Here is a 144179-nt window from a genome sequence, read left to right as displayed (position 1 = left end):
ATTTTTTATTCTGTGGAGTTCAATGTGTACATATTACTATTAAAAGGCAAATGACTAACTCATATCAAAATATTAAAAAACTCATTGGATTATGTGCTAAGGTTGTATAAAAAGTTTTCATGTAATATATATTCCTGCTTATTGTAAATTAATAAAAACCAAAAGGAATAAGAATATATGAATGAAGAAACAACAGTCAATCTACAATTCCTCAAAATAGTGACTATCAGATAGATTATCGTAATAGAAGATTTAGGGAAAATAATATCCATGATGTACAAAACACATTTTCATTCATGTACATATATGTATATATATACATATAACTTTTATTGTATTTTTCCATTACTATTTAGTCCCCTTATGCCTCCCTCCCCCCAGTAATCACCACACTGTTGGCCATGTCCATAAGCCCTTTTTCCTTTCTGTTCCATCCCTCCACTCCCTAACCCCCATAATAACTGTCATCCTATTCTCCATCTATGAGTCTGTCCCCATTTTATAAAGTATTTTAAATGTTTTACACCCATCTCTAACTTCCTGAACAATCTTTTTTCAAAGAATTTATTTATTTATTTTTAGACAGAGGGGAAGGGAGGAAGAAAGAGAAGGAGAAAAACATCAGTGTGTGGTTTCCTCTTGTGCACCCCCTTTTGAGGATCTGGCTGGCAACTCAGGCATGTCCCCTGAGTGGGAATTAAACTGTCAACTCTTTGGTTTACAGTCCAGTACTCAATCCACTGAGCCACACCAGCCAGGGCTCTAAGTTCTTGCACAATGTTAATTACCTCTTACAAATTTCATTTTCTTAAAATTACTTTCAAGTAAATCATTGTTTATTTACTTCCATTTGGAGATCATTTTAGATTGTGGTTTAACCAGATTCTTTATCTAGGATAATATTACAAAATATTTGAAATTTTAGACTGCTTTGGAATATTGATTTTAATAGAAAATCGATAACAGTCAAGAATTAACAGTTAATTCTATTCCATACTGTGTAATATAAATATTGAAAATGCATGCAAGTTTAAACTCTAGAATGGTTATAGGTTGTTAAGTGTTGGTTTTTTTTCATTCCCATTCCTTCAGTTTCACACAGAAAATGTGAAGTCCTTGATTGGTTGAAGTCCTTATAATCAAATCCTTTTGATTTATACAGAAGCTACCTTTCTGATTTATCTTTTAATACTCTGTTGGTCACTCTCTACCTAAGCTATAGCAGTTTCCTCACTGTTCCTTAAGCAGGTCATGTACTCAAATGCCTTAAAGCCTCAGACTGTCTGTTCCTTAAGTCACTCCTCCTTTGTTATATTCATGACCAAATTCTTTACTACTTTTATGCCTTTGCTTTAATATCATGTTCTAATCAGGATCACCTAGTATACACTCCCACCCCCCAAACACATAATTCTGACTCCTGGTAGCTTGCTTTTCTTTTTCTATACCACATTTCTCCTTGTGTCCTATGATAAATATTTTTGGTAAATTATTTTTTTTAATTGTTTATTGTCATCTCAAAGCACAAGAATGGAAGTTTCATATGGGCCATGACCATTGTTTTGTTCTGTGATCAATTCCATGTACCTGAAACATAATCAGTTCTCAATAAATATCTGATGTCCACTGAAAATGGATGGATATAGTAAATGTATAAATAATAAGTATTGACAACTTTTCAGTTTGAATACATAAGCACTTCTGTAAAGTAACTACATTAAGTGATCAATCACAATTGTAAAGCAGCTTGTGTATATGTGCTAGTCCCATACTATTCCCCCAGTACACAATAATTTATGTATTTATATTGGGAAATCAATATACTTCTGTATTTTAAGGAGGCATGTTTTATTAAATGGGATTGTTTTCAGTCTTGCACAATATTTAGGACTTTTAAAGAGTTCATTTATTTAAAGTGCCTGAGTTATTTAGATATATGGTACACAAATCACAAGATTCTTCATGAAAACAGAAATGATCTGAGTCAAGATTGTGTCCTAATTATCTAGTTTGTGCTTTCTAGTTCTTTATTTTATTTTTTTTCATTTTATGTTTCACTCATGACAGTTTTCAGGTCATCCTGAATCAGGAGTAATCTTGTACAAACTAGAAATGTTTTCTTCAGATAAAAAGAGGGATATTATTATAAAAGTCAAATTGAAGTGTCATATGCATAGTGTGTTCAAGAGTTAGTATAGTAAATGTACTTATCATCTATCTATATTTATCATCTATTTAATATGTCATGTGTTTCATCTGCATAGATCTAAAATCTATTGATGTATAAGATATGCATACACACAGAACATGTACTGTAGCAAGTGCAGTATTAAGGATAGAAAGATATGCATGACTCTCTCTCTATATATATACAAAATATATTTATGTATATAAATATGTATATATAATTACATATACATACATGGGTGTACACACATACATATATAGGGTCCAGCACAATTAACACACCTTTTTTATTACAAAATCTTTTATTATAAAATCATATGCATGTAATTTTATAACATAACAATATCATACTCAAGCACACCCTATGACATGTTAGGTGAAATGTTCAAATTGAAACTATAAATTATCGCATCCACATTACTACCCTACCAACCACACTCAAGCAGGCCTTACTTCTGGCAGACCCTGTATATACAGTTAGGTAGTGGTTAGGTAATTTTTTGATAGATAAACAAAATCTGTTCAATTCTTTTCATAAAGCTGGAACAGAATGCTCTGAATGAGTAAAAACACTCAAATCATTTGATTCTATCAAGGTTAAAATTGAAAAATTGATTGAGTGCTTGTATTAAAATGACCTATGCTTGATTTTGCTCTCTTGGAGATAGAGCCTTTGATAAATGAAATAGTTTAAGACATCAATAGTGCTGAGAAGCAGGGCAAAGGATTCTGTGAACATTCAAACATCAGTACAAAATTGAGTTATGCCAGTAAATGTCAAGTTTGTTCAGACAACTCTTGGTTTCAGCTCAACATAAAGTCTTTTAGTCAGTCCTAAAGCCAAACTGCACACATTCAGGTCGCACTGAATGATTGCACTGCCACCAAGCGAAAACGAGCCGAGATTCATTGGGATTGCACTGGGCAGGGCATTCCACAGGTCTCTGGGACAGGGTGATTTCAACGGAAATTTTACGAAAGCTCTATAACAGATAGAACAATCCAATCTGCCCTGAGAAAATTTGGAAATTGAAGCCCCTCAGGAATTCTCAGCCATCTTATATGATCTATTAAGGCTTTTTTTCTTTAGAAAGTTATCCCTAGATAGCCTGCCCCAGAATAGCCCGAGTCCTCATTTAAAAAGTACATTAATGGACTCCATCATGATCTTATTAAACTCTGTTTTATTCAAGGGCCTAGTTATCTGCATGTAAACAAATATTGCAAGTAACATGTGTACACTGCATTCCAGGGTCACTGAACTAAACCATGAACTCTCTTGAGGATAGTTATCAAGATATTTTTCCTTTGTTTCTTTTTATCTTCAGTATTAGTTACTTTGTGGTGAACAGTTCCATTTTTGAGGAAATTAATTGTTTTGTCTTTTATTACAAACTTTGACTCCTATGAATAGTTTTTTATAAAGAAGAAAATAAAAAGGATTCTGTCCTTAAAAAGTGAACCATGTTAGATGAAATCCATTTTTATGTTTTCTGACTTTTCCCTAAAGGCAGTCTCTTGGCCACAGCAAATAGAGCTCAAACAGAAAACAGCAGTGTTGTTGGGCTGAGGAATAGAAATCAAACTGCAGCGAGGCCAGAGCAGCAGGAAATTGAAGGTAGCATCACAGAATGAAGGGAACCACAAAGGGCATGCTCCAAAAGTCTGGCTATATACTCACTTGAAAACGTGGACTTTGCCAAGAAGAAAAAATATGTACACTTAAAAACTACTAAATTACATTAGGCTAAGAATTCAAGAAAAAGAGTAGACTGCATTTCTTGATGACTGAAAGAGATGAATGAAATTTCAAGAGCTTCTTTGGGCTAAAAAGAGGGGCTAGGTAGATCTTTCTTTTTTTTTTAATTTAAACCCTAGATTTGCCACTTCCTGGCCCATGCTGAGTTCACCTTAGTACTAGAGAAAAAAAAATGACAAAGCACAGTAACCACTACAGAATAAAGCCTAAAACCAAGATTGTGTACGATCAAGTTATTCATCCATAATTTAATAGTTTATTAGAGCAAAATTCCACACTCTTCACATGATAATGTAATCTAAATAATTAGAGACTATACAACTTATAAATCACAATGTCAAAAGCATATTGAAAACTTTCTGGACATGTGTAGAAACTAGAAAACTTGGCATACAATCAAGAAAAATATCAGTTATTAGAAATGAACATCCAGAACTGTTGGAATTAGCAGAACAAGAACTGTAGAACAACTGATCCTTATTTTAAAGCATCAGTGAAATTAATGCATATAATGAATATAAATATGTATTTTAAAAACACTGGTGAAAATGAACTTTGGTTGGTGGGCATACAATGCAATATGAAGATCATATATCATAGAAATGTACACTTACAACTTCTATAATCTTATTAACAAATTTTACCCCAATAAATTTAATAAAAATTAAAAATGAAGACAATTAAAGAACCAGTAGAGCTCCATAGAGCCACTGGTTCCTATGCCCTAAGGGCTTTCAAGGGTGGGGATTTTAGGGGAGGTCCCAGGAGAGGGTCTCAATAGAATATTCATTAGCTTTCCAGGTATGGCCTTTCAGAGTTACGGCCTCCTCTGATTGGTCCGTACCAGGGGAGCAGGACATGCAGGTGGTCCTGGTGTCAGCCCTGACATTGCTTTGCCTTGTTTTGCTACTCTTTTGGGCCAGAAGCTAAAACACAACTGAGACCTAGATATTTTGTCTAGGGCTTAATGTTTAAGGGAGTGTTTGTTCCAGGGAATCCTAAGAGGCTATTCTCCTGCCCCTTTTTCCTCTTCTAAAAGGGTTTACCTCATGACTAGCAGTATGCCAGGGGAGAAAAGGTCAGGGGGTGATCGGAACTGCATGACCAGTGAAATGAAAGGTCAGGGGGTCTAAACTGCATGACCTGTGGTATGTTGGGGAGGAAAGGTCATTTGGGGCCCCAGTTCTTGTTTCCCAGTTTTGCCCTTCACTAGGCTTCCAGTCTTTCCGCCCTGGTGACTTCCATACCTGGCCCGCTGTCCTTGCTCTGCTCACGTCTGACTGCCTCCCACAACTGGGGGGAATCCAGGCCCTGGCGCTTGTTAGTAAGATATTGATTCAATTAGCAATGTTTCCCCTCTAACTTAATAATCAGAGAATATCAAAATCATTTTCACCTGACCACCTGGCCAAAGCAGCAATATGCTATTACCTCTTACTGCTTCAGAGTATTTTTAACTCTCTGATTCTGTATTAATTTATTTAGCAGCATTATTAACCAGTTTTTTCACCCTACAGAACATCATACTGGAAGACACTCAGGAGTAGAAAAACAGGTATTTTATATAATCTCCATGAATAATACAGTGTAAGAAATAAACCTCAAGAAGAACAAGAACCTTTTTATTTAATGATTTTTTTGAAATTCTAGTGGTCAATGGCATGAGGACTCTCCCTTTTAAAATTAATTTGCATTGCTTCCCTTTTGCACACTTTCATTTAGAATGAAGTGTAGTTCTTCCTGAATGTCATTGAAACTTTAAAAAACATATGTCTAATCCAGGTGTATAACTCATTCATTTTCCAGGTAACACAGAACAGATGGAAGTCTCCCAATCTGTCCAGGCTACAGTCCAAGCATTTTTGTCATGTGAACTTATGACCTGGAAAAAAAATCAGCTGTTCCAAATGTGTCCCTGGAATTTCAGGAGGTAGTATGCGGCCTGTCCCAGATCACAAGGAGAAAATCACTATGACATCTCTAGGATTTTAGGATATCAGTCATTTGCTGCATAATAGCATTTAGATCACTGCTGAACCGCATATGGGAAGGTCATCCCATGAGATTATAAAGGAGCTGAAAAATTTCTATCTCCTAGTGACATTGTAGCCATTCTAAAGTTGTACTGCAGTGCATTACACAGATACTGTAAACATGCCCACAATATTCAGTAAAATAACATGTTTAAAGGATTGAAGCCTAGGAGCTGTAGGGGAACAGAATTTGTCCTCCGAAATATGTCTCTTATTTCAGACAGGTTAATTTTAAGAGACAGCATACAGAAGAGAATCATTGAAAGTAGAAGTTACCCTTAATGAAAGACATTAAAGTTTGTTAGGGAAACAACCATTTGTAAAGGTGTCTTCCTTGCCCTACCAGAAAGAAGGGGAAGACCTTAATCTAGAAACTTTTAACAATATGAAAGAGAAGGACTGAAATCTGCATAGCTGTCTTGTCTTTTCTTTTTTACCATGTTTTCCTATTAACCTTCCCACAACTGACTATCCCCAAACCCAATACTGTCTTTTGTTTGCAGCTAAAGATGGTCTTTAAGGTAAAAAGTTTCAGCCATTTCGGGGAATTCTTCATTTCTCCTACATTTCTCTCCTGTGTATAGGATATATGCATGTTATTAAACTTTTGTTTGCTTGTTTTCTGTTAATCTGTACTTTGTTTCAGGGAGTTCTCAGCCAGCAACCCAGAAATGTAAAGGGAAAACTATTTTTCCTTGCCTACAAAACAATAGACTCTACTATGTAGCCTGGGTGGGTAGTACTCTTCACCATCCAAGTTTTTGTGAGCACACTTTATAATGGTGCTCCCAACAATACATTTCTCAGAAAGTATCCCATCTGTAAAGCAGCGCATGACTGTAAATTTTTGACTTTTGTTTACCAAAAGTTTGAAACAGAGAGAAATGCATGGTCTCTCTGACTCCATTTGTTCAAGCCTGGTTTGTTCTCATAGCCTTCAGACTAACAGATTCTGATTCTTCCTTAGAGACATGATAATTATTAGATAAATTTTACCTGCAGCTTGAGGACAAAAGGGAATTATGTATTATTTATCAAAGATTTACAGGGACCTCATCACTGGACTCACTAGCCCAATCTTCCTCAGACCCCTACTGCTGCCCAGCTTTCTGGGGTGGCTACTGGCCTCTTGTCCTTCTCATTTCTCCTTCAGTTAACATGTAAGAAGCCTGAAATCTGTGTTTTATTAAGGTGGATTTGAGACACCACTAAGGTTCCCATCTTTTTGCTTGGGACCTTTCAGGTCAACCAAACTTTTCTTATTTCAAACTTTGATGTTGTAAGTTTTGGCCTTCAGAAACACAGGGCCCACAAACTTTAGGCCAGCAACAGTTTCATTGTGAGAAAGAACTCCTGGCTTGCTTATGGGCCCCAGTATAGCCTGAATATTTTAATATAAGCCTAATGTCTGACCCATGGTGCTCATCACATGGTCTAGGATTCTTCTTCAGTTTTGTTGTATAATCTGTTATCCTGAGGAGCAAAGCCTTCATTCCCTCACTAAGTAAAGGTGTCACATAGGAAACTTGGCTTGGTTTTGAATGCATAGTCATTTACATAAGAAAGTGTTCGTTTTTCTACATGCCTTTACTGACTCCATTGCCAAATTTCTTTCCATACACACTCATAACTTCCTTAGAATACCCAATGATTGATTGGGTACCCAATGAGAAGGAACTTGCTTTAAGGATAACTCTTCCAGATGCTTTACTAGCTAGAAACGGATGCTGGTGATAGTCATTTCTATATTCCAACTAATTTCTTCTTTGCCTTCTCTCTCTTACAATAGGTGCTATTTTAGGTCTTCCAAAAAGTAGACATTAATATGTTAGACATTCATATGATTTATTAGGGGAAATTCTGAAATGGAAAGAAGAAATAGATAAATAGACAGGGAGAGTCTGTATATGTTGAAAAAAGTTTGAAATCTGTAAGTGAGAGAGAGAAAAAAGAAAAGGACTGTCTAGGAAGACATTACTTTTAAACTGCAGTATAGATGAGTTCCTACCACTGCTTGAAAAAAGTATATGGTTGCATAACCCAAATTTTTTCATAATAGGAAATCTCTATCAGGTAAAAAGGGGCTGACCCTAGCAGCTGCAGCATGTTCAAAAATTGGGTCTGGGTAAAGAGTGGCTTCTGTGTGCATAGGGTGCTGGATCCAGAAGGTCAGCAGTTGAGTTAGTCAGTCATATCTGCTCATCATTTCTTGAAGGAGGTCTGAGCTGTGTGCTTCCAAACCAAGCATGTATATGCTCTTCTCAGCAATGGTGTCATGCTGGCTTTCATAAATGTGCCCTGAGCTGACAGATAGTGAACCTGGTATGTTTATTTTCTAGGGTTTTTATTGTATAGAATAGTCCATTTATTCTACAATGCTTTACTGCCCTCATATCTTCAAAGTGTTAAAGACATTGCATAACTCAGTACATCCCAATACACCTGAAACTGATTCCTATTTGCTACAGGTGACAGTTTTTGTAACTGTGATGATGCAGCAAATGGATGTATCAATACCCCACTTACTTATCAGCAATGGTTATTAGTTGCCATTTGACGAATTGTCTAATTTCAGAATATTTCTCAGAATCTTTGCTTCCTCAGGCTGCTTTGGATACCAACTATAACACTTCTTTTTGTTTAGATTCCCACAGAAACAGGGCCTGAGTCAATAATTCAATTTAAGGTGGGTCATCTGGGAAGTTTTCCCAAGAAATACACGTAGGAGCGGAAAAGAGACAGAGGGGGAATAAAGATGTTAAGGAAGTGTGTATTTTCAAAGTGGTTACCCAACTGGGGAGCTGGGTCTTATTCTTCCTGGGACACTAGGTCACCACAAGGCACACGGGCCTTTTAGTTTTTGCACCATAAGGATGAGGAAGCTGAAGTATTCATCTACCAATTCCCTCCTGTCATTGTGTGCGAGGTGCTACCACTGTCAACACCCCTCAGCAATCACTACTTGTCCTGTAAGTATAAGGGGCACAGTTCTGTGAAAACTCTCTCAGGTAAAAAGCCAAAAATGGAAAATATGGAAATGCATGCACATCATCATGTGACTGGATCTATTACCTTTGGTTCATTCAAGCACTGAAATACTTTAAAGCTGTTAAAGTGAATAAACTTTGTGGATAAATCTTAAAAACAAATTTGGTAAAATTAGTCAGATGCATAATGATGAAAATCATATTATAAATTCTGAAAAAAATAAAAATATATAGAAAACAATATAATATATTGATAACTATGCTCATATACAAAAATTAAAAATGGCCATAATCATTAATAGGATACAATAATGATTAATGTTAGTAAATAAAAAAACAAAGGTACAATGTGGTTGCTTGTATTTATAAATGCTCATTTAAAAAATGAAGGATACAGATAAAATACAGTTACATGTTAAAATTTATTTAATCTAAATAATGGCTAGTGGAGTTTTACTATACACTGCAGGATTTTTGGAATATTTAATATAATTATATAAAAAGCTATATCCATTATAGGCTTTACTTTTCATCTTTTCACCTGAATTAACAATCTTTTTTCCTAATTAGGGTATCATGACAAGTTATACTGTTTATTTAGCATAATCTTATTTTTAACTTTTCTTTCATTACTTTATAATTTATAAATAACATGGCATTGTAAAATTATGACTTGAAAGTCTCCTTTAATAGGATAATTTAAAGGGTTTTTTCTCACACTTTACATATTTATTCTTATTTCCATCATATGGTATCCTATTTTTAGTTTGTTTTATATTTTTCACATACCTTCTGTTTGTAAGACAGATTTGTTCATTTTGAAAATTTTGTGTCAGTTAACAAGGATCAAATTCTGTTTATTTCTAATATATTTTTAAAGATTTTATTTATTCATTTTAGACAGAGGGAAAGAGAGGGAGAAAGTAAAGGATAGAAACACCAATACATGCTTGGCTTTTGCACGCCCCATACTGGGGACTTGTCCCACAACCCAAGCAGGTGCCTCACTAGGAATTGAACTTGTGATCCTTTGGTTTGCAGGTCAACACTCAACCCACTGCACCACACCAGCCAGGGATATTTCCAATATTTTATACTTTTTAAATTATTATAATCCCAACTCTGAATAAGTAAAAGTGTCTACTTCTGCAGCTGATTTCTAAACTGCAAGTCATCTTTTTTATCTAATTCCCATACCACTCACTGTAGATTTCCCTACTTTCATCTAACACTTAATTGAAGCTAATTCACTTGCAAGGTGGGATGATCCAGATCTTCATGCCTGTTTTCAATGGTCTCTTCAATGCTCCTGTCATTTAGCCCTGGCCTGGTAGCTCAGTTGCACATAGTGTGGTCCTCATATGCCAAGGTTGCAGGTTTGATCCACAGTCAGGGCACATACAAGAATCAGCCAATGAATGCATAAATAAATGGAACAACAAATCAATGTTTCCCTCTCCTCTCTCTCTTTTTATCTCTCTCCACTTCTTTTTCTAAAAATAAATAAAACAATGGCCCTGCCATTCTTAACATCCTAAATGGAAGTAATGAAGAAACTCTCTGGGTAATAACATAGGTTTCAAATGCACTCCTCCCTACCTGCATTCTGCATCATCAGTGCTAGCTCCTCATGATGCCCAGGTTGACCCCTTCCATTGCCAAAGTAACTCTTTTTTCCCTCTAGGTACAACAGCATGAGGATTCCATGTGGGAATCATTGCTTTACCCCGAATGATCACTAATGTAACTGAGCAGACTTCATTCACCTAGCGCTGCAGATAGCCAATTGCACTGGCACTGGGGTACAGTGAAAGGAAGTGGCTTTTATTGTATAGCACTACTCATCAGAGAATGGGCAGCTCGCACTGGAGAAAACTGAACTCCTCCATGATTTACAGATAAGAGGCATTTTAGAACAAAAATTGTAATTTATCATGAGTAAGGGATTGTTGGTGAAATGGCTTGGTTATGAGTGAGGTAAGAGCAGTAAATCAAAATTTCAGGTCCTGAGGTCAGCTTTGGTGTCCCTCAGTCTGGTTTCATGAAGATGTGGCTGGAGGTCCACTTTAGGGCTTAGGAACTTAAACACAGCTTTGGTCACAATGTTATATTTAATTTAATAGAAACCCATACCTTGTGGCCCTTACTCAGTGCATGGTCATTGCTTCTGGCTGCCTCTGGTAGTTAATGAATAGTAAAGGAAAGGGTTAAAGCTTCCAGAATATGCTGTGAGGAAACTGAATAGAGAGCTAGGGCTACATGTTAAATCAAAATAATACCTTAAACATAACCCTTGGTTTCTGTTCATTGTTTGCTTCCTGAGCTGAAGAAACAAATCTTAAGAATGCATGTGACTAGGTTACCTTGATGGGTAGAGTTAGAAACTATACATCTTGTGACTCTTACTCATTTCATCCTATTACTGTTTATTTTTTGTTTGCTTTTTAAAATTTTATTTATTTATTTTTAGAGAGAGGGGAAGGGAAGGGGAGAAAGAGGGAATGAAACATCAATTTCTGGTTTCCTCTTGTGCTCCCCTACTAGGGACCTGGCTCCACAATCCAGGCATGAGCCCTAGACTGGGAATTGAACCAGTGACCCTTTGGTTCACAGGCTTGCGCTCAATTCACTGAGCTACACCAGCCAGGGCACATCCTATTATTATTTCTGTTGTCTTGGGTATTTGTTTTTCTTGCAGTCTAACAAGCCCAAGGCTAAGCAATTTCTATAATAGTTAACAATGCTAAGTGACTGACTTCTTGTGTTTGTTAGTTCAAAGTAGCATGCAAACCTATTTTTTAAAAATTAAAGATATTTTCTAAGGGGTATTAACTCCTTGACTTCACCAATTCCCCAGGAATTAGATACTGTAACTTAGCAGAGCCTAAATCTGTGAAATATAAAGCATAAATTCTGTAAGTAGGTCAGTAAAACACTGTAAGAAAAGCCCATTCTACTCCCCCCACCCAGTTTTCAGACTTCTGTAATTTAGCTCTGTGGGACACAGCAACACTTAGTGACCCTTGATTCAATGTAGAGTGCTGCCTCTGAGCTGATGCCTTCCATGAGCATTCCAGTAGTCTACTGAGACAACCCTTTCCAATGATAGAATATTTGGTACTGCAAACTACCTTTTATTCATTTTTTAATCTAATTTGCTATGAAACAGATTCTTTATTCTGAGGCAATATATTCAGGGTTCCATATTGGAGATCATTGCATTAGTCAAAATACAATTTTCAGATAGCGATGATGGCAAGGAAAACTATTTACAGATTAGGCATCAGTTCCGGTAAGGATGAATCACTAAACAATGCAGGATACAAAAATTGAATATAATCAGTTAGTGCTGAGAGACTAGTGTGTCTTCTTGAGATTTGGGCTCAGAATCATTCTGTACTACCAACATTTTTGTGAGAGACTACATTTTGGTAAGTTGTCTTAGTCAGTTCAAATTGCTATACCATTAACAGTATAGACTGGGTAGTGTCCACAGAAAATGTCCAAACCTGTAGGGAATTTTTATAAGGGTATTTGAGTCAAAATGAAGACATATGCCCAGGAGCAAGATCTCAAATGCTCCAGAGAATAACAGTTTTACAGGTTTTAAAATATTTATTTATTTATCTATCTATCTATCTATCTATCTATCTATTTATTTGTTGGTACAGGGGAAGGGAGGGAGAAAGAGAAGGAGAGAAACATCAATGTGTAGTTACTTCTCGTGTGCCCCATCAGGGACCTGGTCCACAACCTAGACATTCACCCTGACTTGGAATTGAAGCCATGACCCTTTGGTTCACAGGTCAGCACTCAATCCACTGAACCACACCAGCAAGGGAAGTTTTACAGTTTTTACACATTTGAAATTAAGGAAGAGATGAAAAGATTGCATGTAAGCAGGAGTTAGCAAGCAGAGACTAAATTACAAATTAGTTAACAAGATAATGCTATAATACTCCCTTCCAGCATTATTACTTATGGTATTTCAAAGGTGTGTTAACCTAAATGCACCACAATAATGATAGGGTTGGGTTAAAATCACTCACTGAAGAAGTTATAGGCTTTGGGCATGACAACCCACCGTGGCCTTTCCAGTTGGGAATTTATGATTATATCACCCTGTGAGAATACTTAAAAAACAAACAAACAAACAAACAAACAAACTATTTTTGTTCACAGTAGCTTAAACAACAAATATTTATTTCCCATAGTCTGAAAGCTGTGGATTCTGATGAGGGTCCTCCTTCTGGTTTCATCTCATGGCAGAAAGAAGAGAGAGAGGGAGAGTTGTAATCTCTCTATCCCTTATAAAGTTGCCAATCCCATCAAGAAAGCTTCCCTCCTATATCATTATGTCTCAAAAACTCAACCTTGGAGTACTATCATATTGAAGATTAAGTGTACTATACATCAATTTGGGGGTAACAAGAACATTCAGTTCATAGCAGAAGCCTGCTCCATCAGGTCTATGCCTAATTCTCTTAGCATTAGCAATAACACTCTTTTCATAAGCCCAGAGAACAAGCTTGAAATATCTGAGGACAGAGATTATTTTGGGGAGGCCCACTGATTTGAGACACATCTCTGTGCCTGATTGATTATGTCCAGCCACATATTTTCCCCCAGGCTTCCATATATCTGATTTCTAACCTTGCTTTTTTCAAAACTCTATTCAACCACCCAAGTGATTGGTAGTGTACAGTTGTCTATGTACGTATACTCCCTGAGTCACTTTTCACTACATATTAAGTGGACAAGAAAGAGTAATACTTACAACATTGCCTGCTGAGATGTCCCTCATTACCGTAACACAGACAACCATTTCTGATTAATGTATCATTACATTTACAGTCTATTTCCATCTCATTCTAACATATCAAGTGGACCCATATGTACACCAGACACTATATAACTCTTCTCTTCTATGAAGTGATTGTAATGAATTCTCTGGTAAGGTCATAACTGTGAGCTCAGGAAAAAGTCTGGGAAAAATAGGCGTATGGATCTATACCACCAGTTCATGTGAGAAGGACCTGTTTGACTCTGATCTCAAATTGTCATATTGATTATTTGATTGATTTGTACTTCAGTTGACTTAAATTGAATAAATATAACAATACTAATAGGTAATTCCAGTCACATCATCACTTAATTTCTGTGATCAGGTACTCAATCTCTACTAGGATCATGTGGTGGGCAGAATTCTAAGATGGCCCCCAAGATTCTTATGGCTAACAATGTACATACACTGTATAATCTCCTTCCCTTGATTGTGTGCATGATCTATAAAAATAAAGAAACTTTATAGCTATGATTAGGCTACAATACATGGAGAATATGAAGGGATTTTGCATGTGCAATTAAAGTCCCACATCAGAATGAGCTAATTAAAAGAAAGATTATCCTGGTTAGTTCAGAATTAATTGAGTAAAAGACCTTGAAAGAGGGCCTGAGGGTCTTACTAATTCTTTTGCTGTCTTTGAAGGTACTAGTTTCCACTTTATGAGAGGGCTATTTGGATAGGATTTGAGGGTTGCCCCTTGAGCAACCTCCAACCCACAATCAGAAAGCAGAGATTTCAATTCTATAATCACAAAGAACTAAATTATGTCAATAACCTCATGAGTTCAGAAGAGAATCCAGAACTCCAAATGAAAATGTAGTCCAGTTAAAGTCTTGATTTTTACTTTGTGAGACCCTGAGCTGAGAAACTAACTATATTGTGTCTAGAAGAAATCAAATAATAAATGGGTGCTATTTGAACCTAGTAATTTGGTGCATAGCATATGAAACTAACACAGATCATTAGCACACAAGGAGCTTCTTTTCATGTATCAAGCAGTTTGTTCTCTATTGAAGAAGATGCTGCCCAAGGGTTGAAGAATCTTTTTTTTTGGATTTTTTTTTTATTATTATATCTTCAGAGATTTGCTTTGCCTGATTCTCTATTTTCTCCCTTTGGATACTGTTCTATATATTTCTTATACCTTTCCTTTATCTTTCCTTTTCCCTTGATTAAGATACACTTAAATTGATTTATCATTCAACTCACTAAGTGTTGTTTTCCCATCTCACGTATTTGGTAGGACTCACGAGGTACCAGAGGGTCACACAAGTGAGCCTTTTATTTAAAGTGAAGTACATGGTACAGTAAGAAAAAAGAGAATGTAGCCAAGCATTGGAGATCTGAAGGCTGTCCACAGAATGAGTCTCCCCTTGGGCTCAATCTTTCCAAGCTGGACTATAATTAGTCTGTGACTTGAATTCTCAAGATCTGTGCAAAGAATCTTGACTTTAGAAAGCTCACTTAAAAAGCTCTCTGACCCCTTCAGTTGTTAAACCAGGCCTATCAAACTGGTGAGGGTGGCTGCAACAGAAAAACTTCAGATATTGAAAATTATCATAAATGCCGCTGCCCTTATCTAGGCCAATAGTAAATACAAATCAGTCCTATTATCTAGGAAAATTGTCCCAGGTCACAAATTGCTGTGTATAGTCTTTTGCTAAAAACATTTAATAACTGTATCATGCATTTCTACCATTGATCATTTTTATAATTTCAAACCTTTGTTAAAACTTTCTGGATTTTTCCCTTTTACTTCATGTTCCCTTTTTTTCTTCACCATATTAATAATAGCAATTAAAATTTGTTGTCAAATCTAAACCATTCAATCTCTAGCATATTGGTTGTATTAATTATTATTTATTTTATTCTGGTCACTAGAACATTTTAATTTCTCATAAATTTTGAGTAAGTACTTAACAGTGTAGTTGAAAAATATAGAACAATTGGGGATGTGATATTTCTGACAAAAGAGAGTTTATTTTTTCAAACAGATACTGGTGTTTTGTTGTTGTTGTTTGTTGTTTAAATTCCATGAAGGGTTGGCATTGGAGTTTGTAAAGTCTGTTACTTTCTTATTCCAATCTTTATATTTTTCCTTAAATTCTTAACTATAGGTATTTCAAGCTTTGGTAAAAAAATTGTAGCTCTATTTTTTTTCTTGGTTTTCAGTAATGTGCTCTACACTTTTGATACCTTTGTCATTTTCATGTGAAGGTCAAGTAATAGCATGAGAAAATAAAAAGAAAATTTGAGGCCCTGGTTAATGGTAACTTTCTCCAATGTTGATTTTCTAACTTTAGGGAAACAGTTAAAGATGAAAATCCTGAAGACAATCTGTAATTAAAATAAATGTGAACACAGGTCATTTCAGGTCTACTTTTTACAAGATGTATCCTTGAAGAAGCCTACTTGAAAATCAGGTTTTATGTAGGTCTTTTCTTTTTTACTGGGCAGTGCGTCTAATTTTTGCATTCTTTTCAAGTCTCATAAGAAACCTGATAGCTCTGTTCTCTTTCTTAACATCTCTGATACTATTTTCAAATGGTCATAAATCAAAAGGGGAAAAAGGACAAAGTTCATTTCTCTGGTATTCCTTTTCTTCTTATATTTTAGCTTCACAAATCCTTGTTTTATTAGCTCACCAATTCCTTTATACACATTTAAAATATTTTGCATGGATTTTCTATTTATGTTGAATGAGTGTTTCTCTGATATTAGCTAGACTTCCTTTCACAGTCATGTGAGAAGATACATAGACTGTCGATTAGCTAAAATTATTACATGTAATTTATGATATACATAGATGTATATATCATGATAAGTATGATACACATGCACACAAAATTGAAGCTCCACAAATAGTGGGAAGGGAGAGGGACACGTATACATTGGAAAAACAATGACCAAAATTTTCCAGAATTTGTTTTAATAGAATAACTTACAAGCCAAAAGTCAACATGAATAACAATGAGTATACAAAATCCTTCTAATGTGAACAATTAAGAAGTGCCGAACAAAAAGTATAGAGTATCTTGACAGTTACCAAATTATTGTCAGAATGGCATTTTATATAGAGGACAAATCATGATGAGCAACTAATAAGAAATCATTTAGGCCAGAAGAAAATTATATAACATATATACTTCGAACACTCTTAAAGAATCAAAAGGAAATGTCAAAGCAATATTTCATGTAAAGAAAAAATATCTTTCAGTTATGAAGATAAAATAATGCCATTTTAATTGAATTAAATTGAGATAATTTATTGACAGTAAACCTACAAGACATAATAACAAAAATTCTTCATGCTGAAAAGAACTGACACAAATAAAAACTTGTCAATAGAAAAGAATAATATAAATAATAAATGTGTAGGCATACATAAAATATTATATATATTTTCTTTAAAAGATATATGACCATTTAACACAAAAACTCTAAGATTATATTTTGCTATTTATACAAACATAATTTAAATCTAAATAGACCAAAAGTAGGGATGCAAATTTTAATCAATTAAACTACCACTAAAATGTAATTCATAATTTATAGTTCAAAAATCAACAAAAAATTTTTAAAAATTTTGGATTGAGCCAAATAAATCTCAGAAATGGTGATAAGATGATTTAAGACAAACAGATGGGTCAAATATAAACAAATAAGAAAATATTTTAAATGTAATTACATTATATTTTACATACAAATAGATTAACCTCTGCAAAGAAAAACTGGATGTTCTTAAGGTTAGGAGTAATTATCAAAGTTAGGTGTAGCTCTGTCTATATAAGACACACTTAAAAAATTAACAAAGTGTTATAGATAATATGATTGAGAGAAATATTTAGATATGTTAACATTCCCTTTCATCCACTAATTAAAAAATAACAGGGGTAATAAATAAATAAATGCACACATACATAAACAATGTGAACACTCTTAAATAACTTTACTTAATACATATCCTGGACACTAAATCCAAGAACTAGAGTATAATCTTTTCAAGTCCATTTGATATGCTCATTGAGTTAGACCACATACTGTCATAAAATTAGTTACATTATATTAAAAATTAAAATCTTATAGAATACATTCTCTGTTTATACCATAAACAAATCAGAAGACAATAACAGTAAGAGACTTAGAAAATATCTACTTGATTTTAAATTAAATGACACTTGCAAATAATATCTAGTCAAAAATAATAATTACAAGGGAAATTAGAAAATGTGTCAAATTAAATTATAACAAAATCACCACATAAAATATAAATGCATGGTACACTGTCAGCACTGTGCTTAGAAATTTATTTTTAGGTATAAACATACTTAGTCATTGAATTCAGTTGCTTCTCTCATTTTACATCTCCTAAACATGTACCTTATGATTCATTGCAAAAGCTCATTTTTGTTAAAATCTTTACTAAATAATGCAACCTCGAACATCTGTATTTGTTTTATAGTGACACAATATAGGCCTTTTCATTATTAAACTGGTTTTTAATGACTTCTGACTATTTATAACTCAAGCTGGTGCTGAGAAGAGAAGATAAGAAGAGTCTCTCTAGTAAACACAGAAGAAAGAATGAGTGTTGTTCCTGGTTTTGCTGATCATGGCTCCTCCAGTATCTTCATATCATATAAGCCAGATCAGGGATTTGGGGCCAAGAGATTTGTTCAGCACAATTACCTCTAGTAGATAGACTACATAACTGTGCTGAGCTGTAATTTGCAATAAATAATAAATAACAGACCAAGCCTCAAAACAGCTGAGCAGCTGTCCCCACAGCTAACAGTGGAGCAAATCTTGAGGTCAGACACGTAATATAACTGGGGAGCATACACACACCCAGCTGCCAGGACTAACAGAACACATATCTTAACATCTGTGAGGCTGTAGCTGCCAAACATTTCTCACAAACAGCTTTGTGTATTGACTTTAAGCCTGGTAGGAATAAAATTTTGCATAATCAACACTTAGAAATAGAACGAGGAACATATCAAATTAATGTTGAAATTGTTAATGAATGAATACTGATTTTATTTTTACCAAAGAAGAAATATATTTTTAAAATCTTAATTATTTTGACCAAGGACTATGTTTATTTATTTTCTGTTAATTTTATTTTTACCATCTAAACATTTAGGATAATCATTTAATATTATTTAAAGTGTCAAACTCCCATTTTGCTCAACTGTTCAATTATATTTTCACCTAGAGGCTAAACTATTTCATATATAAATACATATTATTGAAAAATTATTCATTAAAAACAACAGAAAATTATTTACTCAATTGAGAGGATTTCATACATTTTTATTCTCTATCAAATCTATAGTCTAACTAAACAATATTATTTTTTATCTTATTATTTGTCATTATTGGCATAACCTGTTATTTTGCTAAGTAAAAATACATTAACTACATGGTTGGTACAAGTGTAAATTTGTTACACACAAAAAAATCACAAACCCAAGTGAAACATAAAATTTTGTTAAAGTATTTGATGTTCTTCAACATATCAGATTGTAGTAGCTTACACTTTTTTTGATGTATTTTCTAACCTTCAAGTGTCTGGGTCAAACAGATATCAAAGAGATACTATGATTAAGGTGGTGACCCTGTAGGCAATTCAAAGAGCTCCTACTTTGCCATTTCAAGGGACTTTCATAAACTCTTGATCATACATGACAGTTCTAGACACTGGCTATGTGCCTGTATATCTAAATGGGCAAATACAGTCATTAGGGCAAAGCCGTGCACTTGCAGTTGTGGTTAGGGTCTGCAGTGCACTGACAATCAAACAGCTGGCCTCAAACAGGCCTGAGATTTTTGTCCTACAGGCCTCTTTCTTCTCATGAAAAGACATACTCACATTCATACAGTGAATGCAAACATAGATTTTGAAAATTCTAGAATTATAAGCTGTTTTGAGGTGCTCCCAACTGCCATGAACATTGATGTTCTTATTATGGAGATAGGTACTCTGAACCATTTCCTGTTTTTTGAAAGCCAGTTGAATCACATAACTGTCTTGTTATGTTCTGATCAAGTATCTCTGTTTATGGTATGAATCATTATGTAACTCGTCCTAGAAAAAATATGTTACTTCTTTAAAAATCATATTTTATTTTAAATGACTATATCAACATTTTGTTTAATATATCAGTTTCTTATGAATTATTTACCAGCCATTTTCTTTATTGTGTTCTCTAAAATGACTTGTGTGACTGAAAACACTGCATATCTATGCTTAAATATTAGATATAGTGAAAATCAAACTGAGAAGTCTATTCTTTCTTATTTATCTGATTACCAATTTCCCTCACTTTTTTGCATGAACTTTCTGTGATGCTTAACTTACTGGATTAATATACTGAAGCTAGTTGGTAGGCAATAGTAATGAGTTAAAAAGATGTCAACTAGAAGATAGTACTTATTGGAATGGAAAGACTTGTAAAGGGAATAATAACTACCTAAGTATTAGAAAGGAAAACTCACAGAAGAATGTTTATAAAAAGTGTAAACACATAAATAATGTGATATTCACTACTGTCCCAATTTATTCTATTACAATATCATAGGAAAGAATCTATTATGTCTTTGAAGACATATGTCTGTGGTAATGATCAATGAATTATGTTGTTTTATTAATTTTATAAACTTTGTTGTGCATATGCTGCTCTTTCTGTGCTGTTTTATTTTGAGAAAATAAAAATTCCCTCTTGCAGAATTTCTGAAAAATATTTTTTCCTACTTTTCCTCGTGTTTCTATATTTCATTGATATCTCTATTTACATATAGTGTGTGCACCCATATCATGAGTTCCATTTTCAGTATATATTACATATAGCCCTGGCTGGTGTGGTTAAGTGGATTGAACACTGGCCTGCAAACCAAAGGGTCACCACTTTGATTTCCAGCCAGGGCACATGCCTGGGTTGCGGGTCAGGTCCCCAGTAAGGGGTATGCGAGAGGCAACCACGCATTGATATTTTGCTTCTGCTCTTTTTCCTTCATTTCCTCTCTCTCTAAAAATATATAAATAAAATCTTTAAAAAGTAAAAAGAAAATATATCATATATATATATTTCATGAGTGTTATGTCGTTATATATAAATACTACTTCCTATCTTTTGTTTTTTTCAGTTTCTTAATTACTCATGTCTAGGAGAGAAGTATTATTGTTTTTATTTTAATGTACTTACTGTAATTTACAACTTTTCAATTTTTATTGCATTTTTTTCCTTTTAAAATATCATCACATATTCCAAGGTATTGAAATAATTTCATTTTTGAATTGAAGTAACCTGCTTTTTCAGGTGTTTTAATATTTTCCTTTCAATTTATATCTCTAATCCACAAGGAATGGATTTTTGTTTATAGTATGATGTTGTGGTAAAGATTGTTTTCCATATATATACATATATAGTCAATTATGATATTATATGGAAAAAGTATAATTTAGCTTTTACTGAACAAATTGTGTTTTAGTCATCACCTGCCACATTTCTACATGATTCCTGAAGTATAAGAGCAAAGTATAATCAGAAATACCTACTGACAGAGTAAAATTCAAGTTTTAATAAGCTCAGTAACAGATTGGATAAAGGTGATCTTTCAAAACTTATAAAGCTGTGAGCTGGTCATCTATAGCCTTTATTATGTTGAGGTATGTTCCTTCTGAAACCAGTTTGTTGAGATATTTTATTATAAAAGGATGTCAGATTTTGTCAAAAGCTTTATCTACATCTATTGAAATGATCACGTGATTTTTATCTTTCATTAATGTGATATATCAAAAGTATTGATTTATGTATATTGACTCATCCTTGCATCCCAGGGATAAATCCTTACCATGGTGTGATGTTGATGTGGGATGGCTAATATTTTGTTGACTATTTTTAAGTCTATATTTATGAGGAATTTTGGCCTGTATTTTTTTTCTTGCAGTGTCATTATATCTTTTTGTATCAGAATATGCTGACCTCATAAATTAGTTTCGGAGTGTTCTCTCTGCTTCAATATTTTTTTGAAAAAGCTTAACAAGGATTAACATTATTTCTTCTTTATGTCTTTGTCAGTAATCAGCAAAACCACCTGGTCCTCAGATTTTCTTTTTGGGGAGACTTTTGAATACTAATTCAATCTCCCTACTCATAATTTTCTGTTCAAATATTTTATTTCTTTATAATTAAGTTTTACTACATTATATGTTTCTAGGAATTTATCCATTTGGGGGGTTATTCCATTTGTTGGTATGTAATTATTCACAGCAGTCACTTATGATCTTTTGTACTTGTATGGTCTCAAATGTATCCTTTCATTTTTTATTTTATTTGAGTTTTCTCACTTTTTTTCTTAGTTTATCTAAAGATTTGTCAATTTTGTTTATCTGTTCAAAGAACCAGGTCTTAGTTTTGTTAATATTTTCTTTTTTTGTGATTTCTATCATATTAATTTCTGCTGTAATATTTATTTTTTTCTTTTTCTTTTCTTTTTTCTTTTTTTTCTAGTTTGGACTTCATTTTTCTTTTTCTATTTCCTAGGAGTTTAAAGTTAGGTTGTATATTTTTTTATCATTTTTTTCTTAATATAAGCATTTATCAGCATAAACTGCCCTATTATAATTGCTTTTGCTGTGTCCTATAAGTTTTGTCATGCAGTTTTCCATTTTTTTTTGTTTTAATACATTTTAAATTTTTAAATTAATGATTGCTCGGGAGTGCATTTAATTTCCATACATTAGTGAATTTTTCAGTTTTCCTAGTGCTATTGTTTTCTAGTTCTATACATTGTGACCTAACATGACATATCTTAAAAAATGTCCCATGTGTACTTGAGAAGAATGTCTAACTTGTTGCTATTAAGTGGGATGCTCTGTTTACATCTATTAGTTTTATTTGGCCTGAAATACAGTTCAAGTCAATGTTTCCTTATTGATTTTCTATCTGGATGATTTATCCACTATTGGAAGTGGGGTATTGACATACCCTGCTATTACTGAACTGCTGTCTGTTTAGTTGCTCCAATATTAGGTACATACATATTTATAATTTTTATATCTTCTTGACTAATTAACCCTTTATCATTCTATAATGATCATCTTTGTCTTTTGTTACATTTTTTGGCTTAAAATCTATTTTGTCTGGTGTAAATATAGATACCCCTGCTCTCTTTTTATGTACTTTTTCCCCAAATTTCATTCAACTGTTTATATGTAGTTTACTGAATTACTAATAAGATTATAGGTATCCATTTCCTTAGGGCCAGTCATTGGAGTTTTATTAGTTTTCTTTGTTGGTGTCATGTTTCTTTGATTCATCATGATCCTTGCTGTCTGCGTTGGTATCTGCACTTTTCAGGAAGTAGGCACCTCTTCCTGACTTTCTAGACTGGGTTTAGCAGGTAAACTCCTTAGTAGTCAGCTCATCCAGAGAACCTGGGTGGGCTGTCTTTTGGTGCCCATGGGTGGGCTTGTTGCTGGAGTTTGTGAGTAGATAGGTCTGGTGCCTGGACAGCAAGCAGATGGGAAGCCCTGGTACTTGAATGCACTGCAACAAGGCTGCTGCCTGGGTTTCCAGGTGTGGAACTGGTTTCTGGAGCCAGAGGACAACAACTAGGCCCTTAAGACCACTGGGAAGGGCTTGGCCTCTGGGTCCATAGAGGCAGTTTTGTACTGGAAACGGTTGAGAGCCTGGTTTCAAGGAACCTCCTGGGATTGTGGGAACTGGCAAATACAAGGGCATGCCAAGGTCCTAGATTCATGGGAGCCTGCTGGATGCCTGGTGCATGGAATTATCAGGGGCATACTAGGGCTCATGGTGTATATGGTACTTGTTACTTACTCCCATGGGGTAAATGTCTCTCTTCTTAGGCTCTGGACCCCTGGGCTGAGAGAGGGGTGATGGAAATAATGTGAATCTATTTATTTTACCTTCCTCAATGTGTCTTTTCTTTTTTTTTTGCTTCATTCACGTGTTGTAATCTCACACTTTAAGTTCTAGCTTTTATAAAGATTTTTTTGAGTTGGATATTTGTTCAAATTGATATTTCTAAGAAGGACAGGCAACTAGAAATTTCTATATTACTATGTTTCTCACTTTAATTAAACTAATAATTTCAATATATATATATATTTTAAATTTTATTTTAGTCATTGTTCAAGTACAGTTTTCTCCCACTTACTCCCATTCCAGCCCACCCACCGAACCCTCCCCTCTTCCCCCCTGTTACCCCAGACCCCTAGTTTTTGTCCATGTGTCCCCCAAATTTGTTCCTGTAAACCCTACCCATTCCCCCCTGAAATTCCCTCTTCTCTCCCCTCTGGTCACTGTCAGTCTGTCCCCTATTTCAGTGGCTTCAGTTATATTTTGCTTGTTTCTTTGTTTTGTTGTTTAGGTTCCTGTTAAAGGTAATATCATGTGGTATTTGTCTTTCACTGCCTGGCTTGTTTTGCTTAGCATAATGCTTTCCAGCTCCATCCATGCTGTTGCAAAGGGTAGGAGTGCCTTCTTTCTTTCTGCTGCATAGAATTCCATTGTGTAAATGTACCATAGTTTTTTGATCCATTCATTTACTGATGGGAATCTAGGTTGCTTCCAGCACCTAGCTATTGTAAATTGTGCTGCTATGAACATCGGGGTGTGAAGGTTCTTTTGTATTGGTGTTTCAGGGCTCTTATGGTATAATCCCAGGAGTGGAATCACAGGGTCAAAAGGCAGATCCATTTTTAGTTTTCTGAGGAAGTTCCATACTGCTTTCCATAGTGGCTGTACCAGTCTGCAGTCCCACCAACAGTGCACTAGGGACCCCTTTTCTCCACAGCCTCTCCAACACTTGTTGTTTGTTGCTTTGTTTATGATGGCCATTCTGACTGGTGTGAAGTGGTATCTCATTGTGGTTTTAATTTGCATCTCTCTGATAGCTAGCGATATTGAACATCGTTTCATGTGTCTTTGGATTTTCTGTATGTCCTCCTTGGAGAAGTGTCTGTTCAAGTCCTTTGCCCATTTTTTAATTGGGTTACTTGTCTTCTTAGAGTGGAGTCGTGTAAGTTCTTTATATATTTTGGAGATTAAACCCTTGTCTGAGGTATCATTGGCAAATATGTTTTCCCATACAGTTGGTTCTGTTTTAATTTTGATACAGTTTTCTGTAGCTGTGCAGAAGCTTTTAAGGTTGAAAATATTTCTTAATATTACAGACTTACCATTTCATGTTGTCCAGGTTTATTCTCTTTGCCCATTAAATATATATATTTATTTATATATATACATATACATATATGTATATATAGACAGAGAGAGGGGGGGGAGAGAGAGAGAGAGAGAGGAAGGGAGGGAGAAAGATAGGAAGAGAATCATCAATGTGAGAGAGAAAAAATTTATTGTTGCCCTTCTGTATGCATTCCAACTAAGGAGTAAAGCCACAACCCAAGAATGTGCCCTGACCTGGAATTGAACCTGAGACCTTTCCGTTTTCAGGAAGACAGCCAACCAAATCAGCACTATGGCCAGGACCCATTAAATAAATATTTATTTAATGTCCTTGAATACTCTAAAGGAACTAAATTAAGTGTAAATTCCTTATGAAACATTTTTGTCAAAATGGCCTTTTATTAAAAGCATGACCCTTATTATAATGTGAACACTGTGAAGATTTTGAAAAAAACATGCAGAAAGTTTCAAAAATTTTTCTATTTTTATTACTATGTTTAAAAATTCATGCTACCTTTTTCTTTCTTTGTACTTTTCAAATCTATAAGGTCTTGGAATTATAGCATGACATGAGGAAAATAAAATATATATTTATTTAGTAATAAGACTGATCCTTATGGGCAAGGACAATGGGGAGGATTGAATTTGGGAGAAGGGATGGGCAGGACAGGGGAAAGTAATGGGGGAAAAATAGGGACAACTGCAACTGAACAACAATAATAATTTTTATAAAGGAAGACTGATCCTTGAAATCTTTTACCAAATTAATTTTGTTGTTTACACTAAAAAAATGCCATGAACCATTGTGGAAGACATTGTTTTGAGAGTAACTTACAGAAACACCTTCTAATTAAGTTGTTGTGTCTTGTCCTGGCTGGAGTGGCTCAGAGGATTGAGCACCAGCCTGTGAACCAAAGGGCTGCCATGTTTGATTCCCAGTCAGGGCACATGCCTGGGTTGCAGGCCAGGTCCCTTGTTGGGGGCACATGAGAGGCAACCACACATTGATGTTTCTCTCCCTCTCTGTTTCCCTCCTTTCCCCCTCTCTAAAAGTAAATAAAATCTTTTTAAAAATTGTTATGTTACACAAATAACTGTTTTCATTGAATTCTCATATATAGGCATCATACAAAACAGTTTAGGTTCAAAATAGATTAACAGAAAATAGATAAAATAGATATAGAGAGAATTGGAAGTTTTTAAAACAAGAGGGAAGGAGAAAAAGGAGGAAAATATTAGAGTTATAGATAATCTAAGTAAAGAATGTAAACCAGCAGCTTTGTTTTACTGTGCCAGCAATAGCTGACAGATGCATCAGAAACAGAGCCGTTAGTACTTGACAAGCCTACTTACTGACTGATCGTGTTCCAAAGTAGGGTTGAGCGGCTAGTTGTAAGTTCAATGAAGAGTATCATATATAAAATAAAAAATTAAATGGCCTATATAATATAAATAATAATAATATAATAATCTATAACTATCTAAAAAGCAGACAGTTATTTAAGAAATTCTGATTTCTCTGAATTTCTCTGAATGAAAAAGGGAGAGTAAAGAATAACACTGATAAGCAGTAGCACAAACAAAGGCAAGACAAAACATGATTTTACTGTTTCACTGGGAACAAGAACAATGAGGTTGCTATGGTTTTGATATTATTTTAACATATTCATTATATGTAAAATAAAATACCTAAACATATAAGAAATATCACTGATTTTCAATATCTGTAAATGATATAAGACTTTCAGATGATTCTTAGTTTTCTTTCCTAAAATACAAGTGGTATGATTTTAGATAAATGATGAAGCCTCAGACTTTAGATACACTCTTTAGTGGTGGTGATTAGTTTCAAGATTTAGACTGCTTAAAATATATATCTAGGAAGTCTATTTAAAGTAAAAGTAACATAGTTTTTCTATATAATACTTACAGTTTCAAGAACATTTTGAGGTAAATACTGTTTGCCTTTAGGGCCTGCATCTGAATACAAGGATACACTTGCATTTGCATTATATTTTATACTATGCATTAACATGAATAACATATATTTCCTGAATTATGTTAGTGAGATGTGATTTATTTATTTATTTTTTATTAAATCATTTTTATTGTTATCCAAAGGTTTTCTTTTCAATGGTACATTATGTGAGCCTTGTGAAGTTCAGTTGCTAAAAGAGAAATACAGTTTCAGTGTTCATACGAAGAACTTTTGCAGGGCTTCAATCTCAATATCAAATATTCAACAACCTCTTAGCCCTTATGATGTAGCAAGTCATCTCACCATGAATTTCAATTCCTGTGTGTCCCGCAGTTCCCATTGCAACTGAAGCTCTCAGGCAAGCAAGATTCAAGAGTGTAGTGTTCAGTTTCAAGGAGGCAAATTTTTCACCTCCTTTGTGTCTTAAACTATTAGAAGAATATCAGAAGAGTGCTATGTGTTCCTCCAATGTCCTGCTGTGGTTTGCTGAAATATATCCTCCCATGTTGATTTATTGGCACTCTGTTCCAAATTTTCCCAAAAAGTCTTCTAACAAATACTATACTGAGTGATGGATACGTGTGAGTAATTAAAAGCTAGAGTCACGCTAGGAAGGAGAATTCATCATAAAGTCTGTGACTGTGGAAGCTAATACCCCCCAAATTGCCAAAGAGAAGGAAAGAGACGACACAGTAATTTAATTCTCTCTCTATTCCCCTACATTATCTCCTTCTGCTGCCTCTAGTTTGTCAAACTGAACTTGAATTCAGCTGCAAATTAAGCATAGGAGAGGAGATCTGCAGAGACCAACATCTGGGCAGAGAAGAGTGGATCGTGCATGGGAGAGGCAGGGGAATAGAAGCAGACAAATCACTCCTCTCTTCAGACAACTAAGAATTTTTACATTATTTTGACAAACTCATTCTTCAAAGAGGAGTTCTTTTCCAAGAAACTATTTAGTTGTATCAATAGTCCTGTGTGCCAGATATCATTCAAAATGTTGAAACCACAGTTTAGAAATAAGATGCAAGGCCCATAGCAAAACAACCCTAACACCCAATGAAAAGCATTATTACTGAGTCAAGGATATAAATGGGAGAAACACCCAATTCTACCTCATGGAGTCAAGGAAAGTTTTCTAAAGTTTTGGAGACTTAAAGGATTAGTGAGGCTTAGATAAAGTGTGAGAGTGTGAGAAAGTATGATAAATCCAAAAAACTATAGAAGGGTTTTAATCAGACCTAAATGTATGCTACCTGGAAAAGACTCCTAAAACAATGGCAGCATTAGTTAAGCCAAAGAAAAATCATGGTGAGCTATATACACTGAGGCAAGGGTTGCGATTTCGCTTTATAGGCATTGCTTCCAGGTTCTGGAGTTAACATAGTAGTATACAGGAGGTGATACATGTTTAAATTCAGGTGGTAGAGTGAGCATGAAAACAAGAGGCATATTTTATGTAGCATAGGCTTGAATTGTATCAGTCATTTCTAAGGGCACTACTTCTACATTTATTGACTAATATGCACACAATATTTTGTTCTCAGACATGCTAATGAATCTCTGTAGTAATCTGTAAGAGTGTTGGCAACATTCAAGGAAGTTTAGGATAACTGTTGGTGAGAGTGCATTCATTTGTGAGGCTGTGTTTTCAGTTGACAACCTGTGTGAATTGTTTATTGGGGCAAAAATCATCAGAACTGTGAAAAGTTGAAGACTATAGCTAACACCCATCAGGATTGTTACAAGTTGAATGCAAGATGTGGAAAACTTTCTCTTGGCAACTAGTTTAAAGCAGGCACTTGAGGCAGGCAATGGTGGTGGTGGGGTGGATGAGGACATCTGTAATAGTGTCAACAATACAAACAGACAAATAAATAAATAGACTGACCCTAGAAACATAAAAAAACACATTGAAAAATGTGTTTCTTTCTATCCTTGTTTTTTTTCTATTACTCTTACTTGTGTCTTCAAATGCCAAAGTAAATTGTGTCACATTAAAAGGAAATGATGCTTAAATTGCAAAGAACAATTTATGAGTTAGAAAGCTATTTTGTTTAATTTAAGCGCAAGAACACAAAGCAATCCAAAGTTATTAATATCCATTATATTGTGTGATATGTGTATATGTAGATAGAGAGATGGGTATGTAAATAGGTAGGTAGGAAGGTAGGTAGAAAAAATAGAGATAAAAATCAATAATTATTCTCCACAATGTAAACATTGTATTATAAAGACAGGATTATTTGTTTTAGTTGAACAAATGAAGGCACTTATATCTACTTGATCATCAATACAATGTTCCATTGTCATACTTGCCAAAAATATATCTTCAGAATATCAGCTATCCCTTTCACTAACCTATTTTATAGAAGCTCTTTCATTAATCTCCTTATTCACAGGTAGAAATATTAAGAAACTTTTTTAAACCTCTTCCTTTAAAAAAAAGGTTTTCTTTAGATCAATGTATTGGAAAATTGCTTAGTAATTCTTACATAAGCAGATAACACTGTAAAAATAACACTCTTACTACAAATACATTGTTTAAGGAGAAAACAACTATTGCATAAGTTTTTACCTTCTTCATTAAAAAAAAAAACAAAGCAGCACCTGTTTAAGAAGGGATAAATGGATTTTCTGCTCAAAGGACTTTTCAACAAAAACAACAAGGAGACCTTTCATTTATGATCTACATAAGAAACAACACTTCTCTTAGTAAAAAAAGATTGTCTTCTTCTAAGGAACTGGTGTCTAACAAATAAGGACTGAAATGTTGTTCAGACCAATTATACTGAAGAGAAACATAAGTAAAGGCTGTGGCTTTGTGTCATTTTCAGACACATCACTTGGACCAGCATTGCTATGAAGCCTCAACAAAGGAATGTAAGATGCTTTAAAAAACAGAATGCTAACTTATTTTTTATGTTCTATTTTAAATTTAAAGATTCATAATAAGTCACAGCAGTTTGATAAACTTAAAATGATATATTCTTTGCTTGAAAATGCCAAAATCTTATCAGCATCATAACCACATAAGATGAGATGAAATGTCTTTATGTGTATTACTGTGATTGCATAAAATAATTTGAGTAAGCCATTTTCTTTGTCATTTGTCATCTACCATTATTGTAATGTAATACATAAGACATTTCATTCTTAAATCAGTCATTTATTTTCTCTGTGTCTCTCTTCATACCTATCTAATCTTTATTTGGGCAGGAAGTTGATTCTTTTCATTTTCATTGATAATTTTAGATGCTGTATCAATAAAACCTAGATATTGATTCTCTGCTAGGCATGTCAGAGGGAAAGAAGTCAGTATTGATGTCTCAGTTTGTGATGTTGTTAGTGGATCTGTTATGAAACAGTACTTGGGGTTCTGCTGCCCATCACAGCCCTCTAGGCAAAAACTCCACAGGCTAAGGTTTGGTGATAAAGGAAGGGAATCTTTATTCACATGCAGTTACTTAAACTTATCAAGTCACAGCTGTAGTTGCTTAAGCCTATCAATTAAGGCTGAAAACTCGAACACTCGAGTTCTCCTTTTCCCCTGTTAGTTCTGAGTTACCTTGTTTCCATAGGGTTAGCTTACAAAGTAAAAGCAACATAATATACAAAAAATATACAATTTTAGAAGAATGGCAGGCTTCTGCCTTAAAGCCTTTTCCTTCTAGAACACCCAAAGAATAAACCTGCCACCCCCTGCCAGTCCATCCTGATCCTAGGCTTTGCCTGGAGTTCCTTCCCACAAAAAATACCCTCAGTTGGGAAACAGGCAGTTGCAGTACAAGATCCAGGCATCCTGAAGGCAGAAGAGCCTGAGAGCCAGAGCCAGAGCCAGAGCCAGAGCCAGAGCCAGAGAAGAGAGCCAGTTCAGGAGCTAGAAAACTCTGAGCCAGAGAGCCAGCCCTCTTTTTATTTCCCTTGGCTCTGAAGGCACTCAGCTTCTCAGCCAATCCCATCCTAGGCTGCCCTCAACTGCCTTGGCAAACTCCTCCTACAAACCCTCGCTACTTCTCCCCAGTGATCTGAGTTATTTATTATTATTATTGTTGTTGTTGTTATTGTTGTTCAGTTACAGTTGTTCAGCCTTTCCCCCCATGATCTGAGCTATCTTAATCAGATTTCTCTGTATCAGGTCTGTTACCTGGGAAAGACCTGCTCCCCTAACCCCCAAGCTTGTTCTTCAGTTTTTGTCTCACTTGCAAGAGATTAATTTAAGTAAGAGACAAACACATACAGTGGAATTAAGATAGCAAATTTATTCATGAAACACATACGATCATGAAGCTGCACGCAGGCACCCAGCTAGTCTGGATGCCCCACGTGTAGAGGAAATAAAGTTGTCAGTAAATTTGTTAATAAGTGTGTCCTATACACTTGAGCACCTGGCTGCTACAAGTGCGCACTGAGCTAATCTGAGTGTAGCAACTGTTGGAGTTCAGGGGTTATATACTTCAGTCAGCTTTTTTGTGCCCTTCTCTCCGTTCTGAACCTTGGGAGTAATGTACAGCTACAAGGCTTTTTTTATCTGCTAGTAAGGGCTCTTAGTTTTAGTGAAATTGCTACAGAGGTTCCATTTCCCAGCACAGAGTCTCAAGGACTCCCTTCCTCATATGCTATCTTTGCTTGTGATATTTGGAAAACCTGGAGGTCTTATCAGACCAGGCTCAGGACTGCTGAGTTAATTAATTAGACATAACTTCCTTGTGTTTCCAGCCTCCTGTTTTAAGTTTTTTGTTAGATTGTAATGGTAAGGGCCCTGCTCTATTCCCAGCTGCCCCCGCCACTCATTTCCAGTTGCTGCGTACAGTAACAGGTGTGTTTAGTGTGCCCTTAGAACAACAAAGAAGGAACAGGTTTTCTTGTGAACTTCTTCGGAAACTTTGAGTCTGTGGTTCATGTGGCTCTTCTAATTGCAAATGTCTAATAAACAGGTTAGGAAATAATTTTTGTAATAATTATCATTCAAAAAAGTTTAAATAGTTATTACCCCGTAAAGAACATTTAGTATAGGTACAGGATTTAGTGTGAAAGTAAATTAATACATTTAAAAATAAATTATAGTAATACATCTAAATATTATTTTTTTAAATTTTTTAATTTTTATTTATTTATTTATTTTTAGAGAGGGAAGAGAGGGAGAGAGAGAGAGAGAGAGAGAGAGAGAGAGAGAGAGAGAGAGAGAGAGAAACAGCAATGTGCGGTTGCTGGGGGTTATGGCCTGCAACCCAGGAATGTACCCTGGCTGGGAATCGAACCTGGGACACTTTGGTTCCCAGCCCCCGCTCAATCCACTGAGCTACGCCAGCCAGGGCCCACATCTAAATATTATTTAATAAAGTTACTGAGTCTACATGTGTGATCTATTCCATGAAGAATTGATTATATTATGTTTACATTTATTTCCCTGTTGTCTCATGTAATATATTACATAGCTACAATAATTAAAACAGTATGGTGCTGGCATAAAGGCAGGCATATAGGAGCAGTGGAATAGAGCAGAGAAACCAGGCCCTAGCTGGTGTGGCTCATTGGATTGTAGCGCCAGCCTGTGAACCACAGGTTCACTGGTTCAATTCCCAGTAAGGGCACATGCCTGGGTTGTGGGCCAGGTCCCCAGTAGGGGGTGCAAGAAAGGCAGCCACGTGTTGAAGTTTTTCTCCCTCTCTCCCTCTCTTCCCTTCTCTCTAGAAATAAATAAATAAATCTTTTAAAAGAAGTTTAGAACAGAGAGCCCAGAATTAAACCCCACCTATATGACAACATGATATTTAAAAAGGTGCAAAGAATACACAATAGGGACATGACAGCTTCTTTCTAACCAACAGTGTTAGAAAACTGGGTATTCACATGCAAAACAATGTAATTAGCCCTCAATTTACACCCTGAACAAAAATATACTGAAATAAATAAAAGTGTTAAAAATAAGACCTTAAACTGTAAAGCATAGTTGTACAGCCATTATAGAAAAAATAAGGAGGTTCCTCAGAAATTAAATATAGAATAAAGGTAGAACTACCATATGCTCTTGCGATTTCTTTTGGGTATGTATCCAAACAATTAAAATCAGAGACTCGAAGAGATATGAAAATTCTCATATTCATTGCAGCATTAATCACAATAACTAATATATGGAAACAGACTAAGTGACCATTGACAGATAAATGAGAAAATAAAATGTGGTTTATACATTTTATTTGACAAATGGAATATTTGTAAAACTTAAAAAGAAGATAATCCTACCATTTACTACATAAATGAAATGCTAGAAGACATTATTTTAAGGAAAATAATCCACAGGATGACAAATATTTCATGATTCCACATATATGAAGTACCTAAAATATTAAAGCTCATAGAAGCAGAAAATAAGACTATATTTAGAATAGAATAGAGCAGAACAAAACCATATTATAGTTAACAAATTATGGGACTGGGGAAAAGGGGGCATGGAAATCTGTGTAACTGGTATAACGTTTCAGTTATGAAAGATGAATTAGTTCTAGAGATATGCTATACAGCTTAATACCTAATGTATTTAAATTTTTTTGAGGGCACATCTCATTTTAAGTGTTCTTACCACACACAAAATAAAGGACAAGGAAAAATTTTGGAAGTAATGAATATCTTTATTACCTTAATTATGGTGATGGTTTCATGGGTGTATAAAGTGTCCAAACTCATTAAATTAACCACTAAATATATCCAAATTTTAAAATATTAATTATATTTCAATACAGCTATTTAAACTTTTTTTAATTGATAAATATATGTGCTGACTAATCAATAGGTTAGGAACTGAGTACCAAAGCTAAAATCTAGAAGTGAGTTATGGTGTAAGAAATAATATTACCCTTCATCACCTAATGCTTGTCTTGCTGTATATGAGACATAGATCTGACTGAATATTAGCAATTTTCATATTCATGCACTGAATATTTTTTGTATTAATCTTTGTAAGTTCAGAAGATACATAGTATTCCCTGTGGCTACCCAATACCAGCCCAGTGTCAGAATATATTTGTTGCTGTTGCTCCTACTTGCTGAACCTAGAGAAACTTTTTTTTTCTTATAATATTATACTGGGGTAGACAAAAGTAGATTTACAGTTGTGAGTATGTAAAAGAGTTTATTCTTGTGTTATTATTTATGTATTAGTTATTGTATTCATTATTACTTTTAACTTTTGCCCATCCCTGTAGTAGAAAGAAATTTATATATATTGACACATATTTGAGAACTTTTGTCTGGACTATAACAAAAAATAAATAAAATATATATTAAAAAGTAATAAATATAGACATTAATCAGGATGTATCCTTTTATTTCTTGTATTAAGTCCTTCTACAGACTGAAAATTAAAATGAAATTGTAGAGAAAACATTTGCCATCAGATAAAAATTCCTATGATGGAAATGAAAATACATGTACAAGTTTGTGATCTGACTTGGGGAACAATTGCTTACCTCTCCTTGAATACGTACTAAAAGGAAGCCTAGAGGAGTAATACTGTAGGTAACTTTTTATCTGTAACATACCTTTGGATCTTCTTCTATGACTACTAAGAGTGTTTATGCCAATTGTGGGGATTTGTTTTATGATTTCACAATTTCTGCCTTAAGAATTTGACTTTAAAAATCAGTTTCCTTTACATATGCCAATAAAAACTCATCAGTTCTAACGACATGTTAAATAGGGTTTTCAAACCTTTTCTAATGCAATTCTCTTAATTCTAGGTTAACAGCACAACAATTTTTTTCGATGAATTATCACCTATTATTTGTAGTTCTTTCAGGACTTTTACCACTGTCTTCCTGATAGAAGAGAGTATTATTATTCACTTGAGGCATCATTGTATAGAAGAGTAGAAAAAAATAACAAAGAACAGAATTTAAATCACTATAAAATTAATTTATAAACAGAAAAAATTAAATTCACTATGGATAAGTGCACTTGAATCAGGAAAAAAGTATAAATAAAATTTCCTAGAGTAATATCTGAGCTTATAATTTGTCATAACATCATGAATATATAACATATTTCTATGTTTAGTAGGCCTATAAATATTATGCTATGTTGGTATGGTATAATACTGTGCTTAACTACCAATCCAGAATTAAAGTTATATATAATTAACCATGTCTTTTGACCTTGGAGATATCATTAAATTTATAGGTTTAATTTCTTTCTCTACACAATAGTTTAATCACACCTATCCTAATTACCTTGCAAGAATTTTGTGAGAAGAGTAACATTTCTGCTAATTCAAGGTAAAGACAAGTGATATTAAATATCTCATGTTTCAACAGATATTTTATGTACTATTCAAATATTATATATTGGAGGATGCATTAAAGCAGGAGTGTCAAACTCATTTTCACCAGGGCCACATCAGCCTCGTGGTTGCCTTCAAAGGACTGAATGTAATTTTGGGACTATATAAAGGTAACTACTCCTTAACAGTTAAGCAAGAGCTCAGTACTGCTGCCACGTAGAAACAAGGTGCTAGGCTGGATAAAACACGGTGGAGGGCCGGATTTGGCCCAAGGGCCTTGTGTTTGCCACCTGTGACTTAAAGGTAAATAGCTCTCATTAGTTGTGACCTAAAAACTAATTGTAAATAACATTGCAATAAACATAGGGGTGCTTATGTCCTTTAGAATTAGTGTTCTGTGTGCCTTTGGATATATTCCCAGAAGTGGAATTGCTGGTTCAAAAGGCCGTTCCACTTTTTGTTTTCTGAGGTGTCTCCATACTGCTTTCCACAGTGGTTGCAACTTTCTGCATTCCAACCAATAATGCAAAAGCATTCTCCTTCCTCAACATCCTTGCCAGCACTTGATTGTTGATTTATTGAAGATAGCCTTTCTGACAGGTGTGAAGTAATATCTCATTGTGGTTTTAATTTGCATTTCTCTATGCTTAGTGACAAGCATCTTTTCAAATGCCTATTGTTCCTCTGCATGTTTTCTGGAGAAGTATCTATTCAGGTTCTTTGCCTATTTTTTAATTGAGTCTTTTTTTAAAATTTACAATCACCAAGATATGGAAGCAGGCTAAGTGTCCATCAGTAGACAAGTGGATAAAACAAATGGGGCATTTACACAGTGGAATACTACTTGGCCATAAAGAAAGAAGAAAATTTTACTTTTTGCCACAGAATAGATGGACCTGGAGAACATTATGCTAAGTGAAATAAGCCAGTCAGAGAAAGACAAATACCATATGATTTCATTCATATGTAGAATCTAATGAACAAACTGAAATAACAAGCAAAATAGAAACAGACTCATAGATTGAAAGCAGGATGAAAGCTATTGAGGGGGTAAGTTAGGGAGTGGAGGGTTCAAGGAAGCAAAAAGGAATAAGGATTTATGGACATGGACAACAGTGTGGTGATTTCAGTGGTGAGGAGGATATAAGGGAGTTAAATGGTAATGGCAAAATACAATAAAGTGTTATAAAAAATCGAATTGATATTTTACCTAGGAATAGAGGATTATCTGAAAGAACCAAAGAAACTCCCAAAATAGACTAGTGAGGTACATATACCGTGGACATCAAAAAAAGAGTTGTTTAATTGGCTATGTAGGATTGAGAAAGTTTTCTGCAAATATAGACTTCAAACTGGACTTTTAAAAATTAGTAACATTGCAGTTAAGAAGAGTGGAGATGAATAGTGCTATTTTAATAAAATATACTGAGCTAAATGGTTTTGGACTTGTGGTTTGCAATGAGTATCATAGAAGATAACATGAATATATCATGTTGGCTTGATGAAACTTTTTCTGTAGGCAATATAAGATTCTATAGGAAACATACTTTTTACTTTCTCATACAATACTGACCACTTAGGAGTGGCAGAGTAAAAAACAAACAAATGAAAAAATGGGGTTGCCATAATTCTTGCTGCAAAGTTTTCATTGTAATTGTGATAGCTTTTCTTTGTGCTTCTGAAAATCATGTCCTCTAAATGTAATCTCAGGAACATAATGTACAGTGCAACTGCTACAGATAGTATGCACTCACAACATCCATAATTAATCACACTTTAACTTGCTTTGCTCCATAATGAATGTTTATGTAAATATAGGTAAAAAACTTTCCAAATCAATAAGAATCTGGGACAGCATATTAGGGTGAATAAGAAAACATGTGAACATAGATTTTGGCTCAAACAAACCAGAGCACACCTGAGTTTTAATCCTAAACATTGCTTCCAATTGCCAATGTCACCTTGTACAAATCACTGCTGTTTTAAGTCTTCTTTCCTCAAATATAAATTTAATTGAATAAAGCAGAGCAGAGATGTTGGTAGAAATAAATTAAATGAGATATTCCATGTAAAGTGTCTATGATAAAATACTTTTTATTAAATTATTTCTATGATTGTGAGCCCATGAAATGTCTTTAATAGCGAGGGTAAATATGATTCTCACATTTATTGTTGTATGTAGTGCAATTAGAGGCCAGTGGTATTACTCAGTTTCAGGAAACATTAACAAAATCCTGAAAATAAACTAATAAGATTTCTGAAAATGTTCAAAATCAAATTTGACAATTTTTGTCATAATTTTTCATGTTACTTACTTTTTTCTATTATAGTTTATATTCAATATTGTTTTGTTAATATGAGTTTTTATACCCAAGGTTTGTCAAATGAATAACCTGACTATAAAATTGATGAGAAAATGCAACTGAAATTATATTAAAAGATTAGAAAAAAGTGCTCATTAATACAATGAGTAATAACCTGCTAATATTAAGGAGAGAAATATGAAATGTAATTAAAAAATATTTTACTTTTTTGAACAAAACTTTTTGGTTAAATACATATTCTTATAGCTGTGAATTTCCCTTTTAACTTGAGCCTCTCTTTCTAAACTTGTCTATTTCAGTTTGTTCACTGATTTCAAGAAACAGCCAGTAGATTGTTTCTTGGTTGGAATCACCTTATTGTATTTAAAGAAAATACTTATTTTAAAATAGTTGTAATTGAAAAGAATATTTTAGTAAATATTGTTGAAAAGCTTCCATGCTGAGTTTTTTAAAATCCATCCTTCAAATGTTTACTCAACATAGATGTATTCCAGAAATAATTTAAAATTATGTCATAAGACAATAATTTATGTTTATATGTTTTCAGGGAAGGAGATTTTAAAACATATATAGATTATAAAACTGAGTCTTTCATTTTTGTTCTTCGAGAATATATATTCTCGAGAGAGAAGCCAGACAGACATGTGTAGCCTAAGTTCTTTTATAAAAGACTTTGGCAATTATAAATCACTTTATTTCCTTTTACCTATTATAGAGAAAAATGAATAAAATGATGCTTACTTTAAAATCATACAATTCAATTTTACCAACTTCTTCCTTTCTGTAATCTCATCATCTTTGAAACTCACAACCAGTACCCCTTAAACATTTAAAACTTCAGTAACAGGACTGCAGACATACTCTCTACTCCATTCTGTCATTATTCTTGTTGACAGCTTCTAGACGATTATATGTCCAATACATTTTTCACTTCCTGAACTTATTTCCAATGACTACTTCCCATGACTTCAGACACCCATTCCATGTATGCATTTTTTATTACCTATAACTAACTTAATTAGAAAATTAATCATGGAATATTTCATTTCATAACTACCCCATATACCACTGTACAGCTCATTTGTTCCACTCCACTTACGCTCTGATTTTTTATCAGAAGCCCAAATTCATTAGAGCCCTTACACTACTTTCCATTTTCAAAAATTCTCTTCTCTATTAGTGTGTCTGTTTCCCCAGTAATATTCCATCACTCATAGTTCATTAAGATTCTTTCGTTATTTTAAAGCCCCGTGCTCCCCCCCTTTTTATTACACTCATCTGGAGAAATAAGCTACATGATTTGTCTATGTAACATATTAGCACACATTATTCCCAGTGTGAAATTATCATCATAAATTTAAAACAATCCCTCCTCACTTCAATTTTATGCAAGATATCTCTTCAATTCATCCCCATCCTACTTGAACTCTTTCAAAAATTGTACATGCACTTCAAAATCTATTTCCATATTTTCTATTAGGCACATATTCACTGTCTCCAAAAATAAAAAAAAATATACATGTACTTTTACAAATTGTGAATGCAATGCATCCTGCCATAACAAAGTGGCCATTTCTTCTGCTATCTAATCTTTAGAATTACATTTTCCTTGTCTCAGGAAAATTATTCTATAAATTTTTCCCTATATCTCTCATTCTTATGCTCCTCCATCTCTGTTTAGTTTTTACTTGGAAGTTTCCTAAGGCATTTATGTATATTTGACCATGTCTGCATCCCCAGTCTGCAATAAAGCCCTCAGTTATAGGTAGATAAACACTGTTTTATTTAAAGATAGTTTTATAAATTATTTCAAAGAAGATATTGTATCACCATAAATTAAGAATGTTTAAGAATGTTGTATGCTAACTCTGTGGTTAAATATAATTCGTTACAATTGATTCTTGCTGTTCCTTAAACATCAACTATTTTGAATTTTACTTAGATATATTTTAGAATTTTCTATTTTAATTTTTTGTGCTTAAACATATGTAAAATTAAACTTTCCATTTTCATCACTTTTAAATATATATTCACAGGCATTAATAACATTTACAATTGTGTGCAATCATTACCACTATTTACAAAATTTTTTAATTTCCAAAACTTTTTTAATCACTGCAAACAGAAACCCTAACAACTGAGCAGTCATATGATACTTGTCCACTTTGTCTTATTTCATTTATGATCACATTTTTAAGGTTTAGTCATTATGTAGCATAAATCTGTATTATGGTCAAACAATATGCATCATCTGGGTTGTTTCTACCTTATGGCTTTTGTGAATAATGCCACAATGAGCAGGGCCATACAAGTATGTCTTTGAGTTTCTGTTTTCAATTCTTTGGTGTATGTATTTTTGGAGGAGAAATGGTGGTCCATTTGATAATTCTATCTTTAGCTCTTTGAGGAACTGTGACACATTTCTCTACAGTGGCTTCACCACTTTACTTTCCTACCAACGATACACAGGTTCCTAGTCAAATTTTCCACATTCATATCAACACTTATTTTCCTTTATTTATTTATTTTTAATTTTCATCATTCTACTATATATAGAGTGATATTCTAGTCTGGCTTTGATTTGCACTTCACAATTTACTAATGGTGTTGAATGTCTTTTTTTTAAGATTTTATTTATTTATTTATTTTTAGATAGGGAAGGGAGGGAGAAAGAGAGAGAGAGAGAGAAACATCAATGTGCGGTTGCTGGGGGCCGTGGCCTGCAACCCAGGCACGTGCCCTGACTGGGAATAGAAGCTGCGATACTTTGGTTCGCAGCCCACACTCAGTTCACTGAGCTATGCCAGCCAGGGCCTGGATGTCTTTTATATGATTTTTTGACATTTGTGTATCTCCTTTGGAGAAAGTTTTGTTCAAGTCCTTTGATCAATTTGAATTGGGTAGTTTGTTTTTTATTGTTAAGTTTTAGGAGTTCTTAATATGTCCTAGATAGTGTGTTCTTATGATATATATGATTTATAAATATTTTATCCCATTTGTAGGATTTTTAAAGTAATTTTCTTAATAATATCCTCTCATGCATAAGACATTTTAATTTTCATGAAGTCATTTTTATATGTTTTTCTTTTGCTGATCATGCTTTTGTTGTCATATCTAAATCTGCCAAATCTAAGGCCATAAATATTTACCCTTACATTTTGTTCTAAAAGTTTTATAATAGTAGACCTTATATTTATGTCACTGATTTGTTTTGAATTATTTTGTATATGGTTGCAAAGTGAAAGTCCAAGTTAATTTCATTCACTTGCTTGTTGAATTCACCTGTCTTAATATCATTCACTAAAGGGACTGCATTTTCTCAGTGAATGGACATGTCATCCTTTTCAAAAATCAGCTGGCCATATAGACCCATGGGTTTATTTCTAGATTCTCAATTCAATTCAGTTAATCTATTTATCTGTCTTTAGGTTAGATCAGTACAAATGTTTTGACTAGTGCAACTTTGTAGTTATTTTGAAATGGGGAAGTGACTCCTCTGTGTTTTTATTTTTTAGGAATTTAGCTACTTGAGTCCCCATGCAATTCCATATAATTTTGTGGTTAGCTTTTTCTATTTCTGCAAAAAAAAAAACCTGTTTAAATTTTGATATAGATTGTGTTGAATCTGTAGTCTTTTGTGGGGTAGTGCTGCCCTCTTAAAATATGTCCTTTCTATCCATTAACATGAGGTTCATTCTCATTTATTTGGGTCTTTAATTTCTTTCAGCAGTAATTTTCACTTATTTGATTAAATTTTTTCCTAAATATGTTAATCTTCTCGATGTCACTGTAAAGGGAATTGCTTTCTTACTTTCATTTCCAGGTTGTTCTTTACTGATGTATAGAAATACATCTGAATTTTGTGTGTAGATCTTATGCACTGCAATGCTACTGTGTTTGTTTCTAATATCCAATAGCTTTCCTGCAGATTTTTTAGAGGACTGTCCACATATCAGGTCATGTCATCTGTAAATATATGTAGCTAAACTTTCTTTCCAGTTGGGGTGCTTTTATTTTTCTTTCCTAATTGCTCTAACTAGCACTTTTAGTATAACATTGAGCAGCAGTTGTTAAAGGGGCATCCCTGTCTAATTAGTGGCCCTAATAAAAAATTTTCTTTTTGACGTTTTGCTACTATACATAGAGAGAGGGAGAGAGAAGAGAGAGAGAAAGAGAGTGTGCATAACATTTTTTCTATTGAAACAAATTGGAATAAATATTTAATAACTGTTCATTTTAAAAAGAAACAAAAATATGTTGATTTTACATTAGGTAGATGCAGGAACAAGTTACTCAAATGTTGACATTTTTAAAAACATTGGAAAAGTAGCCTGGAACCAAGCTTACCCAACATACAACTTTTCAATTGTATGAACATCAGAAGCTTAAAATCCCTCTGCTTTGTCCCTTATCTGGTAAGAGCTTATGTATCTCATTGGAAATTTTTTCAATTAATATCCTTACCAGGTTCTCAACAGTTTTAGTTGTTGAGTGGTTCTTAACAGATGTTTCAAATTTCATTGCCTTATCACTGAGTTTATAATCATATACAAAGTTATTTTCACTTCATTGCTAAAGATTAAAATAACTTTTAAATTATATCTAAGTCCTTAGAGAGCACGTGAAATCTACATACAATGCAATTAAATTAACATTAAAAAATAAAAATATTTAGATAAAATGATGACATAATAAGGGTGTTTTAGAAATCCAGCTGTTCCAAACAATACAAAATATAGACGAGAGTGGTTTTAATTCTTTGAGTGCATGATAGAAATATTTCATTGGCCTTTAAACTGCAAAATAGGTAGGAAAAAACAAAAGCTTTGGAAGTTTTAGACAACTGAAATATTCAAGGATATCAAATTTTGAATCTTTGGGGATTAGTTTGTACTTATAATGGATAAATTAAAAATAATTTAGTTCTTGTTCACAGTGAAAACATTCAAAGTATTATGATAATCAATTCTTAAATGAAATAGAAATGTAGTTATAGCCAAAAAGTCTGTGTTTGAAATTATTGCTTAAAATAGCCTAAGTTCTTCCTCAGAATTTATTTTGCTTTCTTTTTTGTTGTTGTTTTATTTTTTCATTAATTTATTTTTTATTGCTTTTCAAGTGTAGTTATCTCCATGTTTCCCCCTCCACCCCACTCATCCCTCCCTCCCATCCTCCATCATATGCCCTTTGGCTTTGTCCATGGATCCTTTATACATGTTCCTTGATGACTCTTCCCCTGCTTTCCCCATTACCCCTCTCCTGCCTCCCTCTGGTTACCATCAGTCTGTTCTTCATTTCAATGTCTTTGTTTATATTTTGCTTGCTTTTTTGTTTTGTTGATATGTTCTGCTTATACGTGAAATCATATGGTGTTCGTCTTTCATTGCCTGGCTTATTTCCCTTAGCATAATGCTCTCCAGTTCCATCCATGTTGTCACAATGGTAGGAGCTCTTTCTTTCTTCCTGCTAATATTAGAGCATATGTTTCATATTACTGATATTTAAAGGCTTTGACTATCTTTGTGGCATAATGTTCCAAATTGCTTTTATTCAGGATCTCCAAGTTGTCTATCTCTACTTTAATAAAATGATATAAACAGTTGATTCACTGGTATAATAAGAATAAAGATGACTTTGTTTACAAGTCAGTTATTAAAAAACCTACAAGCAAATCTCCATGGCACTTGTTAACATTATAATTTCTTAAAAATATATGTGATTTTAAACAAAGATATTTTATAAGATCGATATTGATTCATTTTGTCTTAAGATACAACTAGTTTTGTCATCCAGTAGGCCTTTACACCTAGGATATATAGTAAAGGAGCTGACTTCCATCTGCTGATTGGATTTAACCAATTTCTGCATATTAACAACTAAATAATAAATCCTAAATCATTTGACTTGTTCTTCTTGAATATATTACAAGAAGATTATTAACCATATTTTAACATGCTAATTTCATTAACTTTACAGATAATGCTATGTCTTTTTAGTTACCTTATGTAACCATTTCTTATATTACCTACTTAATTAAAAAACATCCCAATGTGCAGTATAACAAGAAACTTAATTACATACCTGACCTTCACAGAGGAGACCTGCATTGGGAATCACATACTTTTCATCCCCAATAATAGATACAAGATGCTGTATGGTAAAAAACTCATAGAAGAATTATTTAGCATATTGCATATTATTACCATGGAAAGACAATCTCTTAAAATGCTTAAAGAATGTCAAAAGGGCCCTGGCTGGTGTGGCTCAGTGGGCTGAGTGCTGGACTGCGAACCAAAAGGTCACCCGTTAGGTTTCCTGTCAGAGCACATGGCTGAACTGGGGGGCTTGTGAGAAACAGCCTGTTGATGCTTCTCTCCCTCTTTATCCCTCCCTTCTCCTCTCTCTAAAAAATAAAATCTTTAAAAAATATGAAAGGGTTTTCAAAAGGAAGACAATTTCATTTACATTTTATTATTTAATAATTAAATATAAATAAGAGAACTTTTGGGTAATTCCAGTGAGAATGCAATGGATTTGAATATACAATCATTCAAACCTTTCAGATTCAGGTAAGTTTATTGTATTCTCAAAAAATTATCAGTAATGAGTTAATCCATTATATAACTCACTTAATTCTTAAATGAATTTTTTTATTTTATTTTAATTTTCCTGGTATGTGTGTGTGATTTTACATATAAAAAATAACCTTTCCTTTAATAATATGATTTAATACAAGAATTTAAAAATGATTATTATGGTTAATTTAGCAATTATATTACCTATGGATAGTGATTCAATGATAATAATAATGATAACATATTCATTGAGAATTATAAGTTCTAGGTACCATGCTACACACTTTGCAAATATCATCCTCAAAAAACCTTATGGTGTGGCTAGTATGAAGGACAAATTTTGCATATCATGACACAGATTTAGTATAAAGTACATGTTTTAAAAGTTACAAAGCTATCAGGTATGGGAGCAGAGATGCAAATATAAAGTCCAAATCAGTACCTCATACAGTAAATACAAGAAACAAAAAATGTATGTCAATATGTTTTTCAAAATGCAGCCTATTAATAGTTTATGAAGATGATTATGGTTCATCACCAAGTATTGTCTAATATAAATAAAAGATAAGTTATAAATATCAGGACATACTAAAATAGTAATAATATAAAATCCTTGTGTATTTATTTTTAGTTATACAATGTTAATTAAATAAACACTCTAAGAGATAAAAATTTTAACAATGTTGAATCTGTTAACTTAGTAGAAAACTATACACATACCATCAATAAATATTAGTGAATGGTCTGTAGAAGGTCAAAAGTTGTTTTTTTAAGTACTAGAAAACTAGAGCTAGTGATGGTTGTGGGAACTAATTATTAAAATTTGGTATTCTGGAGGGGATAAAATAAGTCCACTGATCGGTACATACTTGAATAAAATGAGTTCCATTGTCATTGTTCAAGACACAGTATTTGCTTTGTATCAAGCAAGGGCTCCTAATCCCTGAGTTCTTCTGTAGGCATGGTTCTTCACAAGTTCCAGCTGATTAATTCCAGAGGCACTGAAACAAGGCAGTCAATGCTGCTGTTTGTTTTCTGCCCAAATTAAGCAAAATTATCCCCTATTTTGTTAATGTTTCCTGGACTGAGACAACAGAATAATGACACAAATGACAGATACATAAAATTTTTTTAACTCACAGTTTATCTCAGCTTTAGATTTTAATGGACAAAGTTGTATTTATCTAGTAAATTCTGTCTTTAATGCACAATCTGATGTATAAATTTACAACATACTACAACAGATAAAAGTCTGAAAAGAATATACTTGATAAACAACAATGATTATGAATACCCTTTCATTTAGTAATTATTATTCAGTAAAATCTTACCTGAGTCTTTGAAGTTTATTTATATTTCTTCCAGAAGATTCAATAATGTGAGGTTTATCACAGAGACTATTAGCCAAGAGTAAAGGAGTGAACAAACAAAACAAAAATATCAGAAACTTGCTAAAGTTGTTAAAACCCAAAGTGGTTTAGAAAACTTGCCATAGTTATACATAGTAATAGAGTGGAGGATGTTAGAAATGTCTTTAGAAATCATTTATAAGAATTTGCTCAATAATCATCTCAGGGTAATAACTGGACAACAGAAGCACTGACAAATCTTTAGTGCTTCTAATTTATAGCATGAGCTACATAACAATGTTTTGTTCAACAAGTGACGTATCTGAGCTGAAAAATCCCTGCTGTCGTGGTGGTTGGAACATTGCAGCACGACACGTTAAGGTACAGTTGTGATGTTCCAGGCCTTCAGCTTCACTCATCACTCACCTGGAGCAGCTTCCAGTCCTGCACAGCCATCCATAGAAGGTAGCCTAAATAGGTGTAACGTTTTTGAAAATCTTTTATACCATATTTTTGCCATGCCTTTTCTATGTTTAGATCCACAAACAAGCACCACTGTATTACAGTGGTCTACAGTATTTAATACAGTAACATGCTGTGTAGGATTGTAACTGGGAAGAGGCTATACCGCCTAGGTTTCTGTGACTCTTTAATGCCCTCACACAACAAAATTGCCTAATGTCACATTTCTCAGAACATAAACATGCCATTAAGTGACACATGACTGTATACTATAAGTTATTGTTTATTTCAGTTAACAAGGACTTTTAAACCTAGAAAACCAATCTATCCCAGACAAATCAACTTGTAGACATTAATTATATTGGTGATTTTTACAAGCATGTAAGTATGGTTTTCTCAACATGAAAAGAAAGCATTCATTGGAACACAGTTATATGACCAACAAGTCACCTTTATATAATCCAGCTAGAAGGAAAAACTTTCCTTTAGATTTGTCAGGTTTATTGCTACCCTTAGTTTGGTCCAATAATGAAAAAAAATGACTTGTTACAATAATTTCAAATTAATTAAGGTATGGAGAATGCTGACCAAAACCAATAAATTTAATATTTCTCCTTTGATCAAGAAAAAGAGCAAAACTTCAGATTTATCAGGGAACTGTTCAGAAAATGTCAAAAATAATTTGATGAAAACACATTTTATCAATTTCAGCATGGGACATAAATTTAGTAAAAGCAATATCAAAATAAGTTATCAATTCACATTGATAAAAAATCAACAAAAAGTCATTGTATTGGGTGACAGAGTACACATACAATTAAAATAATATTTTTGAAAATAATAATAACCATTAAGGATTTTTGAATTTTCTGCAGTAAGAGATCCTTTCAATTATATGTCAGTGATTTAGGAACACAAAAAGAAGTAGACATTAAGAACACAATATGTACTCCAAATTCATAATTTCCATTTAGCTGTCAGCCCTCTAATTTCTGTCAAAATATTGTATGTACTTAAACATATAGAAGAGTCATCTTGGACAATTTCGGAATAAAATATTCTTGGGAGATTTTAATTTTGATCTTAAATAGAATTAACTTTATTAGGTAGTATGCAAATATTACATGAATTATACCATTTTGATTAAACCTTTATATACAATAAATACACTCATGTAATATTTAATTACATTATCATTCTTAATTACATTAAGAATATTATCAGAGTATGACTAAAAGTATAAGTAAAATCTGAAGAAATATATAAAATTAACATAACTAACAATAATTGTATAATTTGTTCTGATTCTTGGAGGAATCTGATGTTCTTACAATTACTTTAAAAATAAGAATGCTTTAAAAACTTTCAAAATTCTGATGTCTTTACAATATATTTTGGAAATAAAAATTGTCTTAGAACTTTTAAAATTTGAAATAAATTAAAAACTTTAGAAATTAAACTACCCTAAATAATAATATAATCATTGGCATTTGTCATTTATTATTATAATTGAGTATAGTTGAACATATTTGTTTCCATTTTTATAATCTCAAGCATTTATTAAAACAATATTTTCTTTCAAGATAAAAATTATGATACTAATTTTATTTATGTTTTCTATGGGAAATTAAACTGAGTATGTCATAAACTAGAATACTAAGCTGACATTTTTACACTATGATAGTGTCATGGAGAAGTCAGAATATTAATTTTTAAAGATTCACCTGGATTAGATGATTTCATAATTTTTTACATAATACAACAGTTTCTAATCCCTAAGTGAACTTCATCTCTTACTATTTCTTAGTCAAGAGATAAGTAACCTTATCTACAGCTATTTTTGTTTTAGATTTTTTCCATAGTTGAAGATTCAAGCAGAGTTTTTCTTGGAAGCCAAACACTTTAAATTGTAATTAATTAAAATTATTTAGAAATATTTATGTTTCATTATAAAAGTATGTATTTATAACTTTCTATAAACTTATAATTAATATCAGAGCAACCATGAAATTTAAGAGGTTTTATAATTAGTATAGTAATTCTTTTCTACTTAGTATTGCATAGACCTGGACTAGATATTTCTAGAGTGTTGAAATATAATGACAGATTTTTAAAACCAATCCAAGAGGTGGATTGTTATGGAACTGAAATATTCCTCATGGAAAGGGTGGAGACTGTGATAAATGATTTGACATCATGGTGCCTATGTTCACCACACAACATATCAAGAAATGATTCCTTTGTCAGGGAAAAGACAAACTTAAGAATGCCCCCCAAAAGAGAGTAATAGATTCTATTTCCAAAACAATTACAGAAAAAAAGGAAAGAAAATAAGACTGAAAGCTCAGTGGCAGATGATTGATGGTTAAAATTATAAAATAAGTCATGAGCTACAGTCTCTCAGAATACCTCAAACGATTTCAGCGAATGAAATAAACTTATGGAGGGCTCGAGAATGAATGAGATCTCAGTCAGTCACTGCTGCAGTTTTCACTCACATCACAAACTCACTGAAGACACAAACTGGGCACCAAAAGGCATATGTAAGCATATTGTTTCTGTCCAAAAGTCAGACAACACTGGTACCAGTAAATGAGGCCAACAAAATAATTTTGGTGGGACTCTTAGAATATCTAAGAATAAAACAAAGATCTGAGCTGAAGAATTACTTCCATGATTACTACCACTACAACAATAATAATTTCATAGCAGAGTTTTTTAACTTTCAAAGCAAGGTAAAATACACCAGTTAAGAAATTTACTAAGTTGCTGAGGTGGGTTATAAGGGTTTTTTAAGTAATTTAAAAGGGGGAGTTCATGGTGATTGTTCTAAATAAGATTTGAAAGTAGCACATTGAATAAAAGGAAATGAGTTCATATGACTGTACTATCATTTAGCCAGGAAAGTGTCTTGAGTTTGGTTTAGGAAGTGAATGTGTGTTCATTCACACCATTCAAATCCACAGCATTTTAGTGGCATCAGGTGTTTAGGGCCAGTTATAACTAAATACAGCAGTCAGTTTTGTAATATTTTAGGGAAGTGCTATTTTATATATTTAAGTATGAAATTGATTTCTTAGTATGCATCACTAGCAAAAAAAAAATGAAACTGAGCACCACTGTTTTAGATATAGGCAAATGATGCGTTGGTTACATACACACTGACTCTTCTCTAGACCCTGAATGCTCAGAAAATTTGCTATTTAAAAATCCCAGGCTTTTTAAAGATAAAAAGAAGGACTGTTTTTGTGGAATCATTTGCTAAAATGAAGTTAATGTAAATGCAATATTTTCTTTCTCTTTTGACCTGTTTGCATTAATGTAGAGAGACACAAGAAAATGAGTTTCTCATAAATTATTTCATGAGCACAGTAAAGGAGAATGGACAGATAACAGCTATCACTGCTGCACATTGTTAAAAGAAGCTTTACTAATCTTAGGGTAAAAAAGAGATGTCCCAGGTGCTTATCAGCAAATTCAATTACAAATGCAAAGCCAAGAAGTTTATAAATGCAAAGCTAAAATCGGGTTTAGTTGATTCTGAGGAATATGGGTTGCTTTTTCATGAGTCTATACCTAATCTTGATGAGACAGGAGTAAAATGGAAATCATGTATTCATAGGCAAGGGTACATATATTAAAAATAATGAAATTGGTCTGCATGGAGTAGCTTAGCTGGCAGATTGTCACAGCATGTTCCCTCATTAGTATATCTCCTTGAAGCTTAAGATTGTTAGCATAAGCAAGGCTGAAATATCCAGGTGATAGTGGCTAGACATAGGTATTCATCTTTAAACTAAACTGTTCTTTGAAGAATGATACGGTCCACAAAAATTTTAATACTTATATATCAGTTCCAATAAAAATTACCACAAACTTCAAATGAGCACAGTTTGCTCCAGCTTACTTACACTGGGCATTTGAGACTAGTTTTCTTTTACATGTAGATATTTGAATAAGCTATATCTAAAGTAAGTTTTACTTGTGAAAATTATTTTTGCTTTACTTTGAGCTAGTTTAGCTTTGCAGTCAGTAGATATTTATACCAGTATCATAGTTGAAAACAGATCTTAAAATTCTTTATACTTTTGACTATTTTGGCATTTTTGCATGTTTTAGAAATACTTCAGTGGAATTTGAATAATTCTTATCATTTCACTTTGCAAAATATTATTTTCCAATATTATTATTCTTTCATATATATCCAGGAAAAGTTTTACCACTGTCATCAATTGTAGAAAATTTGATTTTAATTGTTTTATGCATTAGCTCCTTTAAAAGTTCTTTACATTTTAACATAATAAAATCTCATGTTAAATAATACACTTCTATTGATATAAATGCTTTGTCTCATCCTTCTAAAAAATACAATTTACATGTTGAAAATCTGATACATACTTGCTCTATTTCCTTCTCGAGCTGTTATTTTGATTTTAATTATATTTTATAACTTTTATTATTTACATATAACTTACTGATGACAATATATTTATTTGTAACCTTCATGAGATCTAATTGTGATTACTTGTTCTGTTCTAATGTTTATTTTTCACTCCTCTTACATTAATTAAACCTATTTTTTCTTGGCCTCTACTAAAAAATGGCATTCATATGTTTTTCTAACATATGTTTATTAAAACATTTGTATGCTTTAATAAAATAGTTGTCACAGTTAAATTCTGTGTATTGTTTACTGTTCAAAGTATTTTGAAATATATTTTTATTTAATAAATGAATGGCATTGAATATTATTAAATGAAATATTCTAATGAAATTGATGTTTATGCTTTGAAAAAATATACTCAAAGGAATGAATAATAATGAAGGAACTACTTTTTCTTCTTTAGAGTTGTATAACTCTAAAGAAGTTGTGGCTTGGGAAGGATAATAAAGTTGCAGAAGTGAGCAAGTGAGAGGCTCTGTGAAATCAGAATTATGTTATCTGTAGACTATAACATCCCAAACAAGAAAGAATAAGTAAACATTTGCAAATGGAATACATATATAAATATACATACATGTATACATTTGTGTATGTGTATATACACAAATATATGATTAAATGACTTGACTGTCAGTGACTCAGGCAGGTCAATATGTAGAAATGAACAGCATGGGAGAGAATGATAGTGTCCAATGTTGCCATAGCAGTGCAGAAGCTAAACTCCTCACCACATTGTGCTCCATGTAGAATCAGCCACAAAAATGAAGAGAAAGTTGAAAAATTTTAACTGTCAGAGGCTAAATTTGAAATTGCTAAGAAGAAATGTGATGTAATAAAGAACACTTACAATAGGATAGAATAAATTCTTGTAACTTGAAAAAATGTGGGCTAGAGACAGAAACTAAGTTTTATAATGGAGAATAAGAAAAGTTGAAATTTTTTCACATTTGAGCTCTGGAATTTTAATATATCATATTTGTTGTATATGGTGCTCATTTCTCATTTCAAAAATTCTATAATTTTGGATATTTATACATGAACAGATTTAAAAACCCAGGGCTAACTAACATTAAAGAGTTATTGAGAGAATAGCTGTCTCCCTCTCTCTCTCTCTCTCTCCACACACACACACACACACACACACACACACACACACAGAGGTAACTATATAAAGGTGATGATGTTATTTAACTTGATTGCAGTGATCTTCAAAAAATGTACACATGTATCTAAATATCAAGTTCTATACCTTAAATATTTACAACTGTCATATGTCAAAGGCATCCCAATAAATTTTGTAAGTGAGTGATTATGAATTCTTGTGAGAATTGAGACTACTTGGTGGTATTGCTGTGTAGAGAGGTGTCTGGCTCAGAATTTATTGTACATTTCAGGGGAAAGTATTCTTATAATAATGACTCTAAAAGTCTAGTGACTCTGGACTGACTGCTTTAAATTCTTCTATCAAGATAAGCTGCAAAAGGAAAGGAAAATAATACACTGATTTAGTATGTATTGATGAATCTAAATGTTTTAAAAGATTTTATTTACTTATTTTGAGAGAAAAGGGAAAGGAAGGAGAAAGAGAGGGAGAGAAATATCAGTGTGTGTTTGCCTCTTGTGCACCCCTACTGGGGACCTGCCCCACAACCCCGGCATATGCCCTGACTGGGAATCAAGCCAGCAACCCTTTAGTTCTCAGGTTGGCACTCGGTCCACTGTGCCACACCAGCCAGGTTTGATGAACCTAAATTTTTAAGTCCCAATGAAATTAGACACATAAAAATCTATGAAAGAGGCACATTTCTAGCTGTAAAAAGCCAAAATTTGATCCTTAATTTCTATACCAAATAAACAATGGTAACACAATTACGGCAATAGGCACAGCCTAGAAAACTTTATTCAAAGCTGTTGCAATACAAAGCTGCAATACAGGGCCAGGACTTTGAATTCAGCTCACTGAAACAAGGAATGGAGAGTTTTTAAAAGTGGGTTAGGGTGATCATAGGTCATCCATATTTCCTAACTGGCTTTACTCAAAAGAAAAATAAATCTTCTCATGTCTTCATTATAGTGGGTAGGTAGTTTTACAGCTGGACTCAAGGAAGCCTAGCTAAAGTTAGGTTCCTATCCTCCCACAGAAACTGGAAGATAGAGGCACTAAGCCTTATATTCCAAGGGGCTCCTGGGTTGTAAAACTGGCAAGAAGATGGGAGAAGATTTACATTTCAAAGGGCAGAGAAACAATTTACAATTGTAAAAATGTATTAAGAAATTATCTCAGGAAAGGGAGATCTGATGTCGTTCAAGTATAGATTACAATGTCACCCAGCCATAAGAAAAGATGAAATACTGAACATTTGTGACAATGTGGATGGGTCTTGAAAATGTCATGCTAAGCAAAGTCAGTCAGACAGAAAAAGTAAAGAACCTTATGATTTCGCTCACATGTGGGATGTAAAACTGAAAGCAACTAATGGACAAAAAAAGAAAAACAAAAATTCATAGACACAGACAGTAGTGTGGTGATTACCAGAGGGAAGGGGTGATAGGTTTAGCAAAGAGTAGAGAGGGTGTCAACACATTCTCACTGAAGAAGACTTGATTTTGGTTGGTGGGCCTACAATGCAGTATAAAGATGATGTAAATAGAATTGTTCACTTGATATCTATTTAATTTTACAAGCCAACATCTCCCCAATAAAATTAATTAGAGAATGAAGATCAGGGGTTTAGAATTTAGGGAGAAGTCTGTCTAAAGTTTAGTCAATATGGGTGGATCTTGAGCACATTATGCTAAGTGAGACAATTCAGAGAATGAGAGTTCTATATGATACTACTTAATGTATGAAAGTTAAAGTGTCAAACTCATTAAAAAAAATAAAATGGTAGCTACCAGGTAATGAGAGTATAAGATTGACGTAGTTTAAGGGTAAAGATTTTCAAGGAGTGGCAAATGAGTCATAGACATCCAGTTCCTAGTGTAAAAAATATAGACAACAATAATGTATTATAATTATGTAATGTGATAAAGGTGTTAAATATCACTTTAATAATAATCATACCATAATATATAAATGTATCCTTGAAGTTGCATTTGAGAAAAACATGTCAAATACTGAGTTAAACTAATGCCTAGAAATAATAATTAAGTTATACTGTTTATTATATACTAGGCATTAAATAAATTTATTTTTTCTTCATAACACTAAGGACAACATAATTATTATTTTTAAATGGAGAGATAAGGTACAGCATATTAAGTAAAATCATACACTGAGTATTTAACAAATTTAAATTTTGATACCAACTTGTTGATTTTTATAATCAAAGTTCATAGCTTATTCTTCATCTAAAATAGAATTTCTAAGAATACTGTCCGTGAAGTTGCATTGTGAGTATGATTTGGTTTATGTCATTTTCCTGAGTGTTTAAGTCATATCTAATATTTAATACCAAATTGAATATGTTTTGATTTTACTTAATAACATTTTTTTTTAGTCACAGAGGGTGAAAGAGACTGAGATAGTAAAGATTGTACGCATTTCATCATAACCCCAAACATTTTACCATTGAACGTGTTAGTTAATACTATGCGGAATGCAATTAGTAAGACTTTATTTTGTTTTAAATGAAGTTATAGAAAACGTTTATGAAACTCAAATATTCATTTTACATTTATATGTTTTTATCCCAGTTGACTTAATTTGGGGGAAAACCAATATGTTTGTATCAAAACATGAAATTTCTATCATTAGTGGATGCCCAAATTCATATTTGAATATTGATATTTTATTTTAAAAATATAATGAAAGTAAGATAAAACACATTAAAACAATGAGCAATATTTTCTCATTAATTTGAATGTAAATAGGAAAGCTATATTTTAAATCCTTATGATTTATGACATGGTTCTTTTAATTTTATTTTTATTTGATCAAAATCCATATATGTATCTTTTATAGTATAATTTTACATATTGTAAAAAATTGCATTTATTTCTAAAAGTAGTTTGTGATCTGCAGTTTCTTTCTCTAGTTATTTTTTTATCTGATACACATTTCTCGATGCTTCATTTATTAGTACATCATGTGTACGTGTCTACCCATATAAAGGTGTCACATTGTTTCTCCACTTTAGGCTTTTTAGATTAATGGGAAAACCAAGTAGACTGGAATTTAAGGGTCAGAGTTTTCTGGTGTGTCTCTTAACACTTGCCTAAGGGATTATTCTTACTGCAGAAATTTTGCATTCAATCACAGCATACTCTGGGGGCATTTGTCAAGATCTTGACAACTTAGATTAATGGTTAGTTAAAACCATGGGTGAAGGTCAATAAGGACAAGTCTAAGGTAGCTAAATTAAAAACAAAATACCAGTTATAACTCTACTTGTTATGGACAGTGTAGCTAAGTTCAAATAGAGCAGAATTACTAATGACAAGTTATAGATTTACTAAAGTAACTTTCGGCTCTACAGTAACAGGCAATTAAAATAAAAACTTTACTTTTGTGCAGGGTTTTATTACAGAACCTGTTGTCATCCTCACATCATATTTATGGTAGATTTAACAGGATTAATAAATCAAAGGAATTAAAAAGGAACAAAGTAAGAAAGAAAATTGAATTCGATAAATAAATTCTGAGTGAATTCAAGGTGATTTTTTAACCTTGTAAGTACAAAAGTGTTACTCTTTTATTTCTGATTTGCAAGTTTTAGCAACAAGTACAATGCAATTTATCCTTTATTTTACATTGATACATGTATGCATATATATGTGTATATATGCATATATGTGTGTGTGTGTGTGTGTGTGTTTTAAGAGAATATAATAGTCCCTACATTTAGAATGTGTAACCTACTGGGATACACATTAACTCATTCATTTATTGAGAAAAACATTTTTTTGAAAATTGCTTTTTTAAATTTTAATTGTTTTTATTTTAATTGTTGTTCAAGTACAGTTTTCTGTCTTTCACTCCCATCCCAGCTCACCCTCCCAACCTCCCTCCCATTTCCACTCCCCCCTAGTTTTTGTCCATGTGTCTTTTATACTTGTTCCTGAAAATTGCTTTTAAAGGGGAATGGACAACAATTATTCATAAATATACAATAAATCTCTACATTTATTTAATATAATAATGTATTTAAGTGGATTTACACATGACGATATCATTTGCAGAGACTGATGGAACAGGTAGCATTGGGTATAGCTCTAGCAAGGGTCTTTCTGAGGAGACAAACTTTATCTAGGGCAAAGATTCTAATGCAACAATAAATTAATAAAAAGTAAAGATGAAAGAACCATGTGGAGTAGGAGTGTGAAAGTTGTCTGTCTAATGGTATGAAATAGGATTCAGAAATGTAGGCAAAAAACAGTTAATCAAGAGTCATATAAACAATGGGAAAGTGTTTAGTTTTTACTCTAAGTCTGATAGAATGTTCAAAAGATACATGAATCATAAATGGCAAATATAATAATTGTTCTTAGAGTTACTAATTTTTTGGAACTGAGTGGGAATCTAGATACAGTTTTCCTAATAAGAATATCTTGATTGATAATTTATGACAAACAATAAATAACAAAGAAAGGTATGTGTATATATACCTTTCTTTGTTATATATATATTCTGTCCAGGAAAAATCCAACCATTGTTAATATAATGGGAATGGTTAGCATGACATTGATGTAACCTGGTAGCCAAGGAGAGTAGACTGGAATTTGCATGCATGAACAATGATAATTTCTCTGTACTAGTCAGTATGAGCAGTAGTACTAGTTGAGTGAGCATGTGTACTGTGTGGCCATAGCATTCAAAATGACTGAGAATAGAGCAATTAATTTGCATCAGATTGTGTGTAAGCTTAAACATTCTTCAGCAGAAACTATTCAGATGATTCAGAAAGCCATAGCTATGGGCAACTGTTGATTGGCAGCTTCATCATGACAACATGCTGCTCATGCATCACGTCTCATGCAGCTTTGGTGAAATATTAAATCACTCAGGTGACTTAGCCTCCTACAGCCCAGCTGGTGCACCTCAACTTCTGGCTTTTCCCAAAACTAAAATCACCTTTGAAAGGGAAGAGATTTGAGATCATTTATGAGATTCAGGAAAATGCGATGGGCCAGCTGATGTGAATGGGAGAACTGTATGAGATCCCAAGGTGCCTATTTTGAAGGGGACTGAGGCATCATTGTCCTATGTACAATGTTCTTGTATCTTCTTCAATAAATGTCTCCATTTTTCATATTACATGGCTGGATACTTTATAGACAGATCTTGTTTTCTTTTTAAAATTTTTTTTTATTTAATCTTTACTGTATTTTTTTTTCCATTACCATTTAGTCCTTTTATTCTACCTGCTATCTGCAGTCACAACTCTGTTTGGAGCAAAATTGAGGATATGTTATAGATGTTTATATAATGAACACATTTCCACAAGTGTTTGTTGACCAAAAACAAAACATAATAATAATCGTATATACTTGTTCAGTAGCAGAGGTCTTCTAATAAGAACAATGGGGTTTTTATCAAGAGTATTATTTTACCTAAATGAATTTCAAAGTTTGTTTAACCTATCATTGAAATGGATTGCAACTACTCATCTGTTAATACTTATCTGTATGAGAGTTTGTCTTTTAATAAAGTGAGATACTGCCAAATTGTGATATTATTCCAAACCATAGTACTTCAATTTAGCATATTTAACACTTGGAAGACATTTACAATGTTCTATTAAATTCTTCTCTTAATATTTGCCTTTCAGCACATCATTTTATTGCAGAATAATCACTCTCAAATTAATGGTAAGTAGAATATCCTCAATTGTGCACTCAAATGTATTTGGATATATGGAAATTTCCTTTACACTTACATAAAGCTTTAAAAAATAATATAAATGCTGAATGCCATGTGAGAATGGCTGATGTGCTGTTGAACACGAGACAGCAGAGGAAATGTATCAGCAGCTTGATATTATATAAATGTTTCAAAATTTAGTTTTAGAAATAACATTATAGCAGTAAAGTTTTGCATATTAGTACTTTTTTCTATGTGATTTTCAGATGAATTATTTAGAAATATTATGTGCAAAAGTCAGTAACAAAAGCTAATTTCAAAGCTATTCATTTCAGTCACTGGAGAGGGTCCTCATTCAGAATAATTTTAATATTTGCTATCAGCTCAGATAACTGCTATAAAACTTTAGTGCAGTTAAGTAAACTAACCGTTGTGTCAGGATATACAGCTTCTGTATCTGACAAAAATTCACTCTCAAAAGTTCATGACAGTGAATGAAATTTACCATTCATATTACTGATTCAAAAACATACAATGTAACAGAGAGAGGTCTGTCCAGATTGTTGAACATGGAGGAGGGATGCCTGAGAGGGGTCTGGAAGTACAAAAGGTGGTCCACTGAGATTGCATGCAGAACGGTGTGACAGGCCTGCATATCCCCACAGAAAGGTAAACAACTAAGGAAGTTCATGACGCAGAAGAAGGAAGTTTGCACAGAGTATACAGAAGGCTAGGGAAATGTTTGGACAGAGGAAGAGACCCTCCGACTTGCTTTCATAGGATTTTAGGCAGGGTCTTTAAAACCAGAATGTGTTCAGAAACCCTATCTTTCCTTCTCCTCACTAGCAAGGTCAGAGGTCCAGAGCTAAGGATTCTGGGCCAGGGGTTCCCTGGAGACCTTATAGGCAGGCAATGTGCCCCACACCTCTCCCTTTGTGAGGAGTAGCAGTGCTGTGACTGGTACTTCTTTGTGTGACCTTGTGGGCCTAGTGCATACAGACTCCAGAGAGATGCCTGAAGCCAGACTGTGAAAAGGAACCGGTTCAGCCACCTGGATGATCATGCTGCAGCCACTGGCATATTGCAAAGGATGACATTTTAAATGGAGACAGAATTCCAGGCATAGTCTTGACTGAGCTGGCAAGGAGTAAGAGGGGTTATTTGACTTTGGGTGAGGGGTTATTTGCCTTTGGCTTTGAGGCAGAAGACTGTAATTCTTCCAAAATTATGTAGTTTTTAAATAAACACCGCTTTTCTTTTATAATTAAACCTAGAGCGTTTATGGATGGAGGGCAGCAGAACCCTATGTGGCTGTATAGTAACAATTACAGGTTCAAATATTTTCTGCAAATATATGCTGATAAACAGCACAATTAAAAACAGCAGACTTTAAACACCTTGCATTTTCAAAAAAATTAAAATTTTGTCCAATTAAGCCCTCCTCTACTGTACATTTTGACTACCATCATTTGTAATGTGTAGCAAATTCCAATTCTAGATGCACTGAGGTTTTTTTACTTATTTGAATATATTCTCAAATGTAGTTTTTCTTGAAAACTACACAGGGAGGCTAACTGATCACTGGCTTATTGAAAAAATCAGTTGTAAGTGAGCAGTAATAATACCTCTCAACTCACCTAGTGTGTTTGTTTCACTTTTACTTAAAAATAATTTTATAATATGGTAGCCAAATATTAATCTTTTACAAATTTGATAGCTATTCTTTATTATTATTATTTTTTTCCTTTTCTCCCAAATTTCCCCCCTTTATCCCCCCTCCACCCAGCACCCCCAACCCTCCAGCATTCCCCACCCCCTTATTTCATGTCCATGGGTTGTACGTATAAGTTCTTTGAGTTATCTGTTCCCTATATCACTTTTTGTCTCTCCCTGTCTATTTTATGCCTACTAATTATGCTTCTTCTTCTCTGTACCTTTCCCCTGCATCTCTCCCTTCCCCCTCCCCACTGAAATCCCTCCATGTGATGTCCATTTCTCTGATTCTGTTGCTGTTCTAGTTGTTTGGTTAGTTTCTTTTTTTCCTTGTTTTTCTTTTCTTTTAGGTTCATTTGTTGATAGTTGTGAGGTTGTTGTTATTTTACTCTTCATATTTTTTATCTTCTTTTTCTTAGATAATTCTCTTTAACTTTTCATATAACAAGGGCTTGGTGATAATGAACTCCTTTAATTTGACCTTATCCAGGAAGCACTTTATCTGACCTTCCATTCTAAATGAAAGTTTTGTTGGATAGACTAATCTTGGATGTAAGTCCTTGCCTTTCATGACTTCAAATAGTTCTTTCCAGCCCCTTCTTGCCTACAAGGTTTCTTCTGAGAAATCAGCTGATAGCCTAATGGGCACTCCTTTGTAGGTAACTCTTTCCTTTCCCCTTGCTGCTTTTAAGATCCTCTTGTTATCTTTAATCTTGGGTAACTTAATGATGATGTGCCTTGGTGTGTTCCTCTTTGGGTCCAACTTCTGTGGGACTCTCTGGGCTTCCTGGAAGTCTATTTCCTTTGCCAGTTGGGGAAGTTCTCCTTCATTATTTGTTCAAATAAGTTTTCAATTTCTTGATCTTGTTTTTCTCCTTCTGGAACCCTTATGATTTGGATATTGGAAAGTTTAAAGTTGTCCCAGAGATTCCTAAGTCTCTCTTCACTTTCTTGAATTCTTGTTTCTTCATTCTGTTCTGGCTGGATGTTTATTTTTTTCTTTTGTTACAAATTGCTGTTCTGAGTCCTGGTTTCCTTCCTGTCATTGTTGGTTCCCTGAGTATTTTGCTCTGTTTCATTTTGAGTATCTTTCATTTGTTTTGTTTTGTTTTTCATTTTTTGACCAAGCTCAATCAGTTCTGTGAGCATTTTGATTATGAAGGCTTTAAATTCTCCATCAGATAGGTCAGCTATTCCCTCATCACTTAGCCCCCTTTCTCTGTTTTGAGTTTTGCTTTGTTTTTCATTTGAGCCATATTTGTCTCTGCACCCCGGTCTGGTTGTTCTGGTTGACTTTTTCTTTAATTCCTTGGTTGTTGGAGTTCTGTGCAGTTTGATTTTCTGGCACTTCTGGTTGTTTATTGATTGTAGATGGGTTGTTATCCTCCTTTTGGTTGTGCGAGGAACTGAAGAATTTCTACCTACACCTCCATCCTGGCTCAAACTCTAGGTTTCAGGTTCGCTGCCTGGTCTGGCGTGGATGGAAAGCAGTTCATGGATGTTGCTTTCTCCCTTCTTCTATCTCTTTGCTCCAACTGCTCACTGTTCTGGGACCACTCTCTCCCAGACAGACACTTGGCTAACCCCTCATGAAGTTCAAGTCTTTGTTCAGATCTCACTTCCCATTAAACATAACCCTGACCATTGTGTTTATATCACAACTGTTGAGGCCCAAGGTAGGCCAGTGTAAAATATTCCACAATGGTAATTGACTATTTTGAATTAAAATCACTTTAGGAGCAGTAGGAGCTGATAGCTATTTCTCTACACAGAAAATTTATTGCTTCTCTTAATTTCTCAGCACTGAAATTACAGTGATATCTGGGAAATATTAGGCACGTCATTTTAGGTAGCAGAACTATTCTTCATACATTGGGAGTCAAGAAAGCCAAATATTTTTCTTCTATTTTCTTAAAATCCAGGGGGGGCGGAAAGCCTTTGACTTAAATTTGACCATTTTTCTTAATATACAACTTTGTATTGGGAATGGTTTGAATTTTAGACAAGATCTTTGTATTGGGCGTGTTCAGGGTGATATGGCAGTAGACGTGAATTTTATTAGAGTGACTGTAAACCATGGACATTAAATTTCTGAGAAAATACTTCTTCTCTTTTAGTCACAACCATTATCTTTTTTTTTATAAACAATGCTTGCTCTTGATGGAATATATCCCATGGTAAATAGAACATTATCTGTTCCATATAGTATAAAGTAAGGTATTTCTAATAGCCTTCCATCATCAAATTTGTTTAGAAAATTCTACCTTATTTTTTTCTAAACAAGTTCATCATGTCTGCTTGAATGTAAAGGAAATAGTCCTGGCATGATATATATATATATATTGCTCTTCAGGCTAAGTTTGTCCCATAAAGGAGTATCTCTGAAGTTCATGAGGAAAGAAATTTTTTTTCAAGCAGAGAGACTTTGAAAACATCTTTATTACTCATTTTGCCTAGAAGTGATTGTGTCAGGGTAGTAAAAGTTAAGAAATTTCTGGGAAAAGTGTAATAGGGAAACTAACACAAGGAAGTTAAACAAGGCCAAACAATTTGAGCAGCTTACAAATAGCTAGTTAATTGCAAGACCTTGTATTACCTAACCAAGGACCCTTGTGAGCAAATGGTTTATACCTCCCCTCCCTAACCAGAGAATACATAGCTTAAATCACCCTGGTCTGGGAAACAGAAAACAGAGACCCAATTTGTGTTATTTCTGCCAGCTCAACCCAGGATAGCCCTTGCTTGTTTGACTCAGTTGCTTGGGTCATTGTTCCATAACCAAAAAACTGCGGGTGCAATGCTTAGTCAGGGCCCATACCTGAGTTTTGAGTTCAGTCTCTGGTCTGGGTACATTCAAGAGAAGGGATGTCAAACTCATTTTCACTGGGGGCCACATCTGCCTTGCGGTTGCCTTCAGAGGGCCTAATGTAATTTTAGGACTATATAAATGTAACTACTCCTTAACAGTTAAGTGAGAGTTCAGTACTGCCACCAGGTAGAAACAAGGTGTCAGACTGGATAAAATAAGGTGGAGGGCTGGATTTGGCTCATGGGGCTTGTGTTTGCCACCTGTGTTCAAGAGACAATCAATCAACGCTTCTCTTCTTGCATAGATGTTGCTCTTTCTCCCTTTCTCTCTCTTCTCTCTCTATAAAAAGCACTGAGAAAATGTCCTCGTGTGAGGATTAAATAACTAACTAACTAAATAAATAAATGAACAAACAAACCAAAGGACAGATGAAGTCAGGGGAACAAATAACAAAAAACCCACTAGAGTCAGAAAGACCCAAGAAAAAAATAAAACAATAAAGCAGACCAAAGAAACCCAAGCTCCCTTATACACTCATTTTGATGCATCAGCATATTAAAAATGCACAAGGAAAGCTAATGAATATTCTGCTGAAACCCTCCCCTAAAACTCTCACCCTCAGAAAAGAGATAAAAACCCACATGACAAAGACCAGTTGCGAGCTCACTCTAGGACACACCGATGTCCTTTCTCAAGCATGAACTTTTTACTTCCTCCTAAAATCTACAGGCCCTCATAAGACTTGCAACTGGGGAGCAGCAAACAGTGGCAGCTTGACCTGGGCTTACCCCTGATCCTGTCTCTAAGGTCCCCGTTTCTCTGAATTCCCAGTGAGCTAGGGACAGCTCTGCTTTGGCTAACTTCTTTTCTATAGCGTTTCTTATGAACCAAAGTAAAGCACCCCCTAGACTCTCTCTTGTTTCTTCTATTCTAAGCCCTTCATTTGTTTTACTGTCCCCAGCATTAATAAACATATATTCAAAATCTTTCCTACATAAAGTCAAGAACCCACACACTACAGGCTGGTCTGAGGCAGACACCCTTCAAGCTGGGCTTGGTCCAGAAACATGATGACACAAAATAAGGATCTATATGAATATATATGTAACATGACTGATGAGCACACTAGACCTATGTGGCATCTTTAGGTTATGCCTTAATGCCTTAATATGATTCTTCTTCACTAGAAAAGAACCTTAACTTTTTAAAAAAGATAGTAACATCCAACTTAAAAATTATACCTCTTGTAACAGGACATAACTGAGCGATAGCCATTCCCAAATAGCAGTCATCTCAAGGTTGCCCACCAGCCTCCGCACTCTGCCTCTGGTCTCAAGGTCACGCGCTAACTTCTGCATTCTGCTTCTGTAAGTCCGCTTCCCCCAAGAGACTGCGCCCCACCCCTCTCTTGCTTCCGCCTTTGCAGCAAGAATATAAGCAAGCCCCTGCCTGAGCTCCGGGCCCAGAATTTGGAGACTGCCTCCTCTGGGTCTACATGCATGAATAAAACTCCCTTTCATAAACCCCGAAGCAGTTTGAGTCGCCTTTTCTGTAACACTCTCAGCTCCTTTGCAGCTAAGGTGACAGTTTTGTTATGAAATATAAGTAAAACTCACTGGAAGAAACTTTTGAGAATCTTCTCTTAAACATCAGACAATTGACTGGTATGTACCATTTTGAATATTCCACTGTCTGGAAGAGACAGTGTTGAAGTGGACACGTCTATTTATTATGGGAAACAACAACTATAGGCAAAAAATGGCTGCATCTAATTTTATAGAAGCCTCAGATTTGTGTAGTAAAGGGGCTGCTCTTAATACTTTGGCTAGCTTTCACCTAAGAAAAATAAAATACCTTATTTATTTAAACCTTGTTTCATTCAGATTTGCTTCTGCTCAGAATACTTTTAATCAGGTGGAGGATAAGATAGACCTAACTAAAAATAATAAAGAGTTTGAATATGAATTTATTTTCCTGCCTCATATTCTGTCAACACCACCAAAATATAGCTTTGGATCAATAAATTCAGTTTATAATGTAATATTCAAAGCTATTAAATCATTTACAAGAGGAAAGACTCTCAGAATTTGTAACTTACACAACAATTAGGAAGCAGCTGGACCTACAGAAGAAAAAAATGTGTCTAAAGAAGACCTGATTGCTAAAATATTTGCAAGCAAAAGTGGGAGTGTTCATAAATGTGTGACTATTCACATTTTTTCTTGGAAATGGCAGTATTTCATCTTTTCTTATGACTGAGTGGTACTTCATTGTGTGTATGCACCACATCTTCTTAATCTAATCACCAATTGAAGGACACTGGTTGTTTTCACATGTTGGCCACTGTGAATAAAGCTTCTAGGAACATAGGAGTGCATATACCTTTGTAAATAAGTATTTTCTTTTTTTAAATAAGTATTTTCAAAATTTTTTAGTAGATGCCTAGAAGTGGGGCTGCTAGGTCATATGGTAACTCTATTCTTAATTTATTTTATTTTATTTTAATTATTGTTCAAGTACAGTTTTCTCCCATTTACTCCCATTCCAGCCCTATTCTTAATTTTTGAGAAGGCTTTATATTATTTTCCATGGTGGATGAACCAGTTTACATCCCCACCAGCAGTGAATTTGGGTGGCAGGCACACAATCCAATATGCAGATGGTGTGTCATAGAATTATACACTGGAAACCTATAAAATCTTATCAACCAATGCCACCATAATAAATTTAACTTTTAAAAAAGTGCCAGTATGGCCTAAACAATCCTTGTGAAGATGGAACCCTTGTGTATCTTGCCTGCTCTAAGGCCAATGCCCTTGATGTAATGTTGTACCATAATTCTACAAGATGTTACTGCTGGGGAAACTGGGTTAAGGGGACATGGGAACTCTCTGTTATTTTTAAAATTATCTCCAAGTTATAATTTGATTTTAAAATGAGAGCTTGGAAATACTCTACAAATGATAAAATGCTTCCGTTAGGAGACAGTGGTTTCTGTGTCATGATGAAGGCAAATATGCACAAATCTTTGACTTTGAATAATACCACAGTACTTGGCTTGAGAAAAATCTTGCAAACTGTTTTCACCTTAAAAACAAAAAGAAAGCCAGAAAAAGGTTTAACCTCTCAGGCAATTTTCAAAGAACAATGACTTCCTAATTGAATGCTTATTTTTTCCTTTTTTTCTACCAGTGAATATTATACTTTTATATTTCCCAATATAGTAAAAATATAAATAAATCTTTATTTGTGTAGAGATGTATATTTTCAACTGTATTGTATTTAAAACATTATCTTTATATATCTGGCTTAAATAATAATCATATAAAGCATATCTTTACTTAGTCTCATATTTTATAATATTATATATCCATGCATGTATTAGGAATAATCTTAATTATAATATTACATAACTAAGTACATCTTGATAAACAGACAATAGACTCTACTTTTAAATACTTGAATTCATTGAATTCCAGTTTTCATAACAACTTTCATGCACAGTTCCACCCTGAAAATATTTTATATTTTGTCCTTTTACTCTCAATTTTAATTCTAAGAATATTTGAACTATTTTATCAGATCCTTACTATAGCCTTACTTATTTTATTAGAATATGTGTGTTTCCTTATTAAATTAAGTTAATAAGCTTTACAGAATTGTTTAACTTTCTGGTAGCTATATAGAAAAATAGATTGTCTTCACCTTTTTGTCAGAAGGCTGTGTTGAAACATTGATAATTGTAGCATATTTTCATAAAAATGCTTATATTGTTAAATGAGTAACCTAGTAAATGAAAGCTCTTCAAATAACTACAATCATTCTCATAATTCTTACCAGAGAACAATATCTCAGATTATGATTTTAATTCTGATTTATTTATTCATTAACTTTGCTGACAATGCACTTTAAATTTTGCTATAACTGGTCAATGTACACTACATAATTTACTCATAAAATTGTTGTTTTATGTAATTTTTTTCTGTTCTCTCTTGGCTTCCTTCTCATTACCAGTCAGGAGATGAAATATTGATATAACAGATGAACGTCAAGACTATTTAAAGAATCCTATCCACAATACATATCAACTTCTGGATTCTTTTATGACTAATTGATTTTTTTTCCCTTAGCATTTAAAATGTTATGTAGTTGAGCTGTTTCTTACTGGAAAATCATACCTTTCTTTATCAGGTCAAGATAAAGAATCTAAGGTAAGTGTTGTTCTAGGCCTTTCAGAGTATATAAATCTATTTTTTGCAGACTTATACTTTTCTTTTGTTTTGTCATTCCTCAATATGAAATGCTAAAATTTTGAGGACAGGGATTCAGTTGTAGGCTTAAAGGATAATAGTAGAAAAAAAGGAGCATAATATAGACCATAACTTTTCTACTCAAGCAAAAGAAGTCTTTAAATAATTTTTTAAAGTTTTAATTATAGTTGACATATAAAATTATATTAGTTTCAGGTATGCAACATAGCAATTAGAAATCTATATCACTGATAAGTTATCACCTGCTAAGTCCAGTACCCATCAGACAACATGCTTAGTCATTACAATGTTATTGACTGTATTTCCTATGTTGTCCTTTACATCCGAATGACCAATCTTGTAACTGCCAATTTGTATCACTTAATCTCTTTATATTTTCATCTCTCTCTCAATGTCCCTACCATCAATTTGTTCTCTGTATCTATGAGTGTGATGAACCATACTTTTAACATACCTGGCCATATTAAGTTTATCTATGTGGTTCTTTTGTTTCTGTGATCACCTTAATACTTCCTAAAGATGCTTACATTTCAGAGTGGCCAAGTCACTTAATCACAATCTTGCACACAAGAAATGTGAAAATAATAAGGAAAAAATGGGCATATTGCCAAAGAGTAAGATAAAATCTCCTATGGATAATATGTACAATGCTGAGTGTAATAAAAATCCAAGAAAGAAGCCATGCTGGAGAAGACATTTGCTGTGCTGCTCTCACTAAGAGGAAATGATCAGGGATTTTAAAGTGGAGTTTGTGGTGGTTATGTTCTTTATGCATTTAATGCTGGAACTCTGCACAGACCAAAAATACTCCAAAAATACATGCACCAAAGAATACAAATAACTTAGTAACATAAATAATTTCCATATAAATTGTTTTCTTCTAGCTTTGTATAACATTCAACAAATGGCTGTGCTAGCATGTCATGTTTGCCCATGACAACAGCATCCACACACTCATTAAAACTACTTTAATGACACCATCTTAAGTAATTCCAAAAGAATACCTATTGTTTATGTAATTAATGTACTTAATGAATCTATTTAGTGCTTAATTTTTATAATAAATAACCAATTTTGAAACATTTGTTCATAGTGTAAATTATTCCCTTGAGTTTACAACTTCCTGTTGAAGGTAAACAAATCTCTTTAATTCATTTTCTGAGGAGAGTAAGCACTAAATCTCTGTGGAGACTCTCCTGCTCTTATGGTGAATTGCTTGTATTGACACAATCCTATTTCTAAGCACTATTGTTCTATAAATTCTCATTTGTGATTTTTATTAACCATGATAAAGTGTTCACTGCAAGACAGTACATTTAATACATTTAGTTTAAGACATAGCCATGATGAAAACCAAGCTACACAAAATATCAAAACAGATCTAAATTTGATGCACTGTTAAATGTCACTTATTTCATGCTAGTAAATTTTATTCTATTGTATATTTATTTTGCTTTTATTTTTACAGCCACAATTTCCTGTTGAGCCAAGATCACTTTAAACATCTATTCAACTATGAAAAATGCACTCGAATTATAGTTCTTCGTATTACAAAGAAACAGTGGGTTTGTATCCCTAATATACAGACTATACTATCAATCATATTATATCCTTTTATTTAAAATATCAAACATTTAAAAAAGTGCCAATTCCTGGATATGGCTATTTAATTTATGCATTTAAAATGTCTGACAGTTGTAATTCTATACCAGTTATTCTGGGTCAATTTGCTCATTAATTCATATCAAAAATGTGAGTAATACAGTAAAAAACTATGAGACTTGGCCAAAGTGGCCATTTATACTCAAAAAGTTGTTTATATAAAATTTTTTCTAGTCTTTATTTGCAAACTATAGAATATTATTTTTTCTACAATTCTCTTAGATTTTGCCACAGAGAGTTAGTTTCATTTTATAATTGTCAATTGGAACTGGAGAAGGCTGAAAAATCAAAATATAGGTAAGAAATTAATAAAATTATGTAGCAACTTATGAGAATATATAAAATGATTGACAGCATATAAGCAGATACATAAAAAGACAAATTGATGGATATTTTCAAAATACATTTTCTATTTTCAATGTGATTAACACTTTGAGAAGTATAGTTTTTTTGTGTCAGTTTTATGTGAAATGAAAATGATTTATGACTTCTAACCCACCTAAGAGGGGTTTTTTAGATACTAGAGGTGTTGAAAACGTTGTTCACTCATCTATAGTACTTTTTCTTAGAGAACAAGCTTTACTTACTCTCAGTAGTGGAACAGGAGAACTGAAACAGCTTTGAGTCCTACAACTCATGGAAACCTGGTGGGATATGTGGTACAATGCAGAACAATCGCAGTCAGTATCATAAATGTTTTAAATGTGTGCACAAAGACAGGTAACTGTGCAGCATTGAGCAAGAGGATAATTAGGTTCCAATGACTGAGGTTTTCTCTTTGTTGTGATCATAATAGACTTTGTTTAAGCCATTAAATGAGCAGTTAAACCAGTCTTTAGAGAAAGAAGATGAAATGTTAGCACTTCAAAGTAGGCAAGAGGCTAAGGAGAGGAAGATACTGCAAAGACAGAGAAGGGCTTCACAGTTACTCTCCAGCTCAGAATGGATTCAAATATATTTTCTTCTACCTCTAAGGAATTCCCATTTTATTCTTACATAAACTCACATTTTTATTTCAGCTTTAATTAGTATGTTCTGTGTACTGCAAATGAATGATTCAGTTTGTTTTTAAATTTTTCCTGAAGATACTAGATACATTAATGGATTTTCTTTGTCACGTCTCTCTCCTTCCTCTCTCCCCGCCCCTCTCTCATTCTAAAATTACCAAAAACCAGCTAGGTTGATTGAGCAGTAGCAAAGTTTTACCTTTTCACATGGTTGAAAGTTATAGTTCTATATTTTTATTTGCATGGTGTGATAAATAAAAAGTTATGAATTATAATACAGAATATCCCTTTAACTTATAATTTATTATTTATAATTTTAATATTGGAATTCATTTAGAAATTAGAAGTACAGATTAGAGAAGGACCACCTCAAAATAAATTTCCATTTCTACTTATTAATAATTACTGGGGTTTGTAAAATTAATACAAAAGCATAAAATATTCATGCAAATTTAAAATGAATGAATTAACAAGTGTGGTGATTTTACAATTTTTTAAAGCTATATGAAACTTTGCAAATGAAATAAGTAGAAAGAAATTCACATTTGCAAATGTAGACATTATGGACGTCAATGTTATGTTTTGGACTTTTCATGTTGGTTCCATTAAACTTATGCTATGACCAGATGGTAGTTACAGAATCTCATAACGACTACTAGGTTGGTAGATGGATTTTATCTAAAAGACCCTGCACATTCCAGATACTATCATTTTATTCTCTGATTTTGGTCTCTAATAATATAAAGCCTTAACACTAGTTTTTAATGCGCTTTGGAATTCTTATGAGAACATTATAAAGAATAAATTTGTCCTTTACTAATTATCTTTTTTTATATGATAAGCTATTCAGCATTCACACAGGGAAAAAAAACTACTTCCAAACAGAATGCTTATAATATTTCTATAGTGCCTTTAGAAATTTTGTTTTTAAATAATTTGAACTAAAAGTAGCAAACTAGTTTCTCTTTGTTTCCAAAAATATTATTTTCTAAGTTTGTAGTTTTTTATTAAGATAATAATGTTTTTCATTTTGTCTACTTTACCTAAAATATATATTGAACAATTTTTATTACAAAGGTGTATCATCCTAAAGTTTAATCTTAACTATCATATTTTTTGTACTATAAGATGCACTCCCCCCCACATATGGGAGGAAAAGGGGGTGCATATTATAGACCAAATGTAGCTTCATTTACATTAGTGAAATATTATATTATTTAGGCTATTTAATATTTTACCACATTTTTGCTTCAAATATTTTTTTTCCTATTTTCCTCTAAAACCTAGTTGCATCTTATGGTCCAAAAAATGCATTAGTTATTTTGATATGACGAAATACTTGTATTTTATAAGAGCTATTTTTTGCCGTTCCAGTCATTCAGAGAAAATATTCATTAGCAGTACACAGCCCAGTACAAAGCAAGTAAAAAATATGTGGTCTTTTTTTTTCCCCCTGAAATGTAAAGTTCATATTAAGAAGGGAAATAGACAAAAGAGAGGTTTTGTTATTTAAAACTTAGATATATTAATACTAAAATCCTTCAGTTGCAAGTTACTTCATATTAAACACAAAACAATGTTTTCAAAGAATATGTTCACATAAAAAAGAAAAAAATCTTGCATAATTATACTAGAATGACACCATTCATTCATTCATTTATTTATTCCTTATTCATATACATGTTCACTCAGTAAGTTTTTATTGAATAACTACCATGTCCGGTAAATACAGGAGATGGGGTAAGCATGAAATTATATTGAGACATTATTCTGATCACGGTCTGGATAAATAGATCAGCTTTCCAAGTTCATATGTGATTGAAACTTTTTTTTTACAAGATTGGTCTTTATTTTTGTTTATTGTTATTCAAGTACAGTTGTCTCCACTTTTACCCCCACTGCTTCCCTCAGGCCCAACCCCTCCCCACCTCCCATCCTCCATTCTACCCCCATTTGGTTTTGTCCATGTCTCCTTTATACATGTTCCTTAATGACCCTTCCCCTACCCACCCCCATTTTCACTTCACCCCTCCCCTGTCAAGTAAGTTACTGTCAGTATGTTCTGTGTTTCAATGTCTCTGGTTATATTTTGCTTACTTTTTTCTTGTGTTGATTATGTTCCAGTTAAAGGTGAGATCATATGGTATTTGTCTTCCACCACCTGGCTTATTTCATTTAGTGTAAAGCTCTCCAGTTCTATCCAGGTGCTCACCAAGGGTAGGAGTTCCTTCCTTCTTTCTGCTGTGTAGTATTCCATTGTGTAAATCTACCATAGTTTTTTGATCCACTCATTCACTAATGGGCAATTAGGGGGCTTTCAGCACTTAGCTATTGTAAATTGTGCTGCTATGGACATTGGGGTGCATAGGTTCTTTTGAATTGATGTTGCAGGATGGTGTTTTAGGGTATACCAGCAGTGGAATTACTGGGTCAAAAGGCAGTTCCATGTTTAGTTTTGTGAGGAAATTCCATACTGTTTTCCACAGCGGCTATACCAGTCTACATTCCCAACAACAGTGCACTAGGGTTCCCTTTTCTCCACATCCTCTCCAACACTTGTTTGTTGATTTGTTTATGATGGCCATTCTGACCAGTGTGAAGTGGTATCTCACTGTGGTTTTAATTTGCATCTCTCTGATGGCTAGTGATGCTGAGCATCCTTTCATATGTCTCTGGGCCCTCTGTATGTCCTCCTTGGAGAAGTGTCTGCATTCAGGTCCTTTGCCCATTCCTTTATTGGGTTGCTTGTCTTCTTAGAGTAAAGTCATGTGAGTTCTTTATATATTTTGGAGATCAGACCCTTGTCTGAGGTATCATTGGCAAATATATTTTCCTATGTGGTTGGCTCCCTTTTTTGCTGATGTTTCTTTAGCTGTGCAGAAGCTTTTTATTTTTATGAGATCCCATTTGTTTATTCTTTCCTTTATGACTTTTGCTCAGAGGACATATCAGTCAAAATATTGATGCATGGAATATCTGAGATTTTGCCCTGCCTGGCATAGCTCAGTGGACTGAGCGTGGGCTGCAAACCAAAGTGTGGCAGGTTTGATTCCCAGTCATGGCACATGCCTGCATTGCAGGCCATGATCCCAGCAACCGCACATTGATGTTTCGCTCTCTCTCTATCTCCCTCCCCTCCCTCTCTAAAAATAAATAAAAATAAAATCTTTTTAAAAAATAATGATGAGCAATTAAAAAAACATAATTTTAAAAAAATATCTGAGATTTCCTGTGTATATTCTCCTCTAGGGCTTTTATGGTATCACCACTTTTATTTAAGTCTTTAATCCATCTTGAGTTTATTTTTGTGTATGGTTTAAGTTGGTGGTTGAGTTTCATTTTTTTGCATGTAGCTGTCCAGATCTCCCAATGCTATTTTTTGAAGAGGCAATTTTAACTCCATTTTATGCTTCTGCCTCTTCATCGAATATTAATTGACCATAAAGACATAGGTTTATTTCTGGGCTCTCTATTCTGTTCCATTGATCTATATGCCTGTTCTTATGCTAGTACCAGACTCTTAATTATAGCGGCCTTGTAATACAGTTTTATATCAGGTATTGTGATCCCTCCTACTTTGTTCTTCTTTCTCAAAATTGCAGCAGCCCTTTAGGGTCATTTATGGTTCCATATAAATTTCTGAAATGTTTGTTCTATAGTTCTGAAATATGTCATTGGGATTTTAATAGGGAATTCATTGAATTTATAAGTTGCTTTAGGTAGTGTGGACATTTTGATGATGTTCATTCTTCAAAACCATGAACACTACATATGCTTCCATTTATTTGTGTCCTCCTCAGTTTCTTTCTTCAGTGTTGTGTAGTATTCTGAGTACAGGTCTTTTATCTCCTTGGTTAGGTTTCTTTCTAGGTACTTTATTTTTCTTGTTGCTGTAGCAAGTGGGATTTCCTGACTTCTGTGTCTAATATTTCATTGTCGGTGTACAGAATTGCTTTTGATTTCTTAGTATTGACTTTGTATCCTGCTGTTTTGCTGAACTCACTTATTAGTTTGAGTAGTTTTTTGGTGGAGTCTATAGAGTTTTTTATGTACACTATCATGCCACGTACAAACAGTGACAGTTTTATTCCTCCTTTCCAATTTGGATGTCTTCTACTTCTTTTTCTTATCTGATCAGTGTGGCTAGGACTTCCAATACTATGTTGAATAGAAATGGTAAGAGCAGGCATCCTTCTCTTGTTCCTGATCTTAGTGAGAAAGCTTTTAGTTTTTGCTCGTGGAGTATGATGTTGGCTCTAGCTTTCTTGTATATGGGCTTTATTATGCTGAGATATGCACCCTCTACTCCCACTTTGCTGAGTATGTTTATCATACATGGGTGCTGTACCTTATCAAATGCTTTTTCCACATCTATTGATATGAGCATGTGATTTTTGTCTTTCCTTTGTTTATGTGGTGTATTACATTTATTGTGGAGGATTCTTTGTAGGGGTTGGGAGAATTCAGCCATGAGGCTTTTATATTTGATAGGTTTTTGATTACTGATTCAGTCTCCTTACTGATTATGGATCTGTACAGGGTCTATTTCTCCATAATTCAGCCTTGGTATGCTGTGTCTTTCTGGGATTTCATACTTTTTTTTTCTAAGTTGTCCAATTTGTTGGCTTATTAGTCTCATTGGTTTGTAGAAGTCTCCTTTGATCCTTTATTTCTGCAGCATCATTTGTCATGTCTCATCTTTTATTTCTGATATCAATTATTTGAGTCTTCATTCTTTATTCCCCAGTTAGATTAGCAAAAGTGTTGTCCATTTTGTTTATTGTTTCAAAAAAACTTAACTTAGCTTGATTTTTCTATTGCTTTTCTTTTCTCTATTTTGTTTATACCTGCTCCAATTTTTATATTTTCCTCTCCTGTGTTAACTTTGAGCTTATTTTGTTCTTTTTCAAGACCCCTGAACTATAAGGTTAAGTTGCTTATTTGAGATTTTTTAATGTGAGTATTTATTGCCATAAATGTCCTTCTATGTACTAGTTTAACTTCATCACATGTTTTGGTATGCATTTTTTTATTTGTCTCAAGATATCTCCTAATTTCCCTGTGATTTCTTCTCTACCTATTGGTTGTTTAACAGTGTGTGATTTAATTTTCTCATGTGTGAACTTGTAAGTTTTCCTGTAGGGAGTCATTTTGTGTGGTGTGGAAATGTAGCTCAGCTCCCACTCAGAAAGGCCAGTGGGAAGTGAGTTGGCACACAGGGCCATGCCCAAAGAGAGGCTTTCCCATGGGGAATCAGGCCTGCATTGTACCTAGACTTGTATCAGACTTGCTTTTGCTAAAACTCCCTCACCCTGAATTGAGGCAGCAAGTGTTTACTGTAACTTCCTAAAGCCTGTGCTAAACCTCCCCAGTATGGAGTGTAACTGGTTCAACCACTTTTCCCCTTGGCCTGGAACATTTTTTTAAGTAATTAGCAACATTCTTTCCTACATTATCTGTAAAAGGTAATCACCTGTAGCAAACCTGTGCATAGTAAATGAGGCCCATCCTTAATATAATGTACCCATAAAAGCAATGAAAGCCTGTCTAGGCAGGAGCCAGGGCCCTCTATCTCTCTCAGAGAGTGGCCATGCTGTCCCCTTTTCCCTACAGGACTTCTGTTGTCCATGTGACTAGCAGCCACAACACACACAAATCCTGCAGACCAGGATCCACATCATTTTTCTTTCAATATTAATTATTAGTTCATGTCATGGTGGCTGGAAAAGATTCTTGCTATGGTTTTAAACTTCTTAATGCTGCTATAACTTTTTTCAAACCTAACATGCGATCTATATTTAAAAATGTTTTCTGTGTTTTTCAAAGGAATGCATATTACCTGACCATTAGGTTAAATATTCTGAATATGTCTAGTTAAGTCATTTGGTTTATAATGTTAAGTCCAGTATTTCCTTATTGATTTTCTGTCTGGATCGTGTATGCATTATTGAAAAGTAGTGTATAAGTGTCCTACATAATTGTGTTGTTTTTCTCTCCTCAGGTCTAGCAATATCTACTTTATATATTTAAATGTTTTAAGGTTGTGTACATATATATATGTATTTATAGCTTATACGTTCCTGGTTAACTGATTTACGTGTGTGTGTGTATATGTGCACACTGTATATATATACACAGACGCACATACATACATACATACATATATATTTAGTTTTATTTTATTGTTTATGCTATACAGTTGTTCCCACTTTTTCTCCCTTTCCCTGCCTCCACCAAGCCCCACCCTCTCCCCACCCCAAGACAATCCCCACATTGTTGTCCTTGTCCATGGTTAGTGCATGCATGTTCTTTGGTTTATCCCTTCACCATCTTTCATCCTGTCCTTCCCCCTCATTCCCAGCTGCTGTCAGTCTGTTTTAAATATCAAAGCTATTGTTACTATTTTGTTCATTGGTTTATTGCATTCATTAGATTCCACATATAAGTGAGATCATGTGGTATTTTTTTCATTGATTGGCTTAATTCATTTAGCATAATTTTTTTCCAGATTCATCCATGCTGTAGCAAAATGTAAGAGTTTTTATTTTTACTGCTGCATAGTATTCCATGTGTAAAGGTACCAGAACTTTTTATCCATTCATCTACTTATGGGCCCTTAGGCTGCTTCCAAATCTTGACTATTTAAATAGCATTGTTATAAACAGAGGGGTGTATATATATTTTTGAATTGGTGTCTCAGGATTTTTGGGATATATTCCAAGAAGTGGCATTGTGGGATCAATAGGAAGTTCCATTTTTAATTTTTAAAGGATACCCTATATTGTTTTCCACAATGTCTGTGCCAGACTGCATCCCCACTAACAAACAGTGAACTAGAGTTCCCATATTTATTTACATAATTTTTTGCCTCTTGTAGTTTTTGACTTAATTTTTTTTTCTGGTAGAAATATAGCCAGCATTACTCAAATTTGTTTACAGTATTGGTAGTATTATTTTTAAGTGTTGGATTTAACATATGTCTACCCTTGGCTTTTGGAAAATGTCAGACTAAGACCAAAATCAACACAAGAAAAATGATAAATTAAATAGTTGAGACAATATGATAGATTAAGGGTTAGAAAAATATCAAGTTGAATGTGGACAGGCAAAATAAGTATGATGGAAGAGATCATTGGTAGAATGCAAGATAAAAATACTACTACTTTATAGAAGAAGGGGTAAAACAGCTCAATGGAAAATACATTAAAATTCTATTATCATTTTGATTAAAAAGCATGTCTATTTATCATTTCTTTGATGATTTACCTTGGCATTTAATTTAGCATAAGTGATTAAAAAATAATGTCAGAATGGAAAATGACAGCTACTTTGTTGCCCATGTTGTCAGAATCCAAAAAGCCCTGTTGTGAAATATTACGTAGTATTCCCTTGGAGAATTCTGTCTTCATGTGGTTTATTTATGTTTGTGCGTGTCTTGAGCAACAAATGCTCAGTATACATACATGCTGAATATATGCATTATCATAGAAAAGAAAAACTGTTCTCATTCACAAATAGACTTGACTGCTTATTGTAACTGACTTCAAACTAGACACTATACAACTATTTATAATGGCCCTTTTGATAATTTTGTAAATTTTCTTATTTGTGGACATTTCTGTTTCCCACTACCATACCAGAACTATACAATACTATATTTTTCTGAATGGAAAAGGCTCATCATCATTGTTTTCTTAAAGACAGTCAGAATATCGGACTTCTGTCCAATATGGAGGTGTAGGTAGACACACCGTGTACAACCAAAAGAAGGACAACAACATTTTAAAAACAAAAAACAACCAGAACTGACAGAAAATCTAATTGTATGGAAGTCCGACAACCAAGGAGTTAAAGAAGACACATTCATCCAAACCAGTAGGAGGGGCGGAGATGGGCGGCGGGCAGAGAGGGCTCACAGCAAGGCAGTGGCTGGAGGACCCAGTGAGGTGGCAGATTGTGGAGCAGGGCACACAAGGCTGCAGCTGGCCTGCAAGGCAGCAGCAGGTGGACCTGGCAAGGCAGCAGAGTGAGACTGGGTGGTCCCACATTTGTGCAGATAAACTGGGAGAAACAACTGGGGAACAGGATGGACTGTGCAACCCAGGGTCCCAGTGTGGGGAAATAAAGTCTCAAACCACTGACTGAAAACACCTGTGGGGGTTGAGGAAGTGGGAGAAACTCCCAGCCTCACAGGAGAGTTCATTGGATAGACCCACAGGGTCCTAGAACATACACAAGCCCACCCACAGGAATCAGCACCAGAAGAGCCAAATTTGCTTGTGGGAAGCGGGGGAAGGGACTGAAATCTGGCAGAGAGTCGAGCAAGCGCCATTGATCCCTCTTAGACCCCTCTCCCACATACAGCATTGCAACCCAGTGATGAGGGTTGCCCTGCTTGGGTGAATACTTAAGGCTCTGCCCCTCACTACATAACAGGTGCATGAAGACAAAAAAAGGCCCCCCAAAAATAACAGATCAAAGCTCCAGAAAAAATACAACTAAACAATGAAGAGATAGCCAACCTATCAGATGCACAGTTCAAAACACTGTAATCAGGATTCTTACAGAATTGGTTGAATTTGGTTGCAAATTAGATGAAGAAATGAAGGGTATGCTAAGTGAAATAAAGGAAAATGTACAGGGAATCAACAGTGATGGAAAGGAAACTGGGACTTAAATCAACAGCATGGACCAGAAGGAAGAAAGAAACATCCAACCCAAAAAGAATGAAGAAGTAAGAATTCAAAAAAATGAGGAGAGGCCTAGTAACCTCCAGGACATCTTTAAATGTTCCAACATCCGAATTATAGGGGTACCAGAAGGAGAAGAGGAAGAAGAACAAGTAGAAAAGTTATTTGAACAAATAATAAAGGAGAACTTCCCCAATCTGGCAAAGGAAATAGACTTCCAGGAAGTTTAGGAAGTTCAGGAAGTTCAGAGAGTCACAAAGAAGTTGGATCCAAGGAAGAACACACCAAGGCACATCATAATTGCATTACCCAAGATTAAAATTAAGGAGAGACTCCTAGGAGCAGCAAGAGAGAAGGAGATAGTTACCTACAAAGGAGGTCCCATAAGACTTGTCAGCTGATTTCTCAAAAGAGATCCTATAGGCAAGAAGGAGCTGGAAAGAACTATACCAAGTAATGAAATGCAAGGACCTTAAGTCCAAGATTGCTCTATCCAGCAAAGCTTTCATTTAGAATAGAAGGACAGGTAAAGTGCTTCTTGGATAAGGTCAAGTTCAAGGAGTTCATCATCACCAAGCCCTTATTATATGAAATGTTAAAGGGATTTAGCTAAGAAAAAGGAGATAAAAAATATGAACAATAAAATGATAGCAAACTCACAATGATTAACAATCACACCTAAAACAAAAACAAAAACAAAATAAGCAAACAGCTAGAACAGGAACAAAACCACAGAAATGGAGATCACATAGAGGTTTATCAACAGGGGAGTGGGAGGAGGAGAGGGGGGTAAAGGTACAGAGAATAAGTAGCATAGATGGTAGGTAGAAAATAGAAAGAGGGAGGACAAGAATAGTATAGGAAATGTAGAAGCCAAAGAACTTTTATGTACAACCCATGGACATGAGCTAAAGGGGGGGGGGGGATGTGGGTGGGAGGGGGTGTGCAGGGCAGAGGGAAGTGAAGGGGGGGGAAATGGGACAAGTGTAATAGCATAATCAATAAAATATATTTAAAAAAGAGAGAAAAAAAGAATACTGCTAAGTCAATTAGTCTTTACTAAATGAATCAAAAAGTGGAAAAATTCAGCTGTGACAAAGCATTGCCTTTTGTAATTTTTCTTAACTAGTAATAAGGCATGATTGTTTTAAATGGGTTTCATACAACAGTGACATCATTTACCCTGGGCTAAAACAATATAAGACTATATTCAAACATAGATGGAAATAAATATTCATTCACAGCAATAACATTAGTTTCCAGATAGTCTGTGTTACAGTCAAAGTGTACAAAAGGCAAAATTACCTTAAATATTCTCCAAAATATGTACACTGTTCTAACTTGTTTTTCTACTCTTTTTTCCCCTATATAAGCTAGAGCAACATATTTTTGTTGGCTGACTTGATATTTATATATTTGAATAATTTAGGAGACAAAGAGATGGTCTATATACATTTTAAGAGAATTCTGTATCATATTTCCAAGAATGAAAGAGAAAATCAAATTATGGAACTGGCAGAGAAACTAAAACTTTTCAGCTATATTCAGATTCTCATATAAGCTTACATTTTTAGAAAAGAGAAGTGAATTTTTATGTTAAAATTTCATGAGTTAAAATAAAAGAGCAATACTATTATAATATCACTTGAAATACACCAGATGCTTATTTTGTTGGTTTTATTTAAACTTGACTATTCATGGACAGTATCACTTGTTAATTTAGCTTTCTATCTCATGGGATTTTAAAAAATGAACTGCACAGTTTTGATAGAGATATTGTAGATTGCCAAGAGTCAGCTTCTCTCTAGAGATCTTGCCCTATCACAGCATATCCACTGAAAGCACAGATGCATTAATCCCTCTACAACAACAGCTTATGCAGTACTTGCTAGAGAACAGATTGTGAGAAGAATGGAGGAAGAATTTGGAGAATTGGAATGGGATATCTATTGGCCTGGGCCAAGACATTCAATTCTTTCAAATATTATTAAAAATATATTTATCCCTGGCTAGTGTGGCAAAGTGGAGTGAGTGCTGGCCTGCAAACCAAGGGGTTGCCGGTTCAATTCCTAGTCAGAGCATATGCCTGGGTTGCAGGTCAGGTCCCCAGTGGGGCACATGTGAGTCAATCATACACTAATGTTTCTCTACCTCTTTTTCTACCTCTCTTTCCTGCTCTCTAAAAATAAATAAATAAAATCTTAATAATATACATTCAACAATAGATGTAATATAAGATACATAGGTTTTATAATGCCAAATGCCTGGCAACTTAAAATGTATTTTTAAATTTTTCTTGATTATTTAATTACTATTCAATTTTTCAATATATACACTTTAAATCCACTCTATGTATATGAGGACTATCTGGAAAAACTCTAGCCATCATTAAAAACAACAACAGTTTGTGTGACATAGATATAACCTGGCAGCCCAGGAGAGTAGACTGGAACAATGATGTGTGAACAATGACAACTTTACGGTACTAGTCAGTGGGGGTGGTAGATGCTGTTGAATGAGCATGTGTTGAATTGCACTCAAAATGACTGAGTGAGTAGAGCAATGAATCAGTATCAAATTTTGTGTTAAGCTTGAACATTCCTCCATGGAAACTATTGTGATGATTCAAAAGGCCACAGCTATGAGCACCTGGTGATTGGCAGTTTCATCACGATGCGCCCACTCATGCATCACATCTTGTGTTGTTTTTTTTTTTTAGTGAAATATATCTCCCAGGTGATTCAGCCCTGCTGCAGCCCAGATTTGGCATACTGAGACTTCTGGCTTTTCCCTAAACTACAATCACCTTTCAAAGGGATGAGATTTCAGACTGTCAAAGACATTCAGGAAAATGCCTAAAAGGCCGCTGTCTGTTGATTTTCTATCTGGAATATCTATCCATTGAAATCAATGGGGTGTTAAAATATCTGACTATGACTGTATTTCTGTTGCTCCCTCCTTTTGTGTCCATCAAGATTTGCTTTATATATTTAGGCGCTGCTATATTGGGTGCACTAATGAATATTAAGGTTGTATTCTCTTCTTGGATTGTTCCCTTTATCATTATGTATTGTCCTTCTTTGTCTCTTACTATAGCCTTGGTTTTAAAATCTATTTTGTCAGATACAGATATTGCTGCCCTAGCTTTTTTTCCCTTTCCATTTGCATGAAATATCTTTTTCCATCCCTTTACTTTTAGTCTGTGTGTCTCTTTCAATTGAGGTGGGTCTCTTGGAGGCAGCATACATATGGGTTTTGTTTTCTCATCCATTCAGCTACCCTAGGCCTTTTGGTTGGAGCATTTAAGTCATTTTCATTTAAGGTGGTTATTGATAGATAAGCCTGTAGTGCCATTTTATTGTTAGAATGTTTTCCTCTGCTGTGTTTTTTTTTTCTTTATCTTCTTCTTAAAGCATGCCCTTTGACATTTGTTGCAGTATGGCTTGGTGTTAACAAACTCATTTTGCTTTTTCTTTTCTGGGAAATGCCTTATTTCTCTTTTGATTTTAAATGATAAGCCTTGTGGATAAAGTAGCCTTGGTTTCAGGTCCTTGCTTATCAGCTTGAATAGTTTATGTCACTTCCTTCTGGCCTGAAACGTTTCTGTTGAGTAATAATGTGCTAGTCTAGTTAGTCTAGTTGGTGCTCACTTGTAAGTAACTACCTACTATTCTCTTGCTACTTTTAAGATTCTCTATTTTCTTTCATCCTTGTCATTTTAATTCGATGTGTATCTGTGTTAGATTGTTTGGGTCCAACTTGTTTGTGACTGAACTTTTTTGACTTGTGTGTCTTTTTCCTTCATTAGATTAATGAAGTTTACTTCAAATAGGTTCTCAACTCCTTGCTCGCTCTTCTCCTTCTTGTATTCTCACGATATGGATGTTGTTACACTTCATGTTGTCCAACATGTTGCTTAAGCTATCTTCATTTTTTTTAATTCTGTTTTCTTTTTGCTGCTCTGTCTGGATGTTTTTTTCTATCTTGTCTTCCAAATCACTGATTCAATCTGCTGCTTCTTCTAACCTACCTTTTATTCCTTCCAGTGTATTATTACTTTCAGATACTACATTATTTATTTCTGACTGGTCCTTTTTTATGGTTTCTATGTTTTTTTCTCATCCTGTTGTGTATCTTTATAATTATTACTCTAAACTCTCTATCTGATAAATTGCTTGCCTCCATTCATCCAGTTCCTCTGCAGAATTCTCTTCTTCTTTCATCTGGGGTCTGTTTCTTTGTCTTCTCATTTTGGCTGCTTCTTTTTATTTTCTTTATTTTTTAAGATTTTATTTATTTTTAGACAGAAGGGAAGGGAGGAAGTAAGAGAAGGAGAGAAAAAAATCAATGTGTGGTTGCCTCTCATGCATCCCCTACGCAGCCTGGCTCGCAACCCAGGCATGAGCCCTGATTGGGAATCAAACAAGTGACGCTTTCTTTTGCAGGCCAGTGCTCAATCCACTGAGCCACTCCAGCCAGGGTATGCTTCTCTGTATTTTCCACCTTAGTTGTTAAACTAACCATCTGCTAAACTGATCAGCTGTTAATTTATTCAAGCAGCCAGGTTTAAGTACCACAGGGTAGGGCAGAATAGTTCCTTGGTGGGGCTATTGCTTACCCTCAGGCTTATGCTACTGGGAAAGGAGTATTCTGCCTGAGAAAGATGGCTTCTGCTCTATGGACAATGAGTCAGCACAGGGATCCTGATAACTGTTCCTTCAGTTATCTCCCCAGAGCCACCAGCCTCAGATTCTCTCCAAGCATCTGTAGTCCACTCGGCCCTCATTTGGCCAGAGCCCAGGGTAAGTGGTTGAAAATGAAATATTTTGTGTTGGCCCTTTAAGAGGTTCTCTGCATCTCTAGCTGTCTCTCCTGGAAGACAGAAACCCTTCTGTTCTACACAGCTGAATGTTATCTGAGTTTTTTCTGGCTCTGGTGCTGAAGGCTCAGAGCCCAGCTTGGGGTTTAGACCCCACATTTCTTAGGGGGAACTCCCCCAGCCAGTGAAACATCTCTCTGGAACTTTAGCTGCCGCCTGTGGGAGTCCAACCAGCCTTCTGGTGTCTCCTCTGCACTGCCTACCAGTCTCATTGTAGTGAAGTGGTTTCTCCTATATGTCTTTGGTTATAAGGCTTCTCTTCAGCTAGTGTTCAGTTACTTACTCTTGATGATTTCTCTGCAAGTTAGTAGTAATTCCAGATTGGTCCTAGAAGGAGATTAGTGTAGCTTCCACTTACTTTTCCTCCGTTTCATGTCATCTTGGTAGGTAAGCGTTTTTTAATGTGTTGCTTGCCTTGAAGATAAAATCTTTGGAAAGTATCCGTTCATTTTTAATTTTTTTTTACTTATTTTGGATATTCAGACACATGACTTGCAGTGAAAACACTTCACTACATGTAAGACATTAGTTTTGGTACCTTTACCAGATGTCATTTAGCAGGAAGAGACACTCACTTTGCAGCAATAGCAGGAACTGGCTGTTAGCAGTCACATGCACATCCTTCTCTGGAGGATTGCCCTTGACTGATGTGAACTATCTTGCTCAGAATGCTTGGGAGGTTAGGCTCCCAAGCAAAACCACAGAGGTCATGGTCTACAGCTGTTGACCAACACAAAGACTAAAGCAACCCCAACCACTATTTTCTAGGTATTAAATTTTATGTCATAATTTACACAGCAGAGTTCTCCCTGGGATTTGGGATTAGATGTCTCCCAAAATCACATTTTTGTTTCATTCAGGACAGAGGTAAACATTTTCTGTACAGGGATCAATAGTGCATATTTTAGCCTCTGCAAACCATATGCTCTCTAATGCAACTCCTCAATCCTATATGTATAAGAAGAAAGCAAACATAAAGCTACATTAATTATAAAGGTGTGTCACTGGCATAAAACCAAATAATAGACCAATGTAACAGAGCAGAGAGCTCAGGAATTAATAAAATGCATGCATATATGATCAACTAATTTTCAATAAGGCTGCAAAACCATAACATTGGACCCTTATCTAACATCATACACAAAAATCAACTAAAATGGATTAAAGACCTAAGTAAAAGACTTGAAACTATAAAACTCCTGGAAGAATACAAAAGCTAAAGCTTTATGACAATAGTCTTGGCAATGATTTTCTTGTGTATTGCACTAAAGTCAAGAGCAGCAGAAGCAAAACAGACGAGTAGGACGACATCCAACTAAAAAGTTTCTGCACAGAAAAAGAGTAAAAGACAACCTATAGAAATGGAAAAAATTGATAAGGAGTTAATTTCTTAAAGATGTAAGTTTAAAGAAGTCTTTCAACTAAGTAACAAAAACAAACAAACACACATTAAAAAATTGACAGAGGACTCGAATAGACATTTTTCTAAAGACATATACATGGCCAACAAGCATACAAAGTTTGGTTCCAAACCAAAGTGAAATGCCATTTTACATCTATTAGAACAACTACTATCAAAACAGTAAATATAAGTGCTGGTGAGTGTGTGAAGAAATAGAAACCCAACCTATGTATACCATTGCTGAGAATGTAAAATGGTGTGGTTTCTATGGAAGGCAGTATGGAAAAATTAAAAACAGAATTAACATATGATCTAGTAATTTTATTTTGAGGTATACATTAAGATATATAATATCTAAATATATAGGATCTAGAGATGTATAAGATCTAGAGATCTATGTAGTGTATGGTATGCGTATTCTTTATTGTGCATTAAACTTTGTTAAGAGGATAGATCTCATATTAAGTGTTCTCACCACAAGATAAAAAGGACTTGGCTGTGTTTCAATACAGTTTTATTTATGGCACTAAAATATCCTGCACACCAGAAATACTATTCTTTTGTTTTATATCAGCCATTTAAAATCATTTTTAAGGTGTGCAACATGTTGATTTGATATATTTAGTGCAATAGGATTATCAACTTTGTGTTAGTCAATACATCCATCACAGTACATAATTACCAAGTTTTTGTGGTGAGGCCAGTTGAGTCTACTGTATTAACAACTTGGAAGTTTATAATACAGAATTATTTACAAAAATTACTATGCCATTTTTGTAATTTCAGAAGTTATTTGTCTATTAATTATAAGTTTATATGTCTATTAATAGCACATATGTAATTACTTTTGGAAAAAAATACATTTGCAGTTGTGATAAAAATGACCTATTTTCATAAAATTTTAACAAGTGAAAAACAATGATCTTTATCTCCCCATAAATGCATATATATGTATATGTTTGTTCACATGGATGTATTAGTACATACATATACATACTTTATAACCATATTTTCCAATAATTATAAAGAAACAACACTTTGAACAGAGGTGGAGGAAATTTTTATGTATATTTGATTTATAAATCCCTTATTTTATCATCCGAATAATCATTTTTATGTGTGACTAGGTTGTCCTGGATTTGTGTCTTTAAAATATGTTCATGTGCTTTTTCTCTGCTATATTGATTCATGTCATGAGATGAAAATTACTATTTAAAGGAGATATAGACTTAAGTCCGTAATGACATTTTTACCTCTTCTTAAATTTCTGACATGGTATGGGAATGTTCACGCAGACCAATTCAGTGAAATGCTATTTTGCCTATGTTGCATGCGCTATATGTGCATATATTTTTGTGAGATTATTTTCACTCAGTAAATTAATACTTTTTCATTCAAAGAAATGTTGAATATAGTTGCTAATATAATGTTCTTCACTAGTTACAAGATTGGAACTCCAAGCACCAAATAACAGAATGACATCCAAAAGGGGATATAGACAAAAATGACTTTTCTTTTTTTATGTAAGACTAGTCTTTTTTCCCCATGTGTTTTATCTTGAATAAAATCTTTTCCAGAATTTCTTAAGACTCATTCACCTTGGTCACAAATACTCTGTCATGAGTGAATAAAATATATCAAAAGATAATGGCCTAATAAGATGAATTCAGACTAATAATGTCTCTTTCTCATTTAGAAGAAAAGGTTAACATGTTATTTAAAATATTAAGTTGAAAATGGAGAGAATAGAATAAAATTGAAAGTCATTTTATAGTTAATAAATTATGAATCCAGAGACTTAATCATTCTTCCTATCTACATCCACCTGAAGACTTTAATCTTGGTGGCAGGTAAATGTAAATAGTTAACTGGATATTTAGAGCTTTCAGAAATTTTTCTATTTAATAACACAATTTGTGCAGGGGGAGAGAGGATTTTGAAGTCACTTTTTCCATGTGGCAGCATATCAAATTGTAAAATGAAGAATATTCCAACTTCAACATTACTGAAAATTGGGGAATAAGGCATGGACTGTAATTCCTTAACATAATCCTACATAATAAAATAAAGCTCAACATGGTTTTCAGAGGCAGGCATTAGTTCATTAAAGTATTATTATTTATTTATTTATTTTTAAATGCCATTGAAATTTTTTTTTAATATTTTATTTTTATTTATTTATTTTTAGAGAGGGAAAGGAGGGAGATGGAGAGAGAGAGAGAAACATCAATGTGCGGTTGCTGGGGGTTATGGCCTGCAACCCAGGCATGTACCCTGGCTGGGAATTGAACCTGGGACACTTTAGTTCCCAGCCCGCGCTCAATCCACTGAGCTACGCCAGCCAGGGCTTAAAGTATTATTTTTAAAAGTAGCATCTGTGCCAAGGCATGTGTCAGGGATTAGTTTTAGTTAAAGCAATTTTCCAAATAGATACTTGCATTTATTTACAATATTATATTGGTATAATTTAATAAAGCCATGTTGCAGATAGGGACTGAGTCAGAGAAATTATAGTACTTTATTAAATGTCACAAAGTCTATCATAGCTTGAGCTGATATAGAAATCTAGGCATGATCCATTCTTTTCTAATTTTGAATTAGAATCCATTTTCATTAGTACGCTAACAATATAATTGTATCTATTATCTTTTCGATCACTATTTTCCATGTAAAACCTGTTCAAAACCTTCAAAGAATGCTTGGAGTTTTAAAACAGTGGTTTTCAAAGTATGTTCCTACATTCATGTTATTAACCTACATTCATGGACCCCACCTTGACCTGTGCAACTTGAATATCTGGAGGTGCATCACAGCATTATTTTAGCAGTTTCTCTATAAGATTTTTGGGGCATAGTAGAGTCTCTGAGAACCACCACTTGAATGCATACATTTTTAAGTAAATTTAATACTGAATCCACAATGTTTTTAAATTAATTTCAATTCTTATTCTTTAATTAAATTTATGAATATTTAGTTGGATTTTATCTTCAGTATAGATTTAATATAGGGTGAAATGATTTACCATGAGACTATTAAATTGTTATTTTTATTGTAGTTTAGAGAATCAAATAAAATATATGGGGATTCCAAAAAATTCAATTAATATGAGAACTGCTAGGGCTTGCAGTTATGTTCACATATTATGAAAAGTAATTTATACCATTATTATAAGAATATATGTGCAAATATAATATAAAATATATATATTGTTTTGCATATATAATACTTAATAAAGTGTAGTTTTCACTTATCTAAAATTTTATTTTTGCAAATGATTCTGCTTTGGTTACAATGTATTGAAAGTTAACATTTTACTTTTATTAGCTTTTGTGGCTTGATTAGATACATTTTCTTTGTTTCAATATTTATTTTTATTAGTTTTTTGTTTTGATATTTCTTACATAATTGAAATGATAAAATATGCAAAGTTAATGTTCTCTTACATGTCTGCTAACAAAGATTTTTGTACATGTTACAGTGAGTAGCAAAGCATGAGGAAACAGGAGAATCTACTCTACCTTTGTGATTTACAAGTAATGTACTCAGCTTCAGTTAACTTATTTTCCCATATGCCTTTAAAAGTTTAATAATGTTGAATACATTATAACTCTTCTCTTTATCCATTCATCCACTGGTACCCATGTGTGTTTCCATATTTTTGCTATTGTGTATATTGCTTCAACACACATGGGCAATGTAGATATACCTTAGAGACCAATATGTATCTAAATATGTATCCTTCTGATATATATCTAGAAATGGGAGGCTGTATTATATGATAATTCTGTTTTTAATTTCTTGCAGAATTTCAATACTGTTTTTCATAGTGGCTTCACCAATGGACATTTTCACCAAAGGTGTATAAGGGTTTTCCTTTCTCTATATCTTTGCCCATATTTATCAATACCACATTAACAGGCTTAAGTAATATCTGATCATGGCTTTGATATGCATGTCCCTGATGATTAGTGATGTTGAGCATCTTTTCAGGTATCCATTAACCATTTGAATGTCTTATTTGGAAAAATATCTATTCTGGTCCTCTGCCCATTGTATTAGTTGGATTGTTTTTGTTGTTGTTGTTGTTGTCATTGAGTTGTATATATACCTTATATATTTTGGATATTAAGGCCTTATCAAATACATGGTTTACAAATATTGTCTAACATTCAGTAGGTTGCCTTTACATTTTCTTGAATATTTCTTTTGCTGCGAAGAGACATTTTAGTTTGATTTATTTCCATTAGTTTTTTCTGTTTGCTTGTTCTTTTTTGTCATGTCCTAAAAACTGTTGCCAAGACCAACTTCAAAGTTTTTTTCCCTGTGTTTTCTTATAGGAGCTGTATTGTTTCAGCCCTTTCATTTAGTCTTTAATCCTTTTTGAGTTAACTCTGTGAGTGGTGTAAGGTAGAAATTCCTTTTTCATTCTTTTGCATTTGAATATCCAATTTTCACAGCACCATTTTTGGGGAAGAATATCTTCTTTCCACTGAGTATTTTTGGCACCCTTGTTAAATATTAGTTGACTGTAGATGCATGGGTTTATTTCTGAACTCTGAGTTCTGTTCCATTGCTCTGTGTGTCTGTTATTATGCCATCGCTGTACTGTTTTGGTTATTACAGTTTTGCAATATTCAATAAAATCAGGAAGTGTAATTCCTCCAGGTTTGTTTTTATTTTTCAGGATTGCTTTAGCTACTGTGGGTCTTTTGTGGTTCCACACGAATTTTTGGATTGTTTTGCTATTTCTTGAAAATGTCGTTGGAATTTTGATGGAAAATTCATTCACTCTGTAGATGTCTTTGGGTCATTTTAACAGTATTAATTCTTCTGATCCATGGCAATGGCATATCTTTTCATTTATCTGTGTCTTCAGTTTCTTTCATCAATGTTTTATTGTTTCCCCTTTTTTGTGTAAGTTTTCTTCACCTTTTAAGAACATTTATTATAAGTATTTTATTGATTTTGATGCCATTATAATTGTAATTATTTTCTTTATTTCTTTTACAAATGTGCCATTGTGTATGGAAACATAACTGATTTTTATTTATTGACTTTGTATTCTGCAACTTTACTGGATTCATTTATTCTCACAATTTTTTGGTGGTGTCTTCAGAGTTTTTTCTGTATATAAGATCACATCATCTGAAAACACAGTTTTACTTCTTCCACTTAGACAAGCTTTATTTCTTGTTTGCTTAATTGCTCTGGCTAGGACATCCTGTCCTATATTGAGTGGTATTGGTGAGATGGGGCACCTTTGTCATATCTTCATCTTAAAGGAAAAGCTTTAAAGTTTTTACCATTGTTTATAAAGTTATTTGTGAGTTTATCATACATGGCTTTTACCATATGTTGATACATTACTTCTATACTCATTTTTTTTTAATTTTAAGCATGAAAAGATGTTGAATTATGTCAAATGCTTTTTCTGCATCCATACAAATTATATGAATTTTACCCTTTATTCTATTAATGTAGTGTGTCAGATTGATTTGTGCTATGTACAATATTCTTGCATCTCAGGAATAAATCTGTCTAGATCATGGTTTGTGATTCATTTATTGTGCCATTGAATTTGATCTGCTAATATTTTGTGAGAATTTTTGCATCTATATTCATCAGGGATATTGGCCTGTGGATTTTTCTTTTTTAGTTTCCTTATCTAGTTTAGTATCAGCATAATGATGATCTTATAAAATGAGCTTGGGAATGTTCTCATCTCTTTATTTTTTGGGAGAAGAGTTTGAGAAGGATCAACATTAGTTTTTATTTAACTGTGTGGTAGAATTTACCAATGAAACTATTTGGTTTGGGACTTTTCTTTGCTGGAAGAGTTTTTAATTATTATTTCAAGCTTCATATTCACAATAGGTCTGTACAAATTTTTAATTTCTTCATTATTTAGTCTTAGTGGATGAATGGAGAGAAAAACAAGACCTAAGTATTTTGTATTTCAATCATTGCTCTCTTCAACGCCAGAATTTCTGTTTTCTTATTGTTTTATTATTTTTCTTTCTATTAATTAATTTCAATTTGTTTGTGTGTTGTTTTCTTGATTTTATTAAAATGTCTTTCTGTGTTTTCTGTTGCTTACTGAACTGCCTGAAAACAACAAGTCTGGATTGTTTTTCAGGCAAACTGCCGATCTCTATTTCTTTGTGTCAGTTACTTTCAAGTTGTTGTTTTTGTTGTTTTGGTGGTGTCTGTGTTTCCATGATTTTCCGTGTTCTTTGAAGCCCTACATTGCTGTCTATGTCAACCAAATAGTTGCCTCCACTAGTCTTCCCTGACTGACTCCAGGAGCTTAGTCAGTGAGTGATTCTGAGGCATTCTCAGACCTTTTCTATTGACATGCTTCCTCCACACTGTATAACCCTCTTGAAAGGTAATTCTTAAGATTGTATGCTTGCAAAGCTAGGTTTATTACTGCCAGTAAAACTCTTATTTACTTTCCATAGGGTAGTGCTTAATGCTCAGATCTGTGTACTTTCTCCCAACCCTGCACAGCTGGGCGGGCTTTCTGTGGTTGCCCTATAGCCTTCCGCAAAGGCTCACTTTTGCTTCTATTGGGGAAGTGCACATGGAACAGGTGATGGGGTGGGGTGTGAGTGGGTGAAGCATGGGGAACACTAGGGGTGCCTGTGGACCAACTGGAGTATCTGCAGAAGAAGCATGCCAGTGGCTCATTTGCTGGCTTCCTGATAGAGTCTGTGAAGTGGTTAATAGGAATCTGTCTTTTGATACTTTCCATGTGAAGCACAAGAAGCTGAACTTTGAGCTGCTCATCAACCCCAGGTCATGCAATCATGAACTATTATTCTGGATGGGGCAAGAAAAAAATCTGTCTTTCTCTCAGCTTTCTGCACAGCTGTAGAAGTTGAGTACTCACTCATGTGCTCTCACTTTCCCCAAGGGAAAAAGCGGGCTGAGATGGTCACTCTGGGCAGTGAGCTGTGCCACCCTCAGAGAGGAATGGATGCTGCAGGCAAAGTGAAATTCTTTCTCTTACCCTCTTTAAAGCATCCAACCTCATATTTTTTTTTTCTTTCTGTACCTGTAGCCTAGAAATTTTCCATTCCCAAACTTCCACAAAGGCTTTCTTTCATCAGTGGGTGACTGTAAAAATTGCTGTAACTTGGGAGGAAGAAAGTGGAAAAACTCCTATACCACCTCAAACAAGGAGAAATGTTATCGGATGTTTTTTCCAGAACATTGCCTTTAGCCAAATTAAGGGTTATAGCAAATACTTCATTAAGGAGAGTCAGAAACTGATTTGAAACTAATTCATAAAAAATAGTTTTATTGATGTATAGAAAATGTATATAATTTTAATTCATAATAAACATTTCTGTCACATTCTTATGCTATTCTGTAGTTCATGTATACATTATGATAGCATATTTCCAACATCCATTGCTTTCTTGCGGTTTATGTAAAAATATTAAATTAAATTTAAAATTTTAAGTAATTTATACATTTTGACTAGGAATAGTTTAATTAATATCTGGGATTTATTTTGATTAAATATTATTTTAAATTAATAATAAATATTATGTGCAATACAGTTGTGGGTTCCAACACAATTGCCTGAGATTCTGTAGTTTCGCTCTTCAGATAAATGCAAGGATCAGTAACCAATGTATATCACAGTCAAATTCCAAAGTCTTTTGCTGCTACTTCAGAACACTTTGATCTCTTGGCCTGAACAAAAGAACAGATCAAAATTCCAGGAAAGGAGCTAAATGACAATGTCATACCTATTTGTCTGATGCAGAGTTCAAAACACTGGTAATCAAGATGCTCACAGAGTGAACTGAGCTTGGTTACAAAATGAAGGAACAAATGGAGGCCATCTGAAGTGAAATAAAGCAAAATATTCAGGGAACCAACAGTGACAGGAAGAAAACCAGTACTCAAAGCAACAATTTGGAACAGAAAGAAGAAATAAACATCTAACAGAACAGAATAAAGAAACAAGAATTCAAAAAAATGAGGAGAGGCTTAGGAACCTCTGGGACAACTTTAAACTTTCCAATATCCGAATCATAGGGGTGACAGAAGGAGAAGAACAAAAGCAAGAAATTGAAAACTTATTTGAACAGATAATGAAGGAGAACTTCCCAAAACCGGTAAAGGAAATAGACTTCCAGGAAGTCCAGGAAGCCCAGAGAGTCCCAAAGAAGTTGGACCCAAAGAGGAACACACCAAAGCACATCATAATTAAGTTACCCAAAATGAAAGATAAAGAGAGAATCCTAAAATCAGCAAGAAGAAGGGAAAGAGTTACCTACAAAGGAGTGCCTATTAGGTTATCAGCTGATTTCTCAATAGCAATCTTGTGGGCAAGAAGGGGCTGGAAAGAAGAATTTCAAGTTACGAAAGGCGAGGCCCCACATCCAAGATTAATCTATCCAGCAAAGCTTCCATTTAGAATGGAAGGGCAGATACAGTGCTTCCCAGGTAAGGTGAAGTTAAAGGAGTACATCATCACCAGCCCCTTATTATATGATTTGTTAAAGGGACTTATCTAAGAAATTGAAGATCAAAAACTATGAACAGTGAAATGAAAACAAACTCACAACCAGCAACAACTAAACCTAAAAAAAAAAAAAAGAAATAAAGAAAGATAAACAACAAAAGCAAAAACTAAGCCAACAACTAGAACAGGAACAAAATCATAGAAATGGACATCACATGGAGGGTTTTCAGTGGGGAAGGGGAGGGGAAGAATAGGAGGGGAAAGGTACAGGTAATAAGAAGCATAATTTGTAGGCATAAAATAGATGGGGAGAGGTTAAGAATGGTATAGGAAATAGAGAATTCAAAGAATTTATATGCACAACCCATGGACATGACTAAGGCGGGCAGAATGATGGAGGGTTGGAGGAGCAGGGTGGAGGGGGGATAAAGGGGGCAAAGTTGGGAAGAAAAAAAATAATACTATAGTCTAAAAGCCCCACTCTGCTAATTAATAAAAACTCTAGAAAGTATACAATAAAAATAAAAAATATTTATATTATTTACATTGAACAGTGATAGAAAACTATAACCAGTTACAATGTTATGCATTAGTCCCCCTGGAACATTCTTAAAGCATAATAAAAGTTTAAATTTCTGTTAAAAGCTACTATATTTTGCCTTCTTATTACTTATGTGTTTTTCAAATTGTTAACCTTGCTTTCAAAAGCTGTAAATCATTTTTCTAACAGAACAATTGATTGAAGCAGCATGCCTACAGATATTGCAGTTATTCTGTGAGAAATAACCAAATAGTTTTCCAACTTTAAGAATCCATAAAATACAGAAGTCATTATTATTGGCATCATAACTTGATTGTTGATTCATTTATCACACTATTTCATGCCATGCAGTTACTCTGATATTTGTGCCAAATCAGTTGCTGTCAATCTTAGTAATAAGATCTGCTACAATCATTTAATTTTTGGTAGTAAATTGTCTTATTCAGAAGAAGTGTCAGTCTATAATGTAAACTTTTTTTTAAATTAAATTTATTGGAGTGGCAATGGTTAAAGGATTATATATGTTTCAAATGTGCAGTTCTATGACATGTCATCTGTATAGTGTGTTGTAAGTCAAATCATCTTCCATCACCACACATTTGATCCCTTTTACCCTTTCCTATGCTCCACCCCCTTTCCATTGGTAACAACAATATTGTTGTCTGCATCCATGAGTTTTTGCTTGTTTTTCTCCTCCATTTGTTGCTTTCAGTTTTATATACCACATATGAGTGAGAGCATGCTATTCTCAAGTTCCATCCATGTTTTTATAAATGGCAGTACTTGGTCTTTTCTTATGGCTGAGTAATATTCCATTATATGCATGCACCAAATTGGAAAGCCACATGCAAGAGAATGAAACCAAACAACTATTTGCCTCCATATACAAAAAACTAACTCATAATAATCAGAGACCTAAATTAAGATCTGAAACAATAAATTACTAAACTTATGGACTTTGGTCTTAGAGAGGATTTTATGAATGTGACCCCAAGGCAAGACAAGTGAAGGCAAAAATAACTGAATGGGAATATATCAAACTGAAAAATCTTCTGCACAACAAAAAAACACCACCACCACCAACAACAACAACAAAAAAGGCAATCAACTGAATGGGAGAAGATATTTGCAAGCAACAGCTCTGACAAGGGATAGATATTGAATTAAAATAGTTTTGAAAATACATTTAGAACTACTAAAGGTAGGTGTGTTGCAGCCAGTTGAGTCCAGACAGATCCATTGTAGCTTCAGGAGATGGAAGAAAACTCACAGAGCTGTGGGAGTGCTTGACATGCCTTTATTTAGGGGTGGGTGAGCCACACACACTGAAAGCTGTGTGTCTGTCTAGTGAGAAGCTCCTACTTGTTTAAGTGCTAGAAGTGAACAAAGCCAGCAAAATGCCAGAAAATTACGTAACGTAAATCTGTGAATGTGAGGCCTGTTATGGGAACAGTTCATCAGCCCAGTCTCAAGGCTATGAGAACACTAGTTATTGGGCCTCTCCAAGGCTATGGAACACTGCTTCCCTTAGTTTCCCAGACACCTGGGTGAGGAAGCCAGACTGCCTGCATTTACTTACCCTACAGTAGCTAATAAATATTGTGCATTTACTATAATCAAATGATTTTTATTAAATATGAAATTATTTGCAAAACATGTATAATCAGTAAGGATGGTAGAAGAATATTAAATAAACAACCATGAGGTTTAAATTGTAGGGAAGAGCTCATCAGATATTCTGGTTTTTAGGGTTAAAATCTTTTAAGAGTATATTTTGTAAATGCTGGTTATTCTACCTAAGGTCAAAGTAGATGAAACATAATAAATCATTCTCCTTTGTTTTCTGAAAACACTTTAAAACTATCATCTCTGCTATTTTTTAATATATTTCACTAGTAGTACAAATAAAATAGAATTTTCTCTCTGATAGCACCTTGATCATTTTAAGAGACTAGTACTACTGCACTTTTATTTCTTGTTATCCTTTTTTCCTTTATTCAAATGAACAGCTAATTAATAGCCTCATCTGTATTTGAAAGGGGAACTCATTAACCGAAGTATTTCTCTCTAAAATATTGATCTTTGAAAGTATCCACTTTGATCACATTCTTCAAATTATTAGGCACTTCCTTTTCTCCTCTACTTTCCTTCCCTACTCAGGTGTACACATGTGTGTTACAAACTCACATGCACACACATACAGTTCTGCCTTTATACCTTTATATCTTCAATACCATCAAAAACTCCCCAGTGCCATCTGCTTTATTATTCCTTCAGGGAATATCATGCTTTAGAATCTCACTAATGTTCCTATTTCTTGTCCTAGTCATGCTTGGAAATGGTACAGAAAGTCTATTTGTGACTGGAAGGAAAAAGACACACACAGAGAATGCATTTATTTTCTTCCCCATAAAGAAGACACAGAGACCCTACCCAAAGTCCCATTTTTACCACCTGTCTTCACTCAGGGAAATTTTCCATCTGTGTTAATAAAACAACCTCCTAACTAGTTCTTCTCCAACACTCCCTGTTGGAGGTTGCATGTGTCCCCCAAAGGATGACAGGTGCAGCAGCAACCCCAGGCATGCATGCATGTAGACATGACCTTGGATGTACACAGTACCTTTATAGATGTACTCAAGTTAAGATGAGGTCATGCTGGAGTAGTTTAGCACCTACTTAATGATCAGTATTCTTAAAAAAGAAGGACATTTGAACACAGAGGTAGACAGGGATACTGCCACATGAAGAGTGAGGCAGAACCTGGAGTGATGCATCAACAAAATCCAGGAACATCAAGGATTGCCAGCAACTACCAGAAGCCAGGAAAAAGCAAGGAAACTTCCTCCCCTTAGATTTTCAAAGAGAACACATTCCTGCCAACACCTTAACTTCAGACTGTGAAATTATAAACCTCAGTTATTTTAAGGTGGCCAGTTTGTGGTGGTTTGTTACGGCAGCTCTGACAAATTGATACACTCACTTTCATTTCAGTCCCAACAGAATAGCAGAAAGACCCTTTATCCTCATAATATATTCTTATCAGAACTCTGAGTGATATTTTAAAATACATACCAAATCTTGCCACTTTTGTACTCAAAATGCTCTAGTATCTCTACAATTCTTTCACAGTAAAAGCCATTATATTATTAGTTCTGCTGAGCTATATTTGATCTGGCCCTTGGTAGTTCTCCCATCTCAATTCCTAGACTAAATTTTGTCTTGCTCACTCTGCTTTAAGCAACTGGCCTTATTGTTCTTAAAATACAGCAGAGAATTTGTTTTTAGGCCATAGCATTGTGAATTCTTTGTGCCTGGAATATATTTTGCTCAGATGTTCATGTACTTAACTCCCTTATTTCATCATTTGTTTGGGCTATTGCCATAGCTTTTATCTTCTAAATTCTATAGATGTTAATAAAATTTTAAAAATATTTTATCTCCCCCTGCTAGAAGATTTTTAAAATAATATCAGTTTTCCTTCCCTACATTAGAGCTCCTCCATCCAATACAGAGGCCACCAGCCACATGTAGCTGTTAACCTTTTCAGAGTGAACATGTGCTGTGTGAAATGCACAGCGGTTTTCAAAAACTAAATATGAAAGAAATGTAAACTATATGTCATTATAGTCATATATTGATTATATATTGAATTGATAATCTTTTTATAAGGTTAAATAAAATACAAATTTTCACTTTTATTAATTTTAAAGTGTGGCTTCTACAAAATTTTGAATTGCATTTTGTCTCAGAATTCTGACCTGCATTAAATTGCAGTTATATATTTCTACTTAATATAATACATAACTTCAAAGTGTACCTATAAGTTTTGGCTCTGAAAAGGTATATTCTTATAAACTGCAAGAACCTTACACTCAAGCAAAATCTAATTTATTGGTAATAACACCTGAAATGCAAAGTCGATAGGTATGTGTCAATAATCCAACTTAGTTTCCAAATATTGAGTTCTATTCAAATTATATCAAATTTAAAAAATCTGCCCACAAATTGAGTGTTAAGTTGGAATTATAGTGTCTGGAAATTTGTATTAAAGTAGGAATACAGTATGGTATCAATACCTCAATATTATAAGACTATGGGCAAAGTCATGGGTACAAATAAAAAAAAATAAAATGCATTTTATTAAATTCTAAAAAAAATAAGTTTCTTTTGGAAGAATGGTGACCTGAGTGACATGGATTTTAAAGGTTGGGAAGGGACAATAGGAAGAATGAGTGCTGAAGTGGTCACACATCTTAGAAACCACATTTGTATATAATGAAAGAACTTCTGAATGTACTTCTAAACTTAAAAAGTTATTACTTTATAGTGATTTTGGTGAAATGTAAAGGCAACTGCAGGCATAATTTAAAGGGCTTTCACATTAAAAACTGCTTATTTTGTGAGCCTAGTTTTGTAAGTGAAATTGTATATAAATAGATTTATTAAAAATGATATTATCCAAAACAATGCATAGCTTTAAAATTATATCTTAATTTCAAAAGTAATATTTTATTTATACAACTCATGTTACACCATAAATCTAACTTTGAAATATATGTATCACATGAGCTATGCTTCTAAGAGCTTTTGATCTTCTGATAAAGTAGAACATTAGCTGTCATCTCAAGATATAAGACATCAAAGATTAGTCTATTATATGGATGGAAAGAGAAAAAAAAATTTGAGTGTTATTTTTGAATGGTAGGAATCAAAACAATGTCATTTCATCCTTACATTCCCCAAACTAAAGCATTGTTATTCAGAGTTCTTTAGTTTTGGTGCTTCCATGGCATGTGTAGCTGTACCAGCACACACATAAGCACACTATCAACAAATACCAACAAGAAGTGAAAGTTATTGTCAACTCACCAACATTCATCCCTCCTTTAGTCCATTGTTACAGAATTATAAATTGAGATATGGACATCTAATAGTAACTATGTTTCTCAGCCTGTTTGTTTTTTGCTGTGAGGTGTGGCCTATGACTGATCTCTAGGTGAAAGTGAGCTAAATTATGTATGGCAATTTTGGTTCTAGTCCTGTAAAATTAGGTATTTACTTTCCCATGCTGTCTTCACCTTTCCACAACCTTGAGAATGGCCATCAGAATATCCAGTTTGACACCCCAGAGAAGGTGATGATGCCCTGTAGGATCGTAGAGTGACAAGGTGGTACTGATCTTGGTTTCAGTACCAAATGAATGAAAGGAGCAGAGCTACCTTACCAACCTGGCCCTCTTACCTCAGGACTAGTATAAGGAAGATACATTTGGATTTCCTTACCCCACTCTATTTTGGGACCTCTTATTACATCGGCTTATCCTTTAGCCTACTTAATAAAATGCGCACCTAGAAAATATCTCACAAAGCAAAGCAGACAGTTTTTATATTAGTTTACTATGAATTATTAGCTATCTCCCATAACACATGCACAAGGAACAGATTATCTTAATTCCATTAATCTTGTTCTCTCCTGAAAGCACTATTCATCTAATCCCAATCACTTAGCAATGAAATTACTCAGATTCTACTTCCATAATTAAGGATCATCACCTCCCATTGATAAGTAAATGTAGTGACTTTTATGAACGTTCTATGCCCCATGAAATTCAATACATTGTGCTCTAAATTGGAGCTTATTTGTTCAAGAGCATTTTTGAGAGTTTCTTAGTTTTATACTACCCAGTTTATGAAATTGTCTTCTTTGCATTTATAACCCCGATCAGGCAGTGTACCATCTGAGGCGCAGCATGTCAGAAAGGTAAAAAATGTAGCTTGACATTCATCAGGGCCCAAGGTTCCCAGCTCTATGTGTCTCAGAAAGTTATTTTTATTTTTACATAGAAATGAGGACATCACTAGTACCTAACCCACTTGACTGTGGATATCCAACAGGGTAGTAGGTATAAATTGTTAACCATAGTGACAGACACATAGTAAACTAAAAATTATTTTATTATATTTTCATATATGTCCAAAAAGTAATATAATTTTATATTTAGGTTGCCTTTTAACCCAGTAAACTGTTAAGAATTTTTGATAAATATCCTGCTAAACAAGATCTCAAAATATCCTCTTTCTATTAGCTCAGGCTGCTATAACAAAATGCCATAAATTACAAGGTTTATCAATGACAGAAATTTATTTTTCACAGTTTTTAAAGCTGAAAATCTAAAATCAGTATGCCGGCCTTGCTGGATTCTGGAAAAAAGCTCTCTTCTGGGCTAGAGATAGTGGACTTTTCAGTGTATCCTCACATAAGAAAAAAAGAGAGCAGGCATCTCTTTCCTGACTCCTCTTACAAGGGCGCTCATCACATTCATGTGAGCTCCACCTCCATGACCTCGTTTAATTCTAATGACCTCTAAAGATTCCTACCTCTTAAATGCCATCACACTGAAGATAAAGCTTAAATACACGACTTTTGGAGTGATACAAACATTCAGTCTATGACGATCCCACTTGAAAACTTTCTTGCCTATATCTGCTAGCTATCAGAAATCCTGGATGATCCTATTTCTGGAAATCCTGATTCAACAGTTCCAAATCATTTTTTATGTCTTCCCTCTTCTTCTCCCATCACACTGACTTAATCCCTGTGTTCTATTCATTATATATTAGCTACTGGATTTTTCAAATTTGTTAGTCAACACATGTTTATTTAATACATAAAAAATATTTAACAGACATGTCACTGGGAATATAGAGGGAAACAAGAAAAATTCATCCATTAACTCATAGAAATTGCGGGATATAGATATAAATAAATTAACATAGGTTTTATGCTCATGTTAATTTTTACTTAATGATTTTTCTCATATTGATTGATTTAAAATGTATATAGTATTATTGATGAACTTTGATAAATATATATAACCCACAACCAAAATCAAGACACTGAAAATTTTCTTTGTCACAAAATTTTCTTCTGGATCCTTTGTACTTAATAATTTTCAACCCTGGGGACTTGCAACCACATATATGGTTTTGGTTTCTATATTTTTGTAGTTTTCCCAGTTGTATATCAATGGAATTATACAATTGACAGTTTTGTGCATCTGTCCTATTTCAATTAGCAAAATACTTTGAGATTCACCAATATAATTGCATTTATTTCTATTCTATGCATTATCCTATTGAATTAATATATGAAAATGTGTTTATTCATTAATCAGTTGATGGCTATTTGAATTCTCCCAAATATGTGGCTATGTGAATGAAGCTGTCACAGATGCTGATGCAGATGTCTTGTTGTGAACATGTGTGTGTATCTCTTGGCTATAAACCTAAGAGTAGAACTGCTAAATCATAGAATAAATGTACATTAAACTTTAAGAAACTATAAAATTCTTTTTCAAAGTAGATGATTCACTTTGCATTCTCACCCACAATATATGAGAGTTCCCTTTGCTAAATATCTTTGTCATCTCTTTTTATTGTTAAAAAATAAAAAATTTTGCTTTTATTTATCTTTGGTTTTGATTTTTGTCTTTTCCTGTCCATTAATTATATAATAGTCTGATAATGCTATTTAATTTGTATTTCCCGAATTACCAATAATATTAAGCATCTTTTCAAGTTCTTAGTTGTCACTGCTATTTATTCAAATTGTTATGCCTTTTAAACATTTTTGTGATATATTTTTGCTCATCTAAAAATTTTTGTATTTTTTCTTATTAACTTGATGTATGATTTCTTTGTGTGTTATAGGACATCTTCTCTCTCAGAATAGAGTTTTGAATTTTTTTCAGTCTGCTTTTTGCTTATTCATTTTCCTAACATGATGTTCGAGGAAGTTTGTTTTGTTTTGTTTTGTTTTGTTTTGTTTTGTTTTATGAAGTCTAACATAACACTATTTTCTTTTACAGTTCATGGTTTTTGACTTACCTACAAATCTTTAACCTAGCCCACAAAGATTTTCTTATATATTTTTTAAATCCTAATTTTTCAGATGTTATATTTAGACCTATGGGTCATCACAAAAATTTTGTAAGTAAAGTGGGCGTTGATTCTTATCTTTACACAGGTTCATCCAGGCAGCCCAGGATGAATTTTATCTTTAAAGTAATCTGTTGGCACTGTATTAACTTGACACCTTTGTCACTGATTAATTGACAATATATGAATGTTTAGTTTTGTTCTAGGCTATGTATTTTGTTTTATTGATCTATTAGTTTATCTATAAACTTAGCATTGACTTTATTGAAATATTTATTTTAGATTTTATTTATTTACTTTTAGAAAGAGGGGAAGGGAGGGAGAAAGAGAGGAAGAGAAACATCGGTCAGTTGTCTTTCACACATGCCCCAACCAGAGAGAGGCCCACAAACCAGGCATTTGCCCTGACCTAGAATCTAACTGGCAACCTTTTGCTTTTCAGGATAATGTTCAACCAATTGAGCCATGCCAGTCAGGGCTATTGGAATAGTTCTTAAACTGATAAACTCACTAATTTTTGATAGCTCCATGTGCATTTTTAAAAATTTTTCTGGAGTCATTATGATGTTTCTGTATAGATAGTTTTATACGCCATGTAACCTGAAATATCCATAGGTTTTAGAAAATAGGATATTGACATTTGGGGAGCTGTTATACTTTCTACCTTAACTTTTCAATAGAAAATAAAAATATAATTAAATATAATGTGGTTATCATGGACATAATAAAAAGGACTAACTGAAAGCTAAAAGCAGTAAGATTAAGAGTGCTAACAATAAGAAAATAAAAATACTGAAATGATATTGTAACTTGAAGAGGAATAGAGAATGTGTATCACTGGAGAAGCATGAAACACATAAACAGAAATACTTTTCAGTCTAAGTATTATGAAAGACTTAAAACAGTTAGAATTATGTCACATTATATACTTTAAATATGTATAAATATTTGTATGTATAAATATATCTATGTAATTACCTTTCCATGATGGCTTAGGAGTAAACACTAATATAATAATAAAGATGGCCTAATATACTCTTAAGATTACCCTATTTTTATTGATTTCATAATTATCACATTAATTCAATTATATTTTTATTTTTATAGCATTCTGAATATTTTCATGCTATTAGCACTCTGACTTTCATTTATAACTTCTTTCTCTCTTCCTTCTCAGGTTTCATAAAAGCCCCCCCCAAAATGAAAAAGTAAAAGTGTTTCCTAAAACTACCATTTGCATTGTACACTCAGGCAGAAGATATGGCACTCTAAATCTGTGCTCCAAATTTACTTTCACCAAATTACAAAACTTGAATAAATCACTTAATTTCCTCAGGTTTCTGCTATCATATTTATGAATATGGAATAAAGTAAATTCTTTTTTTAAATCCCCACCCCAGAATCCCAGGATATGTTCACTAATCTTAGATGGAGGGAGATGGAGAGAATAAAAAATAATAATAATAAAACAGAGAGAGAAAAGGAGAGAGAGAGAGTGCAAAAGAGAAACACTGATGTAAGAGAGAAACATTGATCAGTTGACTCCCATATGCACCCTGACCAGGGATTGAACCTGCAGCCTAGGTATGTGCCCTGAGTGGGAATCCAACCCATAACCTCTTGGTGTATGGGAAGTTACTCCAAACAACACAACCAGCTGGTAAGTGCAGTAAATTATTCTTGAATCAATAAAATTATAGGCAGAAACTTACTCAAGCTGGGTAAGTCCAAAGAGATCAATTCGTTGAATAGTTGTCAATAGAGTAGATGGAAACCCAGAGCATCCCATGACAAGTAATTGGTGGGGGGTGGGGGTAGCATTGGGGAAATGGGGAACCTTTATTCTTACAGGTAGGCCTAAAGAGACCAGACGACACAGCAAACTGAAACATGGACAGATCTTGGGCGGTGAGGACCACCTGACAGAAATTCCGGAATGTGCTTTCAGTCCACAGTCACAGCCAGCTCTCAGTAGATGGAGAACCGAGAAAACATGCAGCCCTGCTAACTCCTCACCTTCCATCTGCCTGCATGCAGATGCTCACCTCCTCCAACATGTGATAGGCTGTGATCTGGGCAGTTCACCCAACTTCTTTGAGACTTTAATTCTTTATGGTAAGTTTACTGTGAGTTAGTTTTAAATATCTGCAAATCATTAAAACTGTGTTTGGCATTTAATAAAAGCTGAGGAATTTTTATCACAATTTTTATTAGTATCACAGGCTTGTTGGTTGTGGGGAATTAATTGATAACAGAGTAATAAAATTGGCATGTAGGGCAAACATTAAAAAAAGAAGTGGTAAATAATTAAAAATAAATTAGTTTATTCAGCACTGCGTAGTTAATATATGTTGGGAACTTTTCTAGGCTTTGGAAATAGTCCATGGCAGTAGGTATACCTTACATTAAACTTCAAGATGACAGAATATGACAGAATTGAATTTTGAATAAAAGCAGTTAAACTGGAATGTAAAATAATCAATTTTGTATTTTTCTAAGATAGCTGCAGAAGCAGTTTATATGATGAATATAATGAGGGAGGGAGTGACTTGGAAAAATCAATTAGCAAAATATGTGACAGTCAAATCGCATTCCTTTTTAACAAGAGGACAATCTTTGGCTATCTCCTATCTGGGAGCCAGAGTCTAAAAGAAAGCATCGGAAAAAAGTTAATCAAAACAACAGTGTCATACATTTTGAAAGTAGAGTTTTTCTTTCAGAACTATTAAAGCTGTTCTATAGCCTTGAGAATTCCACACAGAATGAATTCAAGAAGAATTCATATAAGGAATACAAAGGAAGAATAAGATATAATCCTTGGTTTATTTTATGAGCTATATTAATGCGGAAGAAATAGTTATATTGACATTGTATCATTTTACAAATTTCTCATCTGAACATTTAAAATAAAATGGAAAATTTAAATTAAATATCTTGCTACTTGAAAACAAATGTGAGTAATATATGCTATTCTTAGCATGATAAAGGATCTATACAGTTTTGTATAAGAAAGACTGTCCCTGAGCAAAGAGAAAAATCATAGCCAAGCGTGAAAGGGGAAGTTTGTCCTGCCTCACTCTTGACTTGGCTTCTGCAGTTTTTACATGAAACCAGGCCACACACATATATGTAACATAAGCTTTCTAAAGGAGACACACTACATATAATTTTATTTGGAGGATTCCATATAATTATCTGTGAAATGTTATAATGACATTCAAAGGAAATAATTATTAGATGGTACAGCATAAATTAGTATTATGTAGTGTGGAATAGTGAAAGCAAAGAGGTAACTTGATATTAATCAAGGGTTTAAATATTATTGGTGCTTCAGGGTTTTAGCATGTTGGCTTAAATGCATGGGTCCTCAAGCTAAATTATGGAATTTGAATCACGGCTCCATAGCATGCAGCCTATGCATGACTACCTAGCGGAAGTCACTAATCCTGAGTGTACCTAGTTGCTCCATCACTAAAATTGGCATCATGGTCAGAATTTAATATAAAACACATATAAGAATGTTTTCAAATATTTAATGTGTCTTCCATGGTTGATCTTATTATTGTTATTATTGATATAAAGAATATACTGTCCTACTTAGCAATTAAGAGTTACAGAGAGCCTCTCACCCTTTTACATCCTATCTCACTCTCTGTCGCTCACTGGCTTTGTTTTCTTAGTCATGTCACATAACCCTTAAAGCATACTTCTTCATCTGTAAAGTACAAAGTACGTGTAAGGGATTGATAACATTTACTGTCCTTCAAACTGTCAAAATCTCTAATGATTGAAAACTAAAATGAGAGACTCTTTATCAGCAGCATTGTTGATATTTTGAGAAGAACTTGTAAAGAAATTGTAAATCTCGGAAGACATCTAAATACTCACTGAACTTGGCAAATCCATTTGGCTTCACTTTCTGCTCAGAATAAATGCTGCTTTTCTGGCTGTTTGTGTCATATATGCACCTATCGATGGGAGACCCCATTGTAAATGTCAATGTCATTATACAGACATGCATGCACACACACATGTACACATACGCAAAAGAGGAATAATTTTTTTTGCCTTTGTTGAGTTGGGAGGTTTTGTAGAACCTGCCCTATTAAAACTGAAAAGTTAAAGGTAAAATGTAACAGTTTGTCACAATTATGTTTCATATTGGCAGGTGTTCTGAACTTTCTGTTTGATAACTAGACATATAAATTTCAGTTCTTAAAGCTTTGCAGCCAATTTAAGGGCTCATTTATTTCACTGACAGCAAGATGTATGTGCAGCCTGGCATACTGGATGTCTGGGGCCAAAATCGGCACTTTGTTGCTTGCTTGTCTCACGGGGAGTAAATAGTAGCAATTTTTCAGCATAGGCATACTAACACAAGGTGTTTAGCAAATAAACGAGCATAAGATGACCTGTGGTGTCCTGAAATTACTAAAATTCATGAATAATAAAATGATCTATAGATTGTTAGCAGAGGGCTACAGCACAGGCTAATTTGCAGCCAGTGAAGCTTTGCAGGATAATTTATAACTTTTGAAAATTTAATGACTTCATCAATTTTTACCTATTTTTTACCAATATAATCTCCCTGAATACCACTTTCAGTTATGATTTCATGTAAGAACATATCTAAGGTCTAGGTTATTAAAATTAAGTTTGCTATATTTAGATTTCTTGATTGTTTTAAATATATAACTCAGAATATAATGAAGAAAAAACTTTAGATTGTATGTGTTTTCATAAGGAACTGTTATGAAAAGAGCCTCAGTATACAAAACTAATTGTGTATTTTGATGCCATTAGTTCAAGTGCATTTCATTTCCCTTTTGACAGTTAAGCCTTTCACTTTAAATTCAAGTATTAACACCAATTCATTTTTTCTTTGCAAATGTCATAGGAAAAAATGTTACAGAAATAAAAATGCACATGCCTTCTTATACTTAAACCACTTGGAGAATATTTTAAATAATTCTGTAAAAATGCAAGTAATGCTTGAACATGAGTTTGATGTTCTCTCGTCCAAAGACAAATAGTTTCCTTAATATTCCAAAATATGTCTGCATGTTTTCTCTTATAATACTTACACTTTATAATTGATTTACTTAGCTTGCTTATTAGATTATATTTAGACTATAGCTTAATAATGCTATTTCCCCAAATTTTCTGATGTTTGAAATTAAAAACTTTGTATCAATCTGTCATGTATACGAATGATGTAACTTTTTATAGACACCCACACTTTTTAGATTTTTCTAAACATTGTTGAATCTGTTTATTCAGGATGGTCTGATTATTAGCAAAAACCAAACTTATTTTCTGTCAATGTTTAAACATTTAGTAAACAAGCTGGGTTATGTAGGCACTTTCACAATGGAATGTGAACAGAAAGCAAGAAAACTATTTTCATTTAAAGTAGAGGGCAATTCAAAAGGAAGTGTTGCAATTACATTTGGAATAGTGGTATATAAACCTGGTGTGTTGATGATATGTAAATCCTTTGAATTTTAGTGATTTTTATGAAAATCTTTATACATTTCTTATATTAATTTTTTTACTTATTTTCAATCTATCTAGTTCAGTAGAATGCATATTTATCCACAGTGTTTTCTTACTGAAGGTTTCTCTTCTGTTTCACAAAAATACATTATTTCTGTGAACTAGAAATGAAATCACTTGTAGTTTTTGATAAATTTCTTATTTCTTGTTTTTTTAAATAGAAATAGAATTCTACATTGCATGAAAATTTAATAACTACAAATTTAATCTACTGTGTATTAGTATACATGTAACTACTAATAATACATTATTGCTACTATTACCTATAATCTATGGCAAGTATTTTATATATTAGTTCATTAGCTCCTCATGACCTTGCATTATATGAATTAATATTGTAATACACATGCCAGCTATCTGAGGCTAATAAGTAGAAGAAACATTTCAAGACCTTGCATATCTTGAGTGAAAAAACAACATTCAAATTCAATAGGAGTGTATCTAAGTTGTGTGCTCTTTTCAAAATACCTCAAGTTGTTCCAAGATCCATCTGAAATAAATACGAACTTATTTTAGTTGTGGTTTTATGATGTGTACTAAAAATAGTAAGTTTTTTTGAAATTTAAGTTACATGATTCACAACTTATTGTGGTAACCTACTATTTTATACTTATTTCTCAGGACAGTTTTTATTTATCTCTATAGACTCTATTGTGCTTCCCCAATTTTCTGCTGCCTCTTACACTATTACTTGGTATAATGAAAGAATATAAGGAATAAACTAGTTTTATAATCTTGTCCATGTTCCTGCTATTTAAGTCCTAGGCTTCTATTTTTTCATCCATAAACATGACAAACTAATAGAATTTATCATAACAATCCTGGTATTGGTGAGTACTGCATAGTGCACATGATAGCTCTGAAGTACTCTAACTGTAATTCCTGTGAAATGAAGAGACAGTGAGAATTAAGAATTGAAATATTACTATGTTGCAAAAATGTTAATAAACTACTGAAATGGAGAGAGAAAGTGAAGGGGAGAGATGGAGGAAAGGTCAAGAGGATGAGGAAAAGAGGGATGGAGGGGAAAGGAGAAGGACACCTATCTGGAGATAAAATGATTCATTTCAAATGGAGTTAGAGAAAAAGCAATTAATTTCAAATTAATTTTTAGTTGCCAAAAGTTGTGCAGTATAAATGTGGCATCAGAAAAGACTTTTAGAATCAAAAAGGTCAAAGTGAATTATCAGCAGTCAATAACTTACTTAGTTTGGATATTTATTTGATCTTAGCTCATTGTTTTCTTGGGCAGGCTGAGTCACTACAAGGTTCTGAGTTGAGATGGACAGAAAATGAATAATGTAATTGAGCAAGTAATACATATTGAGAAATGTATTCTTTAGGAGGAATTGGCATGCTGATGCACTAAAATGAAAATGTGAAGTGAAAAAGAAATGCTGTCACAATGAATTTGACATATTAAATGAACTATCATCGAACACAGTTTGATATGTAGGGACCCTTAAATTCTCACCTGTTTTTCCTGTCAGTAGTATTCATTTTCCTTTTTTTTTGTTGACTGACTGTTAAAATATTTTTTTAGACATTTTCTATTATACAGGGTCCAGCACAAGCAATGCCCTTTTTTATTACAAAATCTTTTATTACAAAATCATAAGCATGTAATTCTGTAACATAACAATATCACACTCAGTACACTGTATGACATTTTATGTGAAATGTTCAAATTAAAAATATAAATTATTATACCTATATTATTACCCAACCAACCACATTCAAGCAGATGTCACTTCTGCTGGAACCTGTACATTTAAAGCATTCCTGTGAATAGTGATTAAATAAAATACTAAAATTTTTCTCAGATTTAGAGTGAGAAAGCCCGTGTGTGTGCACGCGTGTGTGTGTGTGTGTGTGTGTATTTGAGAGAGGGGGGGAGGGATGGAAAAAGGGAGAGAGAGAGGGAGAGAATGAGAGAGAATATGTGTTGATTTTTGGTTTGGAAAGTGTGGTGAATGTTTTGACATCTAGGCAGGATCCTGGCACTATTAAAACTTATATCTAAGAGCCATTTAAATTCTACCTCCTCTAGAACTTGAGAGAAGAAAACAAATCTGTTATTTAACAGGCCATATCTAACATTTACAACATGGTTCTTTCCCCGAGCTTGGATCCTGCTCTTTTGCTCTTTAAAATTCTTGGATAGAAGGTAGGAAAATTCCAATTGTAAAGCTTTGACAAATTTTATGATGTTTGTTTAATGAACTCTTCAATTATTTAGTTCCCTTTTATCACCTAGGCATTTGGTCACTTTAGCTGATGAGAGTACGCTTAACAATTTGATATGCATAAAAACTAAAAATAAATTAATTGATTACATTCAGAAAAATTATCAGTGTTTGTAGGGTCATCCTTAGGAATATTCAGTTGTCTTCATGCAGGTCCACCACACTGATGACATACAGGTACAAAAAATATATTTTTTCAATTTTCATATTATTTGTAAGTTAATTATAGATGTTCAAAGTGAGGATACATGATCAACTTTCCCCTTAGCCACAGGTTTTGATGGTCTTCTTCATACAAAATGGTGTTGGGTCTCTTGTCCCACCTATGATGCTCTTCAATGTAATTCATTTTCCATATACAAGTATCTATGTGCATTTCATGAATTTATAATTGACTCCTTACATTAGAATTCACTCCTGATATCTGGGAAACACTAGATTTCGTCCTACTATTTACTAGGTGTCATTCATTGTTTATGTATCTCTCCGCTCTGAAAGAGGATTAAGGAGCAAGCATAAACATCCCACTACACTCCTCCCGACACAGGAGTTATCCTTGTGTTTATAAATCATTGTATTCCCACATCAGAAGCCTCCACGTGGCCCTTCTCACTAGGCTTGAAATGAAGCAATGGCCTTATGTTTCACTTCCATTAAAGGGTGCTGAACACTGCACTGATGACTGTCTAAAACAACTGCACTTTCTTCAAATTTTCAACTATCGTCTCTCTATATTAGATCAAAAGGAAAGTGGGAATTAATACAGGCAGAAAGACAACTTTAATTTCTTACTATGCCCTGATGAGTACAGAGGGTGGAATAAGATGAAACTTGCCACCTATTTTTCTTAATACTTTGTCTTTTGCTAAAGGTGAGACTGTAATTGTTACACACATAAAATGATAAATTATACCATATGATATTGTGCTATTAATATTTTATAAAGCATTTTAATGAATTGTATATAGTTTTAGAAAAGCCTCATGCTATTTCCATTTTTCTAAAATTTGTGATTTCTCATGTACCTAAGAAAAGATCTTGACCTTGAGATCAGTTAACTACTACAGGATTGAAAGGAATTTTTAGTTCAGTTGAGTCCCTTCCCGGGGATGCCTATATCCAGTGAGTTTTATACAGGGGTGCAGGAGGCTGGTCAACTTGTTCCACTCAAGACAGTTTTAACAGGCCTCAGCTGCAGAACTTTGAGCCACATTTGAGACCTTATCAGAGTCCATGTTCTGTCCAATCCTGATTCTTTCCCACGCTGTCCTCAGAGGGAGAGCAATGCTAAGTATCCTCCTAATAAACATCCCACATGCTAACCAGAGTCTCAGGGTCAGCTTCTCAGAGAACCCAAACAGAGACTGGAGTTAATGGTCACAAAACACAAACGTAACTTTGAAGGAATATTTGAGATTATTAATCAAAAATGAATACTGTGGCAAATGGATTCAATAAACCTATCTGTGTTAAAAGCTTAAAATGTATTTTTTCTCAAAAAAGTACACTGAAAACAAGCATGAACAATTTAATACATGAAATCTTCTGAGAGATAATGTTGCTAAGAGCCACCAGTTATTATAATGCTAAATACATAAGAATACATTTCCTATTATAAAATTTTTAGAAAAGTGTTAGGAGTCACAATTAGGTATATTTACATAAAAATTCATTCAAAAAACAATTGAACACATGATGATTTTAATGAATAGCCTTATGTCAAGTGTACAGTTGGTCCTTAAATAACATCATTTAGTTGAAATAATTGATTTGAAAAAAATCGATTGCCAGGTCAGTTGTGTAGTGTTTGCACTTTCTCCCAATGTCTGTGTGGGCCTTCTCTGGGCACTCTGGTTTCCTTCCGCATCCCAGAGATGCGCACGTTAGGTGAACTGCTGTCTGTGTGTCCTGCTGTGGTGTGCGTGAATGCACACTCCTAGGGAAGGGTGCCCTGTCCAGGGCTGCTTCCCACCTTTCTCCCTGAGCTGCTGGGGGAGGCTCTGGCTACCTATGGCCCTAAATTGGAATAATGGGTTGGAAAATCTTTCTCTTACTTGTTTTTATTAGTCTTTCTTAAATGTGCACATAGCTCACATGTATTTCAATCTGTAATATTGGAAGTGTTTGGGTCTTTATTCAGAAGTTTGGTGATGGTTTGTGACTGGAAACATGCCATATGCCATAGGAACTTAACCTTTGATGATTAGCATGGTAAAATGTGTTTTCTTACATGTTGTTTTGCTTAAAGTTATAGCTTTCAAGAACATATTAATGACATTAAGTGGGGACTTACCATATGCAAAAAAATTCTATAATGTTTAAGATGGTTATTAATACTATAAAGAAAAGTAAAGAAGGGAAATAGTGAGGGTGTTGGGTATATCATGTAGTACAGCAGGGCTTTACTCTTAAGTTTAGTTTGAATGAGAGTTTAATTTTTTGTTTTATTTTTTATTTTCATTTTTTATTGTTGTTCGAGTATAGTTGTCTCCATTTTCCCACCACCACTTTTTCCCACCCCACCCGCCCCCTCCTCCGCTTCAATCCCCACCCCTTTGGCTCATATGGTTATTAGGGGAGACCTAACCTGAAAGACACAGCTGAGTAAATACCTAGGGATCATGAGTGCAGATGCTATGTGAGGCTCTGAGGGAATGATATAGATTGGGGGCACAGGAACAAGGCTATAGATGCTTTGAAGCAGGAGCATGCCTATAACTTATGAGAACTTGGAATTAAAAAAATAGATTCTACCTTTTACAAACCAATATTAATGTGAAAATGGTCTTCAAAGTACTACATATCATATGTTATTTTCATGCTTAAGTTAAGCTATGGTAGGGTCACATACATAATCAGATATACCTTTTAGAGTGGACATAATTTCTGAGGAAATATTACTTCATGAAATTTTACATGATTTAGAGATGTTCAATTTTCACATATTAAAATTCTGTAAGAGGTAATGATTTTTGAAAACCTAAGTATTTTTCATAGGTTCCCTCATTTCTCTCTCTGCCTCTCTTCTGAGAGAGAAGTGAGACATACTTTATGGTATAAACCTTACACTGTATAGTCATGGTATATACATTTGTAAGTTTCTGATCAAGTAATAAGATAGTACAATATGATTTAAAAATGAACATTTATATGTTTATACTGAGATGTAAGCAATGCATAATATATCGAATAAATGTATTGGATTAATCTTTTATTGGTCCAAATAACATGTAACCTGTTTGTGCTTGGGTCCTTTAGGATTCAATGTAATTTAATATACGATTTAGATAAGACTATAAGGATAATGCTACTTTCACTCATTATTTGTCTTCTGGTGTTCAGTAATAGCAAATTAAGTCCTCAGAGTTGTGACAGCTGCAAAAGGATGTGGTTGGCTTATCTACAGCAAGCGGCAAAGGTAAAAATGCTAAAGTAATTTTCTACCACGAAATGGTTTTTAAGTCATTTGCTTTTATATGTAAAATTAATTAAACAAGCAAGATTGAAAGTTGACACACTGAGGATTTTATTGCCTTTGCCTAATGTAGCATATTATTTCTGTCTGAAAAAAGAGTACTCAATTGTAATTTTTCTTCTCTTAAAATATCTAAAAGTTTAGTTAATGATATTCAGTATTATGTGGAAGAGTTTTGTTCTTTTTATCTTAGTGATGTGTTTGGTATATAGATCAGGCATTTTTGCACATCATATAAAACTCAGTATGTCATAACTAAACCAGTAAGATTTTTCTATGATAGCAACACACTATATGCAGTTGGAATTTTTGCAGATATTAGAGAGACAATAAAAATGAATTTAGTTGTAAGACATAAATAGCTTTTATAGGAACCTTGAAGGTGCTATTAAAGCAGAGGAAGAAAAATAATTTTCTGTGACAGGTGTTCTAATGTTATTTGCACTGGAAATATTTATTCATATATCATTATTTATCATACCTTAAGCTTATAAGTACAACTAAGGCAGGATGCTATAACTAATTATGCAATTTAAAAAAACATGACTTAGTTTATATTTTATCATTGTAAAAACATTTCTTTTGCTTGAATGTTGTTTTGTAGAAAATGCAGGGCTTTTGCTGATAAAATGATTTGTTGTTAAAACACTTCATTTATTTTACTAGTTAGTAAAAGATGTAGCTCTATATAAGACTATCATATTATTTTACAGATATATGTATTTTGGTTTTTATCATTATAAACATATTTATGGCTATTTATTGAGGTCTAGCAGCTACATGAACTACATTTAATTAATATGTAGAGGAAAACATATGTTTAATTCATAGAAAAAATTAAACAACACTAACACTTTGCATTTATTAGGAGATACCACTTCAGATAGCTCTTCTAAACGAAGAAATAAAAAAACATTTCCACAGAAAAGAATTGTTATAGATACCCAGAACTCATTTATATGAGTTTTTAAAATAGCAGATTTTATTTTCAGCATTGAATATAAACCTTTATGGAGAGATCATATAGGTACATTTTTAATAACTTCATAAAACCTTTGAATATCATTTCAGTGATAATTTTATTTTTCAACTTGCTTTGTATCACCACTAGGTGGAACCATTAAGCTTTGTAATTTCTATCAATGCATTTTTGTCATATATATTCTTTAAAACTCTTCAACTAAATATCCTAGAAATAATTCAACATGAAAATTTCTTATATCTGTGAGTGGGCAACTAAAATTGAATAATTACCAATTCAACAATAAATACTGTCAGCAAACACTAATGCAAAAAAACCACACAAAGTGTTGTCATTGACAGGAAGAAATTTGAGTATTTTAAACATATCAAGAGACAATATAAAGTTTTTAAACAATTAAGAGGAAAGATAAATCATGAGCAGAAACTACTACCATACCTGATGATAAATACTGAATTGTGTCTGGGTAGAAGTCTTTTAAATACATCACAATAGCTATATACTAAGTTTTCAATTGTTGGTAGTCATTGGGAACCATTAAATCATAAGTACAACCTATTTTAAATGGTTCCATGTAAAAATCACTGGTAGTGATTAACAACAATCAGCTAATTGACAATGTGTGGTAGTTTATTTCTCAAATTAGTAATTTTTTATCTTGTCTTTTGTATAGGACACAAATGAAGGTACCAATAAGAAATGTGTGGTTGTCTTTATATCACCTTCTTGCTGAGCATGCCGGTGTCTAAGTCCAAATCTCCCCTCTTTATTAGAACATGAGTCGTCTTACTGAGAATTGCTATAGTAATCTCAACTAGACTGTCTGCAAGGGCTTTATCTTCAAGTAATATCACAAGTAGGAGAGGTTAGAAATTCAACATGTTTTAAGGAAGACATAATTCAAATAATAATACCACACTTTTAAATAGTGCTAGAGCAATATTATGCATACCTATAATGGAAGAGTCTCCTCAAAGTTGCAGATTTAGTGAAATTTGTCAAATGCCACAAATTTTCAGCTAAGTGTAAACCAAAGTATCTCTGTTTAATTTAGCAGCAAGGAGGTTACTGGTTTTAGTAAGAGTTGTGTTGAGGAGCAAAGTATGTCTAATAGAACCCATTTTTGTTAGTTGATTATTAAGTGGGATATTTTCTCAGGAACCTTGATTTGAAATGGAAGACAACATTTCATTGCTTAAGATAGGAAAGATTTGTGCAAGTTTAAACTGTTATAGGAAAAATATGAGTAGAGAATATGTTTCACATGCTTAATATTAATGGAGAAACTTATTTAGTGAAAGTGCTAGAACAGTATGAGGTCACTGAGTCAAAAACAGAATTGAATTGATTTACATTTCTTTCATACCGTCTTTAGAGAGTATGAGAATGGTACTAGCACATTCAGGTGTTCTAAAGCCATAGTGAACTTCAGTACAATATATAATGATTGTTTTATAGAAGTGTATGGTAGAGTCAGCTTTTGAATGGAAGTAGATCTTGGAAAGGACATGGTTGAGGAAAGTGTTGACATTTTGAATTATTATGGTAAAGAATAATGAGATAGCTGACCAGAGAAATACAATATGACTGTTCTAAGTTTCCAGCAATATCTGGCCATTTTTTTACAAAGATACAGTTATATTTAAAAACACGAATAACATTTGGAAAAATCACAAAATTAGAAATATTGAGGTTAGGGCCTGAGGGTAATAATGTAGCTAATAATAGTTTTGTGGGATGGTGACAGGAGTAAATTGTAAGAGCTAATCGATGGTGACAGGTACACATAAGAAGGAAAAATACAAGATTGGAAAAAAGTTAAATAGTTATATAGTTAAATAAAATTAACCCCTTTTATTCGCTGAACATTTAAAAAATCAAATTGAAACATATCTATTCATGCTTTAAATTAAAGATTTCAATATAAAAATATGCAGATATATCCAGACAAGATTGGGCACGTTGAGGGTGGTATGGCAGTAGACAGACATATCCAAGTGAAATTTTGATTTTGTTTCAAAATAATTACACAAATAATTGAATCATTTATTGACTTATAGATTTAGATAAATAAACATGCTATTTAATTCTGAGTTAAGTGAGGAAAATAAATAAACTGGAATTTGAGACTTGTGGCTTTATTAAACATGAAAGAATATGGAAAATTTATTTTTCTTTAAAATTATAATTTATGAAGAAAATATCCATAAACATTATTAAATATCTCTGGTTTCAATCAGTATTTACAGTCATATGGTCACAATAAAGATACATAATATTTTGTTAGGACTCTCAGAGTATGTAAAATAGCACACATTAATCATAATCACAATAGTGAGTTGATCTGATGAGCTAAAACTGGAAAAGTTAATGGGTTCTTTATGTAAAATACTGTTGATAAGGCATAGTGTCTCCATTTAAGCTGAAAGGTTAATTTTTTAATTTTTTTCCCTTTTTAATGAAAATGTCAGCAAGCTAGAAGTTGACCTCAGCACACAAAAGTTTATCGACAGAGGTGATACTTCGACTTTTTGTTAAATTTGTAATTATGTCTAAGCATCCAGAGACAAGAACACAAGTAATAAGAGGCAAACTCATTATTATCGCTTGCACTACTAGCCCTGCATTAAGGAACCACAGACTTTAATTATGAAGCCAAGATATCATTGTCAAAATGGGTTGTTCACAGTTCAGGGAAAAAACACAGGGGAGATGGCTATAAATAATAAATATAAATAAAAACTAAAGAGATAAAAATGAGACAGATAAATAAGCTTCATTTATTGGATGAAAATAGAAAGCAGCAAAGCTAAAGTCAATCCTTTTTTGGTATGGCATTTATGGAGAAGGCATTATATTTAACAATTCAGAACTGAACATAAAACAAGCCTTCAAATAAGATATTATTGTAGTAAGGTTTGTAGATTTCAAAGGAAAATAAAACACATGCCCCCCCCCCCCATTCTCAATTCAATTTCAGTCATTTAAAAGCACATTCTATGAAAAAATATTGGGAGCATGTTGAATAAGACATAATTATTTGTCTTTTAAGCATTTATGACTCCTACTTCTACAAACATCAGAAAATACAACATAACCCAGCTCAGAAAGTAAGGAATTTATTATGACCTATATTGAAAATTTGGAGGTATTGCTGGCTTTAGTCAAAATATATTAAGGTCTGGTTCCATTTTTCTGTGGTACTTTCAGCTGTATTTTTCTATCTTTTGAACTGACCCCATTACTTTACAACAAAGTGGCTAAGACAGCCTTAACTGTTATGGCTCAGTTGGTTAGAGTGATGCCCCATAACCAAAGGGTTGCTGATTCAATTCTGGTTGGGGCACATGCATGGGTTTTGGGTTCCATCCCCTGTCAGGGCACCTATGATCCCAATCTGGATGCATATGTGAAGCAACCAACAGATCTTTCTCTCTCACATTGATGTTTCTTTTTTCTCCCTTCTCTCTCTATCAGCAATGGAAAAAAATGTCTTAGGGTGAGGATAAAAAGAAATAAAATAAAACAGAATGGCTGAGGCAGTTGCAGGCTTCATGTCTGCAGACCCCATTGCCTTAAGAAAGAATATGGTACTCTCTTCAACACAAATTCTGTTCTTCAGTCTCACTGGATCACCCTGGGCCAGTCACTATACTATGCTAATCAGGATGGGATCACTCTGATCTTCTTAAACCAGGATGGTTCTCACTCCTTCAAAGCAGGGGTTGATTCATCCTATAATGTTTTGACCTCCACAACAGTGATAAATCAAATGAATGTGGGATTATGGTATTAGAGTAGAAATATACTATGAAGTTTTTTGTTGGCCATTTCAAGAATGGGAGACAGTGATGAACACTGAGTTTAATCTTAGCAAAACTAACGTGTGTTTATGGTGGTTTACAGCTGAAGAAATCTGTGCCACATCTACCTCCTGTATTATCACGTATCATTGTGCATACCTTCATCAACACAACATGCTTATTGCATTCTGATTATTTGATCTAATGCTTATCAATGAGAAGAGATAGTAGAATACATCTGCATTTGTGTGCTCTGAAAAGTCTTCAAGTGGTGCAAAACTCTCAACATATTTTTAGTTCTCTGCTCATATCCCCACTACTGACTGTTTTACCACCGGCTTCTCCACATACCACAAAGTATTTGGAGAAGAGCTACCCAGATAATGGATTCAAGAGAGTTTATGTCATAAGATGCAGCAGGGGAAACACTGCAGGTATTTACACTGAGGATCATGAGGCAACAGAGAGCAAACAGTCACAATGATGGGAGTGACAACATCAAAGATGGTGGACAAAGGGCCTCCTAAAAATTCTTGCCAAAGAAGTAATATATAAACTTCCAAAAATTTCACAGATTTTTCAGAAAACTAGAAATTAACCAAAAACCATGAAATGAAATCAAATGAAGGCTACAACAGAGAACTAGAAGAAAAAAATGCTTAAGGCACCTAAAAACACATAAACTTATAGAAAAATATGTAAGACACAGACAAAAAGTAACAAAATAGCAAACAAATTCTGTGTTGTGAGTAATGGTATTACATGTAAACGGATTAAACACTTCAGTTAAATGCACAGTTTGGCAAAATGCATGAAAATATATGATCCACCTATTTTATGGGATATACATTTGAGATTAAAGGCATAAATAGTTTGAAAGTAAAAGGATGGATAAAGATCTCATATGCAAAAAGTAACCAAAAAAGAATTGGGGTGGGTATATGATGAGACTGCTAGACTTGAAAGCAGTTATTGTTACAAGAGACAAATAAGGACATTTACAATTAAAATACCACCAATCCATCAATAAGATATAACAGTTATAAACATATGGGTAACTAACAACAGAGTTCCCAAATACATGAAACAAAAGCTGAGACAAAGAGAGAAGTAGACAATTTAACAGTATAAGTTGGTGACTTTAATACCACACCTTCAATAATAGAATAAGTATGAAAAAGAACAACAAAAATTTAAGACACAAACAATACTGTAAAACAACTGAACCTCATAGGATCTATAGAAATATTAACTAACAACAGTAGAATACATATTCTTTCTCAAGTGCACTAGAACATTTTGCAGGATAAACTGTGTGTCAGACCATAGACTCTCAAAATATAAGAAGGATTGAAATCATAGAAAATATGTTATGTAGCCAAAATAGAATGAAACTGAAAATCAATAACAGAAATTGTAGGAATTTATATATACCTAGAATTTAAAAAAATCCAAAACAACTGAGTGAAGAAGAAACCAAGGGTAATAAATACTTTAAAATAAAAGACTAAAGTTGAAAACACAATATACTAAAACTTATAAACTGAAGTGAAATATGTTCTTAAAGAAAAAAAAGTATGGCTGTAAGCATTTATTTATTTAATCTACTTATCTATCTAGAGAGATTTCTCAAAACAACAACCAAACCTTTTTGCCTTAACTTGTTGGAAAAAGAAGAAACCAAACCTAAAGCAAGAAGGAAACAAAATAAAAGTTAGAACTGAGATAAATGAAACATAAAATAGGAATGCAATAGATAAAATCAGCCAAAAGTTGTTTTTCAAAAATCTGTTCTTTGAAAAGATTAACTGCGATAAGTAATGGTTTAATTATTTAAGTAAAGTAAAAGTGACTAAGATGATTTTCTCTTATCCCAGTTGATTTCCCACTGACTAGCATTGCTTTATATATAATGTGCATTAATCATGTTGTCTTTTTAAGTTAATAGCTAAGTCCTTAATATAGCTAATTGAATAGTAATAAATTGCAAATATGGCCCCAAGTTTTATTTTTTTCACCATCATTTCCCATATCACTTTGTAGTACATTTTCAAACTGATCCTAGGTTTAGCCTTGGGACATTTTGATCAGGGAGATGTCAGCAAACAGAACATAAAATAAAGGACTAATAGACATATACTTGATTAAGTTGCTTTTGCTGCTTCTTATCAGGAAATTCTGCAAGAATTTCCCCAGGCTATCCTGATGGAGAATGAAAAACATGAAGAGAACAGACATATGGTCCAGGTGGTCTTAGACAAAGCCACCTTAAATTAGACCAGAAATAATAAGCTAACTCACTGACAGCATGTGAGTTAGCTTAACCAACAGCAACAGAGCTGTTTTGAGAACCATCCTAGATATAGGATCAGTAGATTTTACTATTGTACAATGCTGAAGTTTGCAACTGCAATATTGTGACTAAATATATATGAGGTCAGTCCAGAAAGTATACATCCATGCACTATGAAAAATAGAGACATTTAGTGAACTCCATACAAGATATAAGAAAGATTGCACGTTAGGACAATGACACCTCAGTCCTCTTCAAAGTAGGCACCTTGGGACCTCACACAGTTCTCCCAGTCACCATCAGTTGCCCCACTGTATTTTCCTAAATCTCATCAACAGTCTGAAATGTCTTCCTTTTCAAAGGTGATTTTAGTTTTTGGAAAAGCCACAAGTTTCAGGTGCTTAAATTTGTTATTTCCCCCATAAAACCCTGCAGGAGACGTGATGCAGGAACAAGTGCATTGTCATGCTGAAGCTGCCAATCACCAGTTGCCCATAGCTGCAGCTATTTTTTGTTTAATGAGGGAAACAGCCACCAAGAAGACCATTTAAAACCAAGGGATTTGGACCCTTCCAATTTTAAGCCAATTGGCTCAATTCCTTTGAGTAACCCTGATTAAATTATTTAGCTTCTCTAAGCTTCAATTTCCCCTCCCTGTAATTAGGAAACCATTACAGTCTATGTGAATGAATGAGTTAATGAACTACCACGTGAAAATGCTTCACACAGCTTTGGAAATATAATCAGCTTTCCATAAATATTTTCTCTCTTTATTATCCAACCTCAACACTCTAAAGTTTCTTATTGTTTTTCATTATTTGTTTTGCTGAACTTTAAGATCCTGAAATTTTCACAGTCTATTCAGATTTAGATCTTACGAGTATGTCTTCCCCATAGAGAAGACAGCCAACGTGATCAGTAGATGGAGCTCAATGCTGAGAGTGCACATGAGAATAAAAGGAGCAACCCCTCCACAGGATAAGATGGGTGAAATTTCAGCATGTGAACTGAAATGAAATTATGTGAAAGGTTTATTTTCTGTTTGATAAACTATGTAAATTTAGAGATGTAGCTTTTATAAAACTAATATTCACATGAAATTTTATTAACTTTGGATGACTCATCCTGGAACTACTAATAGTGTTTGTTATATAAGCACACCTCATGTACTTCAGAGAAAAATATTCATATATACCACTCTAATTTTCTTGTCAGATATATCAAGCTGTTTAATAAATTTCAGGTAACTGATAAGCAGTAATTTTTAAAGAACATCACTTATTTCAATAAGACCAAACAGCAGCATATCTGCAAAACATTTCTCTGTACATTCCATTTGTTTGGGTAGAAATGGATTGCTCAAGGTTGAATAAAAAATAAAAGCATAACAAATGAGATAATTTTGGAGGACAATTAATCATTGAATCCTTAGTTGGAAAGAAAGTGAATGCTTCACAAGTGTTTTCAGCATGATGAGGCTCTGGTGATAGCTCTCAGTCATTTGGCAATATCTAACAGTTATGTTTCACTGATTTGTACTTCATTTTTGTCATCATTCTCACAGGATTCCATGTTATATTTACAATATAAGGAAACTATTTTAATTTTCAGTGAGGATTATGAGTTTGAAAATGACATGACTGCAGGGTAACTGTCTGAGTAAAGCCAAAGCTTTGAAGAAAAGCAAACACATTTAATAACACCAAGTTAATTTACAGTTCACTGGATTGGGACAGTTCCTTGCCAATATAACATTGTTGATCATCTTTCAAAGATTATCTGGAATAGTTTATACACCATGACCACTTTTAGCTTCTTTATTATTCTTTGCCCACTTTGAATATTAAAAATTCTGCAGGATATTTTAAGATAACAAAATAGGTAATGAGTACATAACAGGCAGAACAGTATTGGAAACAACCTGTACATGTAATCATTCATGGCTATTACATTCTTAGTTCAAATGCACATCAGTCCTGTGCAACTATGCATTAAAACTTTATATTGCCCTTTCTATACTTTCTGATGTACTACCTGACACAATTTTCTATGTCCTACATAATTCAAGTACATTATTTCATTTTTGGAGATAGACTGATAAATTTGAGAAAAAATAATGGATCTACTCTTAAGGAGCTCATACTGGGTATGCAATGGTAAGAAGAACCTAAGGATAAATACACAAAAACAATTGCAATAAAATATATAACATGGTAGGTAAGTAGTGAGAAGTGCTATGAAATTAAGGAAGGCAAAGTTAGCCCTGGCTGGTGTGGCTCAGTGGTTGAGTGCTGGCCTGCAAACCAAAAGGTTGCTGGTTCAATTCCCAGGCTAGGGCACATGTCTGGGTTGTGGGCCAGGTCCCCAGTAGGGGGTGCATCAGAGGCAACCACACATTGATGTTTCTCTCCCTCTCTCCCTTCCTTCCTCTCTCTAAACAATAAATAAATAAAATCTTTAAAAAAAGAAAGGCAAAATTATAAAGAGTAGTGGGGGTATGTGTTTCTTTGTAATGAATGTTGATCTATTCATCTTTCCAGAGCATCTGTGTCATCTGTGAAACTGAGTGGAGAAAAGACTGATGGAAGTATTGCTGGGCGTGTGACTATCAAAATAGAATTGTGCTCCAGAAAAAAGTAAAAGTAAGTATAAAATTTTAGTCAAGGATGCAGCAGTGTCCAGGAACAACCAAATCCTGATAAAGGTGAAAAGGTAGGAAGGGTATTAGGAGAGGCAACCAATTAATAATCAGCATAAACAAAGGAATATGGACAGATATTTTTGTTATCTACTTGAAGACATATTTTAGTATGGAGATCAAATAAATTAAAAATAATAAGTAACATTGATGAAGCTAAATTTGTAATTAGATAGATATTGGTGTTTTAAAAAACAAACAAAAAAAGAAACCCTACGATCAAGCAGACAGAGATAGAGAAATAATGAGGTTGATGGTAGGCTGTTCTGCACCACTAAATGTCAGAAGACAAGGGCTCATTATCAGCATTATATGAGAAATGTTTGCATGCCCCCTGTGACATAACCCTTCAGGCTGTCTTTCACATAGAAAGACAGAGAGAAGGGCATTCATTGACATGCAAGGAGTCAGAAAGTATGTTATTTCTATACTCTCTTTAGGAAAAAATTAAAAACCACAGGATATGAATCAGCAGCAATGGGGAAAAGATATTGAAAATAAACATAGAATATCAATGACTGTGGTAACATTTGCAGGAAGTCTAAGTGGTGCTAATGTAATTATGAAACAGTAAGATGTTGAAAATTCTTAAAATACAAGCTATAATAAAAATCTCAATAAAATTTGATAAAAAAACATTTTGATAAAGTTTTGTAGATTATAAAGGCTTGATTGCTATTTGTAACAACAATAATAAATAATATGAATTGTATAGTTTTATTGCTGTGGCCTGCCTAAAATACATTTTATTTAGTAACATATTTAAATCTTTCAACACTGTAAGATAGTGTTGCTTTAAATAAAAATTTTAGTTTTTAACCAGAACTGAATTATAAGGAAGACAAATGACTTTAATGGAAGGGAAAAAAAACACATTAATTGTATAGCCGTCCATACGTTCAACAAGGTAACAATGATTTTACAGATGCAAAAGTGATTCTGGGCCATAGTTTGAAAGAAAAGAAACTTAAACATGAATAAAGGAGAGATGGATAGATGGTAAGGGATGGGAAAGGAAATTCTGGAATTATAGTGAGAAGGTCAAGCTCCAGAAGGAGTAACATACTCAGTGAATAATCAGTGATCAATATCAGGATGTCCAAAAAAGACTCCCAGTGACAGAGATGACAAGTATACAATTTCAAGTTTTGATAGCCAGTGAGATGATGCAGCTTTCAATGTCTTGATCACAAGGGTTTAAAGTTCTATTACACATGGCAAGCTCGAATTTCTGATTACTTTAGAATGGGATCAGTGTGTAAATATGATAATGGAACAGTTGAGAAGAGCATTGCAGTGGATTGAGAGGCAGGCGACCTTTGGACAAGAGGTGAATGACAAGAGGTTGATAGTTACTATTTTGAGGACGATTTGGATCCACGCACTAGTTGGTAGCAAGCAATCTGGGAAATGTAGATTCAGTCAGCACCTTGACTCCATTTGATTTCATCAGAGAACGAGCCTTTACTATGAATCTGCAGGACTGACCAAGACAATTCACTCAGCATCCTTGCCTTGTTTACACAGTATATGGCCCCAAAGATTGGTGTATTTACTCTGACATTATATCAAACAGATAGGTAATTGGCACTAGCTCAAGGTCGCTACAAATATCACAAATCCATTGTGAAAAGTTTTAAAGGAAGCTAAAAGAATGACATTACTATTGTCCCAATAAATGGAGCAACCACCTCTGCTTTCAGTTCTATATAGTAGCCACTGAAATTAAACATGAGCAGTGTCCCATTTCGCACTATTGGGTTTCAGCTTAGTTGAACCATCAGCGAACAAAGCCAAGTTCCTTAGAGAAACCTCTGAGAACCAGAGCCTTAATTGAGCCAATGTATTTGCCCAGAGGTTTTCCAAGAAAAGAGGGTCACACTTCAGAGAATAATGGCGACATTTTCATGTAAAGCCAAGGCACCTGAGACCAGGTTGTCTGCTTTTCCATTTGATATTTACATTGCACAACTGAAGTTCACTGGGCCGTTATCACAGGTTTTGACTTGTTCTGACCCACCCCCATGTAAAACTATCAGACTGGAGTATCATGTGACATCTATTTGTTTAGATACAAGCCGAGTATGTCGTCACTTCTCTTGTCATCACAGAGGCATATACAAAAATTTCCACTGTTCAAATCTGCATGTAAGGAGGTTGGAAGTCGCCACTCTATCATGACAAGTAAAAAGCTAAACCGATTGAAATTTCCAAAACTTTTCTTAGAACCATGAGAGGGCAAATAGCTACCCCCAAGATTAGAGAGACAGGCAAGCTAAGATGGGGAAGAAGTTCTCCTGAGCAGAGATGCAAATAGGCGAAGGCTACTGAGGGACCCAGTGCCAGGTAGGAATACCTGAACTAATACCTGAACTAATGAATTGCCGGACACTGAACGTGGATAAATCTGAATGTTATAAAGTTCAGTGGCCAAGGTGGGGCATCTGACATTATTGTGAAGTTTACTCTAGGAGCTTAACCCGGTTCTCATGGTAAATAGTGGAAAAAATCCCATCTTGCTTCCAACAGGGGAAGGGGAATAGAAACCATGTTTACATAGAACAGAGCACTCTGAAGGAAGCCTACTCCCAGGGCAAACTGGTTGACCGGGGCTTAATGTACCTGGTTCTTACCAGGACCTATCTGACCTGGGGGAAAGGAAATACCCAACTCCAGTCAGCACTAGTCTCCTGTGTGAGAGATGGAAAACACCCATCTCCAAAGGGGTGTATCTACTAGTAGAGTCGGGAAAGCAACAGGGCAAATTAAGACGTGACTCCAAGTAAAAGGTTCCTCTCTTTCCCAGGCACTTGGGTTGGCAAAAGTCAGTTAATGGAACTTGTAGGCCCAAAGTGTCATTTGGATTATCAGGCCTCAAAAGCAGAGATTAGCTACAGCTTGCTAAACATTTTCCGATATGGCCTATTGGCCGGAACTTCCTAAAAGGTACTGATTTCTAGGCCAAGTAGAATTCTCCGGTGTATCATTTAATAATGCAAAGGCATGTTTTCATATACCTAGTTGATATCTTACTAACATAAATTCTTCAAGAACCCTAAAAAATGTTAAATATCTTCTTCTTTAAACAAATGAGGAGGTGTTAATGTGGCAATATTAAAATATGTCTTTAATCAATTTCCACATAATCATTAACTATCAGTATTTGTCCCTTTGTTAATATATAACACATTATAACATATAACACAGAGGCCATTGTTGTATGTAGTTCCCTTAGCCTTCAGTGGATTATATTAATTCTTTCCCTACACTTACACCTTTTCCAATTACACAGTGGAAGGGATAGTAAAGGCATAGTGCACAATAAAAAAAGGTTTTATATACACACATATAAAACATATACATAAGCATTTATATATAAGCGTATATATAAGGTTATACATATATAAAACATATATAAGCATATATATGCTTTTTTAAAAGATTTTATTGATTTATTTAGAGAGGGAAAGGGAGGGAGAAACAGAGAGAAACATCAGTGTGTGGTTGCCTCTCGTGTGGCCCCCACTGGGGACCTGGCCCACAACCCAGGCATGTGCCCTGACTGGGAATCGAACCTGCGACCCTTTGGTTCGCAGCCTGCGCTCAATCCACTGAGCTATGCCAGCCAGGGCTATATATGCTTTTTGATAATTTAAATAATGTTTTCAAAGCTTGCTATGTCTTAATCATTCATTTCTTCTCTGGTCTACTCAACATTCTGCCTTGTACATAATAGGCTCTAAGCAAATATTTATTGAATTCAGTAGTTAAAAGAAGAATATGCCCTGGCTGGCATAGCTCAGTGGATTGAGCCGCAGGCTGCAAACCAAAGCATCGCAGATTTGATTCCCAGTCAGGGAACATGCCTGGGTTGCAGGCCACAGCCCCCAGCAACCACACATTGATGTTTCTCTCTCTCTCTCTTTCTCCCTCCCTTTCCTCTCTGAAAATAAATAAATAAAATCTTTAAAAAAAAAACAAGAATATAGGAAATAATTGAAATCTTCGCACTATTTGTGCTTTCATTTATTTATGGCAATTTTCAATAAAAAATATCACCAATAAATTACCTTATTTCCATCCTTCTAATAGATATATGAGATGTGGAAAAGAGTAACAGATGGGATTCCCAGTTTTTATATTAAAACCGAAGAGCTGTGTAAAGTTTGCAAGACATCAGTTTCCTCTGGTGTTTTTATGCAGTAAAGAGAACTAGTTGGAGCAGCAACACATTTGATTTATTTCCAGAAGAAAGCAAACTTCTCACAAACAAAGGTGTCAACATGGTTTGGAATCGATAACAATCACCAAGGAGTCAAAGTTTGCTCTAGCATGTCACTCATGAGGCCACTGAGGGGAAAAGTTTCACTGGGCTGTGGAGATACACTGCAAAACACTTGGGAAAAGTTATCTTATTTGTCTGCATATTTTAGTGCATAGTAAGTGAAAAATGATATTGTCATTTCTGAGGTTTAGCTAAATTAATGTCTCGTATCATATTACTTGCTCTACTATATAGAATTTGCAAATGATCTTTCACAAGTTGTGTTCCACATATGCTTTTATGCTTTTGATCGTCTATGTAAAGTGACTGAGACTAGGAGTATGCTTCTGCACAGTATGTCCTCGAGTGACAGTACACATAAGTGGATTGTTTTGAATATCAAACTGCAGATTTTCTCTTGGGAGAACAAGAAGAGAAGGTGACAGGTTATTAGACAGATGGGAAAAAAAGGTAGATAGAGGTCAAAGATAAACTTTATCCAATTGCTTGATTAACTTTACACTTCTTTGAAGTAATAACCTCACATCAGTTAAATTATTTGATAATACACAAAATTCAGCCAGATAGTTACCCAGCAAAACTGAATTCATTGGGGAACAACAGGAACTGCAATCCAGTACCTCCAACTATGGTTGAATCATGTGCAAGTCAGCTAAAACACAGAAGAAATCCTGTCATGGCAGGGAAAAGGAAATTGAGAAGGGCTGTTACATACAAAGAGTTCTGGAGTTGTGTTTTGAGATCAGCATCCAGTGTGAGGGCTCCACTTTATACTCTTCCTACTTCACTTTTAATGAGATTTCTGTTTACTCATTTTTTAAATTAACCTAATTTCTTAATAATCCAAACAAAAGACCTTCCTTTATGGTGTTATGGTGATTAAAATAAAGTGTATAGAAAAGATTAACTATTATTTTGTATACCTTCAACATATACCTGGGATCTTATCCAAAGGAACCCAAAACACTAAATCAAAAGGACATAAGCACCCCTACATTCACTGCAGGGTCATTTACAATCACCAAGATATGGAAGCTCCCCAAGTATCCAATAGATGAGTGGATAAAACAACTATGGGTCATTTACACAATGGAATAGTACTTGGACATAAAAAGGAAGAAAAATTTACCTTTTGGGGTAGTCTGGGTGGACCTAGAGAACATTACACTAAGGGAAATAAGACAGTCAGAGAAAGACAAGTACCATATGGTTTTACTCATATGTGTAATCTAATTAACAAACTGAACAACCTAGGAAAATGGGGACAGACTCATAGATAGAGACCAGGATGGCAGCTAGTGAGGAGAAGGTTAGAGGGCAGAGGGACTGAGCAAAAAGGAAAAAGGACTCATGAACATGGACAACAGTGTGGCGATTGATGGGGGTGATGGGGGTTTAAGGAGACTAAATGGTAATGGAAAAATGCGATACCGATACTATTTCAAAATTAAAAAAGAAAACATTTTCACCTGCATATTGGCATGTATTAAAATATTTTCTTTACTACATACAAGAACAATTCATTTTCTGTAAAGGTTTTTAGTGAGTCATGTCTAAATGTACAATTTATATTTTAAAAAGGCTACATAAAAATGTGTTTAATTTAATATCAACACTGATATTACATTTAATTGAAAATCCTGTAAAATTATAAGATATTTGAAAATATATAACCTGAGAAAATAATAATACTTTATTTCATCTCGGATCATGAACTAGCAATTACTAAAATTAAAAAAGATTTTGAATTCCTATTTAATTTTATCAAATTATGTGATGTAAAACTTTTAAAAACGTTTTGTCACATTACTCAATATTTTCTAAATAGATGTTAATTATACAATTATGTTAAAAGTCCTCAACACATTATGCTGGAAAGACTTGGGGAAAAATCCAATAACCTCTCCTCAGTCTAAACCACCATCAAGGGATCAGAAAAGTTTGTGTCAGTGTGTAGCCCAGGGGGACATAACACTTGTTCTGTATGGGGAAGACACAGCAGGACTTTTCAGGAGACAAAAGGAAAACTTGTGATCACAAAACAGAAAAGTATATTGCTGATAAGACACAAGTGTTAGAAGTTTTCTACAACCTCAAGCTGTGCTTCTCCCAACTAAAATCTCATTTTAATTTACACAAGGCAATTTTAGTTGCACAGCTAGAAGGAACTGTGAAAAATGAAATTGGTTGTTCTTTTACTAGGGATGATTCATTGCAAACTTTTGAAATGCTTTTATCTTTTGAACTCTTAAAATAGCTGATGCTAGAATTGCCTTATAAAATTATTTATTTTTAGAAAGGGTCAATTGTGTTTTTTTAAAAATACATTTGGATGCATTGTCACTCTTTTTATGATAAAAAAAATGTCATAACATTTATATCCTGGATAAAAGGAAGATTAACCAAGATGTATGATTTTGCTTAAAACTTACATCCTGAGCCTTGTTCTAATGAAATTCCACTATCATCTGCAGAAAGAAAGACAAGTCTCTTTCATTTATTCTGAAAGTGGGGTATGAATAAGAGAGCTTGTGAAGGAAGTAGAATGTAAACAATATATTACATCCAAATCATCTCCTGGCTTGGCTTATCATTTTTCTGTTGTTTCTTGGCCCAGAATAAGTAGATTTGTCATACTGGCATGCAAAGAAGAGTGGATGCTCTCTTTCAAAGTCTATGATCTTTGTAACATTATGAATTTAAATTAAAAGGAAAAAATTGAATTAAACCAGTTGGGTTAAAATAACCCTATAGACTATAATATGGACTGTTTCTACATATTTATTATTTTCTGGAAGTGATTTATGATTGGCTACAGTATATTGACATAGGTTATTTGTGGCTCATCCTAATTCCAGTTAGGCTCATTATTTTCCAAGGCCAAAGATCTCAGAGAAATCTTATGTCTAGCTAGGTCAGAAAAAAATGAATGCTCTAGGTTTAAGTGAATCCGCAAAACAAATCAAAGGGTGCTGTTATTTGCTTATTCATTCTACTCAGAACAAATTGTATTCATTGTATTTCTATTATTAGAGTTTCAATTGCACAGGATTTTTAAAGTGAAGTTCTGCAACCTTATGTACATTGTAGCAGTATTTACAATAACTAAGATTTGAAAGTAGCCCAAGTGTCCATCAGTACATGAGTGGATTTAAAGAAAAAATGTAGTACATTTATACAATGAAATACTACTTGGCCATTAAAATAGAAGGAAATCTTACTCTTTGAGACAGCATGGGTGGAACTACAGAGTACTGCAATATGTTAACTGAAATAAGCCAGGCAAGCACCATCTGATTTCATTCATATGTGTAATCTAATTAACAGAATGAAGTAACAAGAAGAATTGAGACATATTGATAGAGATCAGGCTAACTACTCTTGGGGGAGGCGATTTGGGGGGCTGGGTGAAGGTGGAGGGATTGAATGAAAAAGAATTAAAAAGAGAAAAAAAACCTCATGGATGTGCACAACAATGTGGTGATAGCCATAGAGGAAGATGTGTGGAGGGAAATGGAGGAGAGGATATAGGGGGATAAATGCTGATGGACAGAAACTTGACTTGGGGTGGTGAGTACACAACACAGTGTTGTCACAAGCAAGTGTTTCATGCACAGTCTTTCCTATAAGTCAGCCCTTGATTCCAGCTCGGGTCTTCTAACCTGGGCTTCAAGAATGGGAAGCAACTGGCCACCAATATGATCACCAGCCCTACAAGGAACACCAACCAGGACCAAGGAATAACAGTCAACACAGGCGGCTATGCCATTCATTCAGCTTTTATTAATGCAGATTCAATCCAAATCTATAGTAACCTAATAACAATAATAATCAGTCAGAAACAACAATAACATCACATAAGAGAATTAGGGGATAACAAACTGAAGTCCCAAGAGCTCAAATCACATCTGCCTGGCTAGGAGGCAACTGGTTAACACATCTGGCAAGGTAAAGTCAGAGGGATGGGATGGAGGAGGAGCTCTTTCTCCCTGTGCAGAAGGTGCAAAGCACAGGACATCTCAAAGACACCTGCTCTCCCAATGTGTCGCCCATGGTCTGAAGTCCTCTGCCTTTATACTTATTTTCATTGCAAAGTCATGTTGTTTTTGCACAATTTCTCATACGCATGTTTTTTTTTCAATTGCAGTAAACGCATGTAGTTTTCCTTAGCCCAGATAGGCATGTATTGTTTACATCAGCTTTGAAAGCCACATGTTGTTTACGTCAGGTCTGATATGACCATATTGTCTATATTGCTCTCTGAGAGGGTGGTGTGCCCTTCAGATAAGCACATGTATAGTTTGAGATACTACACTGTGCTGCTAGGGGTGGTATATCATCCCTTGGTGTCATGACACCACCTTGTTAGCTCTAGACATGACTTCTGGTTCTGCACTCCACAAGTGTACAGATGATGTGTTGTGGAATTGTGCACTTGAAACCTGTTTAGTTTTGTTAACATGTCACCCTAATAAATTCAATAAAAAGAAAATAAAAGTTCTTGCTTTTCCCTGTAAACTCTTTTCCTCTGCTATTTCCATTATTAATTTTTTACATTTTGCATTTACTTAGATAATATTTTGGGGAGACTTTTTTCTACCACCTGGTGATTTTTATATCTTAGCTCTAGACCTGACTACAGGTAAATCTCTTTGTCTGTCTGAAAGACACCTCCTCAGTAGCAGTCCAAGATAAACAAAGTTTGTCTTTTCTCTTTCTTCTTCTCTTATTTATTTCCTGTTCCCTCTCTCCTCCCTCCCCTCTTTCCTTCCTCCCTCCCACCTTCTTTTACTCCCTATGTTCCTGCCTCCTTCTGTTCTTCCTTTCATTCATCCCTTTTAATTATTGAGGCCCATACTGCAATCTTGGGTTGAAAAAGCATGCTTTCACTTGTTAATTCTAAGTAAATTGCATTAGCTCTGCTGTTCAGGAGGGAGAGAATTTCCTATCTCTACCCTTTTGCACCTCTAATGGCAGGACTAGCAATAAAATAATAAAAACAATATAACAATAAATTAACAGGAAAAAATAAATTTATGTAATACATGTTCATCAGAGAATCACACTACAATGTTCAGATCATGAAGTGAGCCTCAAGTAAATTATTAAAATAAATAACTTTTAATACATTTTTTAGACAAAGAAACAATAAATGAGTGAGAAATTACACAGGATCAAAAAATTAGTGCTCATTAGAAAGGAATCTAAGCAAGGTTTGGATATTTAGCAATGAGGACTTTAAACAAAGTAGTAAATTAGAAAAGAGATAATACAGTTTGATTACACAGACTTCTGGACTCTGAGTTATGTAATTCTAACAGCAAGGAGTGTCTTCCAAGCAACAAGGATGGCACCTTTCATATGGGAGATTTACTTCCTGCATTCAGAGAGATAAGGGAAGATCAAGGTGTCCTTCTGGCATTGACTAGTTGTATGTTAACTTTAATTCAAAGCAACCACTATGTCATTGTGTCATATTCTGGAGCAGCCTTCTCCAGTCTTGGGCCTCAACACTAGAGAAATCCTTATAGAAAATAGCCATATTGAAGGGAACATGATGGTAGGGCGAAGGAAATCAGCACATGTCCAAATCAAAATAACGATGAGGTATGATGAGCTGGAAGTTAAAAGACAACCTCACATAAAGGCAGCAGAGAAGTACAACTATGAAAAATATCTTTTTAATAATAGATATTAGTCAATAGGACACGGAGAGATGAAAAAACTATCCTACCACAACTATACACAAAAATTAATTTGAATAAATGGAGATTTAAGTATGAATGGTGAAATAATAAACATTTAGAGGGAAAATGATTTTGTCAAGTTGAAATAGGCAAGAGATATTTAACAGGATAAAACATACATAGGGTTGATAGAGATAAAGTATGTAACATTCATACATGGCCGGTTGGCTTGCAAATTGATAACACATTTGGAAAACTCTCATTTATCTTACCTAGATGATACATATACATATGTGTGTATGTATCTTTTGATCCATTTCACTTGGCTCAGTCTTCTGTTTTGCCATCTGCTAAAAGGTCTTCTCTTTTTCCTTTTACTAAATTCTCCTGTTTTTCTACATTTTTAATGTTAATACTCTTCAGCTGGACTTCTTTTTCCTCTGTATACACTGGCTCCCAGGGTAACACAATCTAATCTTATGTGGGTAAAATTAGATGTTTATGTTCCATCAATATCCTCAACACCAGACAATTGCTGGAAGTTTAATAAGTAGTGTGACATACATACATAGATCTGCTTGTCCAGGACAATTCTATTTTATGCTTATTGTCCTAGTGTAATTATGAAGTTATTGTGACCATATGCAAACTCTTTATTGTCCTCTGCAAATTTCCTCCTTCTAAATGATTTCATATTTTAATAAACAACTACTTCATTAATCTTCTTAGTCATAACATAATATTTGACTCCTCATATTCTCTCAATTCTTTTTTATCTAATATGCCTGGAAATTGTGTTCACTGTATCAGTAAAACACATATGAAACATGAATATTATTCTCCATATTAACTTTTAAGATGCTGATCTAAATTACTATTTTTACTTAAAATATGGAACTTACACTATTGATCACTCTGCTCTCACTTTTACTCCCATAGAATCTATTTTCACACAGAAGTCAGAATAATTCTTTCAAAATATAAATCTGAACTCAAAATGCTTTATAAAATATTTTATTTTTAATTTATTTTTAGACAGAATGGAAGGGAGGTAAAGAGAGAAGGAGGGAAGCATCAGTGTATGAAAGAACCTTGATAAGTTGCCTCTTGAACACCCACAACTGGGGCCCTGACCCACAATCCAGGCATATGCTCTGACTGGGAATCAAACCAGTGACCTCTCAGTTTGTGGAATGACATCCAATCCACTGAGCCACACCAGTTAGGGCAAGAACTGGATTTATTTAATGTGTATAATTTGATGAATTGGTATATATGCAAACACCCATAATACCATCATTACACTCAAGGTAATAGGTGTATACAATCCCTTTCAGAGTTTCCTCATTTTATTTATTTATTTGTTTGTTTGTTTATTATGTGCTAAGAATAGTTAACATGAGAAAAAACCTAATATATAATGATATGAATGGTCTTCATTCTAAAGTGTTTCACAAAGGCCTTGTTTTTAAATATAGTGTTCAAGCTCTTGCTCTTCAATAGTAATCATTACACAGGAGAAGAAAGACATTAATAATCACATGCAACTTGAAATCATTAGCAAGTTCAGGGTGTTCTAGGCTAATGTTCTTTGATTAATCAGAGAAATCAGGCTTGGTTTTCTTGAGGAAATAATTATTTAACTTATGTGTGATTGATATTTAAGAGTTATTAATGCAAAGGGATAGAAGAAAGGCTATCCCAGTTAAAATGATGGAAGAAGAGGAAGGAACTTGTCAAAGAACATGTATGGATGACCCATGGACATGGACAATGGGGTGGGGATTAACAGTGGGAGTGGTGGTTTGGCTGGGTGGAGGTGGGCAAAGGGGAAAATTTTGAGACAACTGCAATATAATAATAATGAAAATTTTAAAAAATTAAAAGGATGAAAATTTGAGATATATTATGATTCATTCTCACTTCAAATGCTCTGAATTCTTGACTGAGATGTAGAGAAGGGTTCACCGAAAGCATAACCTAAGGAGCTGGCACCAGGCTAAGGGAGAGTAAACAAGTACACCTATTTGTTGGCAAGGCTAGGACTTGATCTCACATGTTTCTCACTCTAAAATCCATGTGCCTATGTGTGTTGGTATGATGACTGTATCCCTTGCCCACTATAGTATTAGAGCTATCAGGTTATGTATTAAGCTTTGGTCATCTTTGTCTCTCCCTCTCCTAACACATTGTCATTACTATATAGTAGGTACTAAAAAACTGTCTACTGAATAATATTATAAAATATGAGTTTCTTAAAAACCACCATTACAATGTCTGCAATTAGTCTTTGATGGTACTAGATCCAAACTGAAGGTCCTTGGCAAGAATTAAGACAAATTTTGAAACACAAATGAAACTGGTATTTACCTGTGCTTTAACATTTGCGTTCTTTCTACTTTACTGCCCTGTACATGGATACTTAACAGTATTTCATGTCTATAAATTGAGTACTGATCTCTGGTACGTAAATGATAAGATTAATGTCACCTTTATTAAAATAGCCACACATATCCCTTTACCAGTAAAAATTGATTTAATTTATATAGCTCAAAAGGGGACATGATTGCATCTTAAATTTAATTTTCAACTATATAAACTTATATAAATCTTATATAAACACCTTTCTCTTACTCTTTCTCTCCCACCCCCCCCATATCCTTAGTTCTCAGATCAATGCCTACCATGTTCTGTGCACTGAAAAAATTTAAATGTAATGTTTTGTTTTAATTGGTTCTTTATGAAAATCTACTTGTCTCATACATTCTTATGTGAAAGTAGAAATTAATATATTTCCAAATGATAACATAAAATGATACAGCTCAGCAGTATCTGTGGTGCATAAATGAAATTATTATTCATTTAAAATATTTACTTGAATTCCTTCAATGTTCAAATTAACTTGGTGCTTCATTCACCTGATTTAATTGTTTTGGTGCCAACCCCTACAAGTTAATCTAAGGATAAAAACAATATATCAGTAGCAAACAATAGTGATTTTATTTATATGTAAGAAATAATCCTTATTTCCATCCACAAAAATACAAGTCTGTGTTTTGTTATTAATTAATTCAACATTTAAAAAAACACCATTTTAAAAATCTGCATTTATTAGAATATATTGTTTTGAAATAATTAAAAAAGAAAATTAAAGTTGTTTGAATAATACTTAATTTTGAATAAATTAATTTTACTAGGGCTCATTACAAAGATCATTCTTCATATTCCACGCATTATAAAATCATTGCATATATATTATATACATACTTACATTATACTAATTGTCTTTATTAGTTAAGCAGAAAGTATATATGGTATTTGAAAGAAGAAAGACAATGGAATATAAGAAAATCTCACTTTTTAATAATTTGTATTTTAATTATAATTGCAAAATTAGACTTTGCAATTGGCTTCAATTATAAGTAGATTATTAGGTTGCATACACTGTACCTTTTGTAGTGAAATTCAAACAGATAATTATTCATTAAAACTCTGTTTATATAAATTTCCTTGATGAAATGAGAATGCAATATCCCTCTTATATTATGTTTATGGGTTCAGGAAAACAACATATGATTTAAGTACAGCCAGTAATTCTTCTTCAATGTCAACTAAACTAATATTGACTGGGATGATCATAAATGAGCATAGCCGATATAAAGCCCATATATGATAAAAAAATCAATCTCTGACATGATTTATGGTATTATACTGAATTAGTACTGTGGTGGAGATGTTACATAGAAATATAAACTTGAATCACTGTTACTTTGATTTTACATTTGTTTAAAAATATATAAATAATAAAAGATATTGAACTGTATTAAAAATGGACACAAAATCTCCACTTATACTTCCATCAGTTGATAGAATCTATTTTTCCTTTTTGGATCAGAGTTGTCCTTCCGGTTAATGCAATGAAATGACATTAGGTGATTTCTGAGGCTCAGTGACAAGGAAACCCATTATTCACTCATGTTGTTTTGGAACTCTGAGACTTACATTCTTATAAAGCCCAGAATGAAACACCGCATGGAAAAAAGAGGTTCAAATTATTCTGTCTGAGGCTACAGACACTTGAGCACAGGAGTGAAACCATCTTAGACATCTTGCTGCAGCCAAGTGCAAGGCGACCTCAGCCAGAAAAATGGACTCAGGCTATATCACCAAAGAATCATGTTGCCAACCTGCAAAATTGTGGAAAATACTTGATATTTATCATTTAGGTTCAGTATTTTTGGGGTAGCTTGTAAAATAGCTGTATATATATTACATATATAATATATATTATGTATATAGTGTGGTATGATAAAGTGAAAGAAAACCAACTGACACTGGAGAAAATTTAAGCATAATATATTGAAAAGAAGAAAAATTTCAAAAATAACTGTTAAAGAACAATATATAATTAAGCAGAGGAACTTTAATGGGATTAAACATTTAATGAAAACAAATAATCATACTGCTGATTGTTTACCCTCTTCCTTTTGCACAAATGAGATTATGTTACATGTGCTATTTATACTATAATGCTTTCCACTCAGTTAATTTTTATAAGTATTTTTCCATTTTATTGGATTTATTGGGGTGGCACTGGTTAAAAATTTTTATAGGTTTCAGGTTATACAGTTACACATCATCTGTATACTGGATTGTGTGCATATCTCCTAAATCAAGTCTCCCTCCATCACCATTTAACCCCCATACCCTCTTACATCCCCTCCCCATTCTCACAATCCCTACACTGTTGTTCACATCCATGAGTTTTTTCTTTCTTTTGTTTCTTTTTCCCTTAATCTCCCCACAAATCCTCTAGTCCCTACCCTCCAAAGAGCTGTCAGCCTGCTATCTAAGAGGAGGGCTCCCCTAAAAACCCCAGAATTATCTTCTGGAGAACAGGCTTCTTGTATTGTAGGCTTCCCACACAAGCGAGTGTTCTAGGAACCCATCTGTATCAGTGCACTAGCTGGTGGTGTTGTGAGGGGGCTGCATTTGGCTTCAGTGAATTGTTTTGAAGACTCTTACAATATATTTGCCCATTTCATGTGAATGCACCTGTCCACACACAACATGCTGAGTGATCAGCATTTTTGACCAAAAAGTAGCATAAACCCTGTGTCCTACCCTACCTATTCACCGAATCTTGTCCCAAGTGACTGGGTTTATTTTCTAGATTAAAAAACAAGTCTTCAAAGGGAGATGTTTTGCCAGTGTGGAAAAGGTGAAACAAAAATTGGCAGAAGCAATCAAAGGCCTCAAAATTGAAGAGTTCAAAAACAGTTTTGAGCTGTGGAAAAAACATATTGATAAGGGTATTGTATCAAATGGATAGTACTTTGAACATGATGTAGTTCAAAAATATAAGAAAAATACACAATTTTTAATAAATAAATTAGTTTTTTTGTCCCCCCCCTGTATGTGTCTGCCTATATTTTGCTTGCTAATTTTGTCCATTAGATTCCATGTGAGTGAAATCATATGGAACTTGTCTTTCTGTGACCTGCTTAGTTCACTTAGCATAATGTTCTACAGGTCTATCCATACTGTTGCAAAGAGTAGTATTTCCTTCTCTTTTGCATTCAAGTAGTATTTCATCCTGTAAATGTACCACAACGTTTTTATCCACTTATCTGCTGATGGACACTTGGACTGCTTGAAGATGTTGGCTATTGGAAATAATGCTGCAATAAACATAGGGGTGCATATATTCTTTCAAATTAGTGTTTTGTGTTTCTTTGGATAAATATACAGAAGTGGAATTGCTGGCTCATAACGCAGTTTCATTTTCAATTTTTTGAGATAACTCCATTTTGATTTTCACAGTGGATGCAACATTCTGCATTACCAACAACAGTGCGCAAGGGTTCCCTTTTCTCCACATCCTTGCCAACATTTGTTGTTTGTTGATTTATTGATGATAGCCATTGTGACAGGCATAAGATGATATCTCATTGAGGTTTTAATTTACATTTCTCTAATGATTGGTGATGTTGAACAGTTTTTCATATGTCTATAGGTATGCTGTATGTCCTCTTTGGAGAAGTGTATATTCATGTGTTTTGCCCATTTCCTAATCAGGTTTTTCATCCTCATGGCAATGGTTTGTATTAGTTATTTGTATATTTTTGAAGTTAGACCCTTGTCAGATGTATTGTTGGTGAAGATGTTCTCCCGTATGGTAGGTAACCTATTTGTGTTGCTAATGGTTTCTTTAGCTGTACAAAAGCTTTTTATTTTGATGTAGTCCCATTTGTTTATTTCTTTCTTCATTTCCAGTGCCTTAGGAGATATAACAACAGAAATATTTCTACAATGCGTATGTGTGATTTTTACTCCTTATGTTTTCTTCTAGGATTTTTATGGTTTTGCAACTTATATTGAAGTATTTTATCCATTTTGAGTTTATTTTTGTGTATAGTCTAAGTTGGTTTCTACTTTAATTTCTTTGCACATATCTGTATACATTTTACTCAAATGCACATGCATGATTCTCAAAGATAGACCATATGTTAGGCCACAAAACAAGCCTTAACAAGTTCAAAAAAATTTAAATCATATAAAGCATTTTTTTCAGATCACAATGGCATGAAATTAGAAATCAACCTCAATTAAAAGAGTAAAAAATATTCAAATAGTTGGAGGCTAAATAGCATATTATTAAACAATGAATGGGCAACCAGTAAAATCAGAGATGAGATCAAAAAATTCCTTGAAACAAATGAAAATGAACTTACAACAACCCAAAAACATAACTGGGCATAAAATAATGTATGCAATATGATTTTAGTAAAGTAAAATGTGAAACATATACATGTATACATGAAAAACTAAAAATAATTAAGATACTAGTTATCTTTGGGAGGGGTGAAGAGGGTGCTAATCGTGAGGGAACACTCAGCAGAGAGAGGGGCAAGAAACTTCTTGAGGGCTACCTTCATTCTCTCTCTCTCACCCTAACCTCTTTTTACCCAAGCGTTTGCTTTCTATCCACCTCTCTGAATATGTCGTATATCACAATGAAAACATTTTAATAATCTGTTCTGTTGTATACTTTCACTTTAAGAAAAATAGATAAATCTACATAAAGAGATTTTTATGATTAGAAACCACACAGCTATGATAAAAATGCATTTTTTTAAAATCTTGTTTATGCTACATTTATTATCTTGATCTGCTTTCACATATTTAAATATCTCTTTCACAGTTTAGACAGGATAGTACATTGGTAAACACTTCAAATTTGTTATGTTTTCAATAAACATCATTTAACATGAAAAATCATTGTTAATTCTTCCTTATGTTGAAAATGCAATAATTAAACAGCTTCAGTCTGAAGAGTCTTCATATGTGTGGTAATGGACAACAAGACAGGGGCTGTCTGAGGGAATGGGGAGGGCAGGGGAGAAAAATTGGTACAACTATAATTGAAACATAATAAAAAATAGTCTTCTTAATCTTTAAGGTGTGCTTAATCTAAATTGTGATTTCCTTTGAGAATGTTTGTTTTATTGTGATTGTGGATTACCATTGTAGAGAATTGAGGTTTCAAAATAGTATAGAGAAAAAAAGAAAGAAAACTTCAGACACATAAATAGTTCTAATATCTGATCAAAAAAATAATTGTTAGAATAAGAATGCTTTCCACATACATAATTTTTGTAGCATGCTGCATCTCAAAGTTGCTTTTGGCAGCATGCATTCCCGAAGAAGACAGGGCCATCCTTGTTTCTCTTGTTGGCTCCAGTAAGTTATCTCTTCTGAGCCCTGTGTGCTTTGATTTTGCTTTTGTTTTCCTCCTCTGTGAGTTGTGTGTCAAATATAAATGGTTCTTCTTACAGTTCCACAAAGAAGAGCAATTACTAGTGTACTCTGTGTGCTACGTAATCCTACTGACAAATTGTGATGTGAAGATAAATCTGTAAGCACAAAAAACCCAAGTTATGACATATCATTCCTATAGATTGATAGAATACTTTGATATGACACCTGTTGGGGAATATGAATGGTCAACTAGTATAACAGTGACTTGTTTTATATAAAAGTATCACTGGAATATAAAAGATCCATCTAGGAAAGTGTTCTACAATACTTTCTACATTCAGCTATAAAAACAGGGAATGTACTTAAGATTTGAGCATTTTTAAAACTAAATGAAAGCCAGGGAATACATCATAATGGGTCTTGTAACGGTAAATCTGAAAGGTTTTGATTACAACAAACTCTCTTGAAGAAAACTTTTTTCCTAAATGTGCCACATAAAAGTGAACTTCACATAATTTTGTGCTAGAAAAGGAGAGTGAACTTGTTAAGACTAGGAGAATAAAAGCAAGGGTGGCATTTTGGTACTTCCTAAGAAAATTGTTGGCTGAAACAGATTTTGCACATTGACTCTGTCAGTGTACCTTGCAATTTCACAGGTGTTAGATGGAGAACTTTAATGTGCCTAGTCCCATTCCCAGTTAGTCAGTTTGAAGAAGTATTTGAGATATTCCCAAGCACTTATCTCATATTTTTTTGTGTTTCATGGTGTGCTTAACACAACAAAACAAGAGACTCTGATTTTCTCCACACTTCATTAGAGCAGGCAGTCTTTATGACACAGTGCTTCAAGGTACACCACTCTGTCCTCTTCACTGGGGCCCACATCACAGCCAGCGAGAAACGCGCCAAAGTCCTGACGAGGCACCAGGGCAGGTGGCTCTGTGCCGTCTCAGCAGAAGTGCTGCTTGAGATTTTTCCATAATGAATTCTAATCAGGTGGGTTATTTGTTCCGCATACTTGGTTTCCCTGAGACCATGACTGGAGAACTGTTGAGAAATTTTAAAAAGTGCAATTGGCTACTGCTGCTACAGAGCAGTTTCTGTACTTCGGACTCCCATCTTAACATTCCAGTGAAGTTCCCACAAAAAGCACTAATATTTAAAGTACAGGCAGTTGAATTTTGAGTGAAAATCCATGTTTTCTATTTTATAAGTCATTATTACAACATGGGTAGGTTGGGGGGTGAATCAGAGTCAGCAATAATTGAAATCCCAAAAATACTTCTCTCAGTGCCCTAAATATAATTAATTTTCTCATAAGACATATACTAAAAGATTTGAATTTTCAACAGAATTTCCTTTTATTTTGGAGAGCATATACTCCTAAGATAGTTTTAACAACAAGAATTCTACTCCCTGGCAATGCTCCTTTTTAAATTGTTTAATCTAAAAATTAAGTATACCATGTAATTTTTCAGGTACAAATAAATCATGAGGCATCTGATACACAGGGTTATCTTTAATCAACAGTCTATAGAACTTCTTATGTCACTTAGGATTCAATTTTAAGCCATGTTGCTTCTCCACTAAACTTATTTAGTATTATTGCTGATTTCTTATTACAGATGAGAAAACTGTAGTGAAGAGACATTAAGTAATTTCTACAAAGTTGCAAACATAATAAGCAGTCTGTCCAAGATTCAAACTTAGACAGTGTGACACCAGTGTTAACACATTTAGAAATTATGCTACCATACCTCATCACTGTGGCTGTTGATTTTCCATTAATGCCAATGTACTTAATAATCATCACTCATGACATAACTATTTCAGTATATCAGGTAGAAACATATTAATAAAGATATTATGAGTGGTATTTGCTGTTAAAATTTGATGTGAAAAGGAAAGTTTTCCCTGGCTGGTACGGCTCCATTGGTTCGACATCATCAGGCAAACTGAAAGGTCTCCAGTTTTATTCTGGTCAGGACACACGCATGGGTTGTGGGCTCTGTCCTTGGTCAGGGTGCGTATGGAAGGCAATCAGTTGATGTTTCTCTCTCACACTGATGTGCCTCTCTTTGACCCTCCTTGCCCCCTCTCTAAAATCAAAAACAAAATTTAAATTTAAAAAATGCAAGATAAAATATTTATCAAGGTTTGTCCGTGCTTAAGTGGGTGCCTTTTTATTTGAATGTGCTAAATTAAAAGAATTGATTGTATCATTTAAAATAGGTGGTGACCACTCTGGCCATTGTGGCTTAGTTGATTGGAGCATCGTCCCAAAACCAAAGGGTTGCAGATTTGATTTCTAGTCATAGTACATACTTGGGTTATGGGTCTGATGCCTGGTGCAATAGCATAAGAGAGGCGACCAATGGGTATTTCTTTCTCACATCAATATTTTAATATCTCTCTCTTACTCTCTTTCCAAAAGCAATGAAAAAAAAAAGTATTTGGGTGAGGAAACAAACAAACAAACTTGGTGACTAAATTTGAATCAGAAGCACATTGATTTCTAAATAAATCAAAGACAAGGAAGGGAAGTGATACAGTGAGAAAAAAGTGGTAAAAATAAGTATTTTGCAAATAAATTAAAACTATGTATTTATGCAAAATGAATTTTTGAAATTTTTCAGCTCATTGTGTCACAATTAAATGTAATTGTTTTGAGTAACTTTCTCATAAAGAAATCATTTTCCCAAATGTAAAATAAAGAGAATCTAACTAGATGTGGATTAAAAATGTACAAAAGATACTTCACCAAAGATGATAAACAGCTGGCAAATAAGTACATAAAAAGATGCTAAAAATAGCCCTGGCTGGCATAGCTCAGTGGATTGAGCATGGGCTGGGAACCAAAGTGTCCCAGGTTCGATTCCCAGCCAGGGTACATTCCTGGGTTGCAGACCATAACCCCAGCAACCGCACATTGATGTTTCTCTCTCTCTCTCTCTCTCCCTCCCTTCCCTCTCTAAAATAAATAAATAAATACAATCTTTAAAAGATGCTAAAAATATGTCTTTAAGGAATTGGAAATTAAAGAACAAAATGAAATCACAATAAACCTATCAGAATTGCTACTCATAACATGAAATGTGAGCAACGATTTGGAACAACAGTTACCAAAAAAAAAACAAACTACCTAGACGTGTAAAGACATGATTCTGAAATCCATATTGCTAAATAAAAGAAGACAATATAAAAAGGTTACATATTGTATGATTATAACTATAGAAGATTCTGAAGAAGGCAAACAATAAATACAGAAAAAACTCAATAGTTTAGCCACATGTTTGGTAGGGGATTAGGGTGGGATGAACAGGAAGACAATTGTGGATAGTAAAGGCAGTGAGACTATTGTGTATGACACTTTAATGGTAGCTAAATGTTATATATGTATCAAAATCCATATAATTTGCAATACAAATATCAAACCCTAATGTAAACTATGGAATTTAGTTAAAAATAATGTGTAAATATTGGCTGGCTAATTGCGATAAATGCACCACACTAATGCAGACATTAATAATAGGGTAAACTGGGAGGGGGTGCAGTGTGAGGGGGTGTTATAGAAACTCTGTACTTTCCACATAATTTTTCTGTAAACCTACAACCGCTAACCAATAATAAAGTTTATTAATTAAAAACAAATTTACCAGCAGGACCTTATCAGTAGATGTGAACTGTCAAATGAAAAAAATTGCAAATGTTAGGATAGATAGATACTGATTATGCAAGCCAAAGAACAGACTCTAAAAGGATAAAGAAAAATGAGGTGGGCCTCTGAGAAATGTGGGTAACCAACAACACCACCAGTATACACATAATGGAAAACCAGAAGGAGAGGGAAGAAAGAAAGCAACAGAAGAAACTATTTGACCATATCATCATGGTAGAAAACCTCAAATGTTTTGAAAAGCAATAACCTACACATGCAGGAAGCTCAGTGAACACCAAGTAGGATAAATGCAAATTGACCCATAAAACACTATATAGGAGAAATGATAAAAGTCGAAGACAGGAAAAAAAAATCTCAAAAAGAACAAGAGAAAAATAACTCATCACTTACAAAATAAGCCAATATGTTTAAGAGCTGATCTTGCAGCAATACATTAAAATAAACCAGGGGGGGAATATAATAATAAATGAAAATGTGAACATCACTACCAACTTTACAAAAACAAACAGTAAGAAACAATAAAAAGAAATCTACAACAGATACTTAGCCTAGATGAAATGGACAAATTCCTTAAAAGACAAAAAGTGCAACAACAGATTGAAGGGGAATTATTCTGACTGCATCTATAACAATTTGAATTAGAAATGAAAACCTACCCACAATGAAAATCCCAGTCCTGGTAGTTTCTCAAGTCCCCACTCATTTGGAGAATTAACTCAAACTCTTCATAAACTTTTCCAAAAAAATACAAATATACCTTCCCAAATCACTTATGTGACCAGCATTACCTCTAAAATCAGGAAAAAAGACAAGGATATATTCTCTCACCACCTCAATATTGTACTGAAAGGTCTAGCCAGGGCATTTAGGCAAAATATAATAACAATAATAAAAGGCATCTGGATTTCTAAGGAAGAAGTAAATCAATCTCTTTTCACAGATTACATGATTTTATATACATAGGAAATCCAAAGGAATCTACTAACAGTATGACTAAGAAATTATTTCAGAACGATTGAAGGGCAAATAATTAATATAGGAAATCAATTATAGGTCTATATACTAGCAATAAATA

This window comes from Phyllostomus discolor, chromosome 11 (genome assembly GCF_004126475.2).
Source record: "Phyllostomus discolor isolate MPI-MPIP mPhyDis1 chromosome 11, mPhyDis1.pri.v3, whole genome shotgun sequence".
NCBI lineage: Eukaryota > Metazoa > Chordata > Mammalia > Chiroptera > Phyllostomidae > Phyllostomus > Phyllostomus discolor.
This window is presented reverse-complemented; position numbering follows the sequence as displayed.